Raw genomic sequence first — 144,179 nt, 5'->3', positions numbered from 1 at the left:
TGCAAGGTCCTATCACGTGTGAGATTCCCACATGGATTTGCTTCCAACCCTGAAAGGAGAGTCAGTGCAGATGGAGACAAGGTACAAGGGTTGAAAACTCATGACTGCCACGTCCTACTTCAAAGGGTTTTACCTGTTATCCTTAGAGGATTGGGCCGCCCTGACTTATACAGAGCAGTTGCAGAGTTGGGACAATTCTTCAGGGAATTCTGCAGTAGAAATATCAGGATAGATGCTTTGGAGCGTCTTAGAGACAAGATACCAACTGTCCTATGCGACCTTGAGAAGATATATCCTCCAGCCTTCTTTGATGTGATGGTGCATTTTGCTGTTCATCTACCTGATGAGGCACTACTTAGAGGTCCAGTACAGTATGGCTGGATGTACCCTATTGAAAGGCGGCTAGGCACTTTCAAGGGCTATGTTAGGAACAGAGCTAGACCCGAGGGTTCCATTGCAGAGGCCTACATTGCTACAGAAGCGTTGACATTCTGCTCAAAATACATTGAAACAACTGATCAGCTTAGCAAAGACGTGGATGAAGACAATCTCGGGCTCAATGTTTTTGATTATTCTGTTCGAGTTACAGGGAAGAGTCGACAAGAGGACAAACCTAAAGATTTGGACAAAATGGTTTGGTATGTGTTGAATAACTGTCTTGAGATACTACCTTATATCAAGTAAGTGCTAAGTACTGCAGCTTATACATCGTAATCTACTAAACTTGTAGCACATTCTTATATATTTAGATGTTTGACGCTATCAGTATGTTGTGCAACATCTACAAAAAGGAGTTACTGCCGCAAAATCCAAGAAACATTGACAAACTGGTTATGGCAGGATTTGCGAAATGGTTCAAGAGCCATGTAAGCTTTTGAATTGCACTGTCAGTTTTTTAATATATTGAGTACATAAGATGACCAGCTTGTCTATTTTCTAACCATAGGTTAAGAAGATGCGGGAGGATGGGCAGGCAGTTGATGATGCCCTTTACTCACTAGCAATGGGTCCTGATACTCAGGTAAGACATTATGAATCTTGCGTTGTTGGAGATGTGCGCTACAACACCCTTGCATGAGACGAAGGCAGGAAGACACAAAACAGTGCCATCATGAGCACGGATACGTATGACAAAGAGACAACTGAAATGTATGCTAACATAACAGACATTGTTCAGTTGCAGTATATCTCCAGTTTCGAGGATCATCGGTGTGTGGTTCTGTTGTGCTGTCGTTGGTATAACCTGTTTTCTAGGATCGCAAAACCCAAAGCTGTTGATTATTTCAAATCCATCAATGTCAAGGCGGCATACCAGACCAACGAGCCTTTTATTTTGGCAAATCAAGCAACACAGATATTTTTCTTGGAAGACACATTTGCACGTAGCGATGACTGGAGAGTAGTGCAAAGGTTTGAGCAGAGGAATTTTTTTAATGAAGTTGCACAACAAGAAGATGCTTACACTGCTCCTGATGTACAAGATAACACAGATGTTCCTAATATCTTTGAGAACCATCACGTCAATGACGCCAGCGAAAAGATTGCTTGTCGTGCTGTGGACATACAAGAGTTGATCAAGAAGAAGCCAACGTTCGAGGACGTTGAGGACGAAGAAGAAGATGACACCGTGGGGAATTACGATTCAGACTGATACGCATGGCAAAGATGTTGACGCTGCTGCTGCGGATGATGATTACATTGCTTTTGTCATATTTGCCTGTCAGAAGACATTTTTATCTACTATGTGAAATTGTGTTTGCTATGACAACTGAAACCTGATGAACATGTTGTTTAGTATTTTTCTATGAGAATATCACTTGTTATGTATGCTGATTTGTGTTTGGTGATTGTATGATGACTAAAACATGATGACATTGTTGTTTAGTTGTACTCATATTTGGCTGTGAAACTTGAATTTGATGACATAGTTTGCCATTGGACTGCAATTTGCTCGACGTCTTCGAATGAGAACAAAGCTGACCCGACAGGTCCTCTGCTAATTTATTTATTTATTACCAAAAGGGCCTCTGCTATTTATTTATTTATGAGCAAAAGGGGATACCCCCTAATATCCGTTAATAGAAATCATTAGATGTTCACAACACTACGCCCAGCCTGCTACACAGGTTTCATTCATTACTAGTTTCAGCAAAGTGCTCATGTCATAGCCACTGAATACATCACGAGTGCTACATACACTACAAATAAAGAGACAATCATCCTACAGAGCACATCGATTTTGCCCATTATCTTCACAAGCTCTTTCATCTCCTCATTGCTGTCAAGGCCGTTCAGCAGCTGTTGCTTGGCCATGATCAGAGGAACTGCATCTTTAACCTTCTGCTCTGCATCTTCCTCTTCTGCTGTTCCTTCAGTTACTTGTCCAACACCCCAACCTGCTGGTATTGGGATTCCTCGGCTAACCAAATAATCAGCGTAGTTGCACTCCCCCACATCAGCAACTTCCCAGAAATACAAATCACACGAATCTTCCCTTTTCTGCATGAATCAAATTGGAAGATCATCAACCAAACTATTAAAAAAATCAGCAACTGAAAGTAGCAGAACAACACTTAAACATATTATTACCCCATGATTCGGGCATTTGTAGAAGACTCGGCAAGGGTTGAGGATTGTGGTTGAGAAGCGACGGATGACTCTGCGTGATTTGCAGCAGTGGCACCACAGTGCCGGCGGGGGTGTGATGAGACCCATAGGCGATGGTACGGGTGGCGACTTGGCGCATATTTGGTTGTTTCCTGCTGAAGACCAGGTGGACGAGCAGCCAGCGGACATGGTTGATGCGGCCAGAGCTTCTGATGCTAGGCAGAGTTAGAGAATAGGAGAAGCGAACGTTGGATATGTCAGTTTCATTACTTGCAAAGTAGCATAGCACCATATATAGTCATAGTCTAGGTTTGGATTCGAACCAGCTACAGGAGCACGTCTCTCTTTTTTCTAAAACTCAGCAACGTCTCTTTACTGCTACACTAGCTTGTTCTGCACGCCTTCTCATGTCTTTGATTCCTCCACCTGACATCTGGGACCCACCGGAAGGGCCTCTTTATTTCGCAAAAAAAACGTGCCCCCCGCTGATAGGTCGGACCCACCAGCTATCTTCGCACGCAAGGAAGTGCCTCCTTATTATGCACAAAAAAATGAATACTCCCCCTGCCAGCTGGAACCCAGCATCATGGGAGGCTGACTTGTGGGCCTACCAAATTGACGGGGATGGAGGGCTTTGTCAACTTAGTCAATATGAACGATTCTAGCTCCAGTTACCGTACGATGTTCATCCAATGGCAGTAGTGCTTCTTCAACCTCTAGTCTTCTTGCTCCAGCCGCCCAAACCAGCGCCGGTAGTACCACGTGCTCCTGCCTCCCGTGGCCGGCTGTGATGCCGCGGAGGCCTCACCGCCCCTACTACTCCCACCGCTCACCAGGCCATCCCTCTACTCACCCACACCCCATGTTATTCTGTGGCGACGACAGCCTCACACCGCAGCCGAACCAGTGAACCCTCGTACTCCTCTCCGCGTGGGCATCCACTATCGCGTCTTCCCCGGCTCCGTGTCGTCCCCTTCCTTGGCCTCGCCGTCGTCCACCGCCTTGGTGCGCGGCGTGGTCAATGTGGTCAACGACCGACTTCTATTGGAAGAGTACTATACGTGGAGAGGCTGACAGCTGGGTCCACGGCCGCAGTTGGGTCCACGGCCATAGCCCAATTTTTTTGTGATTTGCCAAGTAAGTCGCTTTGTCAGGCCTGTTGGGCTGCAAATCTTTCAAGACGAGGAGAGCTTCATTCGGCTGGCCAAGAAAATGGCCTATCAGTAATGAGAAATGGGCTGTACATTTTTAAAACACATCAAACCGGCAATTAGTTTCAAATTTCTTTTTTTCATTTCAAGATTTTAAATTGCATTGATTTTTATGCGCGGACAATTTGTTGGATTTTATATTGATATACATTTATTTTTAAAATCAGTTTGAATGTGACTCAAAATTTCGGGATTAAAAACAGTTCGGACCGCACCGAAATATGCAAAATTTCGTATAATTTTTTAATCGTGTCCACAATATGGGCTGTAATGCTAACAAAAAGAATATGGGCTCCAAAAAACCTTAAGAATTAGCAAATGGGCTGTAAATTATTAGAAATAATGGAAGATGGGCTGTATGATGTTTTCCACAGATTTGAGGCTTTCCTAAAAAAAGGTTGACGCACAAGCAGCGACTGTTGGATGTCCATCCAACGGCCGTCGTGCTTCTTCAATCTCTCCTCTTCCTGCTCCAGCCGCTCAAACAAGCGCCGGCGGGACTGCCTGCTCTCTCCTTCCCGCAGCCGGCTGTGCTGCCGCGCAGGCCTCACCGCCCCACCGTACTGCCATCGCTGGCCTAGCCATCCCTCTACTCACCCACACCTGCTGTTATTCTCCGGCGACGGCAGACGAACCAGTAAACCCTCGTACAGTCATACTTCCCTCCGCGTGGGAAACAACTGCCGAGTCTTCCCTGCCTCCGTGTCGTTCCCTTCCTAGGCCTCGCCGTCGTCCACCGCCCTGGTGCTCTCGGCGCGGCCTGGTCAACGTGGTCAACGACCGACATGCATCTGAAGTGGACTGTACGTGGAGAGGCTGACAACTGGGTCCACGGCCGCACGCAAGGAAATGCCTCCTTATTATGCGCAAAATAATGATTCCTCCATCTGACATCTGGGACCCACCGAAAGGGCCTCTGTATTTTGCGAAAAAGCGTTACCGCCGCTGACAGCTTGGACCCACCAGCCATATCATCGCATGCAAGGAAGTGCCTCCTTATTACGCACAAAAAATGAATACTCCCCCTGCTAGCTGGGACCCAGTATAGTGGCAGGCTGACTTGTGGACCTACTAAGTTGACGGGGACGGAGGGCTTTGTCAACTTAGTCAATATGCACGATTCTAGCTCTAATGACCGTACGATGTCCATCCAACGGCCGTAGTGCTTCTTCAACCTCTGGTCTTCTTGCTCCAGCCGCCCAAACCAGCGCCGGTCGTGCCTCATGCTCCTGCCTCCCATGGCCGGCTGCGATGCGGCGGAGGCCTCACTGCCCCCTACTACTCCCAGCGCTAGCCAGGCCATCCCTCTACTCACCCACACCCCCTGTTATTCTGCGGTGATGGCAGCCTCACACCGCAACGAACCAGTGAACCCTTGTACTCCTCTCCGCGTGGGCATCCATTGCCGCGTCTTCCTCGGCTCCGCGTCGTCCCCTTCCTAGGCCTCGCAGTCGTCTACCGCCCTGGTGCTCTCGGCGCGGCATGGTCAACGTGGTCAAGGAACGACTTCCATCGGAAGAGTACTGTACGTGGAGAGGCTGACAGCTGGGTCCACGACAGCGGCAAGGAAGTGCCTCCTTATTACGCGGAAAATAATTATTCCTCCACCTAACAGTATGGACCCACCATACAGGCCACCGTATTCAGCGAAAAAACGTTTCCCCCCTGACTGCTGGGACCCACCAGACGGGCCAACGTATTTCATGAAAAAAACGTTCCCCCCGCTGTCAGCTCAGACCCACCGGAGGTGCCTCCTTATTACGCACAAAAAAAATGAATAATCTCCCTGCTAGTTGGGACCCACCTTGGTGGGAGGCTGACTTGTGGGCCTACTAAGTTGACAGGGACGGAGTGCTTTGTCAACTTAGTCAATATGAACGATTCTAGCTCCAGTGACCGTACGATGTCCATCCAACGGCCGTAGTGCTTCTTCAACCTCTGGTCTTCTTGCTCCATCCGCCCAAAGCAGCGCCGGTCGTGTCGCATGCTCCTACCTCCCATGGCCGGCTGTGCTGCCGCGGAGGCCTCACCGCCCCTACTATTCCCACCGCTGGCCAGGCCCTCCGGCGACGGCAGCCTCACACCGCAGCCGAACCGGTGAACCCTCGTACTCCTCTCTGCGCGGGCTTCCACTGCCGCGTCTTCCCTGGCTCCGCGTCGTCCCCTTCCTAGGCCTCGCCGTCGTCCACCGCCCTGGTGCTCTCGGCACGGCGTGGTCAACGTGGTCAAGGAACGGCTTCCATCAGACATGGACTGTCCGGGCAAAAACCCGGACATGGACTGTCCGGGACTAGATCGGACATGGACTGTCCGGGACCCACCAGCTACATCTTCGCACGCAAGGAAGTGCGTCCGGGTAAAAACAAAATGATGTAGAGGCGCGCACGTGTCGTAGTAGAGGCGTGCACGTAGCATGTACACGTACGTACATCGGTCAGTGTGCAAGAAAGAAAATACGGCCACGTACGTACATACGGGCAGGGTCTCGAACGCCTACTCGCGCATACATACGGCCAGGGCTCGTGTACATGGCTGGGTCAGAACGGAGAAACTGCGTCGTCGTCGTGTTCATGGGGAGCCAACCGGCTGGGTCGGAACGGAATGCGTCGTCATGTTCATCGGGAGGGCTTGGACGGAACAGCCGATGGAAACAAGGCCTGGCGTGCCGCAGAACAGAGGAAACAGCCTTATGTTCGACCGGCCACGGTGGAAACGGGATCCTGTTCATCGGGAGGGGTCTGGCGTATCGCAAAACGGAGGAAACGGACCTCCTACGGTCGAAACGGGGGTCCTGTTGATCGGGAGGGGTGTGGCGTACCGCAAAATGGAGGAAACGGACTTGTGTTGGAGCGCTACGGTCGAAACGGGGGTCCTGTTGATCGGGAGGGGTGTGGCGTACCACAAAACGGGACTCCACGGGATACTATTCATCTCCACCGTCGACCTCCTCCAGCCTCTACGGGCTACTGTTCATCCACCGTCGACCTCCTCCAGCCTCCACCTGCGACTGTTCATCCACGGGCTCCTGTTCATCCAGCCTCCACCGCGAGCTACTCCACCGGCTACTGTTCAACCAGCCCTCTCCATGGGCTCCTGTTCAACCACCCCTCCACGGGCTACTGTTCATCCATCCCTCCACCGTCTACTGTTCATCCTGCCCTCCACGGGGTGGTCCTGTTCATCCTGCCCTCCACGGGGTCCTCTTCATCCAGCCTCAACCGGCTCGATCGATCGGGGTCCTGTTCATCCAGAGGCAACACCACGGGGGCCTGTTCATCCACCCCCACCGGGAACTGTTCATCCACCCCGCCCCCCCGCAACGCTCACTGTTCATCCAGAGGCAGCATCGATCAACTTCAGTTAGCAGCAGCAGCGAAGGAATCGAACGATCGCTCGGGTTCAGTAACTCGTAGCCTGCAGTGCAATCACTCGGGTTCAGTTAGAGTCCAATGCCTCGCTCGGTTCAGTTAGAGCCCAATGCCTCGCACCCACACGCGTGCATGTACGAGAGAAACGCGCATCGCTCGGCCCTGACCACCCACCGTAACCGGGAACACCCCGATATTTTCCTCGCCCTCAGTTCTACCATGGTTTTTTCCGTCATGGACGACCCAAAGAATGTCATGCAGCTGCATCTCCGGCCCGCCCAGGACGAAAAGCCCATTTTCTGTCATGATTTTTTGTCATAGAAGTAGACCCCACCACATCTATGATGATACCGGGTTTTGTCACAATTATCATCATAGAAGTGTCATAAGTATGACAAAAAAAATTCGTTCGGCCCAAAATGTCACGGATGTGTCTTTTTTTGTAGTGATGGTAGTATGACCCATATCGCTGCTTCCTTTATATTCCATGCTATAACTGCAATGATCCCGGAATATGCAATTCAGTTGAAAACTCATAAGCACGTGTAGAATGATAAACGGTAAACAATAGGTTCCTGGTCTCGCCTCTAAGACTGACTCAAGTGTTGTTGATGATTGCGTTTTCCAGATATTAGGATATCGTTAAGTGTAACGATAGTCCTAAAACAACATTGAGGGTATGACGTTAGAAGAACGATCATATTGAATTGACCCAATACTTGTCTGTTATACTTTGTGATTACATCGTCTAAAGTCATCTGTTATAACACAGAGTGTTAGCATGTGTTTTAGTTTCTCAGACCATGAGAGTGTCTCAGGTCACTTCCTACCAGACGGTGGGCTTTGGGTTGCTCAAACGTCATCTGTAACAAGGTGATCATAACGACAACTTTCAGGCACACCGGATAGTTTGACAAGTGACCGGACAGCTCAAGAGTGGGATTTACTCCTCTGACGATGGAGAGATATTGTTAGGGCCCTCTCGTGTGACGGCATCCATCATCGTCTGGCCAGACACAGGTGACTACATCACGGGAATGCGGTCAATGAGAAAGAAGAACAAAATCGGTAATGAGAGCAACAATATAGTGAGCACGGTGATGACTCAGGAGGATACCGATGCACACCAGATTTTGTAAAGTATCAAGGAGCAAAGGGAACATCACATGATTGTTGGGAAACGTAGCATGAAATTTCAAAAAATTCTACGCTCACGCAAGATCTATCTAGGAGATGCATAGCAACGAGGGGGAAGAGTGTCCACGTACCCTCGTAGACTGAAAGCGGAAGCGTTTGACAATGTGGTTGATGTAGTCGAACTTCTTCTAGCTCCGACCGATCAAGCACCAATGTACAACACCTTCGAGTTGTGCACACGTTCAGCTCGATGACGTCCCTCGCCTTCTTGATCCAGTAAGGTGTCAAGGTAGTAGATGAGTTCCGTCAGCACGACGGCGTGGCGACGGTGATGGTGATGTGATCCTCGCAGGGCTTCGCCTAAGCACTACAAAAATATGACCGGGGGTGTAAACGGTGGAAGGGGGTGCCGCACACGGCTACCAATTGTTGGTGTGTGTTCTAGGCACCCCCTCCCCACGTATATATAGGTGGGAGGGGGAGGTGAGCAGCAAGGGTGTGCCCCAAGTAGGAGGAATCCTACTTGGGGGCCTCCTCCAATTCGGCCTCGAGAAAAGGGAAGGGGGAAGGAAGAAAGGATGGGGGGCCGAACCCCCCTTGTTCCTTCTCCAATTCGGCCTCCTACCTAAGGGGGGGGAGCCACCCCTTGTGGGCTGGTGTGCTCCCCTCTTATGGCCCATATGGCCCATATCTTCCCCCCTGGGGTTCCGGCAACCCCCCGGTACTCCGATAAATACCCGATACAATTCAGAAGACTTTCGATGTCCGAATACCATCATCCTACATATCAATCTTTACCTCTTGACCATTTTGAGACTCCTTGTCATGTACATCATCTCATCCGGGACTCCGAACAACATTCGGTCACCAGATCACATAACTCATATATACTAAATCGTTATCGAACGTTAAGCCTGCGGACCCTACGGGTTCGAGAACTATGTAGATATGACCGAGACACTTCTCCGGTCAATAACCAATAGCGGAACCTGGATGCTCATATTGGCTCCTACATATTCTACGAAGATCTATATCGGTCGAACCGTTATGACACCATACATAATTCCCTTTGTCATCAGTATGTTACTTGCCCGAGATTCGATCGTCGGTATTTTCATACCTAGTTCAATATCGTTACCGGCAAGTCTCTTTACTCGTTCCATAATACATCATCCTGCAACTAACTCATTAGTCAATTTGCTTGCAAGGCTTCTTATGATGTGTATTACGGAGAGGGCCCAGAGATACCTCTCCGATACTCGGAGTGACAAATCCTAATCTCGATCTATGCCAACCCAATAAACACCTTGGGATATACCTGTAGTGCATATTTATAATCACCCAGTTACGTTGTGACGTTCGATAGCACACAAGGTATTCCTCCAGTATCCATGAGTTGCATAATCTCATAGTCGAAGGAATATGTATTTGACATGAAGAAAGCAATAGCAATAAAACTGAACGATCAATATGCTAAGCTAACGAATGAGTCATGTCCATCACATCATTCTCCTAATGATGTGATCTCGTTATCAAATGACAACTCATGTCCATGGTTAGTAAACCTTAACCATCTTTGATCAACGAGCTAGTCAAGTAGAGGCTCACTAGGGACACAATGTTTGTCTATGTATTCACACATGTATTAAGGTTTCCGATCAATACAATTCTAGCATGAATAATAAACATATATCATGAATAAGGAAATATAAGATAACAACTTTATTATTGCCTCTAGGGCATATTTCCTTCAATGATAACCAAAGGTTCACTCAAATATCATTCGTGTAGTCATAGGGACCGATATGGATGTCCACGTTTCCTCTATCGATCATTGAAAGAAGGGGTTTCGTTAATGTCTATGGTTTACCGAACCTACGGGGTCACTAGCTTAAGGTAATCACGATCTGCTGAGTGTTTGTGGAACATGAGTGATGAGAATATATTTGTGGAATTGTTTCATTAATATCCAAAATAGTTCTGAGAGGTTCCGGAAGCGTTCCTCTGACCACTGTCCGGTGCTCATCCAATCCTACCGTAGTTCTACATCTACTAGCACCGTTCCAGCCAGAGTCACCACTAAGGTCAACCAAGCCAGAGTCCATAGTGACTTGCGGTTGCACAAGTAAGCTTCCGGGCATGAAGTATTCTTCTGTCTCTTTGAGACTTGGTGGAGATTTCCGCGGCGCTTCTCCGGAATCACCGAGTACTGGGCGCACCATGTACCCTTCTTAACCATTCTCCACCCATAGGTATATTGAATTCTTGTCTCGAGTCTTGAAGTCTTGAGGACTTGAAGATGTAGTCCTTGCCGATGTCATCTTGGAGTTGTCATCATTGACATCAAGCCTTCATCTTCACACCACTCCCGAACACTCATACCAACCCCGTCTACTATAGCGTAGCACTTAAAACTAAACAACGTCCCAGGCTTGTTAGCAGGGTGATGGTTCCTACCTCATGCATACTAGTCAACTACAAGGATTCAATACACTACTGGAGGGAATGATAAAAAGGTGGCACTACATGCAAATTAAAACATAGGTATGAACAACATGGTCAAAGTGAACTTGCCTGATAAGTTGATGAGGATATTAACGCTCTCAGAAACTTTGATAAACTATTCGTCACTCTGAGAAAATCTATATAGTCAGACATTGCATTCACATAAGCAACAATTCTAGCAATCAATTCTATCAATCAAAATAACAATAAAACAATAATGGAATCAAAGAAAAACAAATAAAAACCAAGGCAACACTTCAAAAGAAAACTTCAAGGAAAACTAGTGGAGACCAACTCACACAAATTCTATCATAACAACACCAAATTACTCTATTAACTTTTCAACAGCAAAGAAAATAATTCTAATAGAACAACAAAAAGTAATTTAATAAATAATTAACTAGGAAAAAGAACTAATATGACAACTATTATAACTAACTAGTTAACATCAGAACAACTATAACAACTAGCAAAACATTAAGACAATAGTAAAAAATACTAAAATAATTATGAAACTAATTTACTCCTAAATAACAGAATCAATAACAACATAACTTGAATTGGCAACAAGGATTACTTTTAAACTAATAAGACTATTTTTATCAACTATCACTCTGAACTAATCAAGCAGATAAAAAAGCATTAGCTAAACATAATAAATAACTACAAAAAATTATCTACTATAACAACATGTAAACAGTTATAAGAATTAACTAAAAATAATTAAAAACACTAATTATATGACTAAAACAACTATATAAGCAAAACAATATTGTTTTTGCAATAAACCTAATTTACAATAAACTAATAATAAATCACTATATGCTAATGGATAGAAAATATAACAAAAAAGTAGCAAAAAGAATCAATCAAAAATATATTCTAGAATTCAAACTAGAGCCAAAACAGTGTTTGAAGCATATTTGAAAATAATTCAAATTTAAACTACTCAAATTCAAAATTTCAAGTAACTAACAGAAACTTCATAAATTTTTTGACACGGTGCAATTGGAATAACTCAAAAATATTAAGTAGGATAAAAGCTACAAGCAATCTAAGATTGAAACTATTTGTGAAAATAAACAGAACTGAAAAAAAGTCTATAGATCGGCCAGTGACCACGTGGCGATCTGTGGTTTGCCAGGGCTGTGCACTTCGGAGACTAAACGGTGAATACTCGTAATCTAAGGGAAACAGTGGCGGCGTGGGCAAATTAAAAACAAACCAAAAGTGCCGGTTCAATCTAAACCTATTATCAACCGTAAATAAAACCGATCTACTTAATAAAAACCTAACTGTTCACTGCGATCTAATCTACGCCGCAAAACAAAGATCGGACGATGGTGGTTGATGCTCACCGAATGGGGCTGCCGGATTGGGAGAAGACGATGACAACGTCGCTAGGGCGTGGTCGTGGCGCTCGTCCTGGTGGTCGCCGGACTTCGGGGATGGTTGGACGGGGCGCGACGCGTGATGGTGAGCTCGGCGGTGTCCTCGTGAGCATCGGTGGGGTCCTCCTGTGATGGTGACAAGCGGTTGGAGCACGGGGCAGCGCCGGCGAGATTCGGGAGAGATCGGGGAGCTGGCTCTGGGGTCGATCTGCTCGAGAATAGGGGTCAGAGAGATGCGGCGGTTCAAGGGAGGAAGAAACAGAGGGCCAGGGTGTTCGAGGGACCTTTGGCAGCGTAAAAAACAAGCGGCGATAGGAGCTTCTAGCGATGAAATTCGGCGAGAACGAGTTAGGGTGAAACGGCCACAGGAGATCATGATTTTTGTGAAAATCGGACGAGGAGGAGATGAGGGATATTTATAGGGAGGTGGGCATGCGCGAGGGGCAAGGATTTGGCGTGAATCACCTGAAATCCGCGGCGCTCGGCGAGACGTGCGAGCGGGACTCTTTCGTTGCATGCAGAGGAGGAAGATGAGTGCGGGGCCTGCTGTCAGCAATAGAGGTGAGCGAGGAATGGAGCGGGCGATCGATCAGAAAGGGGTCCGGTGCTGGCTGTGCGCTGCTGGGCTGCGCAGAGAGAGAGAGAGAGAGAGAGAGAGAGAGAGAGAGAGAGAGAGCAAGGAGATGGGCCATGGTGCTAGTGGGCTTCGGCTAGTTAAAGAAAAGAAAAAACTGAACAACGCCTTTTTCTTTTAAATAAAGACAAAGAGAGAAAAACAAATGTAACAGGAATAAAATAAAAGTACCCTATAGACATATTGTATATCAAAATCTTCATAAAAATAAATCCTAAAAGATGAACATATTTTCAGAGGCAAGTAGAATGCTCAGAAAATTAAATAAAGCAAACAATGCTACTGTTGCATTAAAACCCAATAAAAATCATTTTAAAAATACAAAAATGATTTCAAATTTATTTTCTCCTAATTTTACGTTGAAGGGAATCATTTTACCGATATTTCCATTTATTCATTTTTGGGAGAAAAATAATTTGAACAAAATCCAAATAACTCCCAATTGGATTTGAATTTGAATTTCAAACCAATTTCAAATTGTTTTCTGTTTTCCCTTGGCAAAAATATTTCAAATGCCTCTGAACATTTGAAGTGTCATATCACTTCTCTCCTTTTGAATATTTCTAGAGGTTTTGAAATTTGAAAATTCAAGTGACTTCAAATTGAAAGTGGGTTTCAAAATACCATCACAGAGGCTTTTCAAATTATTTCTTTTAAACTTCCAACTCATCTTTGAAGAAGTCATTTTATCTTCTCTCATGAGGATAACTGAGTTGCATAAAGTTTCTGAATTTGAAATATCCCGAATGGAATTCAAATCTTTTCAAAATCCCTTTTTATTTCAAATGGAAGAAGTCATGTCATCTTCACTCTAGGGTTTTGTATTTCAATCGAATTTGAATTCACTAAGTTCCAATTGCAAGGATGAAAGTTTGGGAAAGTCATTTCATATACTCTCATTCAACTTTCAAATGGGTTTTAAATTAAACTCAATTTCACACAATCAATCACGCAACGATCAAACAAACAATCATAAATATTTATTTAATATAACATTCCAAAATTTAGAATTTTGGGATATTACATATGCTACTGCTATGATTGTACTTTCTATGTTTTAGTTAGTGTTTGTGCCAAGTAAATCCTTTAGGATGGTTTGGGTGATAGTTGACTTGAATCTGTTAAAAAATAGAAAATTTTGCACCCAGTACTGGTATTTTGTAAATTCACACAAACGTGATTTTGCTCTATTTTTAAAAATAGTTTATATACAAATTTCCCACATTGTCCTAATTTTTCAGATTTTTTTATAGTTACAGAAGTATGGTCATTGTTCGGATTGCTACAGACTGTTCTGTTTTTGACAGATTCTGTTTTCGTTGCATTGTGTACTTATTTTGATGAATCTATGGATTGTATCGGGGGGGGGGTATAATCCATGGTAAAGTTAGAATACAGTAGGTATAATGCAATAACAAAATATGAATGGGTTTGCAATAGTACTTAAAGCGGTGATTTGATTTATTATACTAACGGATCTCACGAAGGTTTTTGTTAAGTTTTGTATCGAACCTTTCAAGTTTTGGGTGAGATCACAATGGATGAAGGAATAAGGAGTGGTAAGAGCTTAAGCTTGGGGATGCATGAGGCAACCCAAGGTAATATTCAAGGACTCCCAAGCAACTAAGCTTGGGGATGCCCCGGAAGGCATCCCCTATTTCTTCCAACGACCATCGGTAACTTTACTTGGAGCTATATTTTTATTCATCACATATCACGATTGTTTTGCTTTTTAGTTTTTCACAATCATCCTTGCTGGACACACCTATTTGAGAGAGCCATATGTTATCATGATTCTTTAGAATTGCTCTATGTGCTTCACTTAATTTTTTTAGCACGGCGATTGCTCTAGTGCTTCACTTAAATCTTTTTTAGCACGGTGGTGATTTTATTTTGAATAAATATGCTCTCATGCTTCACTTATATCATTTTGAGAGTTATTAAATTTTGAAGAAATGCACTCTCATGCTTCACTTCTATCATTTTGAGAGTTAGTAAATTTTGAAGAAATGCACTCTCATTCTTCGCTTATATTATTTTGAGAGTTGATATGATAAATTTTGAAGAAATATTTATGCTCTCGTGCTTCACTTAAATCTATTTGAGAGTTGACAATAGTAATGGTAATTTGCATGAGATATGAATTTGGTCCCAAAGTGATGAATATTCAGGAGGGATATAATAAAAAACTTTCATGAAGATCATTGGATATTATAAACTTGATTCCTTGCAATAGTTTTGCGATATGAAGATAGTGATATGTGAGTCATGTTGGTGAGTAATTATGCTTTAGTAAGAATATTGGTGTTACGGTTTGTGATTCCCTATGCAAGCATGAAAGTCAATAGTTATGCAACGAAGTTATATCCTACTTGTGGTGCATTATTGAATGGAAATTATGTTTAATGCGTGTTTATGACTGTTTTCATTTTTTGGTTGGTCGCTTCTCAATCTATTTGCTAGCCTTCATTTGTACTAAGTGGGGATGCTACTTGTGCATCCAACTCCTTAAACCAAAGTTGTGCCAAATGAGTACACCATACCTACCTATATGCGGTATTTCCATGCCGTTCCAAGTAAATTTGTATGTGCCAACTCTACTTTTCAAAATGAATTTCCATTTTGTGTGCCCGTACCACTCATGAAGCAGCAGGAGGTGGCCAATATTTCCCGTGCTAGGTATTTTATTCTCACGATGAGTGTTTATTCACTTGTCATTGCACGAGAGTGTGGCAAGTAATAGGGATGCCCAGTCTCGAAATGATTTTTTTAATATATTGCTAATAATAAATTCCTTGGAAAGTGTTGGTATGGAAGGCACCCGTGGATACGGCTAGCCATGGACTGTGTAAGAATGGTGGAAAGGAAATAAACTTTACTTTCTGTTTGGGAACCGCCTATAACTTGTCTAGCATGGAAGATATTGTGAATTATCGGTCATTTTTGTTGACAGGAAAGGCATGCCTCTCAAAATAATTTTTTCTCAATTTAAGCTATGAGCTCTGGCACCTTTACAAATCTCTGCTTCCCTCTCGAAGGGCCTATCTATTTACTTTTATGCAATTTTTATTTTAATTTTGAGTCTCCATCTTCTCTTATAAAGAACCAACTAGGGAACACTATTGTCATACTTGTGCATTGGATGTAGCTAATATTTGAGTGTGTTTCATGAATGGATCAATGATCGAGCATAATGGGCTAGGGATAGATTTCTTTAGCGTTGATATTTTGAAAGACATGGTTGCTTGTTGATATGCTTGAGTATTGATGTTTTCATGTCAAAATATAGATTATTGCTTTGAATCATTCAAATCCAAATGTCCATGCTACAAAGAAAAGAATATATGATGAATATGTTAGGTAGCCTTCCACATAAAAAATGTTTTTATCATTTACCTACTCGAGGACGAGCAGGAATTAAGCTTGGGGATGCTTGATACGTCTCCAACATATCTATAATTTTCTATTGTTCCATGATATTATAGTATCAATTTTTGATGTTTTATATACATTGACAAGCAACTTTATATCATTTTTGGTACTAACCTACTAACTTAGCGCCCAATGTCAATTGCTATTTTTTTGCTTGTTTATGAGTTTGCAGAATATTAATACCAAACGAAGTCCAAATGCGATGAAACTTTTTGCAGAGTTTTTTCTAGCAATAAGAGATCCTGGAAGCTTCAGGAAGGAACAAGAAGATGAAGGAGTGACCCACTAGGCACCAGGGTGCGCCCTAGTACATAGTGGGGCCCACATGCCTCCATTTGACCTAACTCTGCCTCTATAAATACTCTAAAATCGGGAAACCTACCAGGGAGTCCATGAAATACTTTTTTCTCCGCCGCAAGCCTCTGTTCTTGAGTGATCTCATCTGGAGGCCTTTTCCGGTACTCCGTCGGAGGGGGAAACAATCACGGAGGGATTCTTCATCATCCTTGCTTCCCCTCTAATGATGCGTGAGTAGTTTACCACGGACCTATGGGTCCATAGTTAGTAGCTAGATGGCTTCTTCTCTCTTTTTGATTCTCAATACAATGTTCTCCTTGTTGTTCTTGGAGATCTATTTGATGTAATGACTTTTTGCGGTGTGTTTGTCGGGATCCGATGAATTGTGAGTTTATGATAAGATCTATCCATGAATATTATTTGGGTTTTCTATGAACTCTTTTATGCATGATTAATATAGTTTCGTATTTCTTCTCCGATTTATTGGTTTGGTTTGGCCAACTAGATTGATTTATCTTGCCATGGGATGAGGTGCTTTGTAATGGGTTCGATATTGCGGTGCTCAATCCTAGTGACAGAAAGGGACATGACATGTATGTATCATTGCTATTAAGGGTAACAAGATGGGGTTCATTCATACGTGAGTTTATCTTATCTACATCATGTCATCTTGCTTAAGGCATTACTCCGTTTTTCCATGAACTTAATACACTAGATGCATGCTGGATAGTGGTTGATGTGTGGAGTAATTGTAGTAGATGCAGAATCATTTCGGTCTACTAATCTTGGACGTGATGCCTATCTATGATCATTGCCTTGGATGTTGTCATAATTATTTGCTTTTCTGTCAATTGCCCAACAGTAATTTGTTTACCCACCGTATGCTATTTTCTCAAGAGAAACCTCTACTGAAAACTATGCCCCCAGGTCTATCTTTTATCATATATTAAAACTAAAAATACCTTTCTGCATTTTTCTTTTATTTATTTTATTTTTTATTTTGTCAGATCTATGTATCAAAAACTATACAGTTTAATCTTGCTCGCAACCGTTGAGGGATTAACAACCCCTCTACGCGTTGGGTTGCAAGTATTTGTTATTTGTGTGCAGGTGTTGTTTACATAGTGTTGCTTGGTTCTCCTACTGGATTGATAACCTTGGTTTCATAACTGAGAGAAATACTTATCTCTACTGTACCGCATCATCCTTTCCTCTTTGAGGAAATCCCAACGCAGCTCACAAGTAGCTGTGGCGGCGAGGGTTTGGGAGGGCTAGAGCGACTACAACGAGCAAAGGCGGGCAGCGACAGTGGGGAAGTGTGGTCGGCGATTTCGGTGGCGAGATGGGTTTAGGGTTGGGGTTTTTGCGCGGAACGAGTGCAGGGTGCTCGAGTTATATAGGGGCGAAGACTTGGAGCAGGGGCAAGCTCCAGGAGGAAATCAGAGGGGGGTGGGTTGCCGCGACGGTGCCAACGAGGGAAGGAAGGAGAGAGGTGGGCAATTGGGCACAGGACCAGACGGGTTGGGGCCGGCAATCAGCGAGAGAGAGGGGAATGAGAAAGATCGGGCGGCCGGATCCAAACGGATTCGGTGCGGGCGAGCTCTAGCTGGGCCGCGGGGGGGGGGGGGGGGGGGAGATGGGTTGCTACACGGGCTTTGGCCATTTCTTATATATATAAAGGGAAAAGCTAAATAAAACAAATAAAATAAAAATATTACGTAGGCATATAATATATAATAATTTTTAGGAAAGGACAAGGAAAAAGATGAACTATTTTTCAAGTTCAACTAAAGTACCCATAAATTCTCAAAATTCAAATAATGCTATTGTTGCAATAAAAACCAATAAAAAACATTTGTAATGTACCAAAAAGGTTTCAAATTTATTTTATCCACATTTTTACTTGGAAGGAATCATTTTACCTTCATTTCCATATTTTTATTTTTAGAATAAAATAATTTGAACAAAAACTTCAAATGAGTTTGAATTTGAATTCCAAACCATTTGAAATTCTTTCTGTTTTTCTTTGACCAAATATATTCCAAATGCCTCTGAATTTGTTAAGTGTCATATTCCTTCTCTCATTTCGAATTTGTTTTCAGAGAATTTGAAATTTTAAAACTCAAATTTCAACTAAAGTGAAAAAGGATTTTCAAAAGGATTTTTTTTTCAAATTCATTCTTTGAACTTCCAACTTTCTTTCTCATAATTTGAAGAAGTTATTTTATCTTATATCAAGAAAATCATTGAGTTGTATAAAGTTTTTTTCTAAATTTGAAATATTTTCGAAAGGAATTCAAATCTTTTCATAAACCATTTTCATTTCTTTAATAGAAGAAGTCATGTCATCTTCACTCTAGGGTTTTGTGTTTGAAATGAATTTGAATTCATGGGGACCAAAAGCAAGAATGAAAGTTTGGGAAAGTCCTTTTATTCCCTCTCATTTAACTTTCAAAAAGTTTCATTCCACTCCATCAATCACACAAACAAAACATAATCATTTAATAAATATAACATTCCAAAATTTAGAATTTTGGGATGTTACATAAGTATTTGATACTGATCGGTTGCTCTCATTTTCCAAACTACTACATGGACTACAGAGATCTCACAAGGAGAGAAGAAATGAAGTCGTGATATAGGTCGGATGGTTATGGGATCACTGCTCAGAGACTGTCAAATTCATGTCCTTAGTTTATCTTCGAGATTTATCTTAGAACCAAAATAATAGTTATTTTGCTTTGGAGCTATGTAATGCATTATCCTATGGATTATGCGATGGATATTTTTATAAGTTTTAAACAATAGTTATTCGAATTATTATAAGAATATGGTTTTTTATTAAACCTCTATTTTGGAGATGGTTTATTCATGATGAATCTTGAAGTCTAATATCTACAACATTAAAGCTAAATGTCGTGAGAAGACTGATGAAATCACTTGCATGTGTCACGCTGCTTAGTTATATTGGATAATTGATCTTCATATAGATGAAGCATAAAAGTATTTTATTTGAATTGACTAAATACATTGTGATGTATAATGTCCAATGGATATAACAGAGCGTGGTGAAAAATTATACTTCATCAAAGATTATGAGTAAATATGATTTACTTGATAAAACATAAGGATTGAAATATTTGAAATAGTTCAAAGAAATTCAGGATGAAGATATAATATCATTATGATGAAAGATAAAAGGATTCTTCTTCCATGAAGAAATATATCTAAGTCATAAGTTTAGAAAGCAATTGAATAATTGTGGAATTATTATTATCGATCTGCTTTTACTAAATTTTGGAGATTTATAAATGAAACAACATTATATTCACGAAGCAGGTGCACCATCTATGAGTCTGATAAAACTATAAAGGGTTATAGACTATATTCAGACCATTGCTTGATTGTAGGTTTTTATCACAAATCCAAAAGGACAAAGTGTTTGTCAGAGAGTGAAAAAAGTTTACTCACTAAAAGGAGTAAGTGGGAGGATGATATAGTTTATCGAGATTATAGAATCTCTGGCTCAAGTTATAATAAGATTAAATCAGAAATATTCTGGAGTATTTTCTTGTAAAATCAGCAAAGATATCTACTACATTAGATGTGGAGATTCAGTTAAAGACTATAACAAAATTCAAAAGTTGGGAAAGATTATCGAATCTACTGAATATTTCATCTTAGAATAGGATGAAACCTGTGCACTACGAGGAAGCAGTGATGGCGCCCAGCTAGAAAGGTATTACTCAAAACATTGAAATCCAAAGTGAAGTCCATATGCAAGGAACAAGTTTTAAACTTGGAGAAACCTTCGGAAGGTGTATAAATGGATCTTCAAACATTCATAGATAATGATCCTGAAAGAAACATTTTTACAAAAGGGTTTTTGTAGGAATGGAAGAGTTGATCTTGTCAAATCTTCTTGCTAGTAGGAATATTAAAAGTATAAATGGATTACAATAGTGAGTGCTGTATATTGACATATAACTAGATGAGTAACAAAACTATTTTGAAAAGGATTTCAAAAGGATGTATATAAGATACAACCAAAAAAATTACTAGGAATATCAGAATGATATAAATAAATCAAAGCCATGTGTATGATTTGAAATAAAGTATCAAGTAGTTGGAGATTTGATAAAATAATTGGAGAATGTGAAATTTATCAAGAGACTTGTGGATACTAGTTTAGTGGGAGCTCTATGGCATTTATGATCTTATGTATGACATATCACTTGATCAAAAAATATAAAGTATATTAGCAGAAAAACATGTTTCTAAACATTTAGAATTATTGGAGGAAAATCTATATAGACATATGATTATACTTGTACTATGACAATTTTTTTAAACAAGTTTAAAAGGAGAAAATGTTTTCTCAAAACGTCACATAACATAACATTGTACAGTAATCAATAGTTGATGACCATGTATGGATGAATAGAGTTCAATTCATCATGTGTGTTATCAAATGTACAAGCCATATGTTTTGTATAGACTACCTGTTAGTAGCAAGTACCATGACGATCTCTAAAATTCACTATGGTGATTGCTTACAGATTAAGTACCTCGGTTGGACGAAAGCTTTGCTTCTTGTCTTTAGAGGAGATGAAGAGGTTTTTGAAGTGACACACAATATTTATTGTAAAAGGTTACACAAGACAACTTCATGACTAATAAACTATCGGGCTATAAATTTTGAAATATTTTTTAGAAATTAACATAAATTGTGGATCTATAAATGATATAGCTTGAGGATTGAGAAGTTTTCAAATAATATATGTATTATTATATTTCCATATTCATAATTATAAAGTTTATATTCTATGCTATAACTGCTATGATCCTGGAATATGCGATTCAGTGGAAAACTCATATGCACGTGTGGAATAATAAATGGTAAAATAAAAGGTTCTTAGTCTTGCCTCTAGGACTAGCTTGAGTGTTGTTGGTGATCATGTTTTCTGAATCTTAGGATATCATTAAGTGTAACGATAGTCCAAAAACAACATTGAGATTAAGACGTTAGAAGAACAATCATATTGAATCGACCCAATATTGTAAGTTATGAATTGAGTCAATAACGTCCGTGATCAATTGTAATAACATGGAGTATTAACATGTAATTTTGTTCCTAACACCATGAGAGTATCTTGGTCACTTCTTACCGTACGATGGGCTTGACAAGTGGCCGGATAGCTCGATCGTGGGATTTGCTCCTTCGACGATGGACAAATATTATTAGGGACCTCTTGGTGTGACGACATCAATCATCGTCTGGCCAGACATAGGTGACTTCGTCATGGGGATGCCGGAACACAATAATGAGAAAGAGGAACAAAACTTGTAACGAGGATCACTTTAGGTATAATGAGCATAGTGATGACTCAGGAGGATACTGATGCATCTCAGATTTTGTCAAGTATTGCGAAGCAAAGGTAACATAACATGGTAACTAAAGTTTCACTCGAACATCATTCGTGTACTCATAGGGATCGATATGGACGTCCATGGTCCCACTATCGATCATTGAACGAACGGTGTCGTCCATCATGTCTGTCAGTTACCGAACCTATGGGGCCACAAGCTTAAGGAAATCGTGATCTGCTGAGTGTTAGTAGGATGGGATTCATGAGAATATATTTGTGAAATTATTTCATGAATATTCGGAATAGTTCCGAGAGGATCCGAAAGCGTTTCAGGGTCACCGGAAGGGTTTCAGAGAGTATCGAGTAATACCAGGCATTACCGATAAATTATATATAGGTGGAAAATGTTTTAGGAGATGTTGATATGTATATATATATAATGGTCTGAAATTATTTAGAATATTTTATATTTCATTTAAATATCAACGGGCCTAAAAAGGGCAAGAGGTGGAAGGCAACTTGGGCCACAAAGGCCGAAGTGGGGAGGCGCGTCCTTCCCTAAGGAAGGATGCCGGATTGGACAAGGGGGGGGGGGGGTCCTCCTCCCCCTCCTAGGACGGCGCCCCAAGGGGGAAACTTCCCCCCTTGGTGGTTGCCCTCTCCCTCTTCTCTAACCTGTATATACTAGGTTTTTTTGCTCTTTTGGACATACAAGTTTTGGAGCCTCCTCTAGTTCTTCTAGTTCCAGTTCTAGTTGGTCCTAGTTGACTAATTAGAGCTAGGATAGTTCTCTTGTGCTCATAATTAGAAGCCTAATGTGGTTCTAATCTCCTCCCTCTAATTCTCCGGCGATGACTAGCTCTGGACGGCGAAGCGCTGCCGGATCGTGAAGGTTGCACGCTTGCAACCAAGTAGAGAGGCCATGCATTCGGTCTTCGGTTCAAGGGACTGTTCATGAGTGGTACGACGAATCGTTCATTGATGGTTCAAGGGACTCAAAGTATGATCTACATTGACACGTTCTTCTTCCGCTGCAACTTGGTGACGGTAAAGATCGTGATCTCAACATGTTATGCATCTTCATATTGATTTTCGGTGATCGTAGGTGCATTTTTTTTTGTTTTCTACTACGTTTCCCAACAATGAGGCCCTTTACTGATGTCTATGCGACAAATTCGTCCTGGCACGGCGACCACATAGGCTCCGACGCGCCACCGACCATTTTCTCCTCCTCACATGCTTGAAGAATTGTGTAGAATGTAATTTATTTTTGCTTCTTTCCTTTTTGTTGGGGATTGTGGAGAAATGAGTAGATTGAAATTAAAATTATTACATGATAGATGAGTTCGACTGATCCATGTTCTCCGTGGGGTGATTCATTATCCAAAGAGGAATATGACTTGAGCGAAGAGGAGGACATTGCTTTGGTATCATGACACACAAGAACAAGAAACGGACGCATGGTGGTTCCGTTTTCGGGCATGAGTTGATTCGGAGGGGTAGGAAAGAGGCACACAATAGATTGATGTACAACTATTTGTGTCCATCTTCGGTGTATCCCGAGTGATACTTTTGCCATTGGTTTGGGATTCTACGGATTTGTTCCATCACATGCCAACCGTGTGAAGCAACATGATTGGACCTTTGAGCAGAGGAGAAATTGGCGACTTCTGTATTGTGCATGATGGCAAAGGTGTTTCATCTAATTTCATTGATGATAACTTGGCAATGGTAGAGAGAACTTCAATATTTTATGTCAAGAAATTTGCAAAAGCGATGGTTGAGGTGTTCGGGCGAGAGTATTTGAGAGCACCCAATGCTCAGGGCACAGCGAGGCTTTTGGAGATGAACAAATCCCATGGATTTTCAGGTATGCTTGGCTCCATTGATTGCATACACTGGAAGTGAAAGAACTGCCCTACAACATGGCATGGGTAATTCAAATGACATTCTTTTGGCTGTGGCTGGTCAAGAGACATGGATTTGGCATGCATACTTTGGAATGCCTAGTTCTTACAATGACACCAATGTGCTCAAGCGGTCATTGATACGTCTCCAATGTATCTATTATTTTTTATTGTTTCATGCTATTATATTATCAATCTTGAATGCTTTATATGCTATTTTATATCATTTTTTGGGGCTAACCTATTAACCCAATGCCAGTGCCAGTTCCTTTTTTTTGCTTGTTTTTTACTTTTCAGAAAATCAGTACCAAACAAAGTTTAAACACGATGAAACTTTACAGAGATTTTTTCTGGACCAAAAGGGACCCTAGAAGGTTCGGGAGGAGGCCAGAAGACGTACCGGGGAGCCACGAGCTCACAGGGCGCGCCCCGTGAGCTCGTGACTCCCACGCAACTCTGTTTTACCTAATTCCACCTCCATAAATTCCCAAATATTGCCAAACCAACAGAGAGACACCCGAAACACTTTTTCCGCTGTCGCAAGCCTTTGTTCTTCCGCAATCCCATCTGGAGGCCTTTTCCGGTACTCTGCCGGAGGGGAGAATCAACCACGGAGGGCTTCTACATCATCCTTGATGCCTTCTATTGATGCGTGAGTAGTTCACCACAGACCTACGGGTCCATAGCTAGTAGCTAGATGGCTTCTTCTCTCTATTTGATCATCAATACCATGTTCTCCACGATCTTCTTGGAGTTCAATCCGATGTAATCTTCTTTTGCGGTGTGTTTGGTGGGATCCGGTAAATTGTGGGCTTATGATTAGATTATTCACTGAAAGTAATTGAGTCTTTTTTGAACTTTATTATGATGATTGTTATAGCTTTGTATTTCTCTTTGATCTATCCGTTTGGTTTGGCCAACTAGATTGATTTAACTTCAGTGGGAGAGGCGCTTTGTAATAGGTTCAATCTTGCGGTGCTCTATATCCCAATGACAGTAGGGGACAAGACATGTATTTGTATTGTTGCCATTAAGGGTAAAACGACGGGGTTTATTCATATTGACCGGGTTTACTTTGTCTACATCATGTCATCTTGCTTAAGGTGTTGCTCTGTTTGTCATGAACTTAATACCATATATGAATGCTAGATAGCGGTCGATTGGTTGAGTAATAGTAGTAGATGTAGGGAGGAGTCGGTCTACTTGTCTCGGTGATGCCTATATACATGATCATTGTCGTGAATACGTCATAACTATGCGCTTTTCTATCAATTGTTCAACAGTAATTTGTTCACCCACCGTATGATATGCCGTCGAGAGAGAAGCCTCTAGTGAAAACAATGCCCCCGGGTCTATCTTTATTATATAATTAAAACCAAAAATGATTTGCTGCAATTTACTTATTTGTATTTAACTTTTCTTTTTTATCTATCTATCACTATCAGATTTAATCCTTGCAAGTAACGGGTTCAAGGGGATTGACGATCCTCTTGCCCGCGTTGGGTGCAAGTATTTGCTCTTGTGTGTGTAGGTGCTGAAGACGGAATTTGCGTGGTTCTTCTATTGGTTCGATAACCTTGGTTCTCACCGAGGGAAATACTTATCTCTACTGTATTGCATCTCCCCTCCTCTTCGGGAAAATCCCAATGCAGTTTACAAGTAGCCTTTGTCAAGTTAGCCGAAGAATCACCGCCAATGGAGTTACAAGAAACTGGTCGCATATACAACATGGCTACTACCTTGGGGTGAGAAGTGGGTTACTTTTGAAGCTACTTTCAAGTCCCGGAGGTAAGAAAGAACTCTACTATCATAATGCTCAAGTGGCCACTAGGAAATATATGGAGAGGGCGTTTAAGCTTTTGCAAGCCCAATTCTCTATTGTGCGAGGACCGACTTGGTTTTGGGATCAAGAGATTCTTTGGTACATCATCACAACCTACGTGATAATGCACAACATAATCATTAAGAATGGGCGTGCAAAAGATTTGGATTACACCTTCTATTAACTCATGAGGAAACCGGCTGATACGTCTCCGTCGTATCTACTTTTCCAAACACTTTTGCCCTTGTTTTGGACTCTAACTTGCATGATTTTAATGGAACTAACCCGGACTGACGATGTTTTCAGCAGAATTGCCATGGTGTTATTTATGTGCAGAAACAAAAGTTCTCGGAATGACCTGAAACTCCACAGAACATCTTTTTGGAAAATATTAAAAATACTGGAAGAAAAATCCACGTCAGGGGGCCCACACCCTGTCCACGAGGGTGGGGGGCGCGCCTGCCCCCTGGGCGCGCCCCCTACCTCGTGGGCCCCCTGACGCTCCACCGACCTCAACTCCAACTCCATATATTCACTTTCGGGGAGAAAAAAATCCAGAGAGAAGGATTCATCATGTTTTATGATACGGAGCCGCTGTCAAGCCCTAAAACCTCTCCGGAGGGCTGATCTGGAGTCCGTTCGGGGCTCCGGAGAGGGGAATCCGTCGCCATCGTCATCATCAACCATCCTCCATCACCAATTTCATGATGCTCACCGTCGTGCATGAGTAATTCCATCATAGTCTTGCTGGACGGTGATGGGTTGGATGAGATTTATCATGTAATCGAGTTAGTTTTGATAGGGTTTGATCCCTAGTATCCACTATGTTCTGAGATTGATGTTGCTATGACTTTGCTATGCTTAATGTTTGTCACTAGGGCCCGAGTGCCATGATTTCAGATCTGAACCTATTATGTTTTCATGAATATATGTGAGTTCTTGATCCTATCTTGCAAGTTTATAGTCACCTACTATGTGTTATGATCCGGCAACCCCGAAGTGACAATAATCGGGACCACTCCCGGTGATGACCGTAGTATAAGGAGTTCATGTATTCACTATGTGTTAATGCTTTGGTCTGGTACTCTATTAAAAGGAGGCCTTTATATCCCTTAGTTTCCGCTAGGACCCCGCTGCCACGGGAGGGTAGGACAAAAGATGTCATGCAAGTTCTTTTCCATAAGCACGTATGACTATATTCGGAATACATGCCTACATTACATTGATGAATTGGCGCTAGTTCTGTGTCACCCTATGTTATGACTGTTACATGATGAACCACATCCGGCATAATTATCCATCACTGATCCAATGCCTACGAGCTTTTCACATATTGTTCTTCGCTTATTTACTTTTCTGTTGCTACTGTTACAATCACTTCAAAACACCAAAAATATTACTTTTACTTTTGTTACCGTTACCACTACTCTCATATTACTTTGCTACTAAATACTTTGCTGTAGATATTAAGTTATCCAGGTGTGGTTGAATTGACAACTCAACTGCTAATACTTGAGAATATTCTTTGGCTTCCCTTGTGTCGAATCAATAAATTTGGGTTGAATACTCTACCCTCGAAAACTGTTGCGATCCCCTATACTTGTGGGTTATCAAAACTATTTTCTGGCGCCGTTGCTGGGGAGCATAGCTCTATTCTTTGAGTCACTTGGGATTTATATCTGCTGGTCACTATGAAGAACTTGAAAGGCGAGAAAACAAAAATCTATCCCTCAACTACGAGGGGAGGTAAGGAACTGCCATCTAGCTCTGAACTTGATTCACCTTCTGTTTTGAGTAAGCTTGCGACACCTAAACCTGCTTCTGCTATTTGTTCTGATATGTCGCATGTTATTGATGATGCCACATCTGCTATGCATGATACTTATGATGAAACTACTACTATGCTTGATACTACTGTGCCACTTGGTGAATTTCTTGATGAACAACTTGCTAGGGTTAGAGAGAATGAAATTATTGAAACTAATAACATTGATGAAAGTGATGATGAAGACTCCCCCCCTAATAAATATGATTCGCCTGTTATTCCTGAGGGTTATGTTCTGAAAAAAGAAGTTGCTTTAGCTATTTTAGCTTTTAAAGATAGATACGAGCTCAAGAGGTTATTAGCTAAATGGAAGCAGCAATCTCTTAATGCTAGAATGAAACCTGACCCTGCTTTTGCTACTTCACCTATCTGTGTTACTGATAAGGATTATGAATTCTCTGTTGATCCTGATGTAATTACTTTTGTTGAATCTGATCCTTTTCATGGCTATGAATCTGAAACTGTTGTGGCACATCTTACTAAATTAAATGATATAGCCACCCTGTTCACTAATGATGAGAAATCTCGCTACCTTTATATCCTTAAAATATTTCCGTTCTCATTAAAGGGTGATGCTAAGATATGGTTTAATTCTCTTGATCCTGGTTGTGTGCGTAGTCCCCAGGATATGATTTATTACTTCTCTGCTAAATATTTCCCTGCTCATAAGAAACAAGCTGCTTTAAGGGATATATATAATTTTGTGCAAATTGAAGAAGAGAGTCTCCCACAAGCTTGGGGGAGGCTTCTCCAGTTACTAAATGCTTTGCCTGATCATCCTCTTAAGAAAAATGAAATACTTGATATCTTTTATAATGGACTAACCGATGCTTCCAGAGATTACCTGGATAGTTGTGCTGGTTCTGTTTTCAGGGAAAGAACACCGGATGAAGCTGAAATTCTATCGAATAAAATGTTGACAAATGAAAATAATTGGACACTTCCTGAGCCAGCTCCTGAGCCAATTCCTAAACCAACTCCGAAGAAGAGAGGTGTTCTATTTCTCAGTCCTGAAGATATGCAAGATGCAAAGAAATCTATGAAAGAAAAAGGTATTAAAGCTGAAGATGTTAAGAATTTACCTCCTATTGAAGAAATACATGGTCTTAATTTACCGCCTGTTGAAGAAACATATGATCTTAATCCTCCACCTATTGAAGAAACTCATGGTCCTGATAACCCGACACAGGTAGTAAAGGTAAATTCTCTCTATAGATTTGATGAAGGTGATATTCCTCACTATAAGTCTGCTAGACAATGCTTAGAAGAGTTTGATAACTTTATTGTCAAACAAGAAAACTTCAATGCTTATTTTGGTAGACAATTGAAATACAATTCCGATACGGTTGAACACTTGGGTGATTATATGTCTAGAGTTAAAGGTGAACTTAAACTCATTACTAAACATGCTTCTATGGTTACCACTCAAGTAGAACAAGTACTTAAAGCTCAAAATGATTTGCTCAATGAATTGAATAGTAAGAATAATGACTATGCTATTAGAGTGGCTACTAGAACTGGTAAAATGACTCAGGAACCTTTGTATCCTGAAGGCCACCCTAGGAGAATTGAACAAGATTCTCAGAGAAATAATATAGATGCACCTAGTCCTTCTAAAAAGAAGAAAAAGAAAAATGATAGGACTTTGCATGCTTCTAGTGAACCTATTGCTGAACCACCTGAGAATCCAAATGATATTTCTATTTCTGATGCTGAAACACAATCTGGTAATGAACATGAACCAAGTGAAAATATTAATGATGATGTTCATGATGATGCTCAACCTAGTAATGATAATGATGTAGAAATTGAACCTGCTATTGATCCTGATAACCCACAATCAAAGAATCAACGTTATGATAAAAGAGACTTTGTTGCTAGGAAGCACGACAAAGAAAGAGAACCATGGGTCCAGAAACCCATGCCTTTTCCTCCCAAACCATCCAAGAAAAAGGATGATGAGGATTTTGAGCGCTTTGCTGAAATGATTAGACCTATCTTTTTGCGTATGCGATTAACTGATATGCTCAAAATGAATCCTTATGCTAAGTATATACAAGAAATTGTTACTAATAAAAGAAAGATACCGGAAGCTGAAATTTCCACCATGCTTGCTAATTATACTTTTAAGGGTGGAATACCAAAGAAACTAGGAGATCCAGGAGTACCCACTATACCATGCTCCATTAAAAGAAACTATGTTAAAACGGCTTTATGTGATCTTGGAGCCGGTGTTAGTGTTATGCCTCTCTCTTTATATCGTAGACTTGATTTGAATAAGTTGACACCCACTGAAATATCTTTGCAAATGGCTGATAAATCAACTGCTATACCTGTCGGTATTTGTGAGGATGTGCCTGTTGTGGTTGCAAACGTTACTATTTAACGGACTTTGTTATTCTTGATATTCCCGAGGACGATAGTATGTCTATTATTCTTGGAAGACCTTTTTTGAATACCACAGGGGCTGTTATTGATTGCAACAAAGGCAATGTCACTTTTCATGTTAATGGTTATGAGCATACGGTACACTTTCCGAGGAAACAACCTCAAGTTCATAGTATCAATTCTATTGGAAAAAATCCATCGATTATTTCTGGAGGTTTTGAATTTCCTCTACCTACTGTCAAGAAGAAATATGATATTCTTATTATTGGGGATGTGCATATCCCTGTTGAGGTAACATAGTGTTATTCGAAATTTCTCCGGTTCCATGTTATTCGGACTGAGTTTGTTAACAAGACTTGATCAACCTTGTTAGTGGATTCCTTTTGATGAGCATGAGATGGATGAAACTAGAAGGCACAACCTTCTGTACCCTCTCTTTACTTTCTGTTATTTAGTTGAAATAAAGTAAAAAATAGTATTTTTCTGTCTGTTTTCTGATTTATCCGTGCAATATAAAAATACCCCGAAAATAAAAGTTCTCCAAATGCCCTGAAAATGGAATATGATTTTTTCTGGAATATTTGAGAATATCTGGCACTGAGAACACAACAGGGGGAGCAAGCACCTGGCCACGAGGGTCCAGGGCGCGCCCACCCCTACAGGGCACGCCCCCTGCCTCGTGGGCCCACGGTGGCTCCCCTCCACTTATTCCTGCACCCACACACTTCTTCTTCCTCCCAAAAAAATCACCATCCAGCTCAAGCACGAGTTCTAGCTCATTTTGCTGCGATTTTCGATCTCCTTGCTCAAAGCACCTCTCACAAAACTGCTTGGGGGGATTGTTCCTTGGTATGTGACTCCTCCATTGGTCCAATTAGTTTTTGTTCTAGTGCTCTATTCATTGCAAATTTGTGCTGCCTAGGTGACCATGTTCTTGAGCTTGCATGTCAAATTTATATGGTTCCAAGTAGTTCTAATGCTTGATACAGGCTCTAGGCACTTGTAGGAGTAGTTGATATCAATTTTGTTCAGCTTGGTTTACTTTTATTTGAAGTTACTAAAAATTTCAGAAATTTTTTAGAGGAAGAAATATGCTTAGGAAAATGTTCCAAGGTGGTTCTTCAAGGAAGCAAGGACCCAGGCTTGCAATGCGTGATGCTAACGATGAGCCACCAAGGGACGCTCCAGTGCGGCCTTGTGAATGGCCTTCAGAAAACTTTATGGATCGAGCAGGAATCAAGGAAGAATTTAACGCATATTTGCGTAACGCTGATCTTGTGAACTTCGAGGGAGAAAAGTGCCGCCAGTACCACTATCTCACTAGTTCCTTTATGAGAAGGTTTGAATTTTCATCTTCACGTAATTCTCCAACTGTCCTATTTGATCTTTATGAAAAATCTTATACGATGGACTTAGAGGATTTTACCACTGCTTGCAAACTTCCACAATGGGGTAGTGCTAGTGAACCCCGCAAATCTGAATTTAGAGATTTTCTTGCTAGTATAACTGTGGGGGAATCTAGAGACATAGCACAAGCTACCATAGGGAGCCTTCATTTTCCTGCTATACATTATTTTGCTCTCTTCATAGGTAGGTGCATAAATGGTAAAGATGAAGCATGTCATATGTGTGTCCCTGACCTCAGTATTTTTAGGAGTGCTGTGTTAGGAGACAAATCTTATAATTTGGGAGCCATTGTTGCACGTAGGTTGCATCATAATAGATTTAATGGAGATTTCTTTGGAGGAATTTATGCAACCCGCTTAGCTAATTTTCTTGGTGTGGACATACGTGAGGATGATACTGAGTTGCCTCCTACTTATTTAGACTTTAATGCTATGGTTCACCACCAGTTTGTCGAGAGGAATGAATCACCTCTCCGGTATCGCTTAATCTTTGACAGACGTCGTGCTGTCCATATTACTCTCCCTGCTCCTGCCTTCTTTGATTATCAGGCAAATGGAAGATATGTTATTACCAGAGAGGAGGCAGATGAGTACGAGAGGAGGGCGGAGGCAGCTCGCCGCCATGCTGCAGCTCAGGAGGCAATAGCCGCTGCATCTCAGTACAACCCCAGTTACAACTATGGATATCCGCCGGGCCATCCCTGGCAATAAACCAACTTAGGCCAAAAGCCTAAGCTTGGGGGAGTACGTATTTCCCACCGACATTACATTTATGTTCACACACTCATTGCTAGATGTCGGTGCTCACACTCTTTCACTGTAATATCCATGCTAGTTTATTTTCTTTTTCTTGCTTTCTTTTTGTGTGTTTAATAAACCTTAAGAAAAACCAAAAAAATTAGTAGTAGCTTTTAGTTAGTTTACTTTTCTTGCTGTAGTAATAATTAGAAAGAAAACCCAAAAATATTTCCCGTTCTTCTTTTGCTTGTTGGGAGCTTTCCCGTGTAAATAGTTTTATTTCTTTTCTTTTCTTTGGGGGTCAATAGGAGAAGACCATAATTAAATTGTTGAAATGGATCTTATATGCATTATTGTTGATTTAACCAAGAGCCCATATTGCCTTGTCTTCTCCTGTTTATTGAATGCTCGCAGATTCCAGCTTAGTCCAATGCACGTGCACTATTATTATTATTCACATCATTCGGTCGTGCAAGTGAAAGGCAATTATGACGATATATGATGGACTGACTGAGATGAGAGAAGCTGGTATGAACTCGACCTCTCTTGTTTTTGTAAATATGATTAGTTCATCGTTCCTGATTCAGCCTATTATGAATAAACATGTTTGCAATGACAATTAGAGATCATAGTTTCTTATGCCATGCTTGATTAGCTATGAGTTATAATGGTTTACCTTGCATGCCAACATGCCATTAAAATGGTTGTGATGTGGTATAGTGGGGTGGTATCCTCCTTTGAATGATTTAAGTAACTCGACTTGGCACATGTTCACACATGTGGTTGAAACAAATCAACATAGCCTTCATGATATTTATGTTCATGGTGGATTATATCCTACTCATGCTCGTACTCAATGTTTATTAATTTTAATGCATGTTCATGACTGTTGTCGCTCTCTAGTTGGTCGCTTCCCAGTCTTTTGCTAGCCTTCACTTGTACTAAGCGGGAATACTACTTGTGCATCCAATCCCTTAAACCCCAAAGTTATTCCATATGAGTCCACCATACCTTCCTATATGCGGTATCTACCTACCGTTCCAAGTAAATTTGTATGTGCCAAACTCTAAACCTTCAAATGAAATTCTGTTTTGTATGCTCAAATAGCTCATGTATCAACTAGGGCTGTCCGTATCTTCCATGTTAGGCGGGTTATTCTCAAGAGGAGTGGACTCCGCTCCTCACTCATGAGAAAATGGCTGGTCACCGGGATGTCCAGTCCCATGCTTTATGCAAATCAAATCAAAATAATTGCAAACAAAACTCCCCCGGGACTGTTGTTAGTTGGAGGCACTCGTTGTTTCGAGCAAGCCATGGATTGATGCTTGTTGGTGGAGGGGGAGTATAAAATTTACCATTCTGTTTGGGAACCACCTATAATGTGTGTAGCATGGAAGATATCGCCATCTCTTAGTTGTTATGTTGACAATGAAAGTATGCCGCTCAAAATATTATTTATCTCTATTTCAAAATCGAGCTCTGGCACCTCTACAAATCTCTGCTTCCCTCTGCGAAGGGCCTATCTATTTACTTTCATGTTGAGTCATCACCCTCTTATTAAAAGCACTAGCTGGAGAGCACTGCTGTCATTTGCATCCATTACTATTAATTAATATTGGGTATGACTATGATTGGATCTCTTTTACCATGAATTACAATGTCTAGTCAGTCCTTGATCTTTAAAGGTGCTCTGCATTTATGTTTTGCGGTCTCAGAAAGGGCTAGAGAGATACCATCTTGTTATATCACATTATGATTGTTTTGAGAAAGTGTTGTCACCCGAGATTTATTATTATCGCTCGCTAGTTGATTATGCCATTGATATGAGTAAACATGAGACCTAAGAGTTATTGTGAATGTGGTTAGTTATAATCTTTGCTGAAAACATGAATGCTGGCTTTACATATTTACAACAACAAGAGCAAACAGAGTTTGTAAAAGTTTTTCTTAATCACTTTCAGTTTATCAACTGAATTGCTTGAGGACAAGCAAAGGTTTAAGCTTGGGGGAGTTGATACGTCTCTATCGTATCTACTTTTCCAAACACTTTTGCCCTTGTTTTGGACTCTAACTTGCATGATTTGAATGGAACTAACCCGGACTGACACTGTTTTCAGCAGAATTGCCATGGTGTTATTTATGTGCAGAAACAAAAGTTCTCGGAATGACCTGAAACTCCACGGAACATCTTTTTGGAAAATATTAAAAATACTGGAAGAAAAATCCACGTCAGGGGCCCACACCCTGTCCACGAGGGTGGGGGGCGCGCCTGCCCCCCTGGGCGCCCCCCTGCCTCGTGGGCCCCCTGACGCTCCACCGACCTCAACTCCAACTCCATATATTCACTTTCGGGGAGAGAAAAATCAGAGAGAAGGATTCATCGCGTTTTATGATATGGAGCTGCCGCCAAGCCCTAAAACCTATCGGGAGGGCTGATCTGGAGTCCGTTCGGGGCTCCGGAGAGGGGAATCCATCGCCATCGTCATCATCAACCATCCTCCATCACCAATTTCATGATGCTCACCGCTGTGCGTGAGTAATTCCATCGTAGGCTTGCTGGACGGTGATGGGTTGGATGAGATTTATCATGTAATCGAGTTAGTTTTGTTAGGGTTTGATCCCTAGTATCCACTATGTTCTGAGATTGATGTTGCTATGACTTTGCTATGGTTAATGCTTGTCACTAGGGCCCGAGTGCCATGATTTCAGATCTGAACCTATTATGTTTTCATGAATATATGTGAGTTCTTGATCCTATCTTGCAAGTCTATAGTCACCTATTATGTGTTATGATCCGGCAACCTCGAAGTGACAATAATCGGGACCACTCCCAGTGATGACCGTAGTTTGAGGAGTTCATGTATTCACTATGTGTTAATGCTTTGGTCCGGTACTCTATTTGTCGGAGTAAATGGCCACGGGTAGCCTAACCGACTGCCCCTGGTTCTTCTGAAAAAATTATCAGGCCTTTGGGCCTCCAAGCACTCCAAGCATTGGACCACCTCCCCTGGCCGGCTACCCCCGAAGCCGACTCACGGGAGGCAGCCCAGCCTCAGCAACCTCCCCCCCCCAGGGTATTCGCGGGGTGGCCGACTCCAGGAAGCCGGCCTCGAAGAGCGCCGACTCCAAGAAGCCGGCCGAGACCACAACCACCAAAGCTACACCCACATAACAGTGACAAGACGGGGTGTGGCCACAGTGCGGCCCACTACGCCCGAAGCCCGAGGCAGGCATGGCCACAGGAGGCCGTACGGGACGGCCGTCTCCCGTTCGGCTCGGCACTGTAGCCATGCTAGCCTCAACGTCATCCACGACAGACTCCCGTACGGCCCACGGGCGGCGGGTCCCCTCGGCCAGAGAGAAGCGCGGAGGCGGCCCGGCCTCCCCCAGTCGGCCAAGGGCATAGCCGGCCCCCAGAAGCCGGCTACCCCCTCCCTTGAAGCATGCGCCCCATTAAGGAGACAAGACGAGGTAAGGCTACAGTGAGGACCCTCGAGGCGGCCCACTGTAGCCACGATTACCTCAACAACGCCCTCGTCATCAGGGGCAAGGCTACAGTAAGCAGCCGCCGACAAGATCCTAGGCGGTGGGGCCGGCCTGTCGACCAAGAGGCCGGCAGCCGGCAGGACCCACTAGTCGGCGGGCCCCAACAACCGGCGGAGAAGCTGGCGAGCGTAGACACTAATGGCTGGGACCAGAGCCCAGCCGGATTACAATTGTACCCCCGGGGGGTAGGCCTATATAAACCCCCCAGAGCACCCATGCAAAGGGTTGGCTTCTGAGCATAGCACACACACCATAGAGAGAGAGAAGTGAGAGCTAGCCTTGTTCTTCTTCTCCCTTGAACTCAACAGCTCTAGGAGCGATTGTAGCTACTTTTACTGATCTAGTGATCATGCGGAGACCCCGCAGAGCAGGACTAGGGGTGTTATCTCCACGGAGAGCCCCGAACCTGGGTAAGATCCGCCGGCGTGCATGTCTTCGCCTCATCCCGTTTCCAGGCACCGGTGACGTCTTATTGGCACCCACAATGATAAGCCACCCGTTGGCATATGTCGCACCAACCACCCGACATTTGGCGCCCACCGTGGGGCCAGGTGCACCGTCGTTCGGAGACCTGTTCTGGACGGGAACCCTCTTCCTCCCCCGCGAGCGCAGCCAGCCTGCTGCGCCCGATGGCGTTTGCCTCGACGCGCTGCAAGGCGTCGACGACGCCTGCGCAGCGAGCTGCCTCGCCGATCTGCTCGGCGAGACTCGCATCTCTGACGAGCCTGCGTCCGACGCAGGCATGGACTACCCCGAGAGCCGCCTCGTCAGCCTCCTCGACCAGCTTCACGTCTCCAGCGAGCCTGCTGCAGATGTGGAGTCGGTCGGCTCCACCGACCCGATGCTTGTCGACTCCGACACGGCATCGCTCGACGCTTACCCCTCCGACATGGTGGTCTTCGACGATCCTCTCCCTCGAGCTGACAGCGGCAGCAGCGCTGTCACCAAAGTGCTGGTCATCAGCCACGTCGCCAACTCGGCCGAGAACGCCCACGACGCCCTGCAAGCGGCGATGCACGACCTCTCCGTCCCCATCCCGGCCAATGCCGACGCCGAGACCCTGGAGGCACGCCGCCTCGCCCTCATCGCGGAAGGCCAGAAGATAGCCTTCATGAGACGCCTCACCGAGGCCCACCAGCGCGAAGTCGACCGCGCCGCCTTCGGTACGCAGCCGCCTAGCGGCCCGAGCCGAGCCGGCTTCGTCCAGAAGCGCGGCGCGGCCGTCGCCAGCATGCTGGGGGCGGATCGCCCCGTCTACGCCACCCCGCTCGAGAATCTGCGAGCCGCTCAGGCAGCCGCAGAAGAGCTCAATGGGCTGGGAGCCGATGAGCTCCCCTACATGACAAGACGGATCCAGCAGCTGATCGACGCGGCTGCAGAACGGCACGAAGCCGGCGCCCGTGCTGATAGTCATCCCCCGCGCCGGGAGCACGCCGCAACGTCCCGCTCGCCGACTGCGAGCGACGCTCACCAGAAGAAAGACAAGGAGCCGGCTGCTAGCCACAGCCGGACTCACATCACCATCGAGCGCGACGCGGAAGGCCGCCCGCGAGCGGTGGAGCACCAAGGAAATCTGCCTCCCCCCCGCCTCGAACAGAGCGACGTCTCACCCCGCCGCCTATCACGCACCCGACTCTTGGCGACCGACTCGGCCACCGAGAAGGAATCCGCGAGAACGACGCCACCGGATCGACCGCCTTGCTCGATCCTTGGCGTTAGAAGAAGAAGACGATGTCGGCCCGCCATGCTTTGGCCCCCGCATCCGCGACGAGCCCTTCCCCAAAGGGTTCTCGCTCCCCAGAGACACGCCCAAGTACAACGGCTCAGTGAAGCCGGAAGATTGGCTCATCGACTACTCCACGGCCGTCAGCATAGCCAACGGCAATCGGCGCGTCGCCGTGAAGTACGTCCCCCTCATGCTGCAAGGCACGGCGCGCACATGGCTCAACAGCCTCAAGCCCTACAGCATCAACAGTTGGCTGGACTTCACAGAAGTCTTCGTCCGCAACTTCACCAGCACCTACAAGCGGCCTCCCAAGCCTCGCCAGCTCTCCCTCTGCGTCCAAGGGCCCAACGAGTCGACCCGCGACTACCTCACGTGGTGGGCCGAGCTCCGCAACTCCTGCGAGGGGGTGCATGAGGTCCAGGCCATCGAGTACTTCACCGCCGGGTGCCGAGAGGGCACCCTCCTCAAGCACTGACTCCTCTGCGACGAGCCGGCTACCCTTGACGAGTTGCTGGTCATCGCGGACAAGTACGCCACCGCCGACTCCTCAATGAAGACCGAGCTCCGAGTAGATGCCTCGGGGAAGGTGATTGCTCCGGCTCCTAAGACGCCGGCTGGCGACCCTAATCGGCGCCCCTACCAGAACGACCACAAGCGCAAGGCCCCCATGCCGACTTCCACCAGTCGGCAGGTGGCCACCGTTGAAGATGAGCAGCTTGAAGAACGGCCCGCTCCCAAGAAGAAGGGTGGCAGGCCGGCTTGGCAGCCGGCTTTCTCCTACGAACAGGCTCTGGATGCCCCCTGCAAATTCCACAGCGGCGTGAAGCCGTCCAACCACACAACCCGGAAATGCCATTGGCTCACCCGCATCACCAAGGGCGAGGGGATGTTGCCGCCTCCGCCTCCCGGTCCGCCGCCTCCAGCCCCCCAGCAGCCGGCGGCTCGGCCGGCAATCGGCGCCATCCAAGACGAATTCCCCGAAGAGCACGCCGCCTACGTCGTCTTCACCAGTCAAGCCGACGACAAGCGCAGTCGACGCCGACAGCATCAAGAAGTTAATGCAGTCGCCTCTAGCACCCCCGAGTTCATGCACTGGTCAGAGAAGCCAATCAGCTGGAGCCAGGCCGACCACCCAGAGGTGATGCCCTCTCCTGGCTCCTATGCAATGGTCTTGGATGTCACCCTCGTGACGGAGAGGCGAGCTGCCCGATTCTCCCGCGTCCTGATAGATGGCGGAAGCAGTATCAACATACTGTACCGCGATACCATGGAGAAGCTGAACATCAAAGCGAAGCGGCTCATGCCGAGCCGCACCGTCTTCCATGGTATCGTCCCCGACTTGTCTTGCTCCCCAATCGGCAAGATTAAAATGGATGTTCTCTTCGGAGACAAAGATCATTTTCGCCGAGAAACAATCTGGTTCGAGGTAGTGGATTTGGAGAGCCCCTATCATGCTCTGCTTGGCCGACCTGCTCTGGCCAAGTTCATGGCTGTGCCCCACTACGCCTACCTGAAGATGAAGATGTCGAGCTCGAAGGGGATCATCAAGGTAGCCGGCGACTACAAGAAGTCCATCGAGTGCGCCATGGCCAGCAGCCGGCTGGCCGAGTCCCTCGTGGTGGCAGAAGAGAAGAAGATGCTGGAACGGGTTGTGGCCATGGCCGGCAAACAGCCGGCCCTGTCCCCCAACCCCAAAGATTGTGATGCGCAGGGCTCCTTCCAGCCTGCCAAAGAGACGAAGAAGATACCTCTGGACCCGGAGAACCCGGAGAGGTTCGCTGTCATTGGGGCGAACTTGGACAGTAAATAGGAAGGCGAGCTCGTCGACTTCCTCCGTGAGAATCGAGGCATTTTTGCATGGTCCCTAAAGGACATGCCGTGTGTCCCGAAGGATTTCGCCGAGCACAAATTACATGTCCGCGCTGACGCGAAGCCCGTCAAGCAACCCCTCCGCCGACTATCAGAAAAGAAGCGAAGAATCGTGGGAGAAGAGATAGCCTGGCTCCTTGCCGCTGGCTTTATCATGGAAGTGTTCTTTCTAGAATGGCTTGCCAACCCAGTTCTGGTTCTGAAGAAGAATAACAAGTGGCATATGTGTATAGACTACACCAGCCTGAACAAGGCCTGCCCAAAGGATCCGTTTGCTCTGCCACGGATTGACAAAGTGGTAGACTCCACAGCCGGATGCGAGCTGTTAAGTTTTTTGGATGCGTACTCAGGGTACCATCAGATCAAGTTGGACCCAGCTGACCGCCTGAAGACTGCCTTCATCACACCCTTTGGAGCTTTCTGCTACCTGACTATGACATTTGGCTTGAGGAATGCCGGTGCCACTTTTCAGCGTTGCATGCAGAAATGCCTCTTGAAACAACTCGGCAGAAATGCCCACGTCTATGTAGACGACATTGTGGTGAAGACAGAGAAGCGCGGTACCTTGCTGGAAGACCTGAAAGAAACATTCGCCAACTTGCGCCGATTCCAAATCAAGCTCAACCCCGAGAAGTGCGTGTTCGGAGTGCCAGCCGGCCAGTTGCTAGGCTTCCTGGTCTCCAAACGCGGCATCGAATGCAACCCTGTCAAGATCAAGGCCATCGAGAGGATGGAGATTCCCACCAAACTGCGAGATGTGCAGAAGTTCACTGGCTGCTTAGCCTCCCTGAATCGTTTTATCAGCCAACTAGGAGAGAAGGCTCTCCCCCTGTACTGACTCATGAAGAAGTCCACTCACTTCGAGTGGAATGACCAAGCCGACCAAGCCTTCCATGAGTTGAAGAAAATGCTGACCACTCCGCCTGTCCTGGCGGCGCCGACTGAGAAGGAGCCCATGCTCCTCTTTATCGCCACGACTAGCCGAGTCGTCAGTACTGTTGTTGTGGTCCAGCGCCCAGAAGAAGGCCGAGCCCAGCTAGTCCAGAGGCCGGTCTACTATCTCAGCGAAGTGCTATCCAGCTCAAAGCAAAACTACCCGCACTACCAGAAGATGTGCTATGGGGTGTACTTCGCTGCCAAGAAACTGAAGCCCTACTTCCAAGAGCACCCCATCACGGTCGTGTGCACCGCCCCGCTCGCCGAGATCATAGGCACCCGGGTGGCTAAATGGGCCATTGCACTAGCGCCCTACACGATCTTCTACCAACCCCGCACCGCCATCAAGTCCCAAGCATTGGCCGACTTCCTCGTCGACTGGGCCGAGACCCAGTACCTACCGCCGGCTCCCGACTCTACCCATTGGCGGATGCACTTTGACGGGTCCAAGATGCGCACTGGCTTGGGAGCCGGCATCGTCCTCACCTCTCCCAAAGGCAACAAGCTCAAGTACAAGCTGCAGATCCACTTCGCCGCCTCCAACAACGTGGCCGAGTACGAGGCGCTCGTACATGGCCTCCGGCTAGCCAAAGAGCTCGGCATACGCCGGATCCTGTGTTACGGCGACTCAGGCTTGGTGGTCCAGCAGTCGTCTGGCGACTGGGACGCCAAGGACGTGAACATGGCGAGCTATCGATTCCTCGTCCAGCAGATCAGCGGATACTTTGAAGGGTGCGAGTTCCTTCACGTGCCAAGGGCCGACAACGACCAAGCAGATGCCCTGGCACGAATCGGCTCCACCCGACAAGCCATACCGACTGGCGTCTCCCTCCAGCGCCTCCTCAAGCCGTCCATCAAGCCGTCTCCAGAGTCGGACTCTATCTTCGTACGGCTGTGCCAGATGCAGCCGGATCCGACTGGAGAAAACCCGCAAGCGGCACGGGGACTTCGACAACTGGCCCGGGGACTGCCGTAGTCGCACCCGGCCCAGAGACTTCAGAACCCGGCCCGGGGACTGCAGCAGTCGGCCCGGGGACTGCAACGACACAAGAAGCGGTGGCCGACTCCAATTCCACGCCACCCAACCCACCCACCCGAGTCATGGTGGCTACATTAACAGAAGAAGAAGTCACAGCTCCGTCATGGGCCCAGCCCATCCTCAAGTTCCTAGTCAGCAGAGAGCTGCCGGCTGATGAGATCTCAGCAAGACTAGTGCAACGACGAGCCGCAGCATACGCAATAATCAACAGAGAGCTTGTGAAGCGCAGCGTCACTGGAGTCTTCCAGCGTTGCGTCGAGCCAGAAAAAGGAGTGGCAATCCTCAAGGACATCCACCAAGGTGAATGCGGCCACCACGCAGCCTCAAGATCACTTGTGGCCAAGGCTTTCCGCCATGGTTTCTTCTGGCCGACTGCCTTGGAGGATGCTAAAGAAATAGTCAAGAGCTGCAGAGGATGCCAAGTTTTTAGTTCCAAGCAACACCTGCCGGCTTCTGCACTCAAGACCATTCCCCTCACCTGGCCTTTTGCCGTCTGGGGACTGGACATGGTGGGCCCTTTCAAGACAGCCCGCGGCGGCTTGACACATCTACTGGTCGCTGTGGACAAGTTCACAAAGTGGATCAAAGCAAAGCCGATTAAGAAGCTGAACGGGCCGACTGCCGTGACATTCATCACTGACATCACTACTCGGTACGGCGTGCCGCACAGCATCATCACCGACAACGACACGAACTTCGCCAAAGGAGCACTGGCACGTTTCTGCGCGACGCAGGGCATCCGACTGGACTTAGCGTCCGTTGCCCACCCGCAGTCAAACGGCCAGGTCGAGCGAGCAAATGGACTCATCCTCTCCGGCATCAAGCCCCGACTGGTTGTACCACTGGAGCGATCGGCCGGCTGCTGGCTCGATGAGCTGCCGGCTATCCTCTGGAGCCTGCGCACTACACCCAACAAGTGAACTGGCTTCACTCCATTTTTCCTCGTGTACGGTGCCGAGGCTGTCATCCCAACAGACATCGAGTTCGACTCACCTCGGATCACCATGTACACGGAGGAGGAGGCCAAGGAAGCAAGAGAAGACGGCGTCGACCTACTGGAAGAAGGCCGGCTGTTAGCACTCAGCCGGTCCGCCATCTACCAGCAAGGGCTGCGCCGCTACTACAACCGCAAGGTCAATCCAAGATCCTTCCAAGAGGGCGACCTTGTGCTCCGGCTGATCCAGTGAACAGCTGGCCAGCACAAGCTCTCGGCCCCTTGGGAAGGCCCCTTCGTCATCAGCAAGGCACTAGGCAACGACTCCTACTACCTGATCGACGCGCAAAAACCAAGAGCACGCAAGAAAAAACAACTCCGGCAAGGAGTCGGAGCGACCATGGAACGCAAACCTCCTGAGACGATTTTACAGTTGAAAGCAGTATGTATCATGCTACCCTTTTGTATTAAGTACAAACCAACAGGCCCCCCGAACAGTACTCGGGGACTGCCTTTGTTTATCTATGAATGACAAGTGTCATATCCATGAATGTATTATTACATTTGATTTCTTGTCTGGCACCGGGTTCGACTAGTCGGCCCGGGGACTGGCCGCCTTGAGCTATATTAAAAGTTCTACCTGAAGTCAGAAAAGTAGTGTGCCGGCTCCCGAGTCCTCTCTTGTTGAAAGTCGCAGCTCGAAGAACCGACTGTCCGACTAGCAAGAGGCAAGGCAGAAAGGATGCCCACACGAAAAATGGCTAAGGAACAACGAACCTATACAGCAAAAAGACGGCCTCCAAACATGCCTGCCGGCTGTCAGAACAGCCGGCTGGCCGGCTTCCTCAACACTTAGCTTTAGTCCAGCAAAGCTAGAGTACTCCCCCCCAATTGGCCAAGCACTCCTCCAGCTACAGATTGCAGAGCAACTGTCTGACTGGGGAGGCGGCAACCAAGGGAGGGCGGCCAAGGAAACAGCAGAAGGATAAAAAGCAAAGTACGAGGAAAAGCCAAATGCATGCATAAGTTATATATACATATAAAGCCCCTAACAGGCCGGCAATCAACATGGTTCGAATACACCCCCAGTGGGTGGAATTGTGCAGACTTAACAGAGTATTGTTCCAAAAGTAACAGGACAGAAAAACAAAAGACGGCAGACTAGACTAAGGCACGGTGCGGAGGCCGAGCTGGTCGGTGAAGGCGGCCTCGCCGGCTGAAGGAGTGGCCGCCTAGCGGGTCTCGGCTTGGTCACCACCAGCGGTAGGCGACGCACTCGCGCGCGACGTGGTGCTGGATGCGCGGTCAGGCTGAGGATGGTCGGCTGCTCCACCAGCCGGCTCGGCGTCTTCACCCTCCTCCTCCTCCTCTTCACCCTCGTCGCTGGAGTCGATCTCCTCCGCCGAGTCTTCACCGTCTGCTGGGTTAAGCCCGAACCACTCCTCCGGCTGGGCGACACCGTTGTCGTCTACCTCGGGGGCGAAGACGCTGGTGTCGGTGTAGTCGGCGATCGCCGAAGCCCGCCGGATGATAGCCGGCCGCGCCGGCTCCAGCTCCGTGTCGGCTTGCTGCCGCCAGGTAGCCAGCTGATCCAGGCTCAGGCCGGGATACCAGGCCTTGACGAACTCCATCGCCCGCCTGGCGCCGGAGCGAGCCGCCGAGGCCTTCCAGGCTTCGAAGCGGCCGACTGCCACCTCCAGCCAGTCGACAGTCCGACTGGGGGTGCGAGGAACCACTTGGCCGGGCCAGAGGGCGGCCAAGACTTGCGCCCCGGCACGCTGAAGCCGGCGGAGCAATCGGTGAGCCGGCTGGATGCGGGCCTGGATCGCCAAGAGCTGCTCCTCCAGCGAACGGCAGGCGGTTGGCGAAATCTCGAAGCCAGCCTGCCTCCGCGCCTGGCGGCGGGCCTCGATGGTCTGGTTGGCGGCGGTAGAATAGCCAAGGAAATATTCTGCGCAAGAAAGAAGAAGAAAAGAAGAAAAGAGCACCAAGTCAGAAAACGAGCCAAAAGTGGCAGATGGCAAGAAAGGACGAAGAGGTAGGCGGCTTACCGTCAACCAGATCTTCGATCTGACCATAGCCAGAGATCAGAGTTTGCCTGGCCTCAGCCCAGCCAGCCGCCTCCGTCTCGTACTCGGCCTGGAGGGCGGCTTCGCGGTCCTGCACCGCCTTCAGAGCCGCCTTGTGGCCTTCCTCCTGGTCGGCCAACTTCTTGGCCAGGCGGTCGCGTTCCTGCACCAAGGCGGCGAGCTCGGCATCCTTGGCACGAAGGGCAGTCTGAGACTCCCCCAGCTGTGCCCTCAGACCGGCGTTGGCCGCTGCAGAGACGGCAGAAAAAGAAAGAACAGTAAGAGGAAGTCGTGATCCGACCTGACTGCTCAGCAGTCGGCCCGAATCTCGGGGACTACACCCAGTGGGTGCGCTAACGCGCCCCCACATGAGATAAAGAACAAAGCACGTACCTCGGCTCTCAGTAAGGTCGGCGGTCTTCTGGGTCAGCTCCCGAGCCTGGGAGTTGAAGGCGGCCGCACGAAGATTGTGGTAGTCCTGCAAGATAGACAGAAGATCGAAGTAAGAACAAGAATAGCAAAGACAAATCCACTAAGAAGTTCCAACCCGCCTGCTCAGCAGCCGACTCGGAACTCGGGGACTACACCCAGTGGGTGCGCTGACGTGCCCCCACGGAAGAAATCAAGATCAAGAAGAAGCAAGATGGGAAGCGTAACCCGGATGGCCGCCCGCATCGCAAAGAACTCGTCGGTGAACTGCCTCAGCGCCGTAGCCTGGGCTTGAAGCCGGGTCCGGACGTCCTGCGCGGCCACGTTCATCACGGCTGTCCCTCCGCCTGGCGTCCACCCCGAGGTAGCGCTGGCCACCTCCACATCCCGGGCCGATGAGCTGGAGCCCGCGGCCGGCTGCGGCTCCGACGCGGCCTTCTGTGGCTCCGACGCAGCCTTCCCCGCACGACGGCTCGGCGGCATCCGGACCGCCATCTCAGTCCTCGCGGCCGGCTCGGCCCCCGCCGACTGCGCAGGCGGCAGATCAGGCCGGCCACCTTGAGCCGCTCCAGTTGGCGGGGTCGGCACCGGCGCCCTCTCCAGGACGACGACGTCCTCGTCCCTCTCCAGTCCTGGCTGGTCGCCGCTGGCCCCTTCTGGCGAGGGCTCCATGTCCCTAGGCGCTACGACGCACAGCGGGGTGACCATCAAGACCTCCTCCGCCGCCGCCGCGGCTGCAGCCTCCGCTTGGGCCTTGGCTGCGGCGTCGGCGAGCGCCTTCGCCGCCTCTTCCTCCTGCGCCGCCTGGGCGGCGGCCGCCTTCCGTGCCTCCGCCTCTCGCGCCTCCCGTTCCTCCCGCGCCTCCCGCGCGTTCCGTTCTGTCGCTTCCTGAAGGTCGGCCTGGGGGTCCACGCGGCGAGTGGTGCTCCCAGACCCCCTCGGTGACTCAACGACGGAGGCGGCAGCCGCCCGCTCAAGCGACAACGGAGCTCTGATCGTTTGGAGAAAAAGGCAAGGGTTCAGGAACCACCAGTGAAAAGAAAGAAAAAGAGTATACAAAAAAATTCAAACTTACGCCGACACGGTCTGCGGTCGCTTCACCGTCTTGCGGAAGCGAGCCGCCTTCGCAGCCGCCTCCTCCCGCCTGGTTGCTGCCGGCCCGCCCCTGGGTTTCTTCGTTCGACTGCCGAACAAACCCTGGGCGGCGCGACGCTTCTGCCCTCCGCCCCGAGCAGGCGGTGCAGCGGAGGAACCCGCGCCGCGTCCAGATGCCGGCCGGCGGCGCGGGGCGACTTCGGCCTCATCGTCGTCCGGCCAGTCGTCAAAGGTGACTCCGTGCCCGGAGCCGCCTGCTTCGCCGCCAGCTTGGCCACCACCCGGCTCGATGTTGTCGTCCATAGCGGCCGCCCCCAAGTCAGGGTCCTCCAGATCGTGTTCCGTCCGGTCGGGGACGAATCGACGCTCCGTGTCTGACCTGCCGGCCGGCCGAAGAAGAGGGCTCTGTCGAAAAACAAGCCGACTAAGTTAGAGTCGGCCAAGAGGAACTCGGCAACAAAGTTAAGAGAAAAAGAAGAAACAAGGAGAGCATACCGTGGGCGGTGGATTGGCTCGGCTGTATGGCTCCTTGCCGAACTGCCACTCTTCGGAGAGTTTGCAGTTCGCGAGGTAGTTCACCATATAGGCGACCTCCTCGTGCGGCATGTCCTTGGTGCACATCCGGCTCGGATCGAGCGGGCCGCTCATCTGACAGATCAGATGAGGACGGCTCTGGAGCAGAAGGACCCGGCGCGTGACGAAGGCGGCCAGAAGGTCGGGCCCCGTCAGGCCCTCCGACTGGGTCATCACTCGCACTCGGGCGACGGCTGCGGACCCAGCCGGCATCAGAGTCACGGCCCGGAAGGACCACTGGGGCCGCCTGCCCGCCGGTGGGCCGGCTACGTAAGCCGGCAGGTTGATGTAGTCGCCCCGTGGGGCGATGTTCCGCACGTAGAAGTACGACTTTTGCCACTTCTTCACCGATTGGATCAGCGTGATGACGGGGAAGGGGTTGTCGGCGACCGACCTCCGCGACGCGATGAAGGCACCAGTCTGAGCCGGCACGCCCTGCATGCGCGTGCCCAGCTTGGACTGGAAGAACTCCCCCTAGAGCTCGAGGGTAGGGAGGACGCCGAGGTAGCCTTCGCACAGGGTGACGAAGGCTGACAGCAGCACCACCGCGTTTGGGGTGAGGTGGTGCGGCTGGAGCTGGTAGAAATCGAGCCAGGTGTGGAAGAAGGCGCTCACTGGCAGGCCGATGCCGTGCAAGAAATGCGAGCGGAAGACCACCCGCTCGCCCTCCCGCGGCTCCGGCGTAATTTCCTTCGCCGGCGCAAGACGGACCTCCACCTTGTCCGCGTCGGGCAGCCGCCGCGTATGGCGGAGGAACTCGACGTGATCCTCGTGGACGTTGGAGCCGTCCCAATCCCCGCCATACTGCTCCGTGGCGGGAGGCATGGTGAAAACGAGTGCGGCGGCGGAGGAACGTGTGGTGGAAGAGCGCGGCGGCGAGGTGCTGTTGCAAGAAACGGCAAGCGAAAGAAGATGGTGGAAAGAGGAGGAGCGTGCGAGAGCCTGCCGCCCTCCATCTCCCCCTACTTATAGCTTCGCGAGGCGAGGCCGGGGAGGCCGGACGTGGGGGGAGACGTGGGATTAACTGCACCCATTCCCCCCACGCATCGCGATTATTACGCCCTAGGCGAGCCGAAACTGCTGCAAGGAGACGTGCGGGCGGTTTCGGGATGCAGAGAATCCGCGCCTGGGCCCGGGCGTGGACGTGGCGGGCCCCCGCCCTGCGGCCGCGTCCCGTCGCGCGCGTGGGCTGGCAGGCTTTCCGGCCAAGAGGGTCCACGTGGTTCGCAGACGGCAAGTGGCCGACCCGCGGCCCGGTGCGCGCACTGGCGAGCTCCCGCCCTCCGACTCCGGAGTTTTCGACCAAGGCGGCACGACTAACCAAAGCCGGCTCCCAGCTACCGGCTTGTCAAGATAGGAAGCTGATCGAGCTTCTCAACTCCTGCCGAACCTCGAAGCCCAATCAGCTTCGGGGACTACTGTCAGAGTAAATGGCCACGGGTAGCCTAACCGACTGCCCCTGGTTCTTCTGAAAAAATTATTAGGCCTTTGGGCCTCCAAGCACTCCAAGCATTGGACCACCTCCCCTGGCCGGCTACCCCCGAACCCGACTCACGGGAGGCGGCCCAGCCTCAGCAACCTCCCCCCCAGGGTATTCGCGGGGTGGCCGACTCCAAGAAGCCAGCCTCGAAGAGCGCCGACTCCAAGAAGCCGGCCGAGACTACAACCACCAAAGCTACACCCACATAATGGTGACAAGACGGGGTGTGGCCACAGTGCGGCCCACTACCCCCGAAGCCCGAGGCAGGCATGGCCACAGGAGGCCATACGGGACGGCCGTCTCCCGTTCGGCTCGGCACTGTAGCCATGCTAGCCTCAACGTAATCCACGACAGACTCCCGTAGGGCCCACAGGCGGCGGGTCTCCTCGGCCAGAGAGAAGCGCGGAGGCGGCCCGGCCTCCCCCAGTCGGCCAAGGGCATAGCCGGCCCCCAGAAGCCGGCTACCCCCTCCCTCGAAGCATGCGCCCCATTAAGGAGACAAGACGAGGTAAGGCTACAGTGAGGACCCTCGAGGCGGTCCACTGTAGCCACGATTACCTCAACAACGCCCTCGTCATCAGGGGCGAGGCTACAGTAAGCAGCCGCCGACAAGATCCTAGGCGGTGGGGCCGGCCTGTCGACCAAGAGGCCGGCAGCCGGCAGGACCCACTAGTCGGCGGGCCCCAACAACCGGCGGAGAAGCTGGCGAGCGTAGACACTGATGGCTGGGACCAGAGCCCAGCCGGATTACAATTGTACCCCCGGGGGTAGGCCTATATAAACCCCCCGGAGCACCCATGCAAAGGGTTGGCTTCTGAGCATAGCACACACACCATAGAGAGAGAGAAGTGAGAGCTAGCCCTGTTCTTCTTCTCCCTTGAACCCAACAGCTCTAGGAGCGATTGTAGCTACTTTTACTGATCTAGTGATCATGCGGAGACCCCGCAGAGCAGGACTAGGGTGTTATCTCCATAGAGAGCCCCAAACCTGGGTAAGATCCGCCGGCGTGCATGTCTTCGCCTCATCCCGTTTCCAGGCACCGGTGACGTCTTATTGGCACCCACAATGATAAGCCACCCGTTGGCATATGTCGCACCAACCACCCGACACTATTAAAAGGAGGCCTTAATATCCCTTAGTTTCCGCTAGGACCCCGCTGCCACGGGAGGGTAGGACAAAAGATGTCATGCGAGTTCTTTTCCATAAGCATGTATGACTATATTCGGAATACATGCCTATATTACATTGATGAATTGGAGCTAGTTCTGTGTCACCCTATGTTATGACTGTTACATGATGAACCACATCCGGCATAATACTCCATCACCGATCCAATGCCTACGAGCTTTTCACATATTGTTCTTCGCTTATTTACTTTTCCGTTGCTACTATTACAATCACTTCAAAACACCAAAAATATTACTTTTACTTTTGTTACCGTTACCACTACTATCATATTACTTTGCTACTAAATACTTTGCTTCAGATATTAAGTTATCCAGGTGTGGTTCAATTGACAACTCAACTGCCAATACTTGAGAATATTCTTTGGCTTCCCTTGCATCGAATCAATAAATTTGGGTTGAATACTCTACCCTCGAAAACTGTTGTGATCCCCTATACTTGTGGGTTATCACCGGCGTAGCCGCGTAGAAGGGAAGACTGAATATGACGCTTTCTTGAAGCGTAATGCTACCTCTTGAGCATGCGTTGGTTTTTCCCTTGAAGAGGAAAGGGTGATGCAGCAAAGTAGCGTAAGTATTTCCCTCAGTTTTTGAGAACCAAGGTATCAATCCAGTAGGAGACTACACGCAAGTCCCTCGTACCTGCACAAACAATCAAGAACCTTGCAACCAATGCGATAAAGGGGTTGTCAGCCCCTTCAAGGCCACTTGCAAAAGTGAGATCTAATAAAGATAATAAGATAAATATTTTTGGTATTTTTGTTGTATAGATTGAAAAGTAAAGATTGCAAAATAAACGGCGACAGAAATAACTAGTTGACGGGAGATTAATATGATGGAAGATAGACCCGGGGGCCATAGGTTTCACTAGTGGCTTCTCTCAAGATAGCATAATTTACGGTGGGTGAACAAATTACTGTCAATCAATTGATAGAAAAGCGCATAGTTATGAGAATATCTAGGCACGATGTATATAGGCATCACGTCCGTGACAAGTAGACCGAAACGATTCTGCGTCTACTACTATTACTCCACACATCGACCGCTATCCAGCATGCATCTAGAGTATTAAGTTCATAAGAACAGAGTAACGCACTAGGCAAGATGACATGATGTAGAGGGATAAACTCAAGCAATATGATATAAACCCCATCTTTTAATCCTCGATGGCAACAATACAATACGTGCCTTGCTGCCCCTGCTGTCACTGGGAAAGGACACCGCAAGATTGAACCCAAAGCTAAGCACTTCTCCCATTGCAAGAAAGATCAATCTAGTAGGCCAAACCAAACTGATAATTCAAAGAGACTTGCAAAGATATTAAATCATGCATATAAGAATTCAGAGAAAAATCAAATATTGTTCAAAGATAATCTTGATCATAAACCCACAATTCATCGGATCTCGACAAACACACCGCAAAAAGAATTACATCAAATAGATCTCCAAGAGAATTGAGGAGAACTTTGTATTGAGATCCAAAGAGAGAGAAGAAGCCATCTAGCTAATAACTATGGACCCGAAGGTCTGTGGTAAACTACTCACACATCATCAGAGAGGCTATAGTGTTGATGTAGAAGCCCTCCGTGATCAATTTCCCCTCCGGCGGAGCGCCGGAAAAGGCCCCAAGATGGGATCTCATGGGTACAGAAGGTTGCGGCGGTGGAAATAGGGTTTCGTGGTGCTCCTGGATGTTTTCAGGGCATATGAGTATATATAGGCGAAAGAAGTAGGTCGGTGGAGCCACGAGGGGCCCACGAGGATGGGGGCGCGCCTACCCCCTGGGCGCGCCTCCCTACCTCGTGGCCGCGTTGTTGCTTCCTTGACGTCCACTCCAAGTCTCCTGGATTGTGTTTGTTCCAAAAACGATCCTCGCGAAGGTTTCATTCCGTTTGGATTCCGTTTGACACTCCTTTTCTGCGAAACACTAAAATAGGCAAAAAAAACAGCAATTTGCACTGGGCCTTCGTGAAGGAAATATGCCCTAGAGGCAATAATAAAGTATTATATATTTCCTTATATCATGATAAATGTTTATTATTCATGCTAGAATTGTATTAACCGGAAACATAATACATGTGTGAATACATAGACAAACAGAGTGTCACTAGTATGCCTCTGCTTGACTAGCTCATTAATCAAAGATGGTTATGTTTCCTAACCATAGACATGAGTTGTCATTTGATTAACGGGATCACCTCATTAGGAGAATGACGTGATTGACATGACCCATTACGTTAGCTTAACGCCCGATCGTTTAATATGTTGCTATTGCTTTCTTCATGACTTATACATGTTCCTATGACTATGAGATTATGCAACTCCCGTTTACCGGAGGAACACTTTGTGTGCTACCAAACGTCACAACGTAACTGAGTGATTATAAAGGTGCTCTACAGGTGTCTCCAAAGGTACTTGTTGGGTTGGCGTATTTCGAGATTAGGATTTGTCACTCCGATTGTCGGAGAGGTATCTCTGGGCCCACTCGGTAATGCACATCACTATAAGCCTTGCAAGCATTGTGACTAATGAGTTAGTTGCAGGATGATACATTACGGAACGAGTAAAGAGACTTGCCGGTAACGAGATTGAACTAGGTGTCGAGATACCGACGATCGAATCTCGGGCAAGTAACATACCGATGACAAAGGGAACAAAGTATGTTGTTATGCGGTCTGACCGATAAAGATCTTCGTAGAATATGTGGGAGCCAATATGGGCATCTAGGTCCCGCTATTGGTTATTGACCGGAGAGGTGTCTCAGTCATGTCTACATAGTTCTCGAACCCAAAGGGTCCGCACGCTTAAAGTTACGATGACAGTTTTATTATGAGTTTATATGTTTTGATGTACCGAAGGTTGTTCGGAGTCCCGGATGTGATCACGGACATGACGAGGAGTCTCGAATTGGTCGAGACGTAAAGATTGATATATTGGACGATTATATTCGGACACCGGAAGTGTTCCGGAGAAGTTTCGGATTAAACCGGAGTGCCGGAGGGTTACCGGAACCCCCCGGGGAAGTATTGGGCCTTAGTGGGCCTTGAGGGGAGAGAGAGGGCAGCAGCCAGGAGGTGGTGCACCCCCTCCCAGGAGGAGTCCTAGTTGGACTAGGAGAGGGGGCGCAGCCCCCTTTCCCTCTCCCTCTCCCTCTCTTTCCTTCCCCCTTCTTTTCCTAGTAGGACTAGGAAAGGGGAGTCCTACTCCTACTAGGAGGAGGACTCCCCCCCTCTCCTTGGCGCGCCCATAGGCAGCCGGCCTCCCCCTTGCTCCTTTATATACGGGGGCAGGGGGGCACCTCTAAACACACTTGATATACGATATTTTAGCCGTGTGCGGTGCCCCCCTCCACCAGATTACACCTCGATAATACCGTCGCGGAGCTTAGGCGAAGCCCTGCGTCGGTGAAACATCATCATCGTCACCACGCCGTCGTGCTGACGAAACTCTCCCTCAACACTCGGCTGGATCGGAGTTCGAGGGACGTCATCGAGCTGAACGTGTGTAGAACTTCCGAGGTGCCATGCGTTCGGTACTTGATCGGTTGGATCGTGAAGACGTACGACTACATCAACCACGTTGTGATAACGCTTCCGCTGTCGGTCTACGAGGGTACGTGGACAACACTCTCCCCTCTCGTTGTTATGCATCACCATGATCTTGCGTGTGCGTAGGAATTTTTTTGAAATTACTACGCTTCCCAATAGTGGCATCCGAGCCAGGTTTTATGCGTTGATGCTATGCACGAGTAGAACACAAGTGAGTTGTGGGCGATATAAGTCATACTGCTTACCACCATGTCATACTTTGGTTCAGCGGTATTGTGAGATGAAGCGGCCCGGACCGACATTACGCGTACGCTTACGCGAGACTGGTTTCACCGTTCGGAGCACTCGTTGCTTAAAGGTGACTGGCGGGTGTCTGTCTCTCTCACTTTAGTTGAACCGAGTGTGGCTACGCCCGGTCCTTGCGAAGGTTAAAACAACACCAACTTGACAAACTATCGTTGTGGTTTTGATGCGTAGGTAAGAACGGTTCTTGCTAAGCCCGTAGCAGCCACGTAAAATTTGCAACAACAAAGTAGAGGTCGTCTAAATTGTTTTTGCAGGGCATGTTGTGATGTGATATGGTCAAGACATGATGTGATATAATGTGTTGTATGAGATGATCATGTTTTGTAACCGAGTTATCGGCAACTGGCAGGAGCCATATGGTTGTCGCTTTATTGTATGAGATGCAATCGCCATGTAATAGTTTTACTTTATCACTAAGCGGTAGCGATAGTCGTAAAAGCAATAAGTTGGCGAGACGACAACGATACTACGATGGAGATCAAGGTGTCGAGCCGGTGACGATGGTGATCATGATGGTGCTTCGGAGATGGAGATCACAAGCACGGTGCTTCGGAGATGGAGATCACAAGCACAAGATGATGATGGCCATATCATATCACTTATATTGATTGCATGTGATGTTAATCCTTTATGCATCTTATCTTGCTTTGATTGACGGTAGCATTATAAGATGATCTCTCACTAAAATTTCAAGATAAAAGTGTTCTCCCTGAGTATGCACCGTTGCAAAAGTTCTTCGTGCTGAGACACCACGTGTTAATCGGGTGTGATAGGCTCTACGTTCAAATACAACGGGTGCAAAACAGTTGCACACGCGGAATACTCAGGTTAAACTTGACGAGCCTAGCATATGTACAGATATGGCCTCGGAACACAGAGACCGAAAGGTCGAGCGTGAATCATATAGTAGATATGATCAACATAGTGATGTTCACCATTGAAACTACTCCATCTCACGTGTTAATCGGACATGGTTTAGTTGCTTTGGATCACGTAATCACTTAGATGATTAGAGAGATGTCTATCTAAGTGGGAGTTCTTAAGTAATATGATTAATTGAACTTAAATTTATCATGAACTTAGTACCTGATAGTATCTTGCTTGTCTATGTTAATTGTAGATATATGGCTCGTGCTGTTGTGCCGTTGAATTTTAATGCGTTCCTTGAGAAAGCTAAGTTGAAAGATGATGGTAGCAATTACACGGACTGGGTCCGTAACTTGAGGATTATCCTCATTGCTGCACAGAAGAATTACGTCCTGGAAGCACCGCTAGGTGCCAGGCCTCCTGCAAGAGCTACACCAGAAGTTATGAACGTCTGGCAAAGCAAAGCTGATGACTACTCAATAGTTCAGTGTGCCATGCTTTACGGCTTAGAACCGGGACTTCAACGACATTTTGAACGTCATGGAGCATATGAGATGTTCCAGGAGTTGAAGTTAATATTTCAAGCAAATGCCCGGATTGAGAGATATGAAGTCTCCAATAAGTTCTATAGCTGCAAGATGGAAGAGAATAGTTCTGTCAGTGAGCATATACTCAGAATGTCTGGGTATAATAATCACTTAATTCAACTGGGAGTTCAACTTCCGGATGATTGCGTCATTGACAGAATTCTTCAATCACTGCCACCAAGCTACAAGAGCTTCGTGATGAACTATAACATGCAAGGGATGGATAAGACGATTCCCGAGCTCTTCGCAATGCTAAAGGCAGCGGAGGTAGAAATCAAAAAGGAGCATCAAGTGTTGATGGTCAGTAAAACCACTAGTTTCAAGAAAAAGGGCAAACGGAAGAAGAAAGGGAACTTCAAGAAGAATAGCAAGCAAGTTGCTGTTCAGGAGAAGAAATCCAAGTCTGGACCTAAGCCTGAAATTGAGTGCTTCTACTGTAAGCAGACTGGCCATTGGAAGCGGAACTGCCCCAAGTATTTGGCGGATAAGAAGGATGGCAAGGTTAACAAAGGTATATGTGATATACATGTTATTGATGTGTACCTTAATAATACTCGCAGTAGCACCTGGGTATTTGATACTGGTTCTGTTGCTAATATTTGCAAATCGAAACAGGGGCTACGGATTAAGCGAAGTTTGGCTAAGGACGAGGTGACGATGCGCATGGGAAATGGTTCCAAAGTCGATGTGATCGCCGTCGGCACGCTACCTCTACATCTACCTTCGGGATTAGTTTTAGACCTAAATAATTGTTATTTGGTGCCAGCGTTGAGCATGAACATTATATCTGGATCTTGTTTAATGCGAGACGGTTATTCATTTAAATCAGAGAATAATGGTTGTTCTATTTATATGAATAATATCTTTTATGGTCATGCACCCTTGAAGAGTGGTCTATTTTTAATGAATCTCGATAGTAGTGATACACATATTCATAATGTTGAAGCCAAAAGATGCAGAGTTAATAATGACAGTGCAACTTATTTGTGGCACTGCCGTTTGGGTCATATCGGTGTAAAGCGCATGAAGAAACTCCATACTGATGGAATTTTGGAATCACTTGATTTTGAATCACTTGGTACTTGCGTACCATGCCTTATGGGCAAGATGACCAAAACACCGTTCTCCGGAACTATGGAGAGAGCAACAGATTTGTTGGAAATCATACATACAGATGTATGTGGCCCGATGAATATTGAAGCTCGTGGCGGATATCGTTATTTTCTCACCTTCACAGATGATTTGAGCAGATATGGGATATCTACTTAATGAAACATAAGTCTGAAACATTTGAAAAGTTCAAAGAATTTCAGAGTGAAGTTGAAAATCATCGTAGCAAGAAAATAAAATTCCTACGATCTGATCGTGGAGGGGGATATTTGAGTTACGAGTTTGGTCTACATTTGAAACAATGCGGAATAGTTTCGCAACTCACGCCACCCGGAACACCACAGCGTAATGGTGTGTCTGAACGTCGTAATCGTACTTTATTAGATATGGTGCGAACTATGATGTCTCTTACTGATTTACCGCTATCATTTTGGGGTTATGCTTTAGAGACAGCTGCATTCACTCTAAATAGGACACCATCGAAATCCGTTGAGACGACGCCTTTTGAACTATGGTTTGGCAAGAAACCAAAGTTGTCGTATCTTAAAGTTTGGGGTTGCGATGCTTATGTGAAGAAACTTCAACCTGATAAGCTCGAGCCTAAATCGGAGAAATGTGTCTTCATAGGATACCCAAAGGAGACCGTTGGGTACACCTTCTATCACAGATCCGAAGGCAAGATATTTGTTGCTAGAAATGGATCCTTTCTAGAGAAGGAGTTTCTCTCGAAAGATGTGAGTGGGAGGAAAGTAGAACTTGATGAGGTAACTGTACCTGCTCCCTTATTGGAAAGTAGATCATCGCAGAGATCAGTTTCTGCGACACCTACACCAAGTAGTGAGGAAGTTAATGATAATGATCATGAAACTTCAGATCAAGTTATTACTGAACTTCGTAGGTCAACTAGATCAAGATCCGCACCAGAGTGGTACGGTAATCCTGTTCTGGAGGTCATGTTACTAGACCATGGCGAACCTACGAACTATGAAGAAGCGATGGTGAGCCCAGATTCCGCAAAATGGCTTGAAGCCATGAAATCCGAGATAGGATCCATGTATGAGAACAAAGTATGGACTTTGGTTGACTTGCCCGATGGTCGGCAAGCCATTGAAAATAAATGGATCTTCAAGAAGAAGACTGACGCTGATGGTAATGTTACTGTCTATAAAGCTCGACTTGTTGCGAAAGGTTTTCGACAAGTTCAAGGAATTGACTACGATGAGACCTTCTCACCCGTAGCGATGCTTAAGTCTGTCCGAATCATGTTAGCAATTGCCGCATTTTATGATTATGAAATTTGGCAAATGGATGTCAAAACTGCGTTCCTGAATGGATTTCTGGAAGAAGAGTTGTATATGATGCAACCGGAAGGTTTTGTCGATCCAAAGGGAGCTAACAAAGTGTGCAAGCTCCAGTGATCCATTTATGGACTGGTGCAAGCCTCTCGGAGTTGGAATAAACGCTTTGATAGTGTGATCAAAGCATTTGGTTTTATACAGACTTTTGGAGAAGCTTGTATTTACAAGAAAGTGAGTGGGAGCTCGATAGCATTTCTGATATTATATGTGGATGACATATTACTGATTGGAAATGATATAGAATTTTTGGATAGCATAAAGGGATACTTGAATAAGAGTTTTTCAATGAAAGACCTCGGTGAAGCTGCATATATATTAGGCATTAAGATCTATAGAGATAGATCAAGACGCTTAATTGGACTTTCACAAAGCGCATACCTTGACAAAGTTTTGAAGAAGTTCAAAATGGATCAAGCAAAGAAAGGGTTCTTGCCTGTACTACAAGGTGTGAGATTGAGTAAGACTCAATGCCCGACCACTGCAGAAGATAGAGAGAAAATGAAAGATGTTCCCTATGCTTCAGCCATAGGCTCTATCATGTATGCAATGCTGTGTACCAGACCTGATGTGTCCCTAGCTATAAGTTTAGCAGGGAGGTACCAAAGTAATCCAGGAGTGGATCACTGGACAGCGGTCAAGAACATCCTGAAATACCTGAAAAGGACTAAGGATATGTTTATCGTATATGGAGGTGACAAAGAGCTCATCGTAAGGGGTTACGTTGATGCAAGCTTTGACACTGATCCGGACGATTCGAAATCGCAAACCGGATACGTACTTACATTGAACGGTGGAGCTGTCAGTTGGTGCAGTTCCAAGCAAAGTGTCGTGGCGGGATCTACGTGTGAAGCGGAATACATAGCTGCTTCGGAAGCAGCGAATGAAGGAGTCTGGATGAAGGAGTTCATATCTGATCTAGGTGTCATACCTAGTACATCGGGACCAATGAAAATCTTTTGTGATAATACTGGTGCAATTGCCTTAGCAAAGGAATCCAGATTTCACAAGAGAACCAAGCACATCAGAAGACGCTTCAATTCCATCCGGGATTTAGTCCAGGTGGGAGACATAGAAATTTGCAAGATACATACGGATCTGAATGTAGCAGATCCGTTGACTAAGCCTCTTCCACGAGCAAAACATGATCAGCACCAAGACTCCATGGGTGTAAGAATCATTACTATGTAATCTAGATTATTGACTCTAGTGCAAGTGGGAGACTGAAGGAAATATGCCCTAGAGGCAATAATAAAGTATTATATATTTCCTTATATCATGATAAATGTTTATTATTCATGCTAGAATTGTATTAACCGGAAACATAATACATGTGTGAATACATAGACAAACAGAGTGTCACTAGTATGCCTCTGCTTGACTAGCTCGTTAATCAAAGATGGTTATGTTTCCTAACCATAGACATGAGTTGTCATTTGATTAACGGGATCACCTCATTAGGAGAATGACGTGATTGACATGACCCATTACGTTAGCTTAGCACCCGATCATTTAGTATGTTGCTATTGCTTTCTTCATGACTTATACATGTTCCTATGACTATGAGATTATGCAACTCCTGTTTACCGGAGGAACACTTTGTGTGCTACCAAACGTCACAACGTAACTGGGTGATTATAAAGGTGCTCTACAGGTGTCTCCAAAGGTACTTGTTGGGTTGGCGTATTTCGAGATTAGGATTTGTCACTCCGATTGTCGGAGAGGTATCTCTGGGCCCACTCGGTAATGCACATCACTATAAGCCTTGCAAGCATTGTGACTAATGAGTTAGTTGCGGGATGATACATTATGGAACGAGTAAAGAGACTTGCCGGTAACGAGATTGAACTAGGTATCGAGATACCGACGATCGAATCTCGGGCAAGTAACATACCGATGACAAAGGGAACAACGTATGTTGTTATGCGGTCTGACCGATAAAGATCTTTGTAGAATATGTGGGAGCCAATATGGGCATCCAGGTCCCGCTATTGGTTATTGACTGGAGAGGTGTCTCAGTCATGTCTACATAGTTCTCGAACCCAAAGGGTCCGCACGCTTAAAGTTACGATGACAGTTTTATTATGAGTTTATATGTTTTCATGTACCGAAGGTTGTTCGGAGTCCCGGATGTGATCACGGACATGACGAGGAGTCTCGAATTGGTAGAGACGTAAAGATTGATATATTGGACGACTATATTCGGACACCGGAAGTGTTCCGGAGAAGTTTCGGATTAAACCGGAGTGCCGGAGGGTTACCGGAACCCCCCGGGGAAGTATTGGGCCTTAGTGGGCCTTGAGGGGAGAGAGAGGGCAGCAACCAGGAGGTGGTGCGCCCCCTCCCAGGAGGAGTCCTAGTTGGACTAGGAGAGGGGGGCGTAGCCCCCTTTCCCTCTCCCTCTCCCTCTCTTTCCTTCCCCCCTTCTTTTCCTAGTAGGACTAGGAAAGGGGAGTCCTACTCCTACTAGGAGGACTCCCCCCCTCTCCTTGGCGCGCCCATAGGCAGCCGGCCTCCCCCTTGCTCCTTTATATACACTTGATATACGATATTTTAGCCGTGTGCGGTGCCCCCCTCCACCAGATTACACCTCGATAATACTGTCGCGGAGCTTAGGCGAAGCCCTGCGTCGGTGAAACATCATCATCGTCACCACGCCGTCCTGCTGACGAAACTCTCCCTCAACACTCGGCTGGATCGGAGTTCGAGGGACGTCATCGAGCTGAACGTGTGTAGAACTTCGGAGGTGCCGTGCGTTCGGTACTTGATCGGTTGGATCGTGAAGACGTACGACTACATCAACCGCGTTGTGATAGCGCTTCCGCTGTCGGTCTACGGGGGTACGTGGACAACACTCTCCCCTCTCGTTGTTATGCATCACCATGATCTTGCGTGTGCGTAGGAATTTTTTTGAAATTACTACGCTTCCCAATACTTCGGTTAATAGGTTAGTCCCAAAAATAATATAAAAGTGCATAATAAAGCCCATTAAAGATCCAAAACAGATAATATAATAGCATGGAACAATCAAAAATTATAGATATGTTGGAGACGTATCACGTACCATGACATTTGATATCCCAATACACATGAAGATCTTCAAAAGATCTCATGGAGGAGTGATGGACATGGCATGGGGAACAACATCCATTGTTTTATCTCTATGTTTGTCTCTGTTGGGGATGATATCTGTGAATATAGTCATAGCAGTTTGTCGCATGTGGGGTTCCGGCAAACCCTTAAGGTTCGAACACTGGGGTGCGCGCGAAGCCTTTCCCTCCTACCGATCTGTGCCCTAGCTCGCTAAGATCTCACAGACGAACTCGACCAACTCGCAACACAGAAAGACACAAGGTTTATACTGGTTCGGGCCACCGTTGTGGTGTAATACCCTACTCTAGTGTGGTGGTGGTGGATTGCCTCTTGGGCCGATGATGAACAGTACAAGGGAAGAACAGCCTCCTGAGGTTGAGGTGTTCTTGTGCGTATGAACTTATGGCGTGAGGATTCGATGCCTCTACTGTGGTGGCTAGCTCTACTTATATAGGCCCTGATCCTCTTCCCAAATATTGAGCGGGAAGGGAGCCAACAACGGCGGGCAAATTTGAAGGGGGGCAGCTAGTACAAGCTATCCTGACAAAAGCGGTCTTCGCTTGCGAAAGCTCTGGTGGTGATGCCGTCTTGGGCTCCACGATGACCTCCGTCTCGCTGTCCTCCTGGTCTTGGTCTCGTTGCACCAATATAGTAACCTTTGCCCGATGCCTCGGTACTCTTCGCCTGTGCTGGCCTCCTTAGCACCAAAGAGGAAACAAGGACGCTGTGCACGCTGGCGCCCGTCTGGCGCCTGCCTGGTGCCATGCGTCCTGGCTCACATCACGAGGGCCTCGTGAGGTTTGCCCCGCCTTGATATCTCCGCTCCTCGTGAGCCTGCCTGACTAGGCTACTCCAGAGGAGGTCTTGTGTCGTCCGCCTCGCGAGGCTAGGACCCTCGCGAGGGTCTTGGATGCCTTGTTGATGAAGATGGGCCATACGGCCTGCTAGCTCAGCCGCGCAGTGGGCCGCAGGCAGGCAAGTCTGGGGACCCCCGTTCCCAGAACACCGACAGTAGCCCCCGGGCCCAAGGTGCGCTCGGGCTTGGCTTCGCGGCGTAGCCAAGGGTCAAGTTCGGAGCACCGCGGGCCCCAAAAGCCCGCGGCCTCGGTCGATGCATGGCGGTTGATTGGACGTGGGCGTCTCCGCTTCCCCACGCTACCTCGGCAACGGCTTGTCTTGACAAGTCCCTGCGACATGCAAGGAAAACCATCATTGCCTGCGATCGTGGGTGACGCTGGTTGGCCTTCTCTTGCTATAAATGGGGAGGGGGGTCGGAGCCCCGTCGCCCATCTCTTCCTCGCTTGCTTGCTCCTTCCTCCCTGCTCCACTGCTGGCAACAATGGCACCTATCTGAAGGTTTTCTGCCGAAGAGAAAGGAAAAGCTCCCCGTGATGATCCAGGGCCACTTCCGCTGAAGAAGAGGTCGATCCATCGCCGTGATGAAGCGGCGACGATGGTTTCGTCGAGGCCTTGGTGCGAGCGGCCTCCTCCGGGGTACCCGCTACCCTTGTACGCCCGAGCCGAGGGCTCGGGAGGACGGAGTGACGGGCAGCGCCGCCCGCGCCGTGCCCGGGGTCGCCGCGCCGCGGCGATGCGTCCCGTCGTCCCTGGGGTCCATGCAGCGGACTCCTCGCGTGAGTTGTTGCTGTGGGCACCGATGGCTCCAAGCTCCTGGATCCGCTTCCCGCGGTTCTTCTCTGACATGATGCCGCTGAGGGGGCCCCTCGAGCTCTGGTTGCAGCACGCCGACTGCGGCGCTCCGGCGACCGGAGCGGAGATCGAAGCGGTCCCCGCCGGCAAGATCTTCATGACCCGCGACTAGGGGGAGATCGCACGGGTCTGCCGTGCGAGGGGCGCCCTCGCGATCCACTTCGAGTACGACAGCGCTTCCACGCTCTTCTTCAAGGTCTTCGACGCCGAGGGCCGCCGCCTGGAGTGCTGTCCCGGAGAGGAGCGCCAAGCTGACGCGCGCTCCGCTCGCGGCTACTCCAGCAGCAGCGGCCCTTGGGAGTCCAGTAGCTCTCCTGAGCTTTACGAGACTCCGGAGAAGAGTGACGACAGCTACATGCCCCCGAGCTCTCGCCGCGCCCGGGGCAGAGCTGCGGCGTCCAGCCGTCGCCGCCGCTGATCTGGATGGGGTTGGCGCCGGCCTCCCGTGGCCCATTGTTGATGATGGCATCTGCCACAGAGGGATGTAGATAGGATTCCCCTTAGTATCAGCTTTTGTTTCCTGCGAAAAACCATGAATCACCCCGTGGGGGCATGTAAGGATTTGCAATGTCTCTTGTGCTTATCTTCCTTGTTATGAAAATTTGGTGAACACATGTCCCGTTAAGGCTCGGTCCCCCTTTCTTTCCTTGCGATACCTTGTTGCTCTACGCTGACAGGTCCCGGTCCCAAGGCGGCTACAGCCGTCGCTGGTATGCCAGGTCGCGTGCCGTGGTCAAGGCCAGGAGGTGCGCGGCCCGGGTGTTAGGGAACGTAGTAATTTCAAAAAAATTCTACGCACACGCAAGATCATGGTGATGCATAGCAACAAGAGGGGAGAGTGTTGTCCACGTACCCTCGTAGACCGAAAGCGGAAGTGCTAGCACAACGCGGTTGATGTAGTCGTACGTCTTCACGATCCGACCGATCCAAGTACCGAACGTACGGCACCTCCGAGTTCAGCACACGTTCAGCTCGATGACATCCCTCGAACTCCGATCCAGCCGAGCTTTGAGGGAGAGTTCCGTCAGCATGACGGCGTGGTGACGATGATGATGTTCTACCGACGCAGGGCTTCGCCTAAGCACCGCTACGATATTATCGAGGTGGATTATGGTAGAGGGGGGCACCGCACACGGTTAAGAGATCAAGAGATCAATTGTTGTGTCTTTGGGGTGCCCCTGCCCCCGTATATAAAGGAGCAAGGGGGAGGCGGCCGGCCTAGGAGGAGGGCGCGCCAAGGGGGGAGTCCTACTCCCACCGGGAGTAGGACTCCTCCTTTCCTTGTTGGAGTAGGAGAAGGGAAGGGAGAAGGAGAAGGAAGGAAGGGGGCACCCCCCTCCCTAGTCCAATTCAGACTAGTCCATGGGGAGGGGTGCGGCCACCCTTTGGGGCCTTTCTCTCCTTTCCCGTATGGCCCATTAAGGCCCAATACAAATTCCCGTAACTCTCCGGTACTCCGAAAAATATCCGAATCACTCGGAACCTTTCCGATGTCCGAATATAGTCGTCCAATATATCGATCTTTACGTCTTGACCATTTCGAGACTCCTCGTCATGTCCCTGATCTCATCCGGGACTCCGAACTCCTTCGGTACATCAAAACACATAAACTCATAATATAATCGTCATCTAACTTTAAGCGTGCGGACCCTACGGGTTCGAGAACTATGTAGACATGACCGAGACACGTCTCCGGTCAATAACCAATAGCGGAACCTGGATGCTCATATTGGCTCCCACATATTCTATGAAGATCTTTATCGATCAAACGGCATAACAACATACGTTGTTCCCTTTGTCATCGGTATGTTACTTGCCCGAGATTCGATCGTCGGTATCTCAATACCTAGTTCAATCTCGTTACCGACTAGTCTCTTTACTCGTTTCGTAATACATCATCCTGCAACTAACTCATTAGTTGCAATGCTTGCAAGGCTTTAAGTGATGTGCATTACCAAGTGGGCCCAGAGAAACCTTTCCGACAATCGGAGTGACAAATCCTAATCTCGAAATACGCCAACCCAACAAGTACCTTCGGAGACACTTCTAGAGCACCTTTATAATCACCCAGTTACGTTATGATGTTTGGTAGCACACAAAGTGTTCCTCTGGTAAACGGGAGTTGCATAATCTCCTAGTCATAGGAACATGTCTAGGTCATGAAGAAAGCATTAGCAACATACTAAACGATCGTGTGCTAAGCTAACGGAATGGGTCAAGTCAATCACATCATTCTCCTAATGATGTGATCCCGCTAATCAAATGACAACTCATGTCAATGGCTAGGAAACATAACCATCTTTGATCAACGAGCTAGTCAAGTAGAGGCATACTAGTGACAATATGTTTGTCTATGTATTCACACATGTATCATGTTTCCGGTTAATACAATTCAAGCATGAATAATAAACATTTATCATGATATAAGGAAATAAATAATAACTTTATTATTGCCTCTAGGGCATATTTCCTTCAGTCTCCCACTTGCACTAGAGTCAATAATCTAGAGTACACAGTAATGATTCTAACACCCATGGAGCCTTGGTGCTGATCATGTTTTGCTCATGGAAGAGGCTTAGTCAACGGGTCTGCAACATTCAGATCCATATGTATCTTGCAAATTTCTATGTCTCCCACCTGGACTAAATCCCAGATGGAATTGAAGCGTCTCTTGATGTGCTTGGTTCTCTTGTGAAATCTGGATTCCTTCGCCAAGGCAATTGCGCCAGTATTGTCACAAAAGATTTTCATTGGACCCGATGCACTAGGTATGACACCTAGATCGGATATGAACTCCTTCATCCAGAATCCTTCATTTGCTGCTTCCGAAGCAGCTATGTATTCCGCCTCACACGTAGATCCCGCCATGACGCTTTGTTTAGAACTGCACCAACTGACAGCTCCACCGTTCAATGTAAACATGTATTCGGTTTGCGATTTAGAATCGTCCGGATCAGTGTCAAAGCTTGCATCAACGTAATCATTTACAATGAGCTCTTTGTCACCCCCATAAACGAGAAACATATCCTTAGTCCTTTTCAGGTATTTCAGGATGTTCTTGACCGTTGTCCAGTGATCCACTCCTGGATTACTTTGGTACCTCCCTGCTAGACTTATAGCAAGGCACACATCAGGTCTCGTACAAAGCATTGCATACATGATAGAGCCTATGGCTGAAGCATAGGGAACATCTTTCATCTTCTCTCTATCTTCTGCAGTGGTCGGGCATTGAGTCTTACTCAACTTCACACCTTGTAACACAGGCAAGAACCCTTTCTTTGCTTGATCCATTTTGAACTTCTTCAAAACTTTGTCAAGGTATGTGCTTTGTGAAAGTCCAATTAAGCGTCTTGATCTATCTCTATAGATCTTGATGCCCAATATATACGCAGCTTCACCGAGGTCTTTCATTGAAAAACGCTTATTCAAGTATCCCTTTATGCTATCCGGAAATTCTATATCATTTCCAATCAGCAATATGTCATCCACATATAATATCAGAAATGCTACAGAGCTCCCACTCACTTTCTTGTAAATACAGGCTTCTCCAAAAGTTTGTACAAAACCAAATGCTTTGATCACACTATCAAAGCGTTAATTCCAACTCCGAGAGGCTTGCACCAGTCCATAAATGGATCGCTGGAGCTTGCACACTTTGTTAGCTCCCTTTGGATCAACAAAACCTTCCGGTTGCTTCATATACAACTCTTCTTCCAGAAATCCATTCAGGAATGCAGTTTTGACATCCATTTGCCAAATTTCATAATCATAAAATGCGGCAATTGCTAACATGATTCGGACAGACTTAAGCATCGCTACGGGTGAGAAGGTCTCATCGTAGTCAATCCCTTGAACTTGTCGAAAACCTTTTGCAACAAGTCGAGCTTTATAGACAGTAACATTACCGTCAGCGTCAGTCTTCTTCTTGAAGATCCATTTATTCTCAATTGCTTGCCGATCATCGGGCAAGTCAACCAAAGTCCACACTTTGTTCTCATACATGGATCCCATCTCAGATTTCATGGCCTCAAGCCATTTCACAGAATCTGGGCTCACCATCTCTTCTTCATAGTTCATAGGTTCGTCATGGTCTAGTAACATAACTTCCAGAACAGGATTATCGTACCACTCTGGTGCGGATCTTACTCTGGTTGACCTACGAGGTTCAGTAATAACTTGATCTGAAGTTTCATGATCATCATCATTAACTTCCTCACTAATTGGTGTAGGTGTCACAGAAACCGGTTTCTGCGATGAACTACTTTCCAATAAGGGAGCAGGTACAGTTACCTCACCAAGTTCTACTTTCCTCCCACTCACTTCTTTCGAGAGAAACTCCTTCTCTAGAAAAATTCCGAATTTAGCAACAAAAGTTTTGCCTTCGGATCTGTGATAGAAGGTGTACCCAACAGTCTCCTTTGGGTATCCTATGAAGACACATTTCTCCGATTTGGGTTCGAGCTTATCAGGTTGAAGCTTTTTCACATAAGCATCGCAGCCCCAAACTTTAAGAAACAACAACTTTGGTTTCTTGCCAAACCACAGTTCATAAGGCGTCGTCTCAACGGATTTTGATGGTGCCCTATTTAACGTGAATGCGGCCGTCTCTAAAGCATAACCCCAAACGATAACGGTAAATCAGTAGGAGACATCATAGATCGCACCATATCTAGTAGAGTACGATTACGACGTTCGGACACACCATTACGTTGTGGTGTTCCGGGTGGCGTGAGTTGCGAAACTATTCCACATTGTTTCAAATGAAGACCAAACTCATAACTCAAATATTCTCCTCCACGATCAGATCGTAGAAACTTTATTTTCTTGTTACGATGATTTTCAACTTCACTCTGAAATTCATTGAATTTTTCAAATGTTTCAGACTTATGTTTCATTAAGTAGATATACCCATATCTGCTCAAATCATCTGTGAAGGTGAGAAAATAACGATATCCGCCACGAGCCTCAATATTCATCAGACCACATACATCTGTATGTATGATTTCCAACAAATCTGTTGCTCTCTCCATAGTTCCGGAGAACGGCGTTTTAGTCATCTTGCCCATGAGGCACAGTTCGCAAGTACCAAGTGATTCATAATCAAGTGGTTCCAAAAGTCCATCAGTACGGAGTTTCTTCATGCGCTTTACACCGATATGACCTAAACGGCAATGCCACAAATAAGTTGCACTATCATTATCAACTCTGCATCTTTTGGCTTCAATATTATGAATATGTGTATCACTACTATCGAGATTCAACAAAAATAGACCACTCTTCAAGGGTGCATGACCATAAAAGATATTACTCATATAAATAGAACAACCATTATTCTTTGATTTAAATGAATAACCGTCTCGCATCAAACAAGATCCAGATATAATGTTCATGCTTAACGCTGGCACCAAATAACAATTATTTAGGTCTAAAACTAATCCCGAAGGTAGATGTAGAGATAGCGTGCCGACCGCGATCACATCGACTTTGGAACCATTTCCCACACGCATCGTCACCTCGTCCTTAGCCAATCTTTGCTTAATGCATAGCCCCTGTTTGGAGTTGCAAATATTAGCAATAGAACCAGTATCAAATACCCAGGTGCTACTGCGAGCATTAGTAAGGTACACATCAATAACATGTATATCACATATACCTTTGTTCACCTTGCCATCCTTCTTATCCGCCAAATACTTGGGGCAGTTCCGTTTCCAGTGACCAGTCTGCTTGCAGTAGAAGCACTCAGTCTAAGGCTTAGGTCCAGACTTGGGTTTCTTCTACTGAGCAGCAACTTGCTTGCTGTTCTTCTTGAAGTTCCCCTTCTTCTTCCCTTTGCCCTTTATCTTGAAACTGGTGGTCTTATTGACCATCAACACTTGATGCTCCTTTTTGATTTCTACCTCCGCAGCCTTTAGCATTGCAAAGAGCTCGGGAATTGTCTTATCTGTCCCTTGCATGTTATAGTTCATCACGAAGCTCTTGTAGCTTGGTGGCAGTGATTGGAGAATTCTTTCAATGACGCTATCATTCGGAAGATTAACTCCCAGTTGAATCATGTGATTATTATACCCAGACATTTTGAGTATATGCTCACTGACAGAACTATTCTCCTCCATCTTGCAGCTATAGAACTTATTGGAGACTTCATATCTCTCAGTCCGGGCATTCTTTTGAAATATTAACTTCAACTCCTGGAACATCTCATATGCTCCATGACGTTCAAAACATCGTTGAAGTCCCGGTTCTAAGCCGTAAAGCATGGCACATTGAACTATCGAGTAGTCATCAGCTTTGCTCTGCCAGACGTTCTTAACTTCCTCAGTTGCATCGGCAGCAGGCCTGGCACCCAGCGGTGCTTCCAGGACGTAATTCTTCTGTGCAGCAATGAGGATAATCCTCAAGTTACGGACCCAGTTTTTGTGTAATTGCTACCATCATCTTTCAACTTTGCTTTCGCAAGGAACACATTAAAATTCAATGGAACAACAGCACGGGCCATCTATCTACAATCAACATATACAAGCAAGATACTATCAGGTACTAAGTTCATGATAAATTCAAGTTCAATTAATCATATTACTTAAGAACTCCCACTTAGATAGACATCCCTCTAATCCTCTATGTGATCACATGATCCATATCAACTAAACCATGTCTGATCATCACGTGAGATGGAGTAGTTTCAACGGTGAACAACACTATGTTGATCATATCTACTATATGATTCACGCTCGACCTTTCGGTCTCCGTGTTCCGAGGCCATATCTGTTATATGCTAGGCTCGTCAAGCTTAACTTGAGTATTCCGCGTGTGCAACTGTTTTGCACCCGTTGTATTTGAACGTAGAGCCTATCACACCCGATCATCACGTGGTGTCTCAGCACGAAGAACTTTCGCAATGGTGCATACTCAGGTAGAACATTTATACTTTGATAATTTAGTGAGGGATCATCTTATAATGCTACCGTCAATCAAAGCAAGATAAGATGCATAAAAGATAAACATCACATGCAATCAATATAAGTGATATGATATGGCCATCATCATCTTGTGCTTGTGATCTCCATCTCCGAAGCACTGTCATGATCACCATCGTCACTGGCACGACACCTTGATCTCCATCGTAGCATCGTTGTCGTCTCGCCAATCTTATGCTTCTACGACTATCGCTACCGCTTAGTGATAAAGTAAAGCATTACAGGGCGATTGCATTGCATACAATAAAGCGACAACCATATGGCTCCTGCCAGTTGCCGATAACTCGGTTACAAAACATGATCATCTCATACAATAAATTTAGCATCATGCTTTGACCATATCACATAACAACAAGCCCTGCAAAAACAAGTTAGACGTCCTCTACTTTGTTGTTGCAAGTTTTACGTGGCTGCTACGGGCTTAGCAAGAACCGTTCTTACCTACGCATCAAAACCACAACGATAGTTTGTCAAGTTGGTGATGTTTTAACCTTCGCAAGGACCGGGCGTAGCCACACTCGGTTCAACTAAAGTTGGAGAAACTGACACCCGCCAGCCACCTATGTGCAAAGCACGTCGGTAGAACCAGTCTCGCGTAAGCGTACGCGTAATGTCGGTCCGGGCCGCTTCATCAAACAATACCGCCGAACCAAAGTATGACATGCTGGTAAGCAGTATGACTTATATCGCCCACAACTCACTTGTGTTCTACTCGTGCATATGACATCTACGCATAAAACCAGGCTCGGATGCCACTGTTAGGGAACGTAGTAATTTCAAAAAAATTCTACGCACACGCAAGATCATGGTGATGCATAGCAACAAGAGGGGAGAGTGTTGTCCACGTACCCTCGTAGACCGAAAGCGGAAGCGTTAGCACAACGCGGTTGATGTAGTCGTACGTCTTCACGATCCGACCGATCCAAGTACCGAACGTACGCACCTCCGAGTTCAGCACACGTTCAACTCGATGACGTCCCTCGAACTCCGATCCAGCCGAGCTTTGAGGGAGAGTTCCGTCAGCACGACAGCGTGGTGACGATGATGATGTTCTACCGACGCAGGGCTTCGCCTAAGCACCGCTACGATATTATCGAGGTGGATTATGATAGAGGGGGGCACCGCACACGGTTAAGAGATCAAGAGATCAATTGTTGTGTCTTTGGGGTGCCCCCTGCCCCCTTATATAAAGGAGCAAGGGGGGAGGCGGCCGGCCTAGGAGGAGGGCGCGCCAAGGGGGGAGTCCTACTCCCACCGGGAGTAGGACTCCTCCTTTCCTTGTTGGAGTAGGAGAAGGGAAGGGAGAAGGAGAAGGAAGGAAGGGGGCGCCCCCTCCCTAGTCCAATTCGGACTAGTCCATGGGGAGGGGTGCGGCCACCCTTTGGGGCCTTTCTCTCCTTTCCCGTATGGCCCATTAAGGCCCAATACGAATTCCCGTAACTCTCCGGTACTCCGAAAAATATGCGAATCACTCGGAACCTTTCCGATGTCCGAATATAGTCGTCCAATATATCGATCTTTACGTCTCAACCATTTCGAGACTCCTCGTCATGTCCCTGATCTCATTCGGGACTCCGAACTCCTTCGGTACGTCAAAACACATAAACAAATAATATAACCGTCATCTACCTTTAAGCATGTGGACCCTACGGGTTCGAGAACTATGTAGACATGACCGAGACACGTCTCCGGTCAGTAACCAATAGCGGAACCTGGATGCTCATATTGGCTCCCACATATTCTACGAAGATCTTTATCGGTCAAACCGCATAACAACATACGATGTTCCCTTTGTCATCGGTATGTTACTTGCCCGAGATTCGATCGTCGGTATCTCAATACCTAGTTCAATCTCGTTACCGGCAAGTCTCTTTACTCGTTCCGTAATACATCATCCCGCAACTAACTCATTAGTTGCAATGCTTGCAAGGCTTTAAGTGATGTGCATTACCAAGTGGGCCCAAAGATACCTCTCCGACAATCGGAGTGACAAATCCTAATCTCGAAATACGCCAACCCAACAAGTACCTTCGGAGACACTTGTAGAGCACCTTTATAATCACCCAGTTACGTTGTGACGTTTGGTAGCACACAAAGTGTTCCTCCGTTAAACGGGAGTTGCATAATCTCATAGTCATAGGAACATGTATAAGTCATGAAGAAAGCATTAGCAACATACTAAACGATCGTGTGCTAAGCTAACGGAATGGGTCAAGTCAATCACATCATTCTCCTAATGATGTGATCCCGTTAATCAAATGACAACTCATGTCAATGGCTAGGAAACATAACCATCTTTGATCAATGAGCTAGTCAAGTAGAGGCATACTAGTGACAATCTGTTTGTCTATGTATTCACACATGTATCATGTTTCCGGTTAATACAATTCTATCATGAATAATAAACATTTATCATGATATAAGGAAATAAATAATAAATTTATTATTGCCTCAAGGGCATATTTCCTTCACCGGGGTCCAGTAAGAGCTCCTGAGGCGCGATGCTCAGGAGGTTCCCCTTAGCGCTCAAGCAACTATGGCAAGGTGAGAAAGGAAGATGGCTTGGCCGCAACGGGGGTGCGGCATGGTGTGAGTGACCATTAGGCTCAAATACTTAGCCGATCCGAGGGCGAGACTTATCTTGCTGACTTCGCGGCGATTCCTGATGCTGCGCTAGGGCTGCGCGCCAACTTGTGCGGCATAGACAGGTCGGCCCGTACGAGCTTCCCACCCCTCATGCTCTCCTTAGTGCTCTACGTCCTCAGGTCCTGGCCCTCGAGCGAGCTCAGCCGCCGCTGGTATGCCAGGTCGCGATGCCGTGGTGAAGGCCAGGGGGTGAGGGCTGGAGAGCCAGTAAGAGCTCCTGAGTCCCGATGCTCAGGAACCCCCCTTTTAACGCGCAAGCGAATTGCACGAGAGAAAAGGAGACTCGCGGTGCCGCCTGCTATCCTTCCACGGGATTCCTGTGGACAGGCACAAGAAGAAACATGGTCTGCCGTTACAGCTGCCAGCCTGCCGTTAGTTGTTCTGGATGAGGGGAAGGCACTGAGGGCCTGGTGAGGTGACGTGCGCGGGGTGTGCCGCGAGCCAGAGCTCGACCGCTCAGATTTGGCGATGTGACAGGGACGGACCCATGCGCCAGTGCCGTGCCTGTGTGGAGGCCCCGAGGGAGGCGATGATTGAGCAGGCGGTAGCAGTTGGCAGGTTAAGCATGGAGGGCAGATCAACTTGGATAAATGCAGGAAGATACATACCACTGGGTCCGGCCCAAGCGGCTTGGGGATAATGCCGCCCGAGGGGCGCCCCCAGCAAGGTAAGCTAAAGACATAAGCAAAAGGGATACATGCCACAGGGACGGACCCATGCGGCCTGGGAATAATGCAGCTCGAGGGGCGCTCCCAGCTAAACAAGCTTGGAAGGTGTCACCTGGTTCTGTAGACAAAGTAGAGTCGGTGCAGTCCGAAGGCGTGCGCTAAAGAAACGACTCCTCATGAGGCACCGGGACCCTGAGCCTCGGGAGGCTCTGGGGGCTCGGGAGGTTCCCTGAAGACCGTCTCCATCTCCTCCAGGACGGCGCGTACATGGCCTCCTGAGCTGCCAAGACACGCCGCAAGTTGCATTGATAGGCTGACGCCATGCTCGGCAAGCCGAAAGGCATGCGCACGTAGCTGTGAGGCGGGCCCTCGCAGCGGCCCACATGCGATGGCCAGAAGCGCTCCTGAGACGCGGCCCTGTGTAGCCCTGGGGCGTCGACGCAGACACGTAGCCCAGCATCCTCGCCAGGATGCGGAGCTGCGCCTCGTGAGCGGCTGTCGCCGCGCATGGCTCTTGCTTCTTGCAGCTCCTGAGTGGTCTTGGTGATGTACTCCTGAGTGGTGGGCACTCCTTGCCCCGTGCTCTCCTGGAGGTCTTATGCCGCGAAGCACGCCTCCAGATGGTGCCCGAGCGTCTCCCTCGTGAGCTTTTCTAGGTCTGAGGCCCTCTAGAAGAGAGCCACCGAGCCCTGCCCGAGGAGGGCGCCGGGCGCGCCTTCCTACACGATGGAGGGAGGCGCCCCTGGAGCAGGCGCTGATCCTGACGAGGCTCCTGCCGCGACGCCATCCTCCTGAGGTCCTGCAAGGCGCGGCTGCTTCTTCTTGGGGATGGCCTCTGGAGGGCCTTCACTTCTGCTGTCAGGGTCGTCGATTGCTGCGGCTTGAAAAGCGCGCTCGAGGGAGCACACCGCATCTCTTTCTTCACATGGGACCGAGATGATTCCTCCGCTTCCTGGCATCTTGAGAACGTTGTAGCCGTGATGAGTGACTGCCATGAACTTGGCCAGGGCTGGATACCCGAGGATGGCATTGTACGGCAGGTGGATGTGCGCGACGTCGAAGTCGATGAACTCGGTACGGTAGTTCTTGCACTCCCCAAAGGTGACAGCCAGGCGGACCTGCCCTATCGGTGTGGTGGAACCGTCAGTCACTCCTGAGAAGGGCTTGGTGGGCTGGAGCTGTTCATATGACACTTGGAGGTTGTCGAACGTGTCGACGGACAGGACGTTGAGCCTTGCGCCACTGTCGATGAGGGTCTTGGTGACCTGCACATTGCTAATGACTGGGGAACACAGCATAGGGAGGACGCCAGCGGTGGCGGCGCACTTGAGCTGATCCGCCGAGTTGAAAATGATCGCGCATTGGGACCACCTGAGCGGGCGCGTGGCCTCGAGCTTGGGGAGCACCACGTTCACCTCGCAAGCAAACTGTTTGAAGATACGCTGAGAGGCGGGGGCCTGGGCGCCACCCAGAATGCAGGCGATTGCACGCGGCTCCTGGAAGCCCCCAGCCCCCTCGTCCTGGTGGTGGTCGTCATTCCTTCTTGGTGGTGGCAGCGGAGGAAGACCGGTGTTGCCCTGGGGGTGATCCTCACGAGGCGGATCCCTCCAGGCGCCCTCGCGAGGTTGGTCTTGCCAGCGGTCCTCATGAGGCCTGTCGCGCCACTCCTGGTGTGGGCCACGATCGTCCCAGCGTCCACCTCCACGTCCTCCTCCGCGGCCGTAGCCCCGGTCGCTACGCTCGGGGTGTTGATCGTAGCGTCCTTCTCGTATGGCTCTGAGCTCTTGACAGTCGCTGGTGTTGTGGGTGTTCAGGTTGTGGAAGGCGCAGAACGGTCGGCCGTTCTTGGATGACTCGGGCTGATCTCTGCCCCGCTTGGTGTCGGGCTCCGCTGCGAGCACAGCTGCCTCCTTGCGCTTCACGTCCTTGGCCTTGGCCTTCTTCTCTTCTACGCCTGCGGCTGGCAGCTGGAGGAGGGAAGGCGCCCCTCCTCAGCTCTTGCGCACGTGGTCGCCAGGTTGAACAGCTCCTGAGATGTGCAGAGCTCCTCGTGGATGGCGAGCTCTTCCTTCATCTTGACGTCACGGACGCCGTCGGAAAACGCGGAGATGATGGCCTCGTCCGTGACCTTGGGGATCTTGAGGATGTGGATGAGGATGTGGAAAATTTCGGATGTGGGGGTCTGGCAAACCCTTAAGGTTCGAACACTGGGGTGCGCGCGAAGCCTTTCCCTCCTACCGATCTGCGCCCTAGCTCGCTAAGATCTCACGGACGAACTCGACCAACTCGCAACACAAAAAGACACAAGGTGTATACTGGTTCGGGCCACCGTTGTGGTGTAATACCCTACTCCAGTGTGGGGGTGGTGGATTGCCTCTTGGGCTGATGATGAACAGTACAAGGGAAGAACAGCCTCCTGAGGTTGAGGTGTTCTTGTGCGCATGAACTTGTGGCGTGAGGATTCGATGCCTCTACTATGGTGGCTAGCTCTACTTATATAGGCCCTGGTCCTCTTCCCAAATATTGAGCGGGAAGGGAGCCAACAACGGCGGGCAAGTTTAAAGGGGGCAGCTAGTACAAGCTATCCTGACAAAAGCGGTCTTCGCCTGCGAAAGCTCTGGGGGTGACGCCGTCTTGGGCTCCACGATGACCTCCGTCTCGTCGTCCTCCTGGTCTTGGTCTCGGTGCACCAATATAGTAACCTTTTCTCAATGCCTCGGTACTCTTCGCCTGCGCTGGCCTCCTTAGGACAAAAGAGGAAACAAGGACACTGTGTGCGCTGGCGCCCGCCTGGTGCGATGCGTCATGGCTCACGTCACGAGGGCCTCGTGAGGTTTTCCCCGCCTTGATATCTCCGCTCCTCGTGAGCCTTCCTGACTAGGCCACTCCAGAGGAGGTCTTGCGTCGTCCGCCTCATGAGGCTTGGACCCTCGCGAGGGTCTTGGATGCCTTGTTGATGAAGATGAGCCGTACGGCCTGCTAGCTCAGCCGCGCTGTGGGCCGCAGGCAGGCAAGTCTGGGGACCCCCGTTCCCAGAACGCCGACAGTAGCCCCCGGGCCCAAGGTGCGCTCGGGCTTGGCTTCGCGGGACCCAAAAGCCTGCGGCCTCGGTCGATGTGTGGTGGTTGATTGGACGTGGGCGTCTCCGCTTCCCCACGCTGCCTCGGCAACTTCTTGACTTGACAAGTCCCTGCGACATGCAAGGAAAACCATCATTGCCTGCGATCGTGGGTGACGCCGTTTGGCCTTCTCTTGCTATAAATGGGGGGGGGGGCGGAGCCCCCGTCGCCCATCTCTTCCTCGCTTGCTTGCTCCTTCCTCCCTGCTCCACTGCTGGCAACAATGGCACCTGTCCGAAGGTTTTCTGCCGAAGAGAAAGGAAAAGCTCCCCGTGATGATCCAGGGCCACTTCCGCCGAAGAAGAGGTCGATCCATCGCCGTGATGAAGCGGCGATGATGGTGGTGTCGAGGCCTTGGTGCGAGCGGCCTCCTCCGGGGTACCCGCTACCCTTGTACGCCCGAGCCGAGGGCTCGGGAGGACGGAGTGACGGGCAGCGCCGCCCGCGCCGTGCCCGGGGTCGCCGCGCCGCGGCGATGCGTCCCGTCGTCCCTGGGGTCCATGCAGTGGACTCCTCGCGTGAGTTGGTGCTGTGGGCACCGATGCATCCAAGCTCCTGGATCCGCTTCCCGCGGTTCTTCTCCGACGTGATGCCGCCGAGGGGGCTCCTCTAGCTCTGGTTGCAGCACACCGACTGCGGCACTCCGGCGACCGGAGCGGAGATCGAAGCGGTCCCCGCCGGCAAGATCTTCATGACCCGCGGCTGGGGGGAGATCGCAATGGTCTGCCGTGCGAGGGGCACCCTCGCGATCCACTTTGAGTACGACGACGCTTCCACGCTCTTCTTCAAGGTCTTCGACGCCGAGGGCCGCCGCCTGGAGTGCTGCCCCGGAGAGGAGTGCCAAGCTGACGCGCGGTCCGCTCGCGGCTACTCCAGCAGCAGCCGCCCTTGGGAGTCCAGTAGCTCTCCTGAGCTTTACGAGACTCCGGAGACGAGCGACGACAGCTATGTGCCCCCGAGCTCTCGCCGCGCCCGGGGCAGAGCTGCGGCGTCCAGCCGTCGCTGCCGCTGATCTGGATGGGGTTGGCGCCGGCCTCCTGTGGCCCACTGTTGATGATGGCGTCTGCCACGGAGGGATGTAGATAGGATTCCCCTTAGTATCAGCTTTTGTTTCCTGCGAAAAACCATGAATCACCCATGGGGGCATGTAAGGATCTGTAATGTCTTTTGTGCTTATCTTCCTTGTTATGAAAATTTGGTGAACGCATGTCCCGTTAAGGCTTGGTCCCCCCTTTCTTTCCTTGCGATAGCTTGTTGCTCTACGCAAACAGGTCCCGGTTCCAAGGCGGCTACAGCCGTCGCTGGTATGCCAGGTCGCGTGCCGTGGTCAAGGCCAGGAGGTGCGCGGCCCGGGGTCCAGTAAGAGCTCCTGAGGCGCGATGCTCAGGAGGTCCCCCTTAGCGCTCAAGCAGCTATGACAAGGTGAGAAAGGAAGATGGCTTGGCCGCAACGGGGGTGCAGCATGGTGTGAGTGACCATTAGGCTCAAATACTTAGCCGATCCGAGGGTGAACTTATCTTGCTGACTTCACGGCGATTCCTGACGCTGCGCTAGGGCTGCGCGCCAACTTGTGCGGCATAGACAGGCCGGCCCGTACGAACTTCCCACCCCTCATGCTCTCCTTAGTGCTCTACGTCCTCAGGTCTTGGCCCTTGAGCGAGCTGAGCCGCCGCTGGTATGCCAGGTCACGATGCCGTGGTCAAGGCCAGGGGGTGAGGGCTGGAGAGCCGGTAAGAGCTCCTGAGTCGCGATGCTCAGGAGCCCCCCTTTAACGCGCAAGCGAATTGCACGAGAGAAAAGGAGACTCGTGGTGCCGCCTGCTATCCTTCCACGGGATTCTTGTGGACAAGCACAAGAAGAAACATGGTCTGCCGTTACAGCTGCCAGCCTGCTATTAGTTGTTCTGGATGAGGAGAAGGCACTGAGGGCCTGGTGAGGTGACGTGCGCGGGGCGTGCCGCGAGCCAGAGCTCGACCACTCAGATTTGGTGATGTGACAGGGACAGACCCATGCGCCAGCGCCGTGCCTGTGTGGAGGCCCCGAGAGAGGCGATGATTGAGCAGGCGGTAGCAGTTGGCAGGTTAAGCATGGCGGGGATATCAACTTGGATAAATGCAGGAAGATACATGCCACTAGGTCCGGCCCGAGCGGCTTGGGGATGATGCAGCCCGAGGGGCCCCCCAGCAAGGTAAGCTAAAGACATAAGCAAAAGGGATACATGCCACAGGGACGGACCCATGTGGACTGGGAATAATGCAGCCCGAGGGGCGCTCCCAGCTAAACAAGCTTGGAAGGTGTCACCTGTTGGGGAACGTAGTAATTTCAAAAAAATTCCTACGCACACGCAAGATCATGGTGATGCATAGCAACGAGAGGGGAGAGTGTTGTCCACGTACCCTCGTAGACCGACAGCGGAAGCGTTATCACAACGCGGTTGATGTAGTCGTACGTCTTCACGATCCGACCGATCAAGTACCGAACGCACGGCACCTCCGAGTTCTACACACGTTCAGCTCAATGACGTCCCTCGAACTCCGATCCAGCCGAGTGTTGAGGGAGAGTTTCGTCAGCACGACAGCGTGGTGACGATGATGATGTTCCACCGACGCAGGGCTTCGCCTAAGCTCCGCAACGGTATTATCGAGGTGTAATCTGGTGGAGGGGGGCACCGCACACGGCTAAAATATCGTATATCAAGTGTGTCTAGAGGTGCCCCCGTGCCCCCGTATATAAAGGAGCAAGGGGAGGCCGGCTGCCCTAGGCGCGCCAAGGAGAGAGGGGGGAGTCCTCCTCCTAGTAGGAGTAGGACTCCCCTTTCCTAGTCCTACTAGGAAAAGAAGGGGGGAAGGAAAGAGAGGGAGAGGGAGAGGGAAAGGGGGCTGCGCCCCCCTCTCCTAGTCCAACTAGGATTCCTCCTGGGACGGGGCGCACCACCTCCTGGCTGCTTCCCTCTCTCTCCCCTCAAGGCCCACTAAGGCCCAATACTTCCCCGGGGGGTTCCGGTAACCCTCCGGCACTCCGATTTAATCCGAAGCTTCTCCGGGACACTTCCGGTGTCCGAATATAGTCGTCCAATATATCAATCTTTATGTCTCGACCATTTCGAGACTCCTCGTCATGTCCCCGATCTCATCCGGGACTCCGAACTCCTTCGGTACATCAACATACATAAACTCATAATAAAACTGTCATCATAACGTTAAGCGTGCGGACCCTACGGGTTCGAGAACTATGTAGACATGACCGAGACACCTCTCCGGTCAATAACCAATAGCGGAACCTGGATGCTCATATTGGTTCCTACATATTCTACGAAGATCTTTATCGGTCAGACCGCATAACAACATACGTTGTTCCCTTTGTCATCGGTATGTTACTTGCCCGAGATTCGATCGTCGGTATCTCGATACCTAGTTCAATCTCGTTACCGGCAAGTCTCTTTACTCGTTCGGTAATACATAATCCCGCAACTAAATCATTAGTCACAATGCTTGCAAGGCTTATAGTGACGTGCATTACCGAGTGGGCCCAGAGATACCTCTCCGACAATCGGAGTGACAAATCCTAATCTCGAAATACGCCAACCCAACAAGTACCTTTGGAGTCACCTGTAGAGCACCTTTATAATCACCCATTTATGTTGTGACATTTGGTAGCACACAAAGTGTTCCTCCGGTAAACGGGAGTTGCATAATCTCATAGTCATAGGAACATGTATAAGTCATGAAGAAAGCAATAGCAACATACTAAATGATCGAGTGCTAAGCTAACGGAATGGGTCAAGTCAATCACGTCATTCTCCTAATGAGGTGATCCCGTTAATCAAATGACAACTCATGTCTATGGCTAGGAAACATAACCATCTTTGATTAACGAGCTAGTCAAGTAGAGGCATACTAGTGACACTCTGTTTGTCTATGTATTCACACATCTATTATGTTTCCGGTTAATACAATTCTAGCATGAATAATAAACATTTATCATGATATAAGGAAATATATAATACTTTGTTATTGCCTCTAGGGCATATTTCCTTCATCACCTGGTTCTGTAGACGAAGTAGAGTCGGTGAAGTCTGAAGGCGTGCGCTGAAGAAACGACTCCTCATGAGCCACCGGGACCCTGAGCCTCGGGAGGCTCTAGGGGCTCGGGAGGTTCCCTGAAGACCGTCTCCATCTCCTCCAGGACGGCGTGGTACCTGGCCTCCTGAGCTGCCAAGACACGCCGCAAGTTGCGTTGATAGGCTGACGCCACGCTCGGCAAGCCGAAAGGCATGTGAACGTAGCTGTGAGGCGGGCCCTCGCAGCGGCCCACACGCGGTGGCCAGAAGCGCTCCTGAGACACGGCCCTGTTGAGCCCTGAGGCGTCAACGCAGACACGTAGCCCAGCATCCTCGCCAGGATGCGGAGCTGCGCCTCGTGAGCGGCTGTCGCCACGCATGGCTCTAGCTTCTTGCAGTTCCTGAGTGGTCTTGGTGATGAACTCCTGAGTGGTGGGCACTCCTTGCCCCGTGCTCTCCTGGAGGTCTCATACCGCGAAGCACGCCTCCAAATGGTGCCCGAGCATCTCCCTCGTGAGGTTGGCTAGGTCTTAGGCCCTCCAGAAGAGAGCCCCCGAGCCCTGCCCGAGGAGGGCGGCGGGCGCGCCTTCCTACGCGATGGAGGGAGGCGCCCCTGGAGCAGGCACTGATCCTGACGAGGCTCCTGCCGCGACGCCATCCTCCTGAGGTCCTGCACGGCGCGGCTTCTTCTTCTTGGGGATGGCCTCTGGAGGGCCTTCACTTCTGCTGTCGGGGTCGTCGATTGCTGCGGCTTGAAAGGCGCGCTCGAGGGAGCACACCGCATCTCTTTCTTCACATGAGACCGAGATGATTCCTCCGCTTCCTGGCATCTTGAGAACATTGTAGCCGTGATGAGTGACTGCCATGAACTTGGTCAGGGCTGGATACCCAAGGATGGCATTGTACGGCAGGCGGATATGCGCGGCGTCGAAGTCGATGAGCGCGGTACGGTAGTTCTTGCGCTCCCCAAAGGTGACAGGCAGGCGGACCTGCCCTATCGGTGTGGTGGAACCGTCAGTCACCCCTGAGAAAGGCTTGGTGGGCTGGAGCTGTTCATATGGCACTTGGAGGTTGTCGAACGTGTCGACGGATAGGACGTTGAGCCCTGCGCCGCTGTGGTTGAGGGTCTTGGTGACCTGCACATTGCTAATGACTGGGGAACACAGCATAGGGAGGACGCCAGCGGTGGCGGCGCACTTGAGCTGATCTGCCGCGTTGAAAGTGATGGCGCATTGGGACCACCTGAGCGGGCGCGTGGCCTCGAGCTTGGGGAACACCGCGTTCATCTCGCGAGCAAACTGTTTGAAGATACGCTGAGAGGCGGGGGCCTGGGCGCCACCCAGAATGCAGGCGATTGCACGCGGCTCCTGGAAGCCCCCAGCCCCGTCGTCCTGGTGGTGGTCGTCATTCCTTCTTGGTGGTGGCAGCGGAGGAAGACCGGTGTTGCCCTGGGGCAATCCTCACGAGGCGGATCCCTCCAGGCGCCCTCGCGAGGTTGGTCTTGCCAGTGGTCCTCACGAGGCCTGTCGCGCCACTCCTGGCGTGGGCCACAATCATCCCAGCGTCCACGTCCACGTCCTCCTCCGCGGCCGTAGCCCCGGTCGCTACGCTCGGGGCGTCGACCGTAGCGTCCTTCTCGTATGGCTCTGAGCTCTTGACAGTCACTGGTGTTGTGGGTGTTCAGGTTGTGGAAGGCGCAGAACGGTCGGCCGTTCTTGGATGACTCGGGCTGATCTCTGCCCCGCTTGGTGTCGGGCTTCGCTGCGAGCATAGCTGCCTCCTTGCGCTTCACGTCCTTGGCCTTGGCCTTCTTCTCTTCTGCGCCTGCGGCTGGCAGCTGGAGGAGGGAAGGCACCCCTCCTCAGCTCTTGCGCACTTGGTCGCCAGGTTGAACAGCTCCTGAGATGTGCAGAGCTCCTCGTGGATGGCGAGCTCTTCCTTCATCTTGACATCACGGACACCGTCGGAAAACGCGGAGATGATGGCCTCGTCCGTGACCTTGGGGATCTTGAGGCGGGTGTTGTTGAAGCGCTGGATGTACTTCTGGAGGGTCTCTCCTAGCTGCTGCTTGATGCGGCGCAGGTCACCCGCGGCCGGCCGGCGGGCGGGCGCGGGTGCCCTGGAAGTTGGCGACGAAGCGGTCTCGCATCTCGTCCCAGGAGCAGATCGAGCCGTGCTGCAGGTTCAGGAGCCAGGAGCGGGCTCCATCCTTGAGAGCCATGGGGAACCAGTTCGCCATGACTTTCTCGTCGCCGTTGGCCGCTTCGATGCTCAGCTCATAGAGCTGCAGGAACTCCGCAGGGTTGGCGGTGCCGTCGTAGCGAGGAGACAGATCCGGCTTGAACTTGCCTGGCCAGGCGACCCTATGCAGCTCGGGGGTGAAGGCGCGGCAGCCGGCCGTGGTTGCAGGGGCCCGTTTTGGCGGTGGAGCTTTGTCTTGACGAGGTTCGCGCTGCGCCGCTGCGGGCAGTGCGCGACCTTGACGAGGTGGCGCGGGGAGCGCGGGTGCAGCTTCTTGCAGCCGCGGGATTTCTTGGCAGCTTCTCTCTTCGCGCGCGGGCGCCGGACATGGTGGGTCACGCCGCAGAGCCGCGCTCCTTGGTGCCAAGGCGCCGTCTTGGGGCTGAGGTGGTGGAGGCACGCCACGAGCTCCGTCGCTCGCGGCTGGTTGAGGGGGAGGCAGAGAGTGGGACGGCGCCGGAGAGCCCCCCGCACCGCGGACAAGCTCGGCGATGCGGTCGAGCCACTCCTCGTAGAGGTCGTCGATGGGGCGGTAGCGCAGGAGCTCGTTCGCCGCGAGGAGCGCGGCCCGTGCCTCCATGGGAGCGCGGTGCGCGTGAGACGAAGAGCCGGCAGGGGTCAGTGCTGGAGTAGCGTTGCGGCCGTCCTGCCGCACCGAAGGATGGAGCAAAGACACCTGCTGCTCGTTCCCCGCCGGGCCGGTGGCAGTGTTTGCGGCGGGAGACGGAAAACGACGAGGTGGCCCAGCAACGGGAGCCGTCTGAGCGACGCGGGCGGTGATGGCAGCCCGACGCTCAGCTCGAGCACGGCGAGCGTCCGCCATGGAGACGATGGAGCGACGAACTGATGGAAGGGAAACTACGGCGCACCCCTACCTGGCGCGCCAAATGTCAGATTTGGCGTTCCGGCAAACCCTTAAGGTTCGAACACCGGGGTGCGCGCGAAGCCTTTCCCTCCTACCGATCTGCGCCCTAGCTCGCTAAGATCTCACGGACGAACTCGACCAACTCGCAACACAGAAAGACACAAGGTTTATACTGGTTCGGGCCACCGTTGTGGTGTAATACCCTACTCCAGTGTGGTGGTGGTGGATTGCCTCTTGGGCTGATGATGAACAGTACAAGGGAAGAACAACCTCCTGAGGTTGAGGTGTTCTTGTGCGTATGAACTTGTGGCGTGAGTATTCGATGCCTCTACTGTGGTGGCTAGCTCTACTTATATAGGCCCTAGTCCTCTTCCCAAATATTGAGCGGGAAGGGAGCCAACAACGGCGGACAAATTTAAAGGGGGACAGCTAGTAGAAGCTATCCTGACAAAAGCGGTCTTCGCCTGCGAAAGCTCTGGTGGTGACGCCGTCATGGGCTCCACGATGACCTCCGTCTCGCCGTCCTCCTGGTCTTGGTCTCGTTGCACCAATATAGTAACCTTTGCCTGATGCCTCGGTACTCTTCGCCTGCGCTGGCCTCCTTAGCATCAAAGAGGAAACAAGGACGTTGTGCGTGCTGGCGCCCCCCTAGCGCCCGCCTGGTGCGATGTGTCATGGCTCACGTCATGAGGGTCTCGTGAGGTTTGCCCCGCCTTGATATCTCCGCTCCTCGTGAGCCTGCCTGACTAGGCCACTCCAGAGGAGGTCTTGCGTCATCCGCCTCGCGAGGCTTGGACCCTCGCGAGCGTCTTGGATGCCTTGTTGATGAAGATGGGCCGTACGGCCTGCTAGCTCAGCCGCGCTGTGGGCCGCAGGCAGGCAAGTCTGGGGACCCCCGTTCCCAGAACGCCGACAGTAGCCCCCAGGCCCAAGGTGCGCTCGGGCTTGGCTTCGCGGCGAAGCCAAGGGTCAAGTTCGGAGCACCGCGGGCCCCAAAAGCCTGTGGCCTTGGTCGATGCGTGGCGGTTGATTGGACGTGGGCGTCTCCGCTTCCCCACGCTGCCTCGGCAACTGCTTGACTTGACAAGTCCCTGCGACATGCAAGGAAAACCATCATTGCCTGCGCTCGTGGGTGACGCCAGTTGGCCTTCTCTTGCTATAAATGGGGAGGGGGCCGGAGCCCCCGTCACCCATCTCTTCCTCACTTGCTTGCTCCTTCCTCTCTGCTCCTGTCGGAGTAAATGGCCACGGGTAGCCTAACTGACTACCCCTGGTTCTTCAGAAAAATTATCAGGCCTTTGGGCCTTCAAGCACTCCAAGCATTTGGGCCGCCTTCCCTGGCCGGCTACCTCTGAAGCCGACTCCCGGAAGGCGACCCAGCCTCAAGCAACCCCTCCCCAGGACGACTACGGGGTGGTCGACTCCAAGAAGCCGGCCAAGAAGGACGCCGACTCCTAGGAGCCGGCCGAGACCACAACCGCCAAAGCTGTTCCCACATAACGGCGACAAGACGGGGTGTGGCCACAGTGCGGCCCACTACCCCCGAAGCCCGAGGCGGGCATGGCTACAGGAGCCCGTACGGGACGGCCGTCTCCCGTGCGGCTCGGCACTGTAGCCATGTTAGCCTCGACGTCATCCATGACAGACTCCCGTACGGCCCACAGGCGGCGGGCCCCTTTAGCCAGAGAGAGACGTGGAGGCGGCCCGGGCTTTCCCAGTCGGCCAAGGGCGTAGCCGGCCCCCCGAAGCCGGCTACTCCCTTCCTCGAAGTAGGAGCCCCATTAAGGAGACAAGACGAGGTAAGGCTACAGTGAGAGCCCCCGAGGCGGCCCACTGTAGCCACGCTTACCTTGACAAAGCCCTCGTCATCAGAGGCGAGGCTACAGTAAGCAGCCGCCGACAAGACCCTAGGCGGTGGGGCCGGCCTGTCGACCAAGAAGCCGGCAGCCGGCGGGACCCAACAGCCGGCGGAGAAGCCGGTGAGCGTAGACACTGACGGCTGGGACCAGAGCCCAGCCGGATTACCATTGTACCCCCGGGGGGTAGGGCTATATAAACCCCCCGGAGCACCCATGCAAAGGGTTGGCCTCTGAGCATAGTTGGCTTCTAAGGATAGCACACACACCATAGATAGAGATAAGTAAGAGCTAGCCTTGTTCTTCTTCTCCCTTGAACCCAAACAGCTCTAGGAGCGATTGTAGCTACTTTCACCGATCTAGTGATCATGCGGAGACCCCGCAGAGCAGGACTAGGGGTGTTATCTCCCCGGAGAGCCCTGAACCTGGGTAAGATCCGCCGGCGTGCATGTCTTCGCCTCATCCCGTTTCCAGGCACCGGCGACGTCTTATTGGCTCCCACAATGATAAGCCATCCCTTGGCATATGTCGCACCAACCACCCGACATTTGGCACCCACCGTGGGACCAGGTGCACCGTCGTCTGGAGACCTGTTCTGGACGGGAACCCTCTTCCTCCCCCGCGAGCGCAGCCAGCCTGCTGCGCCCGATGGCGTTTGCCACGACGCGCTGCAAGGCGTCGACGACGCCTGCGCAGCGAGCTGCCTCGCCGATCTGCTCGGCGAGACTCGCATCTCCGACGAGCCTGCGTCCGACGCAGGCATCGACTACCTCGAGAGCCGCCTCGTCAGCCTCCTCGACCAGCTCCACGTCTCCAGCGAGCCTGCTGCAGATATGGAGTCGGTCGGCTCCACCGACCCGATGCTCATCGACTCCGACACAGCGTCGCTTGACGCCTACCCCTCCGACGTGGTGGTCTTCGACGACCCCCTCCCTCGAGCTGACATCGGTAGTAGCGCTGTCACCGAAGTGCTGGTCATCAGCCACGTCGCCAACTCGGGCGAGAATGCCCACGACGCCCTGCAAGTGGCGATGCACGACCTCTCCGTCCCCATCCCGGCCGATGCCGACGCCGAGACCCTGGAGGCACGCCGCCTCGCCCTCATCACGGAGGGCCAGAAGATAGCCTCCATGAGACACCTCACCGAGGCCCACCAGCGCGAAGTCGACCGCGCCGCCTTCGGTACGCCGCCGCCTAGCGGCCCGAGCCGAGCCGGCTTCGTCCAGAAGCGCGGCGCGGCCGTTGCCAGCATGCTGGGCGCAGATCGCCCCGTCTACGCCACCCCGCTCGAGAATCTGCGAGCCGCTCAGGCGGCTGCAGAGGAGCTCAATGGGCTGGGAGCCGATGAGCTCCCCTACATGACAAGACGGATCCAACAGCTGATCGACGCGGCTGCAGAACGGCTCAAAGCCGGCGCCCGTGCTAATAGTCATCCCCCGCGCCGGGAGCACGCCGCGACGTCCCGCTCGCCGACTGCGAGCGGCGCGCGCCAGAAGAAAGACAAGAGCCGGCTGCTAGCCGCAGCCGGACTCGCATCACCATCGAGCGCGACGCGGAGGGCCGCTCTCAAGCAGTAGAGCACCAAGGAAATCAGCCCCCTCCTCCGCCTCGAAGAGAAAGACGCCTCACCCCGCCGCCTATCACACACCCGACTCTTGGCGACCGACTCGGCCGCAGAGAAGGAGTCGGCGAGAACGACGCCCGCCACAGGATCGACCGCCTTGCTCGATCCTTGGCGTTAGAAGAAGAAGACGATGTCGGCCCACCATGCTTTGGCCCCCGCATCCGCGACGAGCCCTTCCCCAAAGGGTTCTCGCTCCCCAGAGACACGCCCAAGTACAACGGCTCGGTGAAGCCGGAAGATTGGCTCATCGACTACTCCACGGCCATCAGCATAGCCAACGGCAATCGGCGCGTCACCGTGAAGTATGTCCCCCTCATGCTGCAAGGCACGGCACGCACATGGCTCAACAGCCTCAAGCCCTACAGCGTCAACAGTTGGCTGGACTTCACTGAAGTCTTCGTCCGCAACTTCACCAGCACCTACAAGCGGCCTCCCAAGCCTCGCCAGCTCTCCCTCTGCGACCAGGGGCCCAACGAGTCGACCCGCGACTATCTCACGCGATGGGCCGAGCTCCGCAACTCCTGCGAGGGAGTGCACGAGGTCCAGGCCATCGAGTACTTCACCGCCGGGTGCCGAGAGGGCACCCTCCTCAAGCACCGACTCCTCTGCGACGAGCCGGCTACCCTCGATGAGTTGCTGGTCATCGCCGACAAGTACGCCACCGCCGACTCCTCAATGAAGACCGAGCTCCGAGTGGACGCCTCGGGGAAAGTAATTGCTCCGGCTCCCAAGACGCCGGCTGGCAACCCTAATCGGCGCCCCTACCAGAACGACCACAAGCGCAAGGGCCCCATGCCGACTTCCTCCAGTCGGCAGGTGGCCACGGTTGAAGACAAGCAGCCCGAAGATCGGCCCGCTCCCAAGAAAAAGGGTGGTCGGCCGCCTTGGCAGCCGCCTTTTTCCTATGAGCAAGCTCTCGACGCCCCCTGCAAGTTCCACGGCGGCGCGAAGCCGTCCAACCATACAACCCGGAAATGCCATTGGCTCAACCGCATCACCAAGGGCGAGGGGATGTTGCCGCCTCCGCCTCCCGGCCCGCCGCCTCCAGCCCCCCAGCAGCCGGCGGCTCGGCCGGCAGTCGGCGCCATCCAAGACGAATTTCCCGAAGAGCACGCCGCCTACGTCGTCTTCACCAGTCAAGCCGACGCCAACAGCATCAAGAAGTGAATGCAATCGCCACTAGCGCTCCCGAGTTCATGCACTGGTCAGAAAAGTCAATCAGCTGGAGCCAGGCCGACCACCCAGAGGTGATGCCTTCGCCTGGCTCCTATGCAATGGTCTTGGACGTCACCCTCGCGACGGAGAGGCGAGCTGCCAGATTTTCCCGCGCCCTGATAGACGGCGGAAGCAGTATCAACATATTGTACCGCGATACCATGGAGAAGCTGAACATCAAAGCGAAGCAGCTCATGTCGAGCTGCACCGTCTTCCATGGTATCGTCCCGGGCCTGTCTTGCTCCCCAATCGGCAAGATCAAAATGGATGTTCTCTTCAGAGACAAAGATCATTTTCGCCGGGAAGCAATATGGTTCGAGGTAGTGGATTTGGAGAACCCCTATCATGCACTGCTTGGCCGACCTGCTTTGGCCAAGTTCATGGCTGTGCCCCACTACGCCTACCTGAAGATGAAGATGCCGAGCTCGAAGGGGATCATCATGGTAGCCGGCGATTACAAGAAGTCCATCGAGTGCGCCATGGCCAGCAGCCGGCTGGCCGAGTCCCTCGTGGTGGCAGAAGAGAAGAAGATGTTGGAGCGGGTTGTGGCCATGGCCGGCAAGCCGCCGGCCTTGTCCCCCAACCCCAAGGATTGTGATGCGCAGGGCTCCTTCCAGCCTGCCAAAGAGACGAAGAAGATACCTCTGGATCCGGAGAACCCGGAGAGGTTCGCTGTCATTGGGGCAAACTTGGACAGTAAATAGGAAGGCGAGCTCGTTGACTTCCTCCGTGAGAATCGAGACATCTTTGCATGGTCCCCAAAGGACATGCCGGGTGTCCCGAAGGATTTCGCCGAGCTCAAATTACATGTCCGAGCTGACGCGAAGCCGGTCAAGCAACCCCTCCGCCGACTGTCAGAAGAGAAGCGAAGAATCGTGGGAGAAGAGATAGCCCGGCTCCTTGCCGCCGGCTTTATCATGGAAGTGTTCTTTCCAGAGTGGCTTGCCAACCCAGTTCTGGTTCTGAAGAAGAATAACAAGTGGCGTATGTGTATAGACTACACTAGTCTGAACAAGGCCTGCCCAAAGGATCCGTTTGCTCTGCCACGGATTGACCAAGTGATAGACTCCACGGCCGGATGTGAGCTGTTGAGTTTTTTGGATGCGTACTCAGGGTACCATCAGATCAAGTTGGACCCGGCTGACCGCCTGAAGACTGCTTTCATCACACCCTTTGGAGCTTTCTGCTACCTGACAATGACATTCGGCTTGAGAAATGCCGGTGCCACTTTTCAGCGTTGCATGCAGAAATGTCTCTTGAAACAACTCGGCAGAAATGCCCACGTCTACGTAGACGACATTGTGGTGAAGACAGAGAAGCGCGGTACCTTGCTGGAAGACCTGAAAGAAACATTCGCCAACTTGCGCCGATTCCAGATCAAGCTCAACCCCGAGAAGTGCGTGTTCGGAGTGCCAGCCGGCCAGCTGCTAGGCTTCCTGGTCTCCGAACGCGGCATTGAGTGCAACCCCGTCAAGATCAAGGCCATCGAGAGGATGGATATTCCCACCAAGCTGCGAGATGTGCAGAAGTTCACTTGCTGCTTAGCCTCCCTGAATCGTTTTATCAGCCGACTAGGAGAAAAGGCTCTCCCCTTGTACCGACTCATGAAGAAGTCCACTCACTTCGAGTGGAATGATCAAGCCGACCAAGCCTTCCATGAGTTGAAGAAAATGCTGACCACTCTGCCTGTCCTGGCTGCGCCGACTAAGAAGGAGCCCATGCTCCTCCACATCGCCGCGACTAGCCGAGTCGTCAGCACTGTTGTTGTGGTCCAGCGCCCGGAGGAAGGCCGAGCCCAGCTAGTCCAGAGGCCGGTCTACTATCTCAGCGAAGTACTATCCAGCTCAAAGCAAAACTACCCGCACTACCAGAAGATGTGCTATGGAGTGTACTTCGCTGCCAAGAAACTGAAGCCCTACTTCCAAGAGCACCCCATCACGGTCGTGTGCATCGCCCCGCTTGCCGAGATCATAGGCAGCCGGGATGCATCCGGCCGGGTGGCCAAATGGGCCATTGCATTGGCGCCCTACACGATCTTCTATCAACCCCGCACCGCCATCAAGTCGCAAGCATTGGCCGACTTCCTCGTCGACTGGGCCGAGACCCAGTACTTACCGCCGGCTCCCGACTCTACCCATTGGCGGATGCACTTTGACGGGTCCAAGATGCACACCGGCTTGGGAGCCGGCATCGTCCTCACCTCTCCCAAAGGCGACAAGCTCAAGTACACGCTGCAAATCCACTTCGCCGCCTCCAACAACGTGGCCGAGTACGAGGCGCTCGTACATGGGCTCCGGCTAGCCAAAGAACTTGGCATACGCCGGATCCTGTGTTACGGCGACTCAGACTTGGTGGTCTAGCAATCGTCTGGCGACTGGGACGCCAAGGACGCGAACATGGCGAGCTATCGTTTCCTCGTCCAGCAGATAAGCGGATACTTCGAAGGGTGCGAGTTCCTTCACGTGCCAAGGGCCGACAACGACCAAGCAGATGACCTAGCACGGATCGGCTCCACCCGACAAGCCATACCGACTAGCGTCTCCCTCCAGCGCCTCCTCAAGCCATCCATCAAGCCATCTCCAGAGTCGGATTCCATCTTCGTACCGCCTGCGCCAGATACAGCCAGATCCGACTGGAGAAATCCTGCACGCGGCACGGGGACTTCAACAACTGGCCCGGGGACTGCCGTAGTGGCACCCGGCCCGGGGACTTCAGAACCCGGCCCAGGGACTGCAGCAGTCGGCCCGGGGACTACAACGACACAAGAAACGGTGGCCGACTCCAATTCAACGCCACCCAACCCACCCACCCGAGTCATGGTGGCCACATTAACAGAAGAAGAAGTCACAGCTCCCTCATGGGCCCAGCCCATCCTCAAGTTCCTAGTCAGCAGAGAGCTGCCGGCTGATGAGATCTCAGCAAGACTAGTGCAACGACGAGCTGCAGCATACACAATAATCAACAGAGAGCTTGTGAAGCGCAGCGTCACTGGAGTTTTTCAGCGTTGTGTCGAGCCAGAAAAAGGAGTGGCAATCCTCAAAGACATCCACCAAGGCGAGTGCGGCCACCACGCAGCCTCAAGATCCCTTGTGGCCAAGGCTTTCCGCCATGGTTTCTTCTGGCCGACTGCCTTGGACGATGCTAAAGATATAGTCAAGAGCTGCAGAGGATGCCAAGTTTTTAGTTCCAGGCAACACCTGCCGGCTTCTGCACTGAAGACCATTCCCCTCACCTGGCCTTTAGCCGTCTGGGGACTGGACATGGTGGGCCCCTTCAAGACAGCCCGCGGCGGCCTGACACATCTACTGGTCGCTGTGGACAAGTTCACAAAGTGGATTGAAGCAAAGCCAATCAAGAAGCTCAATGGGCCGACTGCCGTAACATTCATCACCGACATCACTACTCGGTACGGCGTGCCGCACAGCATCATCACCGACAACGGCACGAACTTCGCCAAAGGAGCACTGGCACGTTTCTGCGCGACGCAGGGCATCCGACTGGACTTAGCGTCCGTTGCCCACCCGCAGTCAAACGGCCAGGTCGAGCGAGCAAATGGACTCATCCTTTCTGGCATCAAACCCCGACTGGTTGTACCACTGGAGCGATCAGTCGGCTGCTGGCTCGAAGAGCTGCCGGTTGTCCTCTGGAGCCTGCGCACTACACCCAACAAGTCAACCGGCTTCACTCCATTTTTCCTCGTGTACGGTGCCGAGGCTGTCATCTCAACAGACATCGAGTTCGACTCGCCTCGGATCACCATGTACACGGAGGAGGAGGCCAAAGAAGCAAGAGAAGACGGCGTGGACCTCCTGGAAGAAGGCCGGCTGTTAACACTCAGCCGGTCCGCCATCTACCAGCAAGGGCTGCGCCGCTACTACAACCGCAAGGTCAAGCCAAGATCCTTCCAAGAGGGCGACCTTGTGCTCCGGCTGATCCAGCGAACAGCCGGCCAGCACAAGCTCTCGGCCCCTTGGGAAGGCCCCTTCGTCGTCAGCAAGGCACTCGGCAACGACTCCTACTACTTGATCGACACGCAAAAACCAAGAGCACGCAAGAGAGACGACTCCGGCAAGGAGTCGGAGCGACCATGGAACGCAAACCTCCTAAGATGATTTTACAGCTGAAAAGTAGTATGTATCACGCTACCCTTTTGTATTAAGTACAAACCAACAGGCCCCCCGAACAGTACTCGGGGACTGCCTTTTATTTATCTATGAATGACGAGTGTCATATCCATGAATGTATTATTACATTTTGAATTCTTGTCCGGCACCGGGCTCGACTAGTCGGCCCGGGGACTGGCCGCCTTGAGCTATACGCAAGTTTTTCCTAAAGTCAGAAAAGTAGTGCGCCGGCTCCCGAGTCCTCTCTTGTTGAAAGTCACAGCTCAAAGAACTGACTGTCCGACTAGCAAGAGGGAAGACAGAAAGGATGCCCACACGAAAAATGGCTAAGGAACAACGAACCTATATAGCAAAAAGACGGCCTCCAAACATGCCTGCCGGCTGCCAGAGCAGCCGGCTGGCCGGCTTCCTAACAACACTTAAGCTTTAGTTCAACAAAGCTAGAGTACCCCCCCCCCCCCAATCGGCCAGGCACCCCTCCAGCTACAGATTGCAGAGCAACTGTTTAACCGGGGAGGCGGCAACCAAGGGAGGGCGGCAAAGGAAAAAGCAGAAGGACAAGAAAGCAAAAGTGCAAGGAAAGACCAAATGCATAAGTCATATATATACATAAAGCCGCCAACAGGCCGGCAACAGACATAAGTTCGAATACACCCAGTGGGTGGAATGGTGCGAATTTAACCAAACATTGTTCTAAAGAGTAACAAGACAGGAAAAGCAAAAGACGGCAGACTAGGGCGTGACATGGAGGCCGAGCTGGTCGGTGAAGGCGGCCTCGCCGGCTGAAGGAGTGGCCGACTAGCAGGTCCCGGCTTGACCACCACCCGCGGCAGGAGACGCACTCGCACGCGACGTAGTGCTGGAGGCGCGGTCAGGCTGAGGCTGGCCGGCTGCTCCACCAGCCGGCTCGGCGTCTTCACCCTCCTCCTCCTCCTCTTCGCCCTTGTCGCTGGAGTCGATCTCCTCCGCCGAGTCCTCACCGTGCGCCGGGTCCAGCCCGAACCACTCCTCCGGCTGGGCAACACCGTTGTCGTCCACCTCGGGGGCGAAGACGCTGGTGTCGGTGTAGTCGGCGATCGCCGAAGCCCGCCGGATGATGGCCGGCCGCGCCGGCTTCAGCTCTGTGTCGGCTTGCTGCCTCCAGGTAGCCAGCTGGTCCAGGCTCAGGCCGGGATACCAGGCCTTGACGAACTCCAGCGCCCGCCTGGCGCCGGAGCGAGCCGCCGAGGGCTTCCAAGCTTCGAAGCGGCCGACTGCCACCTCCAGCCAGTCGGCAGTCTGACTGGGGGTGCGAGGGACCACTTGGCCGGGCCAGAGGGTGGCCAAGACCTGCACCCCGGCACGCTGAAGCCGGCTGGATGCGAGCCTGGATCGCCAGGAGCTGTTCCTCCAGCGAGCGGCCGGCGGTTGGCGAGATCTCAAAGCCAGCCTGCCTTCGTGCTTGACGACGGGCCTCGATGGTCTGGTTGGCAGCAGTAGAATAGCCAGGGAAGTATTCTGCGCAAGCAAGAAGAAGAAAGGAAGAAAAGAACACCAAAATCAGAAAACAAGCCAAAGTGGCAGATGGCAAGAAAGGACGAAGAGGTAGACGGCTTACCGTCAACCAGATCTTCGATCTGGCCATAGCCAGAGACCAGAGTCTGCCTGGCCTCTGCCCAGCCGGCCACCTCCGTCTCGAACTCGGCCTGGAGAGTGGCTTCACGGTCCTGCGCCGTCTTCAGTGCCGCCTTGTGGCTTTCCTCCTGATCGGCCAGCTTCTTGACCAGGCGGTCGCGCTCCTGCACCAAGGCGGCGAGCTCGGCATCCTTGGCACGAAGAGCAGTCTGGGACTCCCCCAGCTGTGCCCTCAGACTGGCGTTGGCCGCTGCAGAAACGGCAGAAGAAGAAGAACAGTAAGAAGTCATCAAGGAAGATCCGACCCGACTGCTCAGCAGTCGGCCCGAATCTCGGGGACTACACCCAGTGGGTGCGCTGACGCGCCCCCACATTAGATAAAGAACATGTCACATACCTCGGCTCTCAGTAAGGTCGGCGGTCTTCTGAGTCAGCTCCCGAGCCTGGGAGTTGAAGGCGGCCGCTCGAAGGTTGTGGTAGTCCTGCAAGATGGACAGAAGACCGAAGTAAGAACAAAAATAGCAAAGACAAATCCTCCAAGAAGTTCCAAGCCGCCTGCTCAGCAGCCGACTCGGAACTCGGGGACTACACCCAGTGGGTGCGCTGACGCGCCCCCATGGAAGAAATCAAGATCGAGAAGAGAAATCAAGATCAAGAAGAAGCAAGATGGGAATGCTAACCCGGATGGCCGCCCGCGTTGCGAGGAACTCGTCGGTGAACTGCCTCAGCGCCGCGGCTTGGCTTTGAAGCCGGGTCCGGACGTCTTGTGCAGCCACGTTCACCACGGCTGTCTCTCCGCCTGGCGTCCACCCCGAGGTAGCGCTGGCCGCCTCCGCATCTCGGGCCGACGAGCTGGAACCCACGGCCGGCTGTGGCTCCGACGCGGCTTTCTGTGGCTCCGACGCGGCCTTCCCCGCGTGCCGGCTCGGCGGCATCCGGACCGCCACCTCAGCCCTCGCGGCCGGCTCGCCCTCCGCCGCCTGTGCAGGCGGCGGATCAGGCCGGCCGCCTTGGGCCGCCCCAGTCGGCGGGGTCGGCTCCGGCGCCTTCTCCAAGATGATGACGTCGTCGCTGCTTCCCCCCAGCCCTGGCTGGTCGCCGCTGGCTCCCCCTGGCGAGGGCTCCATGTCCCCAGGCGCCATGACGCGCAGCAGGGTGACCATCAAAACCTCGCCGCCGCCGCCGCCTCAGCCTCTGCCTGGGCCCTGGCTGCGGCCTCGGCGAGTGCCTTCGCCGCCTCCTCCTCCCGTGCCGCCTGGGCGGCGGCCGCCTTCCGTGCCTCCGCCTCCCGTGCCTCCTGCTCCTCCCGCGCCTCCCGCGCGTTCCTTTCCGTCGCCTCCTAGAGGTCGGCGCGGGGGTCCACGCGGCGGGTGGTGCTCCCAGAGCCCCTTGGCGACTCGACAACGGAGCCGGCAGCCGCCCGCTCAAGTGACAACGGAGCTCTGATCGTTGAAGAAAAAGACGAGAGCTCAAGAACCACCAAAGAAAAGAAAGAAAGAGAGTACACAAAGAAAGCGAACTTACGCCGACACGATCTGCGGTTGCTTCACCGCCTTGCGGAAGCGAGCCGCCTTTGCGGCCGCCTCCTCCCGCCTGGTGGCTGCCGCCCCGCCTCTGGGTTTCTTCGTTCGGCTGCCGAACAAGCCCTGGGCGGCGCGACGCTTCTGACCTCCACCCCGAGCAGGCTGCGCAGCGGAGGAACCCGCGCCGCGTCCAGATGCCGGCTAGCGGCGCGGGACGGCTTCGGCTTCATCATCGTCCGGCCAGTCGTCAAAGGTGGCACTGAACCCGGAGCCACCTGCTTCGCCGCCGGCTTGGCCTCCACCCGGCTCGACGTCATCGTCCATACCGACCGCCCTCAGGTCGGGGTCCTCCAGGTCATGTTCGGTCCGGTCGGGGACGAATTGGCGCTCCGTGTCTGACCCGCCGGCCGGCCGAAGCAGAGAGCTCTGTCGAAGAACAAGCCGACTAAGTCAGAGTCGGCCAAGAGGTGCTCGGCAACAAATCAAAGAGAGAGAAAAAGAGACAAGGAGAGCATACCATAGGCGGAGGATTGGCTCGGCTATATGGCTCCTTGCCGAACTGCCACTCTTCGGTGAGTTTGCAGTTCGCAAGGTAGTTCACCATGTAGGCGACCTCCTCGCGCGGCATCTCCTTGGTGCACATTCGGCTCGGATCTAGCTGGCCGCTCTCTGACAGATCAGATGAGGCCGGCTCTGGAGTGGAAGAACCCGACGCGTGACGAACGCGGCCAGAAGATCGGGCCCCGTCAGGCCCTCCGACTGGACCATCACCCGCAGTTGGGCGACGGCGGCGTTTCTAGCCGGCGACAGCGTCACCGCCCGGAAGGACCACTGGGGCAGCCTGCCCGCCGGTGGGCCGGCTACATAAGCCGGCAGGTTGATGTAGTCGCCCCATGGGGCGATGTTCCACACGTAGAAGTATGACTTCTGCCACTTCTTCACCGATTGGATTAGCGGGATGACGGGGAAGGGGTTGTCGGCGACCGATCTCCGCGACGCGACGAAGGCGCCAGTCTGAGCCGGCACGCCCCGCATGCGCGTGCCCAGCTTTGACTGGAAGAACTCCCCCTAGAGCTCGAGGGTGGGGAGGACGCCGAGGTAGCCCTCGCACAGGGTGACGAAGGCGGACAACAGCACCACCGCGTTGGGGGTGAGATGGTGCGGCTGGAGCTGATAGAAGTTGAGCCAGGAGTGGAAGAAGGCACTCACTAGCAGACCGAAGCCGCGCAGGAAGTGCGAGCGGAAGACCACCCGCTCGCCCTCCTGCGGCTCCGGTGTGATTTCCCTCGCCGGCGCGAGGCGAACCTCCACTTTGTCCGCGGTGGGCAGCCGCCGCGTGTCGCGGAGGAAGTCGACGTGGTCGTCGTGGATGTTGGAGCCGTCCCAATCCCCACCATACTGCTCCGTGGCGGGAGGCATGGCGAAAGCTAGCACGGCGGCGGAGGAACGCGCAGTGGAAGAACGCGGCGGCGAGGCGCTGTCGCGAGAGCGGGCGAGCGAAGAAGACGGTGGAAGTAGGAGGAGCGTGCGAGGGCCTGCCGCCCTCCACCTCCCCCTACTTATAGCCTCGCGAGGCGAGGCCGAAGAGGCCGGACGTGGGGGGAGACGTGGGATTAACTGCGCCCACTCCCCCCACGTCTCGCAATTATTGCGCATAAATGCGAGCCAAAACTGCCGCACGGGACGTGCGGGCGGTTTCGGGATACAAAGGATCCGCGCCTGGGCCGGGGCACGGACGTGGCGGGGCCCCGCCCTGCGGCGACGTCCCGTCACGCGCGTGGGCTGGCAGGCTTTCCGGCCACGTGGTTCGCAGACGGCCAGTGGCCGGCCCGCAGCCCGGTGCGCGCGCCAGCGGGCTCCCGCCCTCCTACTCCAGAAGATTTCGACTCAGGCGGCGCGCCTGACCAAGGCCGGCTCCCAGTTGCCGGCCCGTCAAGATAGGAAGCTGATCGAGCTTCTCAACCCCTACTCCACCTCGAAGCCCAATCAGCTTCGGGGACTACTGTCGGAGTAAATGGCCACGGGTAGCCTAACCGACTACCCGTGGTTCTTCAGAAAAATTATCAGGCCATTGGGCCTTCAAGCACTCCAAGCATTTGGGCCGCCTTCCCTGGCCGGCTACCTCTGAAGCCGACTCCCGGAAGGCGACCCAGCCTCAAGCAACCCCTCCCCAGGACGACTACGGGGTGGCCGACTCCAAGAAGCCGGCCAAGAAGGACGCCGACTCCTAGGAGCCGGCCGAGACCACAACCACCAAAGCTGTTCCCACATAACGGCGACAAGACGGGGTGTGGCCACAGTGCGGCCCACTACCCCCGAAGCCCGAGGCGGGCATGGCTACAGGAGGCCGTACGGGACGGCCGTCTCCCGTGCGGCTCGGCACTGTAGCCATGTTAGCCTCGACGTCATCCACGACAGACTCCCGTACGGCCCACAGGCGGCGGGCCCCTTTAGCCAGAGAGAGACGTGGAGGCGGCCCGGCCTTTCCCAGTCGGCCAAGGGCGTAGCCGGCCCCCCGAAGCCGGCTACTCCCTTCCTCGAAGTAGGAGCCCCATTAAGGAGACAAGACGAGGTAAGGCTACAGTGAGAGCCCCCGAGGCGGCCCACTGTAGCCACGCTTACCTCGACAAAGCCCTCGTCATCAGAGGCAAGGCTACAGTAAGGAGCCGCCGACAAGACCCTAGGCGGTGGGGCCGGCCTGTCGACCAAGAAGCCGGCAGCCGGCGGGACCCACCAGCTGGCGGGACCCAACAGCCGGCGGAGAAGCCGGCGAGCGTAGACACTGACGGCTGGGACCAGAGCCCAGCCGGATTACCATTGTACCCCCGAGGGGTAGGCCTATATAAACCCCCCGGAGCACCCATGCAAAGGGTTGGCCTCTGAGCATAGTTGGCTTCTAAGGATAGCACACACACCATAGATAGAGAGAAGTAAGAGCTAGCCTTGTTCTTCTTCTCCCTTGAACCCAAACAGCTCTAGGAGCGATTATAGCTACTTTCACCGATCTAGTGATCATGTGGAGACCCCGCAGAGCAGGACTAGGGGTGTTATCTCCCCGGAGAGCCCCGAACCTGGGAAGATCCGCCGGCGTGCATGTCTTCGCCTCATCCCGTTTCCAGGCACCGGCGATGTCTTATTGGCTCCCACAATGATAAGCCATCCCTTGGCATATGTCGCACCAACCACCCGACAGCTCCACTGCTGGCAACAATGGCACCTGTCAGAAGGTTTTCTGCCGAAGAGAAAGGAAAAGCTCCCCGTGATGATCCAGGGCCACTTCCGCCGAAGAAGAGGTCGATCCATCGCCGTGATGAAGCGGCGATGATGGTGGTGTCGAGGCCTTGGCGCGAGAAGCCTCCTCCGGGGAACCCGCTACCCTTGTACGCCCGAGCCGAGGGCTCGGGAGGACGGAGTGACGGCCAGCGCCGCTCGCGCTGTGCCCGGGGTCGCCGCGCCGCGGCGACGCGTCCCGTCGTCCCTGGGGTCCATGCAGCGGACTCCTCGCGTAAGTTGGTGCTGTGGGCACCGATGCCTCCAAGCTCCTGGATCCGCTTCCCGCGGTTCTTCTCCGACGTGATGCCGCCGAGAGGGCCCCTCATGCTCTGGTTGCAGCATGCCGACTGCGGCGCTCTGGCGACTGGAGCGGAGATCGAAGCGGTCCCCGCCGGCAAGATCTTCATGGCCCGCGGTTGGGGGGGCGAGATCGCACGGGCCTGCCGTGCAAGGGGCGCCCTCGTGATCCACTTCGAGTACGACTGCGCTTCCACGCTCTTCTTCAAGGTCTTCGATGTCGAGGGCCGCCGCCTGGAGGGCTGCCCCGGAGAGGAGCGCCAAGCTGACGCGCGGTCCGCTCGCGGCTACTCCAGCAGCAGCAGCAGCCCTTGGGAGTCCAGTAGCTCTCCTGAGCTTTACGAGACTCCGGAGACAAGCGACGATAGCTACGTGCCCCCGAGCTCTCGCCGCGCCCGGGGCAGAGCTGCGGCGTCCAGCCATCGCCGCCGCTGATCTGGATGGGGTTGGCGCCGGCCTCCCGTGGCCCACTGTTGATGATGGCGTCTGCCACGGAGGGATGTAGATAGGATTCCCCTTAGTATCAGCTTTTGTTTCCTGCGAAAAAACATGAATCACCCCGTGGGGGCATGTAAGGATCTGTAATGTCTTTTGTGCTTATCTTCCTTGTTATGAAAATTTGGTGAACACATGTCCCGTTAAGGCTCGGTCCCCCCTTTCTTTCATTGCGATAGCTTGTTGCTCTACGCTGACAGGTTCCAGTCCCAAGGCGGCTACAGCCGTCGCTGGTATGCCTCGTCGCGGGCCCTGGTCAAGGCCAGGAGGTGCGCGGCCCGTGGTCCAGTAAGAGCTCCTGAGGCGCGATGCTCAGGAGGTCCCCCTTAGCGCTCAAGCAGCTACGGCAAGGTGAGAAAGGAAGATGGCTTGGCCGCAACGGGGGTGCGGCATGGTGTGAGTGACCATTAGGCTCAAATACTTAGCCGATCCGAGGGCGAGACTTATCTTGCTGACTTCGCGATGATTCCTGACGCTGCGCTAGGGCTGCGCGCCAACTTGTGCGGCATAGACAGGTCGGACCGTACGAGCTTCATGCTCTCCTTAGTGTTCTACGTTCTCAGGTCCCGGCCCTCGAGCGAGCTCAGCCGCCGCTAGTATGCCAGGTCGCGATGCCGTGGTCAAGGCCAGGGGGTGAGGGCTGGAGAGCCAGTAAGAGCTCCTGAGTCGCGATGCTCAGGAGCCCCCCTTTAACGCGCAAGCGAATTGCACGAGAGAAAAGGAGACTCGCGGTGCCGCCTGCTATCCTTCCACGGGATTCCTGTGGATAGGCACAAGAAGAAACATGGTCTGCCGTTATAGCTGCCAGCCTGCTGTTAGTTGTTCTGGATGAGGGGAAGGCACCGAGGGCCCGGCGAGGTGACGTGCGCGGGGTGTGCCGCGAGCCAGAGCTCGACCGCTCAGATTTGGCGATGTGACAGGGACGTACCCATGCGCCAGCGCCGTGCCTGTGTGGAGGCCCCGAGGGAGGCGATGATTGAGCAGGCGGTAGCAGTTGGCAGGTTAAGCATGGAGGGGAGATCAACTTGGATAAATGCAGGAAGATACATGCCACTGGGTCCGGCCCGAGCGGCTTGGGGATGATGTAGACCGAGGGGCGCCCCCAGCAAGGTAATCTAAAGACATAAGCAAAAGGGATACATGCCACAGGGACGGACCAAGGTGGCCTGGGAATAATGCAGCCCGAGGGGCGCTCCCGGCTAAACAAGCTTGGAGGGTGTTACCTGGTTCTGTAGACAAAGTAGAGTCGGTGCAGTCTGAAGGCGTGCGCTGAAGAAACGACTCCTCATGAGCCACCGGGACCCTGAGCCTCAGGAGGTTCTGGGGGCTCGGGAGGTTCCCTGAAGACCGTCTCCATCTCCTCCAGGACGGCGTGGTACCTGGCCTCCTGAGCTGCCAAGACACGCTGGAAGTTGCGTTGATAGGCTGACGCCACGCTCGGCAAGCCGAAAGGCATGCGAATGTAGCTGTGAGGCGGGCCCTCGCTGCGGCCCACACGCGAAGGCCAGAAGCGCTCCTGAGATGCAGCCCTGTTGAGCCATGGGGCGTCGACGCAGACACGTAGCCCAGCATCCTCGCCAGGATGCGGAGCTGCGCCTCGTGAGCGGCTGTCGCCGCACATGGCTCTTGCTTCTTGCAGTTCCTGAGTGGTCTTGGTGATGAACTCCTGAGTGGTGGCCACTCCTTGCCCCATGCTCTCCTGGAGGTCTCGTGTCGTGAAGCACGCCTCCAAATGGTGCCCGAGCGTCTCCCTCGTGAGGTTGGCTAGGTCTGAGGCCCACAAGAAGAGAGCCCCCGAGCCCTGCCCGAGGAGGGCGCTGGGCGCGCCTTCCTACGCGATGGAGGGAGGCGCCCCTGGAGCAAGCACTGATCCTGACGAGGCTCCTGCCGCGACGCCATCCTCCTGAGGTCCTGCACGGCGCGGCTGCTTCTTCTTGGGGATGGCCTCTGGAGGGCCTTCACTTCTGCTATCGGGGCCGTCGATTGCTACGGCTTGAAAGGCGCGCTCAAGGAAGCACACCGCATCTTTCTCTTCACATGGGACCGAGATGATTCCTCCGCTTCCTGGCATCTTGAGAACGTTGTAGCCGTGATGAGTGACTGCCATGAACTTGGCCAGCGCTGGATACCCGAGGATGGCATTGTACGGCAGGCGGATGTGCGCGACGTCGAAGTCGATGAGCTCGGTACGGTAGTTCTTGCGCTCCCCGAAGGTGACAGGCGGGTGGACCTGCCCTATCGGTGTGGTGGAACCGTCAGTCACTCATGAGAAGGGCTTGGTGGGCTGGAGCCATTCATATGGCACTTGGAGGTTGTCGAACGTGTCGACGGACAGGACGTTGAGCCCTGCGCCGCTGTCGATGAGGGTCTTGGTGACCTGCACATTGCTAATGACTGGGGAACACAGCATAGGGAGGACGCCAGCGGTGGCGGTGCACTTGAGCTGATCCGCCGAGTTGAAAGTGATGGCGCATTGGGACCACATGAGCGGGCGCGTGGCCTCGAGCTTGGGGAGCACCGCGTTCACCTCGCGAGCAAACTGTTTGAAGATACGCTGAGAGGCGGGGGCCTGGGCGCCACCCAGAATGCAGGCGATTGCACGCGGCTCCTGGAAGCCCCCAGCCCCCTGGTCCTGGTGGTGGTCGTCATTCCTTCTTGGTGGTGGCAGCAGAGGAAGACCGGTGTTGCCCTGGGGGCGATCCTCACGAGGCGGATCCCTCCAGGCGCCCTCGCGAGGTTGGTCTTGCCAGCGGTCCTCACGAGGCCTGTCGCGTCACTCCTAGCGTGGGCCACGATCGTCCCAGCGTCCACCTCCACGTCCTCCTCCGCGGCCGTAGCCCCGGTCGCTACGCTCGGGGCGTCGACCGTAGCGTCCTTATCGTATGGCTCTGAGCTCTTGACAGTCGCTGGTGTTGTGGGTGTTCAGGTTGTGGAAGGCGTAGAATGGTCGGCCGTTCTTGGATGACTCGGGCTGATCTCTGCCCCGCTTGGTGTCGGGCTCCGCTGCGAGCACAGCTGCCTCCTTACGCTTCACGTCCTTGGCCTTGGCCTTCTTCTCTTCTGCGCCTGCGGCTGGCAGCTCGAGGAGGGAAAGGCGCCCCTCCTCAGCTCTTGCGCACTTGGTCGCCAGGTTGAACAGCTCCTAAGATGTGCAGAGCTCCTTGTGGATGGCGAGCTCTTCCTTCATCTTGACGTCACAGACGCTGTCAGAAAATGCGGAGATGATGGCCTCGTCCATGACCTTGGGGATCTTGAGGCGGGTGTTGTTGAAGCGCTGGATGTACTTCTAGAGGGTCTCTCCTGGCTGCTGCTTGATGCGGCGCAGGTCACCCGCGGCCGGCAGGCAGTCGCGGGTGCCCTGGAAGTTAGCGACGAAGCGGTAGCGCATCTCGTCCCAGGAGGAGATCGAGCCATGTTGCAGGTTCAGGAGCCAGGAGCGGGCTCCATCCTTGAGAGCCATGGGGAACCAGTTCGCCATGACTTTCTCATCGCTGTTGGCCGCTTCGATGTTCAGCTCATAGAGCTGCAGGAACTCCGCGGGGTCGGCGGTGCCGTTGTAGCGAGGAGGCAGATCCGGCTTGAACTTGCCTGGCCAGGCGACGCTACGCAGCTCGGGGGTGAAGGCGCGGCAGCCGGCCGTGGTTGCAGGGGCCCGTTTTGGCGGTGGAGCTTGGTCTTGACGAGGTTCGCGCTGCGCCGCTGCGGGCGGTGCGCGACCTTGACGAGGTGGCGCGGGGAGCACAGGTGCAGCTTCTCGCCGGACGTGGTGGGTCACGCCGCGGAGCCGCGCGCCTTGGTGCCAAGGCGCCGTCTTGGGGCTGAGGTGGTGGAGGCACGCCACGAGCTCCGTCGCTCGCGGCTGGTTGACAGGGAGGCAGAGAGTGCGACGGCGCCGGAGAGCCCCCCGCGGCGCGGGCGAGCTCGGCGACGCGGTCGAGCCACTCCTCGTAGAGGTCGTCGACGGGGCGGTAGCGCAGGAGCTCGTTCGCCGCAAGGAGCGCGCTGCACGTGGGACGAAGAACCGGCAGGGGTCGGTGATGGAGTAGCAGTGCGGCCGTCCTGCCACACCGAAGGATGGAGCGAAGATGCCTGCTGCTCGTTCCCCGCCGGGCCGATGGCAGCGTTGGCGGCGGGAGACAGAAAACGACGAGGTGGCCCGCCAACGGGAGCCGTCTGAGCGACGCGGGCGGTGACGGCAGCCCGACGATCAGCTCGAGAACGGCGAGCGTCCGCCCTGGAGACGATGGAGCGACGGAGCGACGAACTGATGGAAGGGAAACTACGGCGCACCCCTACCTGGCGTGCCAAATGTCGGATGTGGGGTTTTGGCAAACCCTTAAGGTTTGAACACTGGGGTGCGCGCGAAGCCTTTCCCTCCTACCGATCTGTGCCCTAGCTCACTAAGATCTCACGGACGAACTCGACCAACTCGCAACACAGAAAGACACAAGGTTTATACTGGTTCAGGCCATCGTTTGTGGTGTAATACCCTACTCCTGTGTGGTGGTGGTGGATTGCCTCTTGGGCTGATGATGAAGAGTACAATGGAAGAACAGCCTCCTGAGGTTGAGGTGTTCTTGTACGTATGAACTTGTGGCGTGAGGATTCGATGCCTCTACTGTGGTGGCTAGCTCTACTTATATAGGCCCTGGTCCTCTTCCCAAATATTGAGCGGGAAGGGAGCCAACAACGGCAGGCAAATTTGAAGGGGGACAACTAGTACAAGCTATCCTGACAAACGCGATCTTCGACTGCGAAAGCTCTGGTGGTGACGCCGTCTTGGGCTCCACGATGACCTCCGTCTCGCCGTCCTCCTAGTCTTGGTCTCGTTGCACCAATATAGTAACCTTTGGCCGATGCCTCGGTACTCTTCGCCTGCGCTGGCCTCCTTAGCACCAAAGAGGAAACAAGGACGCTGTGCGCGCTGGCGCCCGCCTGGTGTGGTGCGTCATGGCTCACGTCATGAGGGCCTCGTGAGGTTGGCCCCGCCTTGATATCTCCGCTCCTCGTGAGCCTGCCTAACTAGGCTACTCCAGAGGAGGTCTTGCGTCGTCCGCCTCACGAGGGTCTTGGATGCCTTGTTGATGAAGATGGGCCGTACGGCCTGCTAGTTCAATTAGACCCCCGTTCCCAGAACGCCGACACAGTTAGAGAAAAAACTAAGGGCATCTCCAAGGCGGACCTTGAAAATCGTCCGCAAATTTCCTAACTGAGTTGTGTGGACCGCCACCATGTACGCGCCCGACCCCGGTCGCACCCGAAATCATCTCCCACATCTGCGCCCTCTCCAGCACAAACGCCTCCTCTCTCCGCGTCGCTTTCATGTTGGCCCAGAGCACCACATGCATGGCAGTTCAAAGGGGACACGACCGGTCACTAAAGTTGGCATTGAAGCGTTGCATGCGCGTGCTTCCCGGTCTTTGCGCTTGTTCAGTGCTGGAGAGACATGACTGGATGGGACTGAACAGCTTCAGGAGCATTCAATTTGGTTGCCTGATCGTCTGACTGCCGGTATTAAACGTGTGCGGCGGCCGAGAAACCAACTCCGGTGTCCGCGCTGACACACCCCGCCGCTTGGCCTAGCTGATGCTCGTTATTTATATGTGGACACGCCCAAAACCATACGCAGAGCACCACTGCTGATTCCTTTGCTCCTTGGTGCACCACCTCTTCCATGACTGTGAGCTCTAGAGCGGTGGTAGAGCCTTTCGACGGAGTAGAAGCACAAGTTGGCCACCCTTGCAGTTGGCTGGTATGCCTGACATGCGGCACGGATACAGGCTGACTTGCCGTCTAGCTCGTCGGAGGTGGGCAAGGACGACCTGATGATGGAGGATGCATTGACATGAGCTGGCACCCCGCCCCTGTCAGTGTCAAAACCGGCAGATCTCGGGTAGGGGGGCCCAAGCTGTGAGTCTAAGGATCAATGGTAACTAGGGACAATGGGGACACGATGTTTACCCAGGTTCGGGCCCTCTTAAAGGAGGTAAAACCCTACGTCCTGCTTGATTGTATTCGATGAGTATAGGGGTTACAAGAGTTGATCTACCTCGAGATCGTGATGGCTAAACCCTAGCTGCCTAGCCTATGATTTTTCGGATGCCCTCTACGGACTAACCCCTACAGTTTATATACACACCGGAGGGGCCTAGGGTTATACAAAGTCGGTTCACAGAGGAAAGGAGTATTACACCCGGACACCAAACTTGTCGTTCTACGCACATAGGAGTCCTACCTGGACACGAGAGGTGGTCTTATGCTTTGTCTTCACGACCCATCAACCCGACCCATATCAGATAGGCCGGATACCTGAGGACCCCCGAATCTAGGACTCCCTCAGTAGCCCCCGAACTTGCCTTCAATGATGATGTAGTATCTGGCTTGTGTCTTCGGCTTTGCAAGGCGGGTTCTTCATCATACTCTGAATTGACAACAGTCTGGTTTTGCCCTCCATGTTCTGCCATTATGATTCATTCCTGTCGTCTCCTCGATTTCCACGCGCCGGGCGAATGTGAACGGTCCATAATTTTTTACAAATAAACCCCTTACTATGAAAGGGCGGCATCTATATAAGGAGGTTAGATCTCCAAATGCCATCCCATATCGTGCAAAGAGCATCAGAGCAAACCACGAAAAACTTCAAAACATGGCACGCGCTCCTGGCTCTTCCTCGTGCCCTCATGGCCCTCAAGTGGGTGATTGGCGAAGCTACTCAGTGTCTCACCTCAGCTGAATCGACTTCAGATGCAGGGATATCTCCCTCTCGCAGATCTAGTCTCCGTGTGGGCGGGATTGGCCTCGATTGGCAATGATGTGCTAGCAGAGAATTTCCCCAACCCCAACAAGGAGGAGAGGGTGTGCTTCATCTCGTTTCTTCTAAGGGGCTTAGGATTCCCGATCCACCCCCTCCTCAGAGGTCTATTGGAATTCTACGGGATCCAGCTGCACAACCTCACACCAGGTTCTATCCTGCATATTTCGGGTTTTTTCGCTCTCTGCGAAGTGTTCTTAGGATGCAAGGCTCATTTCAAACTGTGGAGAAAGTTATTTTTCCTCGTCCCTCGCCATCAAGAGGGTTCTATATTTGAAGTGGGCGGCTCCGAAGTATGGCGCATAGCCGGATCAGGTTAACTCGTTGGAACTCCCAAAAGGGGATCTGAAGAATGGACTTCGGAATGGTTTTATATTGAGGATGTTCCCCTTCCGGTCCCAGTTCGACGTGGACTTCCCGAATTCTCCAGTGCTTCTTTGAAGAAACGCCTCAATTGGCGCCCCGGAGCCCCAAACAAGAAGACAGTGCGGAAGTAAGGAGGTTGGTCAGCGAGGTCAGGTTACTGATCTTGCCCATTCCGAACTCTTGATAATCGAAGTCATGGCCATCGCGATAAAGTGATGCATCCAGCCCCTTCAGTCTAGAGTGACCCCTTTATGGTGTTACAACGGGGAGGACGATGCATCTCGTTAGAAGCGCGAGGGCTCGGATACCCCAGCCGCTCTGGCCACCATTCTGGCAGATCTTTATAAGGGGGAGAAAGAAGAATTCACCCGTTTAAATTTTCGGGAGGGTTTTTCCATGCATAACCCCATTGAATGGGTAAGTTTTTGATTATCAGCATTGTCCTACCTCATTATCAAGGTCCGCTAATCAAATTGTTCTGGTCATCTTAAAACAGCATGGAGGAAGGTGGTCAAAAATATCCATTGCCCCTCCCCACAGCTAGAGGACCATGCTCACAACGAAGACCCCGGCTTCCGTGAGGATCCGGATATATTTATAGAGTTTGATGATGGAGTCTTTTATCAGGCGAGCCTTGACGACTCGGAAATGGCTATTATGGCCGACTACCCTGGCCTTCTCCCTTTCTCCAAGGTAAGTACACGGAAATCATCCACAAAAAAGGGAGTAACCCACTTGTGTCTCACCCATCACACCAAATTCTGCTTCATAGGATCGGCGCTCAGCAAGCCGCACTCCATCGAGGGCAGCCTCTAGGAAGGTAGCATCTACGCAGGGTGGGCCTTCAAAGCGAAAGGAAACCGGGAGTGCCGTCGAGCCCCCTCCTTCATCAAAGAGGTATAACTTTTAACATGTGCCTAGGCATAAGACCAGATTGTCATATTTCTCCTCCCATCTTATTTTAGGAGGAGCACACGGCGAACCGTGTCCAAAGTCCCACTTAGCCGTTCATCAGCTAATCCGACAGCGGGCTCATCAACCAAGACGAGAGCCAATATGGATGCAGCGCCAACTCATCCACCCCATGAGGATTCGGATGACGTATTCGTCACAAATTCTGAAGTGGAGAGCGTGATGAATCATCGACGACTGAAAGAGACCATGCATGCTCCAGCTTTTACTGAGCAGGAATTACTACCCTCAGCACTGCAACCTCTTGAGCTTGCGTTGGTTTTTCTCTTGAAGAGGAAAGGGTGATGCAGCAAAGTAGAGTAAGTATTTCCCTTAGTTTTGAGAATCAAGGTATCAATCCAGTAGGAGACAACACAACAAGTCACCGAATACCTGCACAAATAAACACCAACTTGCACCCAACGCGACAAAGGGGTTGTCAATCCCTTCGCGGTTATTTCCAAAGTGAGATTTGATATAGATGGATAAATGTTAAAGTAATATTTTTGGCATTTTTGGTTTATGGAATGGAAAGTAAAAGATTGCAAAGAAAGTAAATAGGAAACTAAAATTCTAGATCGGAAATTTATATGATGGAGAATAGACCCCGGGGCCATAGGTTTCACTAGAGGCTTCTCTCAAGATAGAAAATATTACGGTGGGTGAACAAATTACTGCCGAGCAATTGATAGAAAAGAGCAAAGTTATGACGATATCTAAGGCAATGATCATGACTATAGCCATCACGTCCGTGTCAAGTAGACCGAAACGATTCTACATCTACTACTATTACTCCACACATCGACCGCTATCCAGCATGCATATAGAGTATTAAGTTCATAAAGAACGGAGTAACGCCTTAAGCAAGATGACATGATGTAGAGGAATTAACTCAAGCAATATGATAAAACCCCATCCTTTTATCCTCGATGGCAACAATACAATACGTGTCGGTTCCCCTTCTGTCAGCACCGCAACATTGAACCCAAAGCTAAGCACTTCTCCCATTGCAAGAAAAACCAATCTAGTTGGCCAAACCAAATCGATAGTTCGAAGAGACTTGCAAAGATATAAAATCATGCATATAAGAATTCAGAGAAGATTCAAATAATATTCATAGATAAGTTGATCATAAATCCACAATTCATCGGAACTCGGCAAACACAATGCAAAAGAGTATTACATCGAATAGATCTCCAAGAACATCGAGGAGAACTTTGTATTGAGAATCAAAGAGAGAGAAGAAGCCATCTAGCTACTAGCTATGGACCCGTAGGTCTATGGTAAACTACTCACGCTTCATCGGAGAGGCAATGGTGTTGATGTAGAAGCCCTCTGTGATCGAATCCCCCTCCGGCAGGATGCCGGAAAAGGCCCCTAGATGGGATCTCACGGGTACAGAAGATTGCGGCGGTGGAAAAGTGGTTCCGTGGCTCCACTGGAAGTTTTTGGGGTATTTGAGAATATATAGGCGGAAGAAATAGGTCGATGGAGTCACAAGGGGCCCACAAGGGTGGGGGGCGTGCCCTCCGACCTTGTGGCCGCCTCGTGTCTTTCCTGACGTGCACTCCAAGCCCTCTGGATGTCTTCTGGTCCAAAAAAATCATCGCGAAAGTTTCATTCCATTTGAAATCCGGTTGGTATTCCTTTTCTGCGAAACCCTAAAATAAGGAAAAAAAACAGAAACTGGCACCGAGCTCTAGGTTAATAGGTTAGTCCAAAAATCATATAAAATAGCATATTAATAATGCATATAAAACATCCAAACAGATACTATAATAGCATGGAACAATCAAAAATTATAGATATGTTAGAGACGTATCAGGCATCCCCAAGCTTAATTCATGCTCGTCCTCGAGTAGGTAAATGATAAAAACAGAATTTTTGATGTGGAATGCTACCTAAAATATTTATCCATGTAATTCCCTTTATTGTGGCATCAATGTTCAGATCCGTAAGATTTAAAATAAAAGTTTAATATTGACATAAAAACAATAATACTTCAAGCATACTAACAAAATAATTATGTCTTCTCAAAATAACATGGCTAAAGAAAGCTTATCCCTACAAAATCATATAGTCTGGCTATGCTCCATCTTCATCACACAAAATATTCAAATTATGCACAACCCCGATGACAAGCCAAGCAATTGTTTCATTCTTTTGACGTTCTCAAACTTTTTCAACTTTCACGCAATACATGAGCGTGAGCCATGGACATAGCACTTTAGGTGAAATAGACGATGGTTGTGGAGAAGACAAAAAGAAGGAGATAGTCTCACATCAACTAGGCGTATCAACGGGCTATGGAGATGCCCATTAATAGATATCAATGTGAGTGAGTAGGGATTGCCGTGCAACGGATGCACTAGAGCTATAAGTGTATGAAAACTCAAAAAGAAAACTAAGTGGGTGTGCATCCAACTTGCTTGCTCATGAAGACCTAGGGCATTTTGAGGAAGCCCATCGTTGGAATATACAAGCCAAGTTCTATAATGAAAAATTCCCACTAGTATATGAAAGTGACAATATAGGAGACTCTCTATCATGAAGATCATGGTGCTACTTTGAAGCACAAGTGTGGCAAAAGGAGAGTAACATTGTCCCTTCTCTCTTTTCTCTCATTTTTTTGGGCCTTCTCTTTTTTTGGCCTTTCTCTTTTTTTTCCTCACATGGGACAATGCTCTAATAATGAAGATCATTACACTTTTATTTACTTACAACACAAAAATTACAAATCGATACTAGCACAAAATATGACTATGTGAATGCCTCCGGCGGTGTACCGGGATATGAATCAAGAGTGACATGTATAAAAATGATGAACAGTGGGTTTGCCACAAATACGATGTCAACTACATGATCATGCAAAGCAATATGACAATGATGATGCGTGTCATAATAAACGGAATGGTGGGAAGTTGCATGGCAATATATCTCGGAATGGCTATGGAAATGCCATAATAGGTAGGTATGGTGGCTGTTTTGAGGAAGGTATATGGTGGGTTTATGGTACCGGCGAAAGTTGCGCGGTACTAGAGAGGCTAGCAATGGCGGAAAGGTGAGAGTGCGTATAATCCATGGACTCAATATTAGTCATAAAGAACTCACATACTTATTGCAAAAATCTATTAGTCATCGAAACAAAGTACTACACGCATGCTCCTAGGGGGATAGATTGGTACGAAAATACCATCGCTCGTCCCCGACCGCCACTCATAAGGAAGACAATCAAAAAATATCTCATGCTCCAACTTTGTTACATAACGGTTCACCATACGTGCATGCTACGGGACTCACAAACCTTAACACAAGTATTTATCAAATTCACAACTACTTACTAGCATGATTCTAATATCACAATCTTCATATCTCAAAACAATCATAAGGAATCAAACTTCTCATAGTATTCAATGCACTTTATATGAATTGTTTTATTATATCCCTCTTGGATGCCTATCATATTAGGACTAGTTTTATAACCAAAGAAAATTACCATGCTGTTTTTAAAGACTCTCAAAATAATATAAGTGAAGTACGAGAGTTCAACAATTTCTATAAAATAAAACCACCACCGTGCTCTAAAAAGATATAAGTGAAGCACTAGAGCAAAATTGCCTAGCTCAAAAGATATAAGTGAAGCACATAGAGTATTGTAATAAATCACGATTCATGCGTGTCTCTCTCAAAAGGTGTGTACAGCAAGGATGATTGTGGCAAACTAAAAATCAAAGACTCAAATCATACAATACGCTCCAAGCAAAACACATATCATGTGGTGAATAAAAATATAGCCTCAAGTAAAGTTATCGATAGATGAAGACGAAAGAGGGGATGCCTTCCCGGGGCATCCCCAAGCTTAGGCTCTTTGGCCTCCTTGAATATTACCTTGGGGTGCCTTGGGCATCCCCAAGCTTAGGCTCTTGCCACTCCTTATTCCATAGTCCATCAAATCCTTACCCAAAACTTGAAAACTTCACAACACAAAACTTCAACGGAAAATCTCGTAAGCTCTGTTAGTATAAGAAAATAAATCACCACTTTTGGTGCTGTTGTGAACTCATTATTTATTTATATTGGTGTAATATCTACTGTATTCAAACTTTTCCATGGTTCGTACCCCCCGATACTAGCCATAGATTCATCGAAATAAGCAAACAACACGCGAAAAATAGAATCTGTCAAAAACAGAACAGTCTATAGAAATCTAGATATTTTGAATACTTCTGTAATTCTAAAAATCCTAAGAAATTACGAAGTCCTAGAAAATTTATCTATTAATCTTCTGCAAAACGAATCAACTAAAATCACTCTTCAGCTAAAAATGAGAATTGTTTTCGTGAGCGTAAAAGTTTCTGTTTTTCAGCAAGATCAAATCAACTATCACCGTAGGCTATCCCAAAGATCTTACTTGGCACAAACACTAATTAAAACACAAAACCACATCTAACCAGAGGCTAGATGAAATATTTATTGCAAAACAGAACCTAAAAAGCAAAAACAAAAATAAAATTGGGTTGCCTCCCAACAAGCGCTATTGTTTAATGCCCTTAGCTAGGCATAAAACACGAATAGATCTAAGTGTTATCATCTTTGGCATGCAATCCATAAGTGGCTCTCATAATAGATTCATAAGGCAATTTAATTTTATTTCTAGGGAAGTTTTCCAGGCCTTTCCTTAACGGAAATTGAAATCCAATGTTTCCTTCTTTCATATCAATAATTGCACCAATCGTTCTAAGGAAAGGTCTAGCAAGAATAATTGGACAAGTAGGATTGCAATCTATATCAAGAACATTGAAATGTATGGGCACATAATTCCTATTTACAACAATAAGAACATCATTAATCCTTCCCATAGGTTTCCCATAGGCAAGATGCAAATTTAAGGAACAATCATCAAGTTCACGGAAACCTAACACATCACATAAAGTTTTTGGAATTGTGGAAACACTAGCACCCAAATCACACAAAGCATAGCATTCATAATATTTAATCTTAATCTTAATAGTAGGTTCCCTCTCATCATAAAGTTTTCTAGGAATACAAACTTCCAATTCAAGCTTTTCTTCAAAAGATTGCACCATAGCACCAACAATATGTTTAGTAAAAGCTTTGTTTTGATTATAAGCATGAGGAGAATTCAACATGGATTGCAACAAGGAAATACAATCTATTAAAGAACATTATCATAATTAAAGTCCTTGAAATCCAAAAGAGTGGGTTCATTGCTAGCTAAAGTTTTGACCTCTCCAATCCCACTTTTATCAATTTTTGCATCAAGATCTAAAAACTCCGAATCATTGGGACGCCTTCTGACTAAAGTTGACTCATATCCAGTCCCATCTTGATGACCCACAAGTATAGGCGATCTAGCGTAGTCCTTTCGATAAGTAAGAGTGTCGAACCCAGCGAGGAGCAGAAAGAAATGGCAAGCGGTTTTCAGTAAGGTATTCTATGCAAGCACTGAAATTATCAGTAACAGATAGTTTTGTGATAAGGTAATTTGTAACGGGTAACAAGTAATGAAATTAAATAAGGTGCAGCAAGATGGCCCATTCCTTTTTCTAGCAAAGGACAAGCCTGGACAAACTCTTATATAGAGAAAAGCGCTCCCGAGGACACATGGGAATTATCATCAAGCTAGTTTTCATCAAGCTCATATGATTCGCGTTCGTTGCTTTGATAATTTGGTATGTGGGTGGACCGGTGCTTGGGTACTGCCCTTTCTTAGACAAGCATCCCACTTATGATTAACCCCCATTGCAAGCATCTGCAACTACAAAAGAAGTATTAAGGTAAACCTAACCATAGCATGAAACATATGGATCCAAATCAGCCCCTTATGAAGCAACTCATAAACTAGGGCTTAAGCTTCTGTCACTCTAGCAACCCATCATCTACTTATTACTTCCCAATGCCTTCCTCTAGGCCCAAACAATGGTGAAGTGTCATGTAGTCGACATTCACATAACACCACTAGAGGAGAGACAACATACATCTCATCAAAATATCGAACGAATACCAAATTCACATGACTGATTATAGAAAGACTTCTCCCATGTCCTCAGGAACAAACGTAACTACTCACAAATCATATCCATGTTCATAATCAGAGGGGTATTAATATGCATAAAGGATCTGAACATATGATCTTCCACCAAATAAACCAACTAGCATCAACTACAAGGAGTAATCAACACTACTAGCAACCCACAGGTACCAATCTGAGGTTTTGGGACAAAGATTGGATACAAGAGATGAACTAGGGTTTTAGAGGAGATGGTGCTGGTGAAGATGTTGATGGAGATTGACCCCCTCCCGATGAGAGGATCGTTGGTGATGACGATGGCGGTGATCTCCCCATCCCGGTGGGATGTTTCCCCGGCAAAACAGCTCCGCCGGAGCCCTAGATTGGTTCCGCCTCATGGCGGCGGTGTTTCTTCCCGAAAGCTTGCTTATTATTTTTTCCAGGGTAAAAGACTTCATATAGCACAAGATGGGCACCGGAGGCCTGCCAGGGGGCCCACGAGGCAGGGGGCGCGCCCAGGGGGTAGGGCGCGCCCCCACCCTCGTGGCCAGGGTGTGGGCCCCCTCTGGTTGATTCTTTCTCCAGTATTTTTTATATATTCCAAAATGTGCCTCCGTGAAGTTTCAGGACTTTTGGAGTTGTGCAGAATAGGTCTCTAATATTTTCTCCTTTTCCAACCCAGAATTCCAACTGCCGGCATTCTCCCTCTTCATGTAAACCGTGTAAAATAAGAGAGAAAAGGCATAAGTATTGTGACATAACGTGTAATAACAGCCCATAATGCAATAAATATCGATATAAAAGCATGATGCAAAATGGACGTATCAACTCAACCTCGCTTGTCCTCAAGCGGAAGCCGATAACGAAAAATATGTCCACATGTTTAGAGATAGAGGTGTCGATAAAATAAAATATGGACATGAGGGCATCATGATCATTCTTATAACAGCAACATATATGGATATTGTCACATGATTTCTTATGCTGGAGTAATAATCTATTCACAATGTGAAGTATGATTCAAAAACTTCATTGAGAACCAACAAACTATAATCTCAGTCACTGAAGCAATTGCAATTTATCATAACATCGGAAAGAGTCAATATAAGAGCTTTTTAGCAAGTCCACATACTCAACTATCATTTAGTCTTTCACAATTTCTAACACTCACGCAATACTTATGGGTATGGAGTTTTAATCGGACACTGAGAAAGATAGGGGCTTATAGTGTTGCCTCCCAACCTATTACCTCAAGGGTAATGTCAACAATAATAGTTCATGATGACTTACATCCAATTGGATATATATATCAAGATCTTTCCAACACAAGGTGCTTGCCAAAGGATAAAATGTAAAAAGGAAAGGTGAAGATCACCATGACTCTCGTATAAGGTATAAGACAAAAGTAAAAGATAGGCCCTTCGCAGAGGGAAGCAGAGGTTGTCATGTGCTTTTATGGTTGGATGCACAAAATCTTAATGCAAAAGAACGTCACTTTATATTGCCACTTCTGATATGGACCTTTATTATGCAGTCCGTCGCTTTTATTGCTTCCATATAACAATGTCGTATAAAGCTTATTTTCTCCACACGAATAAATCATACATATTTAGAGAGAAATTTTTATTGATACAACAATGACAACTTACTTGAAGGATCTTACTCAATCCATAGGTAGGTATGGTGGACTCTCATGGAAAAACTGGGTTTAAGGATATTCGAAGCACAAGTAGTATCTCTACTTGGTGCAAAGAATTTGGCTAGCATGAGGGGGAAAGGCAAGCTCAACATGTTGGATGATCCATGACAATATACTTTATTTCGGATATAAGAAAACATAACCCATTACGTTGTCTTCCTTGTCCAACAACAACTCTTTAGCATGTCATATTTTAATGAGTGCTCACAATCATAAAAGATGTCCAAGATAGTATATTTATATGTGAAAACTTCTCTTTCTTTATTACTTCATATTAATTGCAACGATGACCAAAACTATGTTTGTCAAATGTCAACAATTTTTATTCATCATACTCTTTATATGTGAAGTCATTACTCTCCATAAGATCAATATGATCTCTTTCTTTCTTTTTATTCTTTCTTTTCTTTTCTTCAAGACCATACCAAGATAAACAAGCCCTTGACTCAACAATAATATTTATTATATATAGCTCACGGACTCGATTACATAGAAGGATCATAAAGCAAAGCTCAAAACTAAATCGTACTAAAACTTTATTCTACTAGATCAAGATATTAATAAAGGGATCGAACTAAGAAAAACGGTAAAGATAGGAGTGTGATGGTGATACGATACCGGGGCAACTCCCCCAAGCTTGGCAGTTGCCAAGGGGAGTGCCCATACCCATGTATTTATATCTCTTTCCTCGGGGGTGGTGATGATGGAGTTGTTGATGATGTAGGCTTGTCGTCCATCTTCCAAGGCATAGGCTCACCATCATAGAAGGATGATCGAGTTTCCGGGATCCTTAAATCTGCAGCCAAACTCATCCTCTTGAATCTATAGTCATACTCACAGTTTTGGTTTTGCAGGTCATAGATCTGGGCTTGGAGATGCTCGATTTTCTCGTGAAGCTTGAAGATGGTCTCCCCAATGTTCTTGGCGTCTAGCTTGTGATTGCTAGTGAACTCCGTGATCATTATGTGGTTGGCGTCGAGTCCACGTTCCACCATCTCCTCGCACTTGAAAACTTGTTGCTCCATTGCTTCGAGTCATGTCTCCACGATTCCGGTCCTCCTTGGTCCCTCAACATCGCGGATGTGCAGCAACCCCTCACGCATCTCAATGGTTTGAGGGTGTTGCAGCACCTCCGCGAGGTAGGGGTTGATCACCTTCTCGAAGAACTTGTCCTTGGGGGCGCTTGGAGACATCATGGTGATCTAGATCTGTCAGAAAAACAGCTCAAAACAAAAACAGAGGATATTTGCGTGGTACGGTGGTCAAAACCTTCGAGAGATTATATAATGAATTTCTACCGACCAAAATAAGTATCGTGCAAGAAAACGGAGTCCGGAGAGCACACGAGGTGCCCACGAGGCAGGGGGCGCGCCCAGGGGGGTAGGGCGCGCCCTCCACCCTCGTGTCCTTCCCGGACTACTTCTTATTTTTCTATTTTCTTAAATATTCCAAAACGGAGAAAAATTACCATTAGAACTGTTTTGGAGTCGGTTTACTTACCGTACCACATACCTATTCCTTTTCGGAGTCTGAAGCGTTTTGGAAAGTGTCCCTTATGTATTCCTCCGGGGTCACGGTTTCAATAACATTAGTTTCAACATTTATAGGATTACCTGAGACATAACGTTTGATACTTTGACCGTTCACCACCTTTGGATTTGTGCCTACGAAGTTGTTGATTTTTATGGCACCGGAACGATAGACCTCCTCGATAACGTAAGGACCTTCCCATTTAGAGAGAAGTTTTCTTGCAAAAAATCTTAAGCAAGAGTTGAATAGCAACACATAATCACCTACATTAAACTCACGCTTTTGTATCCTTTTGTCATGCCATCTTTTAACTTTTTCTTTAAATAGTTTGGCATTCTCATAGGCCTGGGTTCTCCATTCATCAAATGAGCTTATGTCAAATAACCTCTTCTCACCGGCAGGTTTGAAATCATAATTGAGCTCTTTAATGGCCCAATATGCCTTATGTTCTAGTTCGAGAGGTAAGTGACATGCTTTTCCATAAAACCATTTTATACGGAGACATGCCCATAGGATTTTTATATGCAGTTCTATAGGCCCATAATGCATCATCAAGTTTCTTGGACCAATTCTTTCCTAATCTATTAACAGTCTTTTGCAAAATTAATTTGAGCTCTCTATTACTCAATTCTACTTGACTACTAGACTGTGGGTGATATGGAGATGCGATTCTATGATTAACGTCATACTTAGCAAGCATTTTACGAAAGGCACCATGAATAAAATGTGAACCACCATCAGTCATTAAATATCTAGGGACTCCAAACCTCGGAAAAATAACTCCCTTAAGCATCTTAATAGAGGTGTTATGATCAACACTACTAGTTGGAATAGCTTCTACCCACTTAGTAACATAATCAACAGCAACTAAAATATGTGTATACCCGTTAGAGGAAGGAAACGGTCCCATATAATCAAAGCCCCAAACATCAAATGGTTTAATAACAAGTGAATAATTCATAGGCATTTCTTGACGTCTACTAATATTACCAATTCTTTGGCATTCATCACAAGATAAGACAAACTTACGAGCATCTTTGAAGAGAGTAGGCCAATGAAAACCGGATTGCAATACCTTATGCGCAGTTCTATCTCCAGCATGGTGTCCTCCATAAGCTTCAGAGTGACACTTGCGTAGGATCTGTTCCTGTTCATGCTCAGGTACACAACGCCTAATAACACCATCTACTTCTTTATAAAGGTGTGGGTCATCCCAGAAGTAATGTCTTAAATCATAGAAAACCTTTTTCTTTTGCTGGTATGTGAAACTAGGTGGTATAAATTTAGCAACAATGTAATTAGCATAATCAGCATACCATGGAGCAGTATGAGAAGCATTAATGACATTTAATTGTTCATCAGGAAAGCTATGATCAATAGGCAGTGGGTCATCAAGAACATTTTCTAACCTAGACAAGTTGTCTGCAACAGGGTTCTCAGCTCCCTTTCTATCAATAATATGCAAATCAAATTCTTGTAGCAAGATAACCCATCTAATAAGTCTAGGTTTAGCATCTTTCTTTTCAATAAGATATTTAATAGCAGCATGATCGGTGTGAACAGTTACTTTAGAATCAACAATATAAGGTCTGAACTTATCACAAGCAAATACAACTGCTAAAAATTATTTTTCAGTAGTAGCATAATTTCTCTGGGCACTGTCACTACTGGAATCAGCTAATTTGCCATCTGCCAGCTCTTTGCCGTCTGCTAGCTGACGACAAAGAAGCTCTTTGCCATCAGCTACCCAAAAGCAGACGGCAAAGAAAAGGCTGATGGCAACGAATCTCTTTGCCATCTGCTAGCTCTTTGCCGTCTGCCAGCAGACGGCAAAGAATCTTTGCCGTCCGCTGGCAGACGGCAAAGAGTGAGGTGGCCCCCACCCCCCGCTCGTTTGGAAAAATCTTAACGGCCCACCTCTTTGCCGTCCGCTAGCAGACGGCAAAGAGGCAAAAAGGCGGACGGCAAAGGCTGGCGGACGGCAAAGAGGAAACTTTACTAATGGCAGGTACCCCCCGCCCGTTACTCACTTCCTCCTCGCCCTTCTCCTCCCACCCCGCCGCCGCCGCCGCCGCCCGCCGCGCGCCGCCGCCCCGTCGCCCCACCGCCCCGGCTCCCCGCCGCCCCACCGCCCCGTCGCCCCCCGCCCCGGCCCCCCGCCGCCCCGAGCCCCACCGCCGCCCCGGCCCACAGCCGCCCCGGCCCCCCGCCGCCCCGGCCCCCCGCCGCCCCAGGCCGCCTCCTCCACCGCCCCGCCCCGGCCCCCCGCCGCCCGGGCCCCTGCCGCCCCGCCTCCTCCACCGCCCCGCCCCGTCGCCGCCCCCTCCCCGACCCGTCGCCGCCCCCCACAGTGAGCCCCTGCCATTTTTTTCTGTTTTTTTGTTTTTCTTTTCTGTTTAGATAAGGTTTTTTAGTTTAAGTTTTTTCAGTTTAGAATTAATTAGTTTAGGTTATTTAGTTTAATTAGTTTAGGTTTAATTAGTTTAAATAGTTTAGTTTTAATTAGTTTAGGTTTTTAGTTTAGGTTTAGGTTAAGTAGAAGGGGGAAGAAGAAGAAGAAGAAGAAGAAGAAGAGGAGGAGGAGGAGGAGAAAGTTTAGTTTAGGTTTATTTTAGGTTTGGTTTAGTTTACGTTTACTTTAGTTTAGGTTTAGAGCATAGATAGCATCTTCTCTACTATAATTGTGTATAATCTCAATTCTCACTAGTAGTCTTATTAGTTAGTACATTATGCTTTTTATGTGTCATTTAAATAATGTAGTGCCAGATTTCTCAACTCATTGCCATATAATGAATTATTATTGTTATATTATTAATAGATGATGGAACAAAAACTATTTCCCTTCAAAGTGAAAAATATTTCAGTGAAGTAAATATTAGTGCACGAGTTATTTTATATACAAGAAAAAAAATTGGCATGTCGTGGTAGAATTAGTATTTGTCATAAATGAATTCAAATGCATTTCCAATAGAAAATGTAATACACATATCTAGTGAACTGTAAACGAAAGTTATCCACAGACTCCTTGTAGGGGTTGTATAAAATATTATGAAAATATGGTGCAACTATGATTTGTTGCCACAAGTATTCCAATGTGATCACACCAGAAGGAACTTTAGGTTTAGTTTTGGTTAAGAAGAAAGATGAAAGATGAAAAAAGAAGAAGATAAAGAGGAGAAAGAAGAAGTGTATTTTCCCCCTATTTTTAGATTACTATGCTCTTTTTTTCAACATTTTCAGTTTTCTTTCATGTCTAAAGAAATCCCTAGTTTTGAAGGGTGCCAATTGCCATTGCCAACTAACCTACCAAATTAACTAAGTGTTGTTGATGTTGTTGAGCACAAGTGCATTGCTTTTTTTTCTCAGTTTTCTTTCATGTCTAGAAACTTGGCTCTATGTTTATAGATATGCTTCTAGCTAGATACTAATTGGTCTCTTCTGCTGCTTATTAGAGATGGGGGGAGGCCGTCACCGTTGTCTCCGCTCTGCCACACCGAAGTACGAGTTGGATGCTTTCGAGTTCTTCAGTATCATACTTGGGACTTCCTCCAAGAGGCAGGTATATAGAAGGAGAGATCTCCCCTTCACCCATCTCATTATGATAACTCTGTTGTTTGCTACATCACTCCTTGTCCCAAACTGTAGAGGCTGCCTGACACTTATATGAACATGCTGGGTGAAGATCCGCCAAATAATTTGAAGCTGCGACAGGCCGGCAGCGGGGTTCGCAGGCTGTGGGACGTGGAGTTGGTGATCAAGGAGGGCCACATGTACCTGTGTCATGGCTGGGAGAAGTTCTACCGTGCCTACGACCTGCGGCTGGGGTACTTCCTTCTCTTCAGGCACGACGACGACGCCAACATGCTCATCATGAAGGTGTTCAACGCGACTATGTGTCGCATGCGCTACGCTGACGACGCTGATGCCGGTACGTTCTGCCTCTTCTTATTCCTCTACATTTGGCTTTGTCTTGCATCGATTGTTAACGGTCATTAATTGTTGCATTTGGACAAGCAATGGGAGCAGCAACAGCGACACTGGCTACAGCAAAAGCAACATCGATTCTGGCTGTAGCAAAAGCAGTAGCGATTCGGGCTGCAGCAAAGACAACAAGGAGGATGATCCGGACTGGAGTGGGGAAGAAGAGGAGCAGAGTGGGCATCCGGCTGAGGATGACCTCCTAGCGATGGTGGTGGCCGACCAAGGGCAGGAGATGGTGGTGGCGCACCATGGGCAAGAGATGGTGGTGGCTGAGGATGAACTAGCGATGGTGGTGGCGCCGGCGATCCCACAGCTGGGCGACATGACCACGCCAATTGTGGTAGAAGACTACATCCCACTGCCACCACCGCCTCCACCGCCTCGCCGCTCTTGGCGCATCAGGCTGAGGAAGGAGAAGGAGAAGAACAATGAGAACTGAACTATGTCAGGTATGTCAGATCTCCAAAATGATCTATATATAGTTTGCTCTAATATGCTTAGTTACCTATGTTAGCTCTAATATGCTTAGTTACATATGTTAGCTTTAATATGCTAAGTTATCTCTACTATGCTTAGTTTCCTATAGGTTAGCTCCAAAATTACTTATGTTAGCACAAAATGACCAAGTTTACATAATAAGCTTATAGTCTTCTTCTTCTTCTTCTTCCAAAATGACATAAGTTAGCTATAAGTTAGCTCTAATATGCTTAGTTCACTCAAAGATGGCATAATTAGCTAGGTTGGCTCCATTTTACCTAAGTTGGCTCTAATATGCTAAGTTATCTCTAATATGCTTAGTTTCCTATAGGTTAACTCCAAAATTACTTATGTTAGCACAAAATGACCAAGTTTATATAATAAGCTTAATTATAGTCTTCTTCTTCTTCTTATTATTATTATTATTATTATTATTATTATTATTATTATTATTATTCTAGTCTTCTTCTAGTATTCTTCTAGTCTTCTTCTTCTTCTTCATTTTCTTCTAGGTTAGCTCCATTTTACTTAAGTATGCTTATTTCTTATAGTCTTCTTCTTCTTCTTCATTTTCTTCTTCTTTTTCTAACATCTTGTTTATCATTTTGCAGATTTGATTTAATTCACGGAAGCTTGCATGGATGGAGTGCTTCTTTTCCATTTGTGCTTTTATTTTGTATCAATGAACTTGCATGGTTGGAACTTGTTATATGGATGGATGGACAACGGTGTAGGATGAATAATGAGAAACTTTTGTAATATGTAAGGATGGAACTATATATGTGTTGGTTATGTATGTATATATGATGAAACTTGTGTGTTGGATATGCTTGTTTTGTATATATGTGAATTGCTGTGTATATCTCTGTATATCTATGAATTGCTGTCAAATTGAATGAATTAAATTACAAACAGGGTTGTACAGGCTCTTTGCCGTCTGCCACCGACGGCAACGGGCTCTTTGCCGTCTGCCACCGACGGCAACGGGCTCTTTGCCGTCCGCCGCAGACGGCAAATAAGCCACGTGGCAACCACCTGTGCTTCCTGGCAGCTGACCCATTTGGTCAGTTTGCCTACAGTGGCAGACGGCAAAGGCTTGAAGCTCTTTGCCGTCAGCCGCGGACGGCAAAGGCTGCCGTTAGACGCCTAACGGACTAACAGCGAATTTATTGCCGTCGGCTTTCTTTGCCGTCCGCCGCTGATGGCAAAGGCCCCTTTGCCGTCCGCTTCAGAAAGCAGACGGCAAAGAAGCTCTTTACCGTAGCCTACTTTGCCAGAGCCTTTTGCTGTCTGCGGCGGACGGCAAAGCTCTTTGCCGTCCGCCACCCTTGCCTTTGCCGTCCGCCGTGGCAGACGGCAAAGTAGCAGATTCCTGTAGTGTGTCTAGAGTTTTACTAGCATATTGGATAACATTTAATTTCTTATCAACTCTTTGTCCTAGGACAGCACCTACAGCATAATCACTAGCATCACACATAATTTCAAAGGGTAAATTCCAATCAGGTGGTTGAACAATGGGTGCAGAAATCAAAGCTTTCTTAAGTATTTCAAATGCTTCTACACAATCATCATCAAAGACAAATGGAACATCTTTTTGTAAGAGATTAGTCAGAGGCCTAGAAATTTTATAGAAGTCCTTAATGAACCTCCTATAAAAACCGGCATGACCAAGGAAACTTCTTATACCTTTAATGTCCTTAGGACATGGCATCTTTTCAATAGCATCAACTTAGCTTTATCAACTTCAATACCTCTTTCAGAAATTTTATGCCCCAAGACAATACCTTCATTAACCATAAAGTGGCACTTTTCCCAATTCAAGACAAGATTAGTTTCTTCACAGCTCTGCAAAACTCGATCAAGGTTGCTTAAGCAATCATCAAAAGAAGTTCCATATACGGAGAAATCATCCATGAAAACCTCAACAATCTTTTCACAAAAATCAGAGAATATAGCCATCATGCATCTTTGAAAGGTAGCAGGTGCATTGCATAAACCAAAAGGCATACGTCTATAAGCAAAGGTATCGAAAGGGCAAGTAAAAGTGGTATTTTCTTGATCCTCTTTTGACACAGGTATTTGAGAGAAACCAGAATAACCATCTAGAAAGCAAAAATGTGTATGTTTGGATAATCTTTCTAGCATTTGATCAATAAAAAGTAAAGGGTAATGAACCTTTTTAGTAGCTTTATTTAATTTGCGGAAATCAATTACCATTCTATAACCTATAATAATTCTTTGTGGGATCAACTCATCTTTATCATTAGGAACAACAGTAATACCTCCCTTCTTAGGGACACAATGGACAGACTTACCCACTGACTATCAGCAACGGGATAAATTATACCTGCCTCCAGAAGCTTTAGTATTTATTTTCTTACCACTTCTTTCATCTTAGGATTTAACGGTCATTGGTGATCAGCAACTGGTTTAGCATCTTTCTCCAATTTTATTTTGTGCTGGCACAAAGTGGGACTAATGCCCTTAAGATCATCAAGAGTATATCCAATAGCAGAACGGTGCTTCTTCAAAGTTTTCAATAATTTCTTTTCTTCATGCTCTGAAAGGTTAGCACTAATAATAATAGGATATATCTTCTTTTCATCAAGATAAGCATATTTGAGAGTATCAGGTAATGGTTTAAGCTCAAACACGGGATCACCCTTGGGTGGAGGAGGATCCCCTAAGATTTCAACAGGCAAGTTCTACTTCAAAATAGGTCCCTTTTAAAGAATACTTCATCTATTTCGCTTCTTTCATTCATAAACATATCATTTTCATGGTCGAGTAGATACTGTTCTAAAGGATCATTAGGAGGCATGACAATAGAGGCAAGAACAATAATTTCATCTTTACTAGGCAATTCTTTATCATGGGGTTGTCTACGAAATTTAGCAAAATTAAACTCATGAGACATATCCCCCAAATCAATAGTAACAACATCCTTTTTGCAGTCTATCCTAGCATTAACAATATTCAGGAAGGGTCTACCAAATATAATGGGACAAAAGTTATCTTGTGGGGAACCAAGAACAAGAAAATCAGAAGGATATTTAACTTTCCCACACAAGACTTCAACATCTCTAACCATCCCAACTGGTGAAATAGTATCTCTATTGGCCAGCTTAATTGTAACATCAATTTCTTCTATCTCAGCAGGTGCAATATCATGCATAATTTCTTTGTACAAGGAATGAGGTATTGCACTTGCACTAGCACCCATATCACATAAGCCATAATAGCAATGATGTAACATCCCAAATTTTCTATTTGGAATGTTATACATAGATCATTCATGCATATCATATTTTATTGCATTTTCGTTTCGCAATCCTCGAAATTCTAAGCAACTCAAGGACCCTCGGAGAGAGTTGGGGATTTCACTGTTTTCATATTTGAATATTACCAAATATTGAAACGAGGATTATTTGTTTTAATTATTTTTCTCTTCGAAAATATTTCATATTAAAATAAATGAGAGGAGATAATATGGCTTCTCCAAAATAAATGAAATATTGGAGGAAAATATTAAAATCAAATATTTGATTTTATTCAGATTTTATTGCTATTTTATTTGCATTAGAAAATTTGCATGTTTTCAAAATTGCATTTTAGGGCCAAGAAAATGTTCATCTTGTTCTAAATATTTTGTTTAGACGGTGAAAATTTGTTTTGGCATTTTTAGATTTTTATTTGTTCTTCTAGGATTTATTTTCGGCGGAAACTGTTTAAAAAAAACTTCAGCGCCCGACTGGGCCGAAGCCCAGCCGAGCCAGGCCGACCCACCCCGCCGCCACCGCCCTCCCCCGCGAGCCCACTGCCCGCACCGGACTCCGCCGGAGTCCGGGAGTCCGCCGCCGCCCCGGTGCCCCCTTCCCCAAGCCGACCCCGCCCCCTCCCCCTTTATATACCGCCCCACCCCGCCGCCACCACCCCGTCCCGCCCGCCGCCGCCCGCAGCCTGCAGCAGCAGCAGCCGCCGCCGCCGCTTGCCGCGTCGCCGGCTAGCGCCGCCACCCTCCGCCGTCGCCGCCGACGCTACCCAGCCCCGCCAGAGCCCCGAGCCCCGCCGGATCCGACGAGGTAGCCGCTGCCGGTTTTCTTTAGAAAACCGATCCGGTTTTTTTAGAAAACCCTAGTTCATTTTTTTTAGAATAGACCGGTTTTATTTTTTTCTCGGTTTAGTTTATTTAGCGGACGTTCGTCCGTACGTTCGTTTTAACGAACAGTTTTCACTCGTTAGTTACAGACAACGAACGTTCGTTCGTTAGCCTGTTCGTCAGTTTTTCTTTTTCTCGGGTTTTTCGCGATTATTTTCGATCGCGATTTCTGATTCGATTGTCATTTCAGTTTATCTTTTCGCTCGTTTATTGGAATCAGGCGATTCAAGCGCCTAGATCTTCGTCTCGAAACCCTCTTGCTGTTTAATCAACTTGAACCAGATTTTGGTACTGTAAAATTTGACTTTAGTTCAGATTAGAAAACGGATCTTGTTTCTTTCGCAGTTTGAGTTTCGTTGCTCCGTTTGATTTGATTCCTTTTGTAAACCGGAGTTCTTAAGTTGAACTTTCTGGTCAATTCTTCTTATTTGAGTTTTGCCCATGCATCTTTGCTTGATTGCTTATGTATGCTATTGTTTGTTTGCGATAGAATTCCCAGAGTGCGAAGCGTGCTACTACGAGTCCCTAGGTTTTGCGGATCGTCAGCAAGGCAAGTAACACATTGATCATACTCTTTTCATACCCAGTTTTTATGCATTAGCTCAAATCCTCAAACACTGCATGATTAGGATGTGATCAACTTGTGGGTATTGGGAAGTAGTTGATGAGGTAGAACCTATTGCCCTGTTATAATCAAACCCTTGGGAGTTACTTCTACGTATTGCTTATATTGCTATGCTATGCTCGTAGACGTGGTTTGGGTGAGTGAATCCATGACAGATGTGAGATGGTTAATTAATGGTTCAACTTAAGGTGGCAACTTTAATACACATCTGGGTGGATTGCTTGTCGGGCACCTGGAGAATCCAGTGTTGTCCTAGGATACCCCGGAGTACCCGTGTGATCATCCTAAGGTCCGCCACCCAGGCTCAAAGGGAACAGAGATATTTCATGCTAGAAACTTCCGTGTGTAGCCACAAGCTATTATGGGCTCTAGCATAGTTGAGTAAGTTGCGTGAGCTCTTGAAGAGGTGGACTAGCAGATGTAGAGGGATGTAGATTGGTATAGTCTACCCGGAGTAAAGAGTTAACGTTTCTGAAAGACTGTGTCTCGGTCATCCGTTTCTCAAACACCATGTAGTGCGAGAAATCCAACGGAGGAGATCGAGTCTTTTGGGGAAAAGTGTGCAAACCTCTGCAGAGTGTACAATCTAATCATGGTTAGCCGTGTCCCCGGTTATGGACATCTTGAGTATCTATTACTTGGATTATCCTAAGTATCTCATCACTCTAATTTAATATTGTTGGGTTGATAATTACTTTAATTGGTTTTGAGTTGGAGGAACCTTCTCAATGATGTTTCAACTACCATGATAGTTAAAATAAAACTTATTCCTTTGTTGTAGGGAAAAATTGGCTTTTCGCAAAACTATAACCATAGAGCTTTCCACCAGCCAAATATGCATGTAGTGATAGCATTATCCTGTTCTTGCTATACTGTGTTATATTGCCAGCATATTCCATGTGCTGACCCATTCCCGGGCTGCAACATATTATGTTGCAGACTTTTCAGACGAGGAGTAAGGTTCGTTAGGTCATTGCCGTGCAGCTCAGCTATGCCGTTGGAGTTGATGGACTCACTTTATCTTCCAAGCCTTCCGTTGTTATCGTATTAGATGGCCTTAAGCCATATTTATTGTAATAAGTTATCTTCTGAGACATTCGATGTAATAAGTGTGTGATTGCTACTTTGTTATAAATCCTTCGAGTACTGTGTGTGTCAGCATTACTGATCCAGGGATGACACTAAAGCACAGAGACTTGACCGTTTGAGGTCGGGTCGCTACAAGATGGTATCAGAGCACACACTGAGTGTAGGACACGACCACTAAGATAAAACCATAGGTCACTCTTCTCTACTCATTTCTGTCTCCTCTCCATTTTCTACTCTTTAGGATGGCGGATTCAAGGAACAAGTTTGCACAACCGGATGAAGACACCCCCTTTGGACGCCACTTGAAGGAAGTCACTAGGTACCTGAACATCGGAATACCAAGCTTCACCGGGACTTACAATGCCACTTTACCAGAAGAGGAGCGCTGGATGATTCAAGTTCAAGTTCCAGGAAGGACGTTCTCGCTAGCCACTAAGCCCATAGAGTTTTCTTTTGAAGCACCCACCTGGAGTCTAGGCAAGAGCATGGCAGCCCACATTACCATAGGACGCATTGGAGAAGTCTACAACAAGACACTATCTACCAGATATGTGGGCGCCGAGATGAGCAATGGGAGATGATCAGCACCAAGAAGGACAGATCCATTGCAGCTTTCATCCAGGAGTTAAACCAGCACATTCGACGCCAGGAGAATCAGATGTGCGCAGACATGATAGATTTGAAGAAGGCGAAGACAAGGATCATCGAGCTAGAAGAAGAACTTAAGTCTGCACGCGATGGATATGAGGAGGAAATTGCAACATTATTGGAGAAGAATGACGACCTGATAAAGAAGATCGGAATATTCATGGGAGACCCCACGCCAGGAGGAGAGGACAACGATTCCACTTGCCCGGAGAACTACATCATCATCGACGACACCGACTCCGACCACAGTGATGATGACTTTGAAGACGAAGCTGGAGCAGACATCATGGAGTCTTCCACCGATCAAAATTTCTAGATGACCACCAAATAATTAGTAGTATTCCCCCATGTATATAGTAGTAGTTGAGCACTTTCAACGATAGTTCTAGACTGTTTGTATGCCCTTGCTTGATTGATTGAGTGAAATGATTGTGTTTGTCTCATGTGCATATGGGTAGTGCCTTCTCACTAGACCCCTTTTCTATTCTAATCTCTCCCCTCTAAACCCATCAGATACCTCCGAGACGTGACACTAGATTTGCCTTCCCGCCGGAGCTCACCCAGTTGATCCAGCAGCAGAATGCCTTGATGCAATTGTTAGTACAGAACCAAGGCAACAACAACAACAACCCGCCTCCAGTTGACAACCTAGCTCGCTTTCTGAGGTTGCAGCCGCCGGTGTTTTCCAGTAGCACCGAGCCTATAGTTGCAGATGATTGGCTATGCCGTATTGGAAGGGAGTTGACCACCGCAGGTTGCACAGATGCTGAGAAGGTGCGCTTTGCCGCACATCAATTGGATGGACCAGCAGCCTCATGGTGGGAGAATTATATGGCCACTTTCCCCATAGCCAACATCACTTGGGATCAGTTTCAGCAAGCTTTCCGCAAAGCCCATGTCTCAACTGGAGCTATGAATATGAAGAAGTGTGAGTTTCGCAACTTACGCCAGGGGAACCGTACTGTAGCTCAGTGCGTGGATGAGTTTAGCAAGTTATCTCGCTATGCCCCTGATAATGTGGCCACAGATGCCGCGAAGCAGGAGAAGTTTATGGAAGGGCTGAATGATGAGATGAGCATGCAGTTGATGGTGGCAACATTCAATAGCTACCAGGAGTTGGTAGATAAGGCTCATATGATTGAAGGGAAGCAGCAGCAGATTGAGAGCCGTAAGAGGAAGTATGGGCAAGGAAGATACAACTTAGGAGCTCAGCAGAAGCCTCGTCTAACCCCGAACTCGGGAGGACTTGTTCATAACCATGGAGGTCATAACCACACCGGAGGAAGTTCGCATAACCACAATGGTTCTAAGAATGGGACTGGGAACGGAACAAGCAACAATCAGAACCGCTCCAATCCAGCCACACCCACCAAGAGAGACCTAAGTCACATTACTTGCTTCAAGTGCGGGAAGACTGGACACTATGCCACGGAGTGCCCTGAAGCAAAGAATGGAAACGGTAACAGGAGCGCTGGGAAGAAGCCCAATCCATTCAACAAAGGAAAAGTGAACCACGTTAACGTGGAGGAGGTTGAAGAGCAGCCAGACGTGGTTATCGGTAAGTTTTTGGTTAAGTCTTTTACCGCCCTTGTTCTTTTTGATACTGGTGCATCGCATTCATACATATCAAGGGGATTCGTGGATAAGTTTAAACTACCAACCCAAACCCTTAGGACCCCTCTGTTAGTGAGTTCACCTGGAGCAGAGTATATGGCTAGCCGGTGGTGCGACCAGATACCCTTAACCATTGGTAGCCATGTCTTCCCTTCAGACCTAATAATTTTGGAGTCACAAGGATTGGATGTGATATTAGGCATGGACTGGATGTCAAAGTATGGAGGAAGCATTGACTGTGCTGGTAAGTCGATTTATCTCACCACCCCGGAGGGAAAAAGGATCAAGTATGTATCTAGGAACGCGCCTAGGAAGAGCCAAGTGAATTCCCTCTCAGGAGTTGTTTAGGAGGAAGTACCTGTCGTAAAGGATTACCCAGATGTATTTCCAGAGGAATTACCAGGCATGCCGCCAGATCGAGACATCGAGTTTTTGATAGAACTATTGCCAGGCACCGGGCCTATATCGAAGAGACCATACCGGATGCCCGCAAATGATCTGGAGGAGATTAAGAAGCAGATCAAGGAGTTATTGGAGAAAGGTCACGTTCGACGAAGTTCATCACCATGGGGACCCCAGTGCTCTTGGTCGAGAAGAAGGATGGATCATTGAGAATGGTTGTTGATTATCGGGCGTTGAATGAAGTGACGATTAAGAACAAATACCCACTGCCGATGATCAATGATTTGTTTGACCAGTTGCAAGGAGCTAAGGTGTTTTCGAAGATCGATCTGCGATCATGGTATCACCAGCTGAAGATTCGAGAGAAGGATATACCAAAGACAACATTCACCACACGGTACGGGTTATATGAATATACGGTCATGTCATTTGGACTGACTAACGCCCCTGCTTACTTCATGAGCATGATGAACAAGGTGTTCATGGAATATTTGGATAAGTTTGTTGTGGTGTTCATTGATGATATAATGGTATACTCGAAGAATGAGGAGGAGCACAAGGAGCATTTGCATTTAGTTCTCGAGAAACTCAAGGAACATCAGTTGTATGCCAAGTTCAGCAAATGTGAGTTTTGGTTGAAGGAAGTTGGATTCCTCGGACATGTTATATCAGGAGAAGGTATAGCAGTAGACCCCACCAAGGTTCAGTCAGTCACTGAATGGTTGGCACCCACTTCAGTTAGCGAGATCCGCAGTTTTCTTGGACCCGCAGGATACTATCGGAGATTCATTGAGAATTTTTCCAAGATTGCGAAGCCAATGACGGAGTTATTTAAGAAGGATACCAAATTTAAATGGACGGAAGAATGCGAGGCGAGTTTTCAGGAGTTAAAGAAACGTTTGACTACAGCCCCAGTTTGATTCTGCCGGATATACGCAAGGATTTCCAAGTGTATTGCGACGCCTCTCGCCTAGGACTTGGAAGTGTGCTTATGCAGGACGGAAGAGTTGTTTCGTATGCCTCACGACAACTAAAACCGCACGAATTGAATTATGCCATGCATGATTTGGAGTTAGCAGATGTAGTGCATGCGCTCAAGACTTGGAGACATTACCTTATTGGAAACCGTTGTGATGTGTACACGGATCATAAGAGTTTGAAGTACATTTTCACACAGAAGGAGCTGAACCTTAGGCAGAGGAGATGGTTGGAGCTTATAAAGGATTATGACATGAAGCTTCACTATCATCCAGGCAAGGCCAATGTCGTAGCAGACACTTTGAGTCGGAAAAGTTATGCTAACCCCCTAGTAAGCACGGGATTGCCAAAGGAGTTAGCAGAGGATCTCAGGGAACTTCGATTGGAGATTGTTCCTAGAGGTTTTGTTGCAACAATGGAGGTTCAGTCTACATTGTTAGGAAAGATTCGAGAAGCTCAGAAGGATGACAAAGAGATTGCCGAGATAAAAGAGAGAATGAGCAAAGGAAAGGCCAAAGGTTTTCGTGAGGATGAGCACGACACCTTATGGTTTGAGGACCGTGTTTATGTTCCCAATAACATAGAGATCAGGAAGTTAATACTTCAGGAGGCTCATGACTCACCATACTCGATACACCCCGGAAACACCAAGATGTATTTGGATTTGAAGGAACGTTTCTGGTGGACTGGTATGAAGAAGGATATTGCCGAGTATGTAGCCGTATGTGATGTATGTCAGAGAGTGAAGGCAGAGCATCAAAAGCCAGCAGGATTGTTACAGCCTATGCCGATACCCGAATGGAAGTGGGATAAACTTGGCATGGATTTTATCACCGGATTGCCCATGACCAAATCAGGATATGATTCTATATGGGTAGTAGTTGATCGCTTGACCAAACTGGCTCACTTTATCCAAGTGAAAACCACCTATACTAGTGCGAAGTTGGCCAAGATATACATGACCAGGATCGTATGTCTGCATGGGGTTCTGAGGACCATCGTATCAGATAGAGGAACACAGTTTACTTCAAAGTTTTGGCATCAGCTGCACCAGACTTTGGGTACAAGGCTGGAGTTCAGTACAACATTTCACCTGCAGACAGATGGACAGACTGAGAGAGTCAACCAGATTCTGGAGGATATGTTGAGAGCTTGTGCGCTAGATTATGGATCTAGTTTGGATGACAATTTGCCCTACGCAGAGTTCTCATACAACAATAGCTACCAGGCCAGTTTGAAGATGGCACCGTTCGAAGCCCTGTATGGACGAAGGTGCAGAACACCGTTGATGTGGGATGAAGTTGGAGATCGACAGTTGTTTGGACCAGATTTGATCAAGGAGTCTGAAGAGATGGTTAAGTTGATTCGCGATAGACTAAAGGTAGCTCAGTCCAGGCAGAAGAGTTATGCAGATTTGAAATGCAAGGAGGTAACCTATGAAATTGGAGACAGAGCCTATCTGCGAGTGTCACCCCTGCGAGGAGTGAAACGTTTTGAAGTTAAGGGAAAGTTAGCCCCGAGATTTGTAGGACCGTATCGTGTTTTGGAACGTATGGGAGAAGTTGCCTACAAGTTGGAGTTACCTGAAGGACTGTCAGGAGTTCATGATGTGTTTCATGTTTCACAGTTGAAGAAGTGTCACGCTGAGATGGTCGATATACCACTGAGAGATATAGTGCCTCTGGAAGCGATTTAGTTGGACAGTGATCTGACCTATGAGGAGAAGCCAGTCAGGATTCTTGAATTTGCCAGTCGAGTCAACCGCAGCAAGGTTATCAAGTTTTGCAAAGTTCAGTGGAGCCACCATACCGAGGATGAAGCCACCTGGGAACGAGAGGTTGATCTTCGCAAAGACCACCCACACCTATTTTCTAGCCAACCTGAATCTCGAGGGCGAGATTCATCTTAAGGGGGGTAGGTTTGTAACATCCCAAATTTTCAATTTGGAATGTTATACATAGATCATTCATGCATATCATATTTTATTGCATTTTCGTTTCGTAATCCTCGAAATTCGAAGCAACTCAAGGACCCTCGGAGAGAGTTCGGGATTTCACTGTTTTCATATTTGAATATTATCAAATATTGAAACGAGGATTATTTGTTTTAATTATTTTTCGCCAAAAATATTTCATATTAAAATAAATGAGAGGAGATAATATGACTTCTCCAAAATAAATGAAATATTGGAGGAAAAATATTATGATTTTATTCGGATTTTATTGCTATTTTATTTGCATTAGAAAAATTGTATGTTTTCAAAATTGCATTTTAGGGCCAAGAAAATGTTCATCTTGTTCTAAATATTTTGTTTAGACGGTGAAAATTTGTTTTGGCATTTTTAGATTTATATTTATTTTTCTAGGATTTATTTTTGGCGGAAACTGTTTTTAAAAAAAACTTCAGCGCCCGACTGGGCCGAAGCCCAGCTGAGCCAGGCCGGCCCACCCCGCCGCCACCGCCTTCCCCCGCGAGCCCCGTGCCCGCACCGGACTCCGCCGGAGTCCGGGAGTCCGCCGCCGCCCCGGTGCCCCCTTTCCCAAGCCGACCCCGCCCCCTCCCCCTTTATATACCGCCCCACCCCGTCGCCACCACCCCGTCCCGCCCGCCGCCGCCGCTCGCAGCCCGCAGCAGCTGCCGCCACCGCCGCTTGCCGCGTCGCCGCCTAGCACCACCGCCCTCCGCCGTCGACGCCGACGCCACCCAGCCCCGCCGGAGCCCCGAGCCCCGCCGGATCCGACGAGGTAGCCGCCGCCGCCGGTTTTCTTTAGAAAACGGATCCGTTTTTTTAGAAAACCCTAGTTCGTTTTTTTAGAATAGACCGGTTTTTTTTCTCGGTTTAGTTTATTTAGCGGACGTTCATCCGTACGTTCGTTTAACGAACGGTTTTTGCTCGTTAGTTGCAGACAACGAACGTTCGTTCGTTAGCCTGTTCGTCAGTTTTCTTTTTCTCGGGTTTTCGCGATTATTTTCGATCGCGATTTCTAATTCGATTTTCATTTCAGTTTATCTTTTCGCTCGTTTATGGGAATCAGGCGATTCAAGCGCCTAGATCTTCGTCTCGAAACCCTCTTGCTGTTTAATCAACTTGAACCAGATTTTGGTACTGTAAATTTGACTTTAGTTCAGATTAGAAAACGGATCTTGTTTCTTTCGCAGTTTGAGTTTCGTTGCTCCGTTTGATTTGATTCCTTTTGCAAACCGGAGTTATTAAGTTGAACTTTCTGGTCAATTCTTCTTATTTGAGTTTTGCCCATGCATCTTTGCTTGATTGCTTATGTATTCTATTGTTTGTTTGCGATAGAATTCCCAGAGTGCGAAGCGTGCTACTACGAGTCCCTAGGTTTTGCGGATCGTCGGCAAGGCAAGTAACACATTGATCATACTCTTTTCATACCCAGTTTTTATGCATTAGCTCAAATCCTCAAACACTACATGATTAGGATGTGATCAACTTGTGGGTATTGGGAAGTAGTTGATGAGGTAGAACCTATTGCCCTGTTATAATCAAACCCTTGGGAGTTACTTCTACGTATTGCTTATATTGCTATGCTATGCTCGTAGACGTGGTTTGGGTGAGTGAATCCATGACAGATGTGAGATGGTTAATTAATGGTTCAACTTAAGGTGGCAACTTTAATACACATCTGGGTGGATTGCTTGTCGGGCACCTGGAGAATCCAGTGTTGTCCTAGGATATCCCGGAGTACCCGTGTGATCATCCTAAGGTCCGCCACCCAGGCTCAAAGGGAACTGAGATATTTCATGCTAGAAACTTCCGTGTGCAGCCACAAGCTATTATGGGCTCTAGCATAGTTGAGTAAGTTGCGTGAGCTCTTGAAGAGGTGGACTAGCAGATGTAGAGGGATGTAGGTTGGTATAGTCTACCCGGAGTAAAGAGTTAACGTTTCTGAAAGACTGTGTCTCGGTCATCCGTTTGTCAAACACCATGTAGTGCGAGAAATCCAACGGAGGCGATCGGGTCTTGTGGGGAAAAGTGCGCAAACCTCTACAGAGTGTACAATCTAATCGTGGTTAGCCGTGTCCCCGGTTATGGACATCTTGAGTATCTAGTACTTGGATTATCCTAAGTATCTCATCACTCTAATTTAATATTGTTGGGTTGATAATTACTTCAATTGGGATTGAGTTGGAGGAACCTTCTCAATGATGTTTCAACTACCATGATAGTTAAAATAAAGCTTATTCCTTTGTTGTAGGGAAAAATTGGCTTTTCGCAAAACTATAACCATAGAGCTTTCCACCAGCCAAATATGCATGTAGTGATAGCATTATCATGTTCTTGCTCTACTGTGTTATATTGCTAGCATATTCCATGTGCTGACCCGTTCCCGGGCTGCAACATATTATGTTGTAGACTTTTCAAACGAGGAGTAAGGTTTGTTAGGTCGTTGCCGTGCAGCTCAGCTATGCCATTGGAGTTGATGGACTCACTTTATCTTCCAAGCCTTCCGCTGTTATCGTATTAGATGGCCTTAAGCTATATTTATTGTAATAAGTTCTCTTCTGAGACATTCGATGTAATAAGTGTGTGATTGCTACTCTGTTATAAATCCTTCGAGTACTGTGTGTGTCAGCATTACCAATCCAGGGATGACACTGAAGCACAGAGACTTGACCGTTTGAGGTCGTGTCGCTACAAATGATCTCCTATTTAAAAGAAATAACAGGCATGCCTACAACAAGTCTATGTTTATTTTTAGTATCAGGTCTAGCAATTCTAGCAGCTTCATCACAGAAGTAAATAACATGCCCATCAATATTATTAGTCAAGAGATCTTTAACCATAGCAACACTAGGTTCAACTTTAATTTGCTCAAGGGGTGTAGGTGTTCTAGTGTTACTCTTACGAACCACAGCTGAAGCTTTAGCATGATCCTTTATTCTAACAGGGAAAGGTGGTTTCTCAATATAAGCAGTAGGAACAATAGGATCAACATTATAAGTGATAGTCTTTTCTTCAACTTTAATAGGTGCAACTACTTTTACTTCAATGGGAGGATTATATTTAAACCACTTCTCTTTAGGGAGATCAACATGAGTAGCAAAGGATTCAAAGAAAGGAGCTACTATCTCAGAGTCAAGTCCATATTTAGTGCTAAATTCACGGAAAACATCGGTATCCATAAAAGATTTAACACAATCAAACTTACGTGTTATACCTAGCTCCTTACCTTCGTCGAGATCCCAATCCTCAGAGTTGCGTTTAATTATTTCCAATAAATCCCATTTGAATTCAATAGTCTTCATCATAAAAGATCCAGTACAAGAAGTATCGAGCATGGAGCGATTATTGAGAGAAAGCTGAGCATAAAAATTTTGAATAATAATTTCTCTTGAGACCTCATGATTGGGGCATGAATATAACATTGACTTAAGCCTCCCCCAAGATTGAGCGATGCTTTCTCCTTCGCGAGGCCAAAAATTATACATATAATTACGATCACGATGAACAAGATGCATAGGATTAAACTTCTGATGAAATTCCAATTTCAATCGGTTGTAGTTCCATGATCCCATATCATCACATAACCTAAACCATGTCAATGCCTTTCCCTTCAAAGATAAAGGGAAGACCTTCTTCTTGATAACATCCTCGGGCATACTTGCAAGCTTAAATAATCCACAAACTTCATCCACGTAGATTAGGTGCAAATCAGGATGTAATGTTGCATCTCCTGTAAAAGGATTAGCTAGCAGTTTCTCTATCATACTGTAACACCCCAGATGTAACTTTCCATATTTGTAACTCCAACTCTTGCCATTTTCGGCTATGTGTTATGATATTCCCTCCGTGGTTGGGTTGTGTTTTTCATTTTGCATTTTGTTCATGTCATGCATCCCATATCATGTCATCATGTGCATCTCATTTGCATACATGTTCGTCTCATGCATCCGAGCATTTTCCCCGTTGTCCGTTTTGCAATCCGGCACTCCCACCTCCTCCGGCGCACCCCTCTTGTTTTATTTTCGTGAGCGGGTGGTGAATGTTCTCAGAATGGACCGAGTCTTGTCAAGTGGCCTTGGTATACCACCGGTAGACCACCTGTCAAGTTTCGTTCAATTTGGAGGTCGTTTGGTACTCCAACGGTTAATCGGGTAACCGCAAAGTCCGTTTGTGTGTTGGAGCAACCCCCCCCCCCTTAACAGCCCAAAACCCATCTAAGTCACTTCCATGCTCTAGGTCGTTCGATCACGATCGTGTGGGCGAAAACCGCACTCCATTTGGAGTCTCCTAGCTCCCTCTACCTATAAAACTCCTCCCCCCTCCGAAATTATTCACAGATCAAACCCTAGCAAACCACCCCGCCGCGGCCGGACACGTCCGTCTACGGTCGGATGAATTCCGCCGCCAGCCGCAGCCACTCACGGCGCGCCACGTCGCCCGGGCCGAGCCCCACTTCGCCGCCGACCGCGCGAGCCCGCGAGGCCCGCGGCGGGCCCTCCCGGCCCGCTCCTCCCGCGCCGCCGCTCGGGCCCCCGTCGCCCGCGCCTCCCGCCGCCTCGCCGCGCCTCCCGTCGCCTCCTCCGTCCGCCCGCGCCGCCGCGCCGGAGAACCGCCGCCGCCGCCGCCCTCGGTGCCCGCTCCGCACCCGGCACCTCGCCGCCCCCGCCGATGTCGTCCTCCGCTCCGGTCCCCGCGCCGCCGCGTCCCCACGTCGCCGGAGCCGCACCGCGTCTCCCTCCTCTCCCCCAGCTCCGGCGAGCCTCGAGCTCGAGCTCGGCCGGCCAGATCCGATCGAGTCAAATCCCGAGGTTGACTTTTCCCCTCTCTCGATTTTCTCTAAGTCCCAGATTCTTACAATATATGCCTATATTCATCGCATCATAACTCTCTGCATATAGCTCCGTTTCATGCGTGTAATATATCTAAATGTTCGTCTCGAGATGCTCTTCATTTTGTTCCATTGCACCATATTCTTTTGAGTCCATCTTGATGCCCAAATCTCTGGTGCAAGAGTGCTAGTTGCTGTGATCTGCTGTTACTTATCAGATCTTGGTGATTTGTTATTTTTGTTGCTATTGATGTGTGCATCTTATGGGCATGAGTTCTACATATGTTTTGATGTATGCCATGCCATCTTTATAGAGGTGTATTCCATTTATTTTTTTGATCTCTGTGGTGACTAGCACAAGCATGCAAACTAGGCTTCGTGATGTTTCTGATTTCAGGAATTAGTAATTTTACAGTCTGTGACAGCTGTTATTTTGTTGTTGTGTATCCATGTGGCTACAGAGAGATCCATGCTCATTTTGGTGCTGTTCAGTAAGGATGTTTTGTAGATATAGTTGTGCTCTATCCATCCATGCCCTTGTTTGCAATTATGGAGTGCCATAGCATGTCCTAATCTTGCTCTACTTTTGCTATAAAATATTTCTGGCAGATTATTAACATGATATTCAATTTTGCCAAGGTTGTTGTAGTTGTTTCATTCATGCTATGTATTTTCTCTTGCCATGGATAGCTTTATAAACATGCCATCTTTCTGTAGGTATGATTGTTTTGTCATGCATTGCTTTGTGGTGAGTGCATCAAGCTCACCAAGATGCCCTCATAATGTCTGTTTCTGCCATGCTCTGTTTTCTGCTGTCTGAAACCTGTTAACGAAACTTGCTATGTTTACATGGTTGCCATCATATCTTCTGGTCCTTTTTGGCTTATGGTCAGTAAGGGACTTTTGTCATATGCATTTAGTAGATTTATGCCATTCCTTGTTTTGCTATGTGAAGTTCCTGTAGCATGTTGATTTCGTGCTCTGAACATTGCTACCTGATGCTGTTTCAGCCATGTCCAGTAATTTCACTAAGTCTGTGAACCTGATATCTTTTGCACTTTTGCCATGCTTGTTTGAGCCTGTTATGTTGTGATCTAGCCGTAGCTCAGTGTTCATCTTTTGTCAAGCATCTCCTGTAGATTACTGCCATATGTTTTGTTGCTATGTTGGAGTGTTGTAGCATAGTTACTTATTGCATTCTAAGTGCTATCATGCTGTTAATCGCAGATTCGTGTCATTCTTGTTTTGCTTGCCATTTGCAAACCATGCATCCATTTCCGGTGATCTTTATATCGATTTCCAAATTCACATGACTACTTATAGCAAGACTTCTCCCATGTCCTCAGGAACAAACGTAACTACTCACAAATCATATTCATGTTCATAATCAGAGGGGTATTAATATGCATAAAGGATCTGAACATATGATCTTCCACCAAATAAATCAACTAGCATCAACTACAAGGAGTAATCAACACTACTAGCAACCCACAGGTACCAATCTGAGGTTTTGGGACAAAGATTGGATACAAGAGATGAACTAGGGTTTTAGAGGAGATGGTGCTGGTGAAGATGTTGATGGAGATTGACCCCCACCCGATGAGAGGATCGTTGGTGATGACGATGGCGATGATTTCCCCCTCCCGGAGGGATGTTTTCCCGGCAGAACAGCTCCGCCGGAGCCCTAGATTGGTTCCGCCTCGTGGCGGCGGTGTTTCTTCCTGAAAGCTTGCTTATTATTTTTTCCAGGGTAAAAGACTTCATATAGCAGAAGATGGGCACCGGAGACCTGTTAGGGGGCCCACGAGGCAGGGGGCACGCCCAGGGGGTAGGGCGCGCCCCCACCCTCGTGGCCAGGGTGTGGGCCCCCTCTGGTTGATTCTTTCTCCAGTATTTTTTTATATATTCCAAAACGTGCCTCCGTGAAGTTTCAGGACTTTTGGAGTTGTGCAGAATAGGTCTATAATATTTGCTCCTTTTCCAGCCCAGAATTCTAGCTGCCGGCATTCTCCCTCTTCATGTAAACCTTGTAAAATAAGAAATAAAAGGCATAAGTATTGTGACATAACGTGTAATAACAGTCCATAATGCAATAAATATTGATATAAAAGCATGATGCAAAATGGACATATCACATCTTTATCAAGATTTACATTGGAAAACACAGATTCAATAGGAGTCACATCAATCCCTTTAAGATCTTCATCATTATTTAAAGCCTCTCGTTTAACGGCCATTTTGTTTACTAAGGTAGCTTGTTTATCAGAAATTTGACCTACTAAATTTTCAAGATGCGCAAATTGAGATCTCAAACCATAAAATTCTTCAGACATATCATCAAGCTCTTTATTCATGTGTTCCATAAAACTTTTCTGCTCCTTGAGCTCGTTTCTAAAGAAATTGTTATGCTCAAATTGCAAAGACATGAAGCTTCTAACATTATTTTGAATTTCGTCTAACCTCCTAAGGTGAGGGTTGATACGTCTCCAACATATCTATAATTTTTTATTGTTCCATGCTGTTATATTATCAATCTTGGATGTTTTATAATCATTTTATAGTCATTTTATATCATTTTTTGGTACTAACCTATTGACATAGTGCCAAGTGCGTGTTGCTGTTTTCTGCATGTTTTTTTACATCGCAGGAAATAAATACCAAACAGAGTCCAAATGCAACAAAACTTTACGGAGATTTTTTATGGACCAGAAGACACCTAATGGGCCAAGGCTGCGCCTGGGGGGTGCTCCGAGGGGAGCACAACCCACCAGGGCACGCCAGGAGGCCCAGGCGTGCCCTGGTGGGTTGTGCCCACCTGGGGTGCCCCCGGACCGCCTCTTTGCTCTATAAATACCCCAATATTCCAGAACCCTAGGGGAGTCGACGAAAATCAATTCCAGCTGCCGCAGAGTCCAGAACCACCAGATCCAATCTAGACACCATCACGGATGGGGTTCACCACTTCCATTGGTGCCTCTCTGATGATGCGTGAGTAGTTCTTTGTAGACCTTCGGGTCCGTAGTTAGTAGCTAGATGGCTTCCTCTCTCTCGCTGAATTCTCAATACAATGGTCTCTTGGAGATCCATATGATGTAACTCTTTTTGCGGTGTGTTTGTTGGGATCGGATGAACTTTGAGTTTATGATCAGATCTATCTTTTTATATCCATGAAAGTTATTTGAGTTTCTTTGATCTCTTATATGCATGATTGCTTATAGCCTCATATTTCTTCTCCAATATTTGGGTTTTGTTTGGCCAACTTGATCTATTTATCTGGCAATGGGAAGAGGTGCTTTGTAGTGGGTTCGATCTTACGGTGCTTGATCCCAGTGATAGAAGGGGAACTGACACGTATGTATCGTTGCTACTAAGGATAAAATGATGGGTTCTATCTCTACATAGATAGATCTTGTCTACATCATGTCATCGTTCTTATTGCATTACTCCGTTTCTCCATGAACTCAATACACTAGATGCATGCTGGATAGCGGTCGATGTGTGGAGTAATAGTAGTAGATGCAGGCAGGAGTCGGTCTACTAATCTTGGACGTGATGCCTATATAATGATCATTGCCTGGATATCGTCATGAGTATTTGAAGTTCAATCAATTGACCAACAGTAATTTGTTCACCCATTATTCGCTATTTTTCTCGAGAGAAGCCATTAGTGAAACCTACGGCCCCCGGGTCTCTTTCTCATATTATTTGCCTTTGCGATCTATTTTATTTGCATTTTATTTTAGATCTATTAAACCAAAAATACAAAAACACCTTGCTGCGTTTTATTCTCATTTATTTTATTTGGCGTTAGATCTATCAATTTACTACAATTTTATCTCCCGTTCACATGCCAACTTCTGGCGCCGTTACCCGAAAGGGATTGACAACCCCTTTAACACGTCTGTCGGATGTGGGGTTCCGGCAAACCCTTAAGGTTCAAACACTGGGGTGCGTGCGAAGTCTTTCCCTCCTACCGATCTATGCCCTAGCTCGCTAAGATCTCACGGACGAACTCGACCAACTCACAACACAGAAAGACACGAGGTTTATACTGGTTCGGGCCACCGTTGTGGTGTAATACCCTACTCCAGTGTGGTGGTGGTGGATTGCCTCTTGGGCTGATGATGAACAGTACAAGGGAAGAACAGCCTCCTGAGGTTGAGGTGTTCTTGTGCGTATGAACTTGTGGCGTGAGGATTCGATGCCTCTACTGTGGTGGCTAGCTCTACTTATATAGGCCCTGGTCCTCTTCCCAAATATTGAGCGGGAAGGGAGCCAACAACGGCCTCAAGTCACCGTCCACGCAGAACTACTATGAGCCGTCGCATCGGCTCATCTCCGCCATCTCCGTCTCGTCCGCCTCCATTGAGTCGCCGCCGCCGGAGTTCGCCCCTGTGTTGTCAAGTCACCATCGTCACCTCTGTATTTTCGCCTCCGGGTGATTTGCTGCCGTAACATGCCGACAGTGAGCCGCCGTCAGGGAGCCGTAGGGCGCATCTACCGTGACTCGCCAACCGTGACCCGGAAGATGGGGATGGACGCCGGCTCGCCTCGTAGGGGCCTCTCTGCTGCTGCACCCGGCTTGAGCCGCCCTGTCTCCGTTTGGGCCTCGGATGGTTTCCCCCGCTGTTGCGCCGGTCGCCGGGTCGCCATGCCTGCTCCTTCCTGCAGCAGCCTCTGATACTCCACTTCCACGGCTGCACAGCCACGCGCCCGCGGCTGAGCCTCGCCTCCACCACCACGCGATGGGCCGGCCTCCGCCTGCGCGTTGGGTTGGCCACGCCCGGAGCCGCCGAGCGCCCCCGCCCGAGCAGGCTTCAAGCCTCGGCCAGCCCCGGTGAGCCGCCAGAGAGCCCCGCTGCTCCTACCGCCTCAGCTGCGTGTTTACTCGCCCGAGCCAGACCATTCCTTTTTCTGGATGCAGTATCTGCAAAACGGAATAAACAATGGAAATTATTGATTGTTTCTTCAGTTGACGGATAAGGTGATGTGTCCCAATTACATTCACTGTAGTGGACACTGAGAGAGATTATTTGAAAAAAAAAAAGGGGTCAAAGTGGTCAGCAACTGTGTTGGAAAATTATCTACAGATCATCAGTCATCCGAGAGACAAATCAGTGATGCATTATAAAGGTGGTGCTATGCTATATGCCCGTGGAGTTTGCGTTAGTATCATCGTGCACTGGCGTCTGCTCCTGCTTGCTGTTGAACGGGTGTGCGCAAGCCGCCGCCCGTGCAGCTCGATCTACACCAACTCGCCAGGACCGTACCTGCGATTGATTCACCCGTCCGCAACCGGCTTACAACGCCGCGGCTGGTTCGTCTGTCTACTCCCGCGGCCGATTCACCCGTGAAGGATTCCAGTTTCACCCAGTGATCATCAACTTCAGGGCGGATTATTTTCGGCCTAAACACATCAGTGATATTATACTGCGGAGATGGAGGCACGCCAACATCTTTTGGCACAGGTGGTCTTCGTTATTCAACGGACCCTCGCACCGGCTTACAACGCCGTGGCCATCTCTTGCAACCACGCCGGCTTACAACAAGGAGGACAACTCACCCGTCCGCACCGGTTTACAATGCCACGGCCGACTCATCTGTCTGTGCCGCCTCTGATGTTACGGTCGTCCTTACTGTCCGTCTCTCGCGGCCTGATCTACATCAACACACCAGGCCGCGCTTATCTGGATGAGTTGTTTATTGAGTATGAGCAAGTCACTACTTGGGAAGCCCGGTTTTCTTTCAACAAACTGGAGGCAAATTATCATATATTATCAGCCGTTGTCTGCACTGGATGGTTCAATGAGCAGGCGTACGAGTCGCCGCCACTACAGTTTGGTTAACTTCGAACAACCAGTTGGAGGGAGCCATTGGCCGAGTTGTTGACACGGCTCATATGGGATCATTTATAACCCGCCGCAGTCGCTTCAACCTTCTGTGGGTTCACATCGTGTTATCAACACCAATGATATACAAGTTATGCCGGTTTATATCACGGGTAAATATGGAGAATCTCAAGCCAACTCCTCGAGTCATCTTGAGACTCGGGGGCTACAGTGACATGACTCGGGAACCCCGGGTTGTTGGAGGAAATGGTAACCCGGTTTCGGAGGCTGCTACCATATTGATGAAACTTTAAAGGCTGTCAGAAAATTGCCGGTTCAAATAAAGATTCCGGTTTAAAATCCGGTTCAAGAGATATCTTTCTCCCGCAAAGTTTTGAAGCTCTCCAATCCGGTTCAAACGTCCGGCTCAAGTCGCCAGCTTATGACAATCATCATCTATGTGGAAGCATTGGCTTCTAAAGATAGGGTTATCACCCTTACTGCACAGGTCATGTAAACCGGCAGTACAAATTCAATATCACAGTGGTTATATGTGAGGTATTATAACCCGCCCTGCGGCAAACCGCCAAGGGTTCTTGTGATCTACTTGTGTGCAGGGTAAGACTACATTTGGGTGGTTACCCGCCCTGGCTCTTGACGTTAAGTCGCCAGGGCATATGTTGTTTAAACTCTGTGCAGGATTTGCAGAACTATGACTTATATAAATGCTTCAGTCCAAGCTCATCACTGAAATTGGTGTCTCAAAAGGGTTATCAATTATTGGTTTTCTCAAGGGCTATAGGCCACTGGGTTACAAAAATTTCGGCTTACAATGAAGGCGCATTAAGTCGTCATTGGCCAAGAGCCGCCAGGTATTTAAATTCCGGGTTTACTTGTCAACCGATGAGGTATTCAAATCTTTAATAGCCAAAACTGGCTGGATTTTCATGATGATATTGAATGATTGAGGTTTTCATACCGGATTATATTATTCAAATCTTGAATAGCCAACATGGCTGGATTTCTATTGTGATTATCAATAACCAGTGTTATGATTGAGGTTTTCAAAGTCGCTTTAGCGCAACGACTATTATTTTTATCAATGGGCATGATTTATTTTACAATGGAGGAAATAGTCCCGAGTTGCTGCAGGCTTACGACCCGGCACTTGGGGGCTACATTGTTCAAATCAAGATTACATTGAATATACAAGTCCCATGTCACTGCCAGCATGCACCATGACACTTGGGGGCTAATGCAAAGTCATTTTTTGCTCATTTCATTGAAAGACCCGACTCATCACATTCTGAATGAGCCGGCCCTTGGGGGCTATCAATTGCTACTGTCGACAATTCAAGGCACACAAATTAAATCCATTATATTGAAGGGTCCATTACTCAGTTGATAAAACACAAAGCTCTTAACCTTGTGGACGTGGATTCAAGCCCTACGATGGAGGTTATATCATATAATGTTATTCTCAATGAGGTATATACAAAGTCCCTGCTCATTATTACATAATGAGCCGGCCCTTGGGGGCTACATTGGTTGAAGTTTTTATGAGCATAAGGCAATTTCAAGTCCCAGGCTGCTGCAAGCATGACAACCCGGCACTTGGGGGCTACATATGTGGAATACTCATTTTTGACTAGTGATTGAGATGAGCAACATGGATTTCTTCAAAGTGGTAATATTTATATTGAGGCAAGTCTTAAGTCATCGCTTCGCTCCCCTCAAGACTTGGGGGCTACAGGTAATATGGATATGAGGGAGAGAAATCTTCAAAATTCTCAGTTTTTACCCAGCATCGGCAACAATTATGACTCGGCATCATCTATTTATAACCCGGCAAGTTTTACTTCTTCAAGCTGGCTGAAAGTCAGATGAGTATTTCAAGACCAATATGTTTTGGAAGCCGATTCAAGTGGATTATTTCTTACAATATTTCTCTACAAGAGACCAATGCCAGCAAATTGACTCTGAAGCTGGCCTATTGACCTGGATTTCTCAAAAGAAGTATCTGCATTTTTTGCATTCACAAAGTTTGAACATATCTACTAAAGGAGATTTGCTATAAGTTCATGGGCATGTATCAAGAAGGAAATG

This window comes from Aegilops tauschii, chromosome 3 (assembly GCF_002575655.3).
Source record: "Aegilops tauschii subsp. strangulata cultivar AL8/78 chromosome 3, Aet v6.0, whole genome shotgun sequence".
NCBI lineage: Eukaryota > Viridiplantae > Streptophyta > Magnoliopsida > Poales > Poaceae > Aegilops > Aegilops tauschii.
The sequence above is the reverse complement of the archived record's forward strand: the minus strand, read 5'-3'. Positions refer to the sequence as shown.